The sequence below is a fragment of the Zingiber officinale genome, chromosome 1A, assembly GCF_018446385.1.
Source record: "Zingiber officinale cultivar Zhangliang chromosome 1A, Zo_v1.1, whole genome shotgun sequence".
In the NCBI taxonomy this organism is placed as follows: domain Eukaryota; kingdom Viridiplantae; phylum Streptophyta; class Magnoliopsida; order Zingiberales; family Zingiberaceae; genus Zingiber; species Zingiber officinale.
Window position 1 is genome coordinate 183,323,464 of NC_055987.1, and position 144,179 is coordinate 183,467,642.

General features: G+C 39.3%; 4 protein-coding genes, 1 long non-coding RNA gene and 1 pseudogene across 9 annotated transcripts; 3 read left to right on the forward strand and 3 right to left on the reverse strand.

The window, feature by feature from the left end:
- Positions 1-6,650: 6,650 nt before the first annotated feature.
- On the forward strand, positions 6,651-33,624 carry LOC122038601 (iron-sulfur protein NUBPL-like). Of its 5 annotated transcripts, none has more exons than XR_006127906.1 (10): positions 6,680-6,761; positions 7,038-7,113; positions 7,203-7,320; positions 10,245-10,367; positions 11,940-12,037; positions 12,730-12,856; positions 28,003-28,088; positions 28,337-28,462; positions 32,957-33,372; positions 33,453-33,624. XR_006127906.1 is itself a non-coding variant. In XM_042598409.1 (10 exons), the coding sequence occupies exons 4-10, from the start codon at positions 8,576-8,578 to the stop codon at positions 33,125-33,127; spliced, it is 789 nt and encodes a 262-aa protein (XP_042454343.1). In that variant the 5' UTR covers positions 7,203-7,320; positions 7,731-7,789; positions 7,914-7,996; positions 8,069-8,575; the 3' UTR covers positions 33,128-33,624. The 5 variants fall into 5 exon arrangements, 3 of the variants coding, with proteins under 3 accessions (XP_042454341.1, XP_042454342.1, XP_042454343.1); XR_006127905.1 differs by having other exon boundaries at positions 32,957-33,342; XM_042598409.1 differs by lacking the exons at positions 6,680-6,761; positions 7,038-7,113 and adding exons at positions 7,731-7,789; positions 7,914-7,996; positions 8,069-8,633 and having other exon boundaries at positions 32,957-33,624.
- Positions 15,819-18,217, reverse strand: LOC122038604. The gene is made up of 3 exons (XR_006127907.1): positions 17,955-18,217; positions 15,939-16,168; positions 15,819-15,844 (listed from the first exon to the last, which is right to left on the reverse strand). It is a non-coding gene; the product is annotated as an uncharacterized LOC122038604 (long non-coding RNA).
- On the reverse strand, positions 24,310-25,384 carry LOC122038603. Its single transcript, XM_042598410.1, has 3 exons — positions 24,918-25,384; positions 24,696-24,814; positions 24,310-24,591 (listed from the first exon to the last, which is right to left on the reverse strand). The coding sequence occupies exons 1-3, from the start codon at positions 25,264-25,266 to the stop codon at positions 24,469-24,471; spliced, it is 591 nt and encodes a 196-aa protein (XP_042454344.1). The 5' UTR covers positions 25,267-25,384; the 3' UTR covers positions 24,310-24,468.
- A 25,186-nt stretch (positions 33,625-58,810) lies between the features above and the next one.
- LOC122007795 lies at positions 58,811-63,489 on the forward strand (annotated as a pseudogene).
- Positions 63,490-68,981: 5,492 nt separating this feature from the next.
- Positions 68,982-71,716, forward strand: LOC122038605 (G-type lectin S-receptor-like serine/threonine-protein kinase SD2-5). Its single transcript, XM_042598411.1, has one exon. It carries the CDS (start codon positions 69,090-69,092, stop codon positions 71,547-71,549), a length of 2,460 nt encoding a protein of 819 aa, XP_042454345.1. The 5' UTR covers positions 68,982-69,089; the 3' UTR covers positions 71,550-71,716.
- Positions 71,717-130,821: 59,105 nt separating this feature from the next.
- LOC122013153 lies at positions 130,822-131,623 on the reverse strand. The gene is made up of 2 exons (XM_042569583.1): positions 131,339-131,623; positions 130,822-131,261 (listed from the first exon to the last, which is right to left on the reverse strand). The coding sequence occupies exons 1-2, from the start codon at positions 131,586-131,588 to the stop codon at positions 131,032-131,034; spliced, it is 480 nt and encodes a 159-aa protein (XP_042425517.1). The 5' UTR covers positions 131,589-131,623; the 3' UTR covers positions 130,822-131,031.
- Between the last annotated feature and the right edge of the window lie 12,556 nt (positions 131,624-144,179).

Sequence of the window (144,179 nt, forward strand, 5' to 3'; positions counted from 1 at the left end):
GTTCAAGCTAATCAAGCTCACCTTGAGCAAGAATGGCTAATCCATCTGTCATGGGGTCCAAATTTATGCGTACGCACTTGGCCAGCATATTTCATAAATGGATATAATTTTCATACTCAAGACTATGGAATGGGCAAGAATACCATGAATAGTGGGGTGTGTGTATCGTCATCCAATGAAGGAGGTGCAAGCAATGATTTTTATGGTTTGTTGGATGAAATTATAGAAGTAGAATACACATGACCACAAATGCAGGTTATATTATTTATGTGTCGCTGGTTTGACCCTGTTAGAGGGATGAAAGTGCATCCATATTATAATTTAGTTGAAATAAATCATAAGAGATTTTATAAGAGATATGAACCATTTGTGTTAGCACAACAAGCAATTCAAGTATTCTATTCTTCATATCCGAGTTTGAAACGCGATAAGATTGATTGGTGGGCTGTTTGTAAAACTAAAGCACGAAAAAAAATTGAGGCACGTTGGGAAAACATTGCATATCAACAAGAGGAAGTTTCAAACACCTTTCAGACTGAGGAATATATTATTCCAACTTTACGAGATCCCAACGGTGTAGTAATCAACGTAGATAGAAGTGAAATTGATGATGAGGAGAAGGAGGAGGAGGAAGAGGAAGAGGAAGAGGATGATAATGACAATGATGACTTTGATTTTTGATGATGGGTAAGTTTTGTTAGCTTATTTAAAGAAATTTCCTATATTTTATTGTATATACTGTTTCTTTTATAATTTGATTTACTTTATCTGTTAACACATTGTATTTGTTTCTACAGGTCATCAGAGGTCACATTTCATAAATTTCCCCTCCACCCTTTTCCATAATCTTTACATAAAAATGGTAAGTTTTTAATTATCCTTTGTTATGTATCAGATCTGTAATTAACTTTATTAAATTATTGAAATTTCTAGCATATATTTCGACATGGTGGACGTAGACGGCGACCACAGGACCAGACACATCCATCACCTGCCAGTGAACCTATGCCACCCCCTACTCAGGCAGGCCCATCCCATGTGTCTTCTCCACCGGTATCATATTCCCCTGCCAGTGTACCTATGCCACTCCTTCATCAGCCAGGCCCATCTCATGTACCTTCTGCACCAGTTTCATATTCGCCGCCGTAAGTACCTTACCCAGAGCAGTTACCTGTCCACTCAGATCCTCCTGACTCAGCAAGAAACTCATTTGCTGAGTTTAGGAATGATAGAGCTCCTTTAGTCCTCATCGGTGATTCGTAAGTACTATAAAATATTTTATTTGTTAGACCTATCTTAATTATTTAACATCGTTATTTTGTAATTTAATGCAGATTTGAAAATCTGGTACAAGTTGTTCGAGAAATAAATAGAATCGTGAACAACCATTGGGGAGGAGATTCTATGACATATTCAAGCACTCCACCGGCCACAAAACAACTTTGGTGGAGCGAGTTTAAAGTATATTTTCTTAAGTTTACTTCAATTTTACAGTTATTATATAATAAAATAAATTTCTATTTCAGCGCTTAAATAATTGGGACCCGAATGACGAAATGGAGATACGAAGAATATTTAAAAAGAAATGTGGCGATCACATTGGACATGTATTAAGTCACGCAAAGAGTCGGGGGAAAAAGCCAAACTTCATCACTGAAGAAAATTGGGAGAGGATCACTATATTTTGGGCAATGGAGGAAAGTAAACAAAGGAGTGACCTGAATAGAATGAATCAATCTCACAATTCTGGTGACTCAAGTGCTATATATGCGGGAGGCTCCATTAACATAGATGAGCATAGACGGAGAATGGTAATTGTTTCACTATTTCACAAATTTTTAATATATATCAAATTATTTCATTATTTGAAATAATGTTTTTTTAGACCAAGGAGAGAGGGAAGGAGCCTTCTTTCATTGATATTTTCACTCGCACTTTAAAAAAAAAAGATAACACATGGAGTGGGGCGAGAGCAAAAGCAGTCAAGGTTGGAATTAATATTTATTTTACCTTAATATATAGTTAAAATTTAATTAGTTACCTACCATTATTGTCTTAATATTATTTGTGTTTCTATTATATCTAATCAATATCGTATGTGTTTTACAAAACAGGAAAAATATGATTAACTCGAACTAGCCCAAACATGCTCACAAGCTGGTATCGATAGTCAGGGGTCTGAGGAGTCTGTTGGCAATAATTTGAGTTTATGGTTAGAGGCCAGTGGAGGACCAAAAGGGGGAAGGATATTGGGGATGAGTTCCTTGAGTAGAACCCAAAGATTAGTTGGAACTTCTTCCTCCACATCAGCACTTACGACCCAAATAAATACCTTGACTGATGAGGTTAGCCATCTGAAGGAAATAATATCGCAAAGAGACCAAGAAAGGGTGCAAAGAAACCTAGAACGGCTAATTTGGAGAAATATATTAGAGATATGCGCCGACAACAATAATTAATCATGCAACACCTTCAGTTGAGCTCCGCTCAAAGTCAGAATCCTCCCAATGATGACGATGATGATGCCTACGATGATAACGATGATGGTGGTGATGATTTTTGATGATTTTAATAATGTATGATGAATTTTTTTTCTCATGTTTACTGCTTTACACATTAATCAATGGTTTTTTAACTTTTCAATTATGCCATTTGTAGGTTAAGTCTGTTGTCTTCTTGCACTGTTCCACTGTCAATGTATGAGATGACTTATCTTTGACGTAGACTAATCTATATGATTCTTAGTTGTGTACCAATAACAAAATTAAAGCATAACTAGGCAATATGAATGGAGTCTCTAATACTCTGACTTTATTTTTGTCCTGAATTGATAATGTTGTTTGTGCAGGTCTCAATTTGGTGTGATCTCAGTGTAGTTGAAGACAGCTGTATTTGTTCACCTCTTTTAGGTATTCCTAAGTTCATTAATATGCATTTACTGATCTATATATAAAGTTAGCTTTAAATAATTATGTTATAGTTGTTTAATTATATAAAGTTAGCTTTAAATAATTATGTTCAAGTTAGCTTTAAATAGTTGTTTAATTGTGTTCTTTCTTTTTGATAAGCTGCTCTTTGTTGTTTTGTCTTCAATGATAACAATGCATAAAAGTTCTGAATTTTATCTATGTACAGTCTCAAAACTATATAGATACATAAAAGTTCTATATTTCATCTAGAGTTACATCACACTATTCTAAAATTCTTTACTAGATAACGATGCATCCTTCTACATTAATATTTTGCAAAGAGTTGTTATAAATGTGCTAAAGTTAATCATATGAAATTGTCAACTAGTTAACACAATGAAAGGAACAATTATTTTAAACATCCTTTAGTTTACATTAAATACCAACCAAAGACAAAACTATAAATTCAGCAAATTAAAATGAAAAATAAAGTTAACTAAGTGAGGAAATTTGAACCCTAATACCATACTTCACAAGATCTCTCTCTTTCTCTCTATATGATATGCCAATTATATTAGGTTGTATCATAGTTACGATACATGTACTTAACTTCAAAATAATTCTTATAATTTTATTTACCGTTGCTATGACATGGATGATTCATATCGTTGGTAAATAGGGCTTTTATTAGAATGTTTAAGGAATTTCACATTTATGTCTTGTTTCCAATTATTCTTGTTACATGACCATATCGTATAATATTTACAATCTTTCTTGTTACACATGATCTGGTTTATTTGTTTGTTGTTATGTAGGCAAAGGAGATTTGATGGGAATCAAAGATTTTGTGGCACACGAAGATGACTATATGTATTCTTAGTGTTCTTGGATGGATGATGGACTTATAAAACATTGGGTTGTTGAACTTTGTATCATATGGATCTTGTAAACTTTGTATCATATGGAGCTTGAATAAGATGGATCTTGTAAACTTTGTTGAAATATTTATATTTCTTGAATTATGTGTTGAATGTTAAATTAGGATGTGTTGAATGTATATTATTTGTTATTTGAATTTGGTGTTTATGTATTTATGGATTGTATTGCAGAAATAAATTGAATCTGGAAAAAATATTTAATATAGGGATGAATTTGGCAACGAAAATGATTTGTCCCAATTCTATCGTAATTTGGGATAAAATTATTTTCGTCCCAGAATTCGTCCCAAATTCTGGGACGAATTTTGTGGATTCGTCCCAAAATTCGTCCCAGATTCTGGGACGAATTCTGGGACGAAAATTTATCAAATGCTTAAGAAATTTATCAAAAATTTGGCAACGATAATTTAAATCGTTGGCAAGTTTTTGTTGCCAAATTCGTTGCCAGTTTTGCAACAAATTTATTATTCGTTGCAAACTTAGGAACAAAAATAGCAACAAAAAAAATTTTGTCACCGAATTTGTCCCCAAATTCGTTGCAATATTAGGGACAAACTTGGCAACAAAAAATAATTTGTCACCGAATTTGTCCCCAAATTTGTTGCAAAAATAAGGACAAATATGGCGGAAAAATTATGTGAATTCGTCCCCAAATTCGTTCCTAAGTTTGCAACAAAAACAATTTTCGTTGCAAATTTGTATACTTTTTTGCAACGAATTTGGGGACGAAAATTTTATTCGTCGCCAAATTCGTTCCCAAATTTGTAACAATCCATAATTCGTTCCAAAAGTTGGCATCAACCATTTTGGGACGAAAAAATTTTCGTCCCTGATTTTGTTCCAAATATTTTTTCAACGAATTTTTTTTTTAAAATTCATCCCTAATTTTGTCCCAGAATGCCTTATTTTTTTTAGTGTCATCTTTGTTTTTCTAGTGTCAAACCGCGTCTAGGTCATAGTGATGATTCTTAATCTTGCAGATTGGATTCTGGAGGTGTTTTAGGGGTGTTCTGTGGAATCCAACCTGTGCCAGATTCGAGGATCTTTAGGGTGGATGCTCACTGCTTATTTCCTCATACAGGATCCATTGTGCACGACTAATAATTTGATATTATTTAATTCTAAGATTATAAGATGTCGACCTGTTCTGGAAAGGGATTTAAGATGATCCTCTAAAGATTGAAAAAGGGGGAACACATGATTAAAGAGAGGGCTACACATGGGAGTATGCTAATTGATCAATTTATTCTTTAACGTATCGATTTAGCTATACCGGGGAGTCATACATTCAATTATAATTGTGAGAGGGGCTTATTTTCAGAGATAATTTACGCGACTCTTGTCCCATGATACTTGATCTTTACATTGCTTTATCTTTTCAAATTGAATTTTGGTTGCAATCTCTGTGGACACTTGTTTATATATGGTATGAACTTTTCGTAAAGGTTATCTTAATGAATTGGTTAAGTAGTGTAATATGAGTAATGAGAACCTAGGTTTTGCCTAATGTAGAAATGATTTTTGGAAGAGTAATGATCAAGCATAACAAGACCTGAACATAAAGTGGAATAGTACAACTATACCACATAATGGTTGTTTTTCAACGCATAATAAATTTTCAAAGTGAGGTTATAAATTATATATATGGTGAAGGACAAGAATAGAAAGTTTAAACATGTGAGTTTGTGACTAGATCATACTAACCTATTTGTAGATTGCAAACTGAAAATAGAAACACTGTTGTTAAGTGGATCTTAGTGTTTGTGTTGCGGTGTCACTGTTGGTTTGTCTTTATTTTGTCTGTATTTGTTTCATATTTCTACTCAGTTTTCTGATTTCCTTGCTTTACCTCCAATTTAAAGATCATATCTTAGATGGAATTTGAAAAATATTTATAAATTATAGTATTTTATTTGTTTATCTTTTTGTAAAAGAATTGGTTGTTTTCTTATATTTAAGCTATTTTTTAGGTGTAATTAAAAATAATTTTTGATTTGTGTAACCATTTGTCTCTCAGATTTGGAAAATTTGGAAATTATTTCCAAGAGAATTGAGAGGCTTCAATTATTTTTTTAAAACAAAGTATATTAAAATAAATAAAAAGAAAGAGAAACAAGTTAACATACATTGAAGGTTTAAAATCTTGATCTGTGCCGAGATTTCGATCTTAGACTGGAATGATACCGATACTGTTTATATATATATATAGGTTGTTGTATTAATGTTATGTAATCATATATGTAAAAATTTCTAAAATAAATAAAAATATGGTTTATAGGTTTAGGAATTAAGAATCTAAAAATAGAGAAGATAAGGATTATAATATTTATTATTTCAAATCGATTCTTAGATAAAAAAAATATTATCTATAATAATTATATAAATTAACAAAAATCATAATATATAATAATTATATAATTATACTTTATAAATATTCTAAATAATATTATATATATATACATAAAATCAAATATATTTTAAAACATTTATTTATATTTTATTTTTTTAACAATTATTTTTTTTAGAATTATTTATAAAATTATTATAAATTTTCAAATTTATTTTAAATTTATAAAAATAATTTAAAGTTTGTTTTTAAAATTATTTTAAATTATATATTTTTACTTTAATTTTTTTATAATTTAAATAAAATAATAAAAATATAAAATTATATATTTTAATTAGATCAATTAATTAACCGTTTTCTTTAATTAATTATTAATTTATATAATATAAAATTATAATTTATATAATAATTAATTAGAAATTATATATAAAATATAATAATTTTATTTAAAAGTTTTACTAAACCCTAATCTTTTCCTCTCCCATCGCGATTTTGCTCTCGCCGCCGCCTCACCGCAGCCGCCGCCGCCCCCTCACTGCAGCCGCCGCTTCGCACCGATGATTCGAGGTAGGCCTTCATCCCCAAATTGATTCGTTTTTTCTTCTTTCTTCCTTCTTCTTCTTCCTTCTTTCTTCCTTCTTTCTTCTTCTTCCTTCTTTCTTCCTTCTTTCTTCCTCCTTCTTCTTCTTCCTTCTGTTGCGCCCGTGTGACGCACGCGAAATTGTTGTGCGTGCGGTGCCGGTGCCGGTCCCGAGTCGGAACGGTAAAAACCGCCCGTTTCGGGCGGCACGGCTCGAGACTTATTTCCATGATACATTCTATTAATTGTTCGAATTCAATTAGCTTTTTGAAGAAGTGAATGACTATCTCAAGTGGGACGAACAGATTGACTTCTGCAAAATGCTGGCTGAGACTCATGGTTGGTGTTCACAATCTTTGATCATGAAAGCTAAGTAGAACTATTCTTTTTTCCTAATTTCCTTATTTGTTTTTTGCTTTCTGGACTAGTGTTGGAGTGGCTTCAAACCATACAGCACAAATGCGACTAAAGGGTCAATTGATGGAATTAAGGATATAGTTGCTGTTGCTTCAGGCAAGGGTGGAGTTGGGAAGTCCACCACTGCAGGTCTAGTTCTTTCACTTCACCAGATTTATCTCTTTTTTCTTGGGCTTGATTAGAATCAGTTTAGCAGTTTAGGAACAAGAACTACATAGTTCTTAATGCTATATTCTTATTAAACGAAGGTACTGAGTGCCTTTTGTATTCGAGGAAAAAGTTTATCTTTTCATTAGGAGGTTGCAGATGGTTTTGCTTCTTGCTAAGAATTTAGTGCAAGAATTCAGAATAACTTTGTCAGTTAAGTTCTAACCCCTCTAAGGTTATGATTCTTATCTCTGATGTGATATTTAACTCGTTGTAGCAACATAATGTCGAAGGTCTGCTCTGCCGATGACTTTGAGTTCTTTTCCTGGTTCTTTCTTACTATTGACTCTACCATCATAAATCTTGATAACTTTCTTCTTTTTGAATTAAAGCGTACTCGGAGTAGGGTGAGCATCTCTGTGCAGCATAAGGGAATAGCAAAATGGAAGGAGTAAGATTCATGTAGCCAGCTCTGTTTGACAATGAATGTGATAATATTATGGATTGTCAATATATATATATAATAAAGTTTATGAGTGCACTCAGTGACTAATCCATTTCGTAATTTGAGCCAGTTGATGATGTGCAAACACCAAGCATGAATGGATCCATATATGGATTATCTGAATCCAGTATGGTAACTGAGGTAGGGATAAAGGTGAGTTGTTTTTAAAACTCTGACTTCAAATTCAAGATCATCTCTGATCTCAGTAAAAGAAACAAATTGCAGAATCATGCAAGTGGAAACCTTCAGAGGGGTTAGGACAATGCCTTGTGACCGCTATATTGGAGGGTGTATGTTATCTTGCATCTGGTGGGCGAAGGAAGATTTGCTGAGCAGGAAGATTTGGCCATGCTCACGACCATGGGCAATGAAGACAATTTAAAAGTAGAAATGCAAAATAAGGCTGCCTGATGTTCCTTCTTTGACAAACACTATAATGAAGAGCCGGGGAAGGCGAACATTGACTATGATTTGCACTTGGGACAACAAGCCAGTGCTTGACTAATACATATCAACTATAATCCAATTAAAAAATGAAACAAAAAATTGCTGTTTTTATTATAGCCGAAAAAAAAGATGTTCATGTAGAGGTGAAGAAATGTACATGTCATGTGAAGCAAAGAAAATAGGTGCAGATGGAGAAGACAGTAGATTGAGGTGGAGAAAAATCATTGTAGCAAACATAAATCACATTCTATTTGGTGTCAACAGGAGCTGTGGAGCAGACATACTATGCCAGACTTCTGTTTGGCGAGAGCAGGAGTTGTGGAGAACAGAAAAACATGTAGAGGTGAGATGGTTTGAGAATTAGTAGCGCAAAGCAATTAGGTGAAGAATATTTCTTCTAAGGAAACCATATATTTCTTCGAAGGAAGCAGGTGAACAAGGTTGAGTATTAATTGCCTTCAGTTTAGAAAGCAGTATGAAAACTTATCCACATTTCTTAGCCAATCAACTCCAATTTGATGAGAACTGTGTGCTTGAAGTAGATAAATTGTATTCACACCTCAACAGTCTCTTGAAGTCGACCAATTGTATGCAAACCTTCACAGTCTCTACACCGCAACTGTTTCAAGATGTAATGAAGCTAAGATTTGAGTTTCTTCCTATGCCCAATTCCATTCCTGCTGCTCTTCCAAGCTCCCACAAGTGTCATGGTAGACCCTCTCAGAGTAGACAGTGGTGGTAGCCTAAGTTGTTTCTTCTCGTCACTCACTCTCTCTCCTCCACCACCACCAACTCTACTAATGTTCCTTCCTGTTGGTGCCAGTAATGAGACTTCTTCGACTCATACATGTGCTAAGCCAATCTCTCTGGTTCAACCATGTGAGTTGCATCCAGATTGCTATTGCTGGCATCAACCAAAGTTGCTTCGGTTTGCGCCATACAGTTATCTTTTACAATCTCTGCCACCTTCATTACCCCAACAAACTTCTTGGGTGTTGTTGATGCTGACAGATTTCAACATGACTAATTTGTACAGGGTATCCTGTGCACATATTCCCTTTTGATGCAATGTCCGGTTTGGTGTTGGCAGCTCCTCTACTGGTCGTTCATTTAAAGCATGGTTTCACAGAAGAAGGGTGGTTTCTTTAAAGACATGGCATCCTATGGGGTGTTAAAATCCACAGACATTATAAATAATGCATTGTGTTCTTTGCATAACATATTTTCTATGACAAATTATGAAGTGAATGGATTTATTACTGCAAATTTTTTTCGTGGATATATGTTAGCCATATTGGTCAATATAATTACCTTTTTGAATACCAATTAGATTTGCCACTGCTTGCCACATATGTGCTAATCAAGTTTATACCAAATATTACTTTCTAATTTGAAAATATAATGTCAACAAATAACACATAAAACTTAAATGAACGAACTTGAGCTATGTATGAGACTTAAAAGGAACTGATTTAAATAAACCACTGTGCAAATCAGCCACTAAGATTACCTACAATTTATATTTTCTAGAAAAGATTCTATGATCCAACTTCTTGCTCAGAAGTCAAAAAAGTACCCCAGCCTTGAGTATAGCTTATTATGTTAGTATGCCGATCTAATGAAATGCAATTCCTCCTACTTCTCTCACTTAATACTATTTATTCCTGTAAATTGTAATCACCATAATCCTAGAACATAAGGAGTTTCTTTTGCTAAAGTTGCTTTTACCAGAATTATTGACTACATTGGTTGAAGTCATGCCTCTCTGTAATATTATTTTCACTATCATTTTGAACCCTAGACAATTTAGTTAGTCATGTTTCAAACTGTCTATATGCACTCATCTGTTTTATCAATTTCATGTTTGAAATAACATATATATTTAATGTTTATGTTGTTTAGATGTTCATTCTTAGGAATAATGAAGAACTGCCCCTGATTTTCACTTTTACAGTTAACTTGGCGGTTGTACTTGCCAATACGTTTCAGCTCAAGGTTGGTCTACTAGATGCTGACATATACGGGCCATCCATCCCTACAATGATGAATCTCCAAGGAAAGCCAGAAGTGAGAACAGGTGCTGTTCTTTTTATATACCTTTGATAGCTTAGACATTTAAAAAAACCCTCAAAATTTCTATTTTCTTTGAAATGAATCTTGTGCTATATAGTCATTTGTTTACTTACCAAAATATTGTCATAGCTAGTATTGACTACTAGAAATAAGGAGCAGGTTTACTTAGTTCATTGATTTATAGGCTGGATGTGAACAAGTTATTTGTAAAGAACATTGGTCATGATTGCTTGTGTTGTGCAGGCTCCTTTGGTTTAATACAACTTAAGTGATCATTTTCTTCTTCTTGTTTTTGCTACAAGGCAAATATAGATTATATGCTGTGATACTTGGACCTAGTGAAACCTCCTCTTGCACCTGTCTCGAGATGACATGACACGAGCACAGATATAAAACTGAATTTGAAGAGCCAGATGGTTTTCTCAGATGGATTTAGCAAAAGAAGAATGGGTAGCGGGGAAGAAAATAGGAAGACTAAGGAGAGTAGGCGCTAGAAAAGAGAGGATGAAGTGGAGAAGACTTAATTATGTTGCCATGTCTAGTAGGGAGAAGTTCCACTCTCGTTATTGCTTGAACTCTGGGATTCAAGAAGGGAGGTTCTGGAGATCTCCTGCTTGGCATGACTCAGAGGAGGTTGCCGTGTGGGCAATACAGAGAGGAGGAAAGGTAAGGGAGTGGATTTCATGATTTGGAAAAAAGGAGCAATATAGATTCATGACCGATTCAGCTAAAAAACTCTTGATTCTGCGGCACTTAAGAGTCCAAATTGAACTCCATTCGAGTTTCAACTAATCCAATCCTAATTCTACATTTTAGGGATCCCCTGCTAAATTTAGACCAAAGTTGAGTCCAATTAGTGACAAATCAGCCCCTGTAATAACTTGGATCCAGCACTGATTTGACTAAATAAAAACATTTAATCCTTAAATAGGTAAAATTAAAATAATGAAATAACAATATATTAATCTTGACCTATTAAAATGTTTACCTATGTTGAAGATTTGGACATTTTTCTGCTGCTTCTCCATGTCCTCATTTTTGGAAAAATCATTTGTTTGATGTCTACATCCATGTCTACGTTAGATACTCATATCTGAGTCTAACATAGATTTTAGTATCGATGATGTCTCATATTAGTTTTTATCTGCTGATGCATGATTGAATTTTTGTAAATGCATGCTTTATATTTTATAATGTTACATATATGTGTCATAAAATTGAGCCTAGAGGTTTAAGCTTTTGGGAACAAAGGATACATATTTGCAGTTCTAGACACCTAAATTGTTTAACCATTGTGAGATGTTGTCAATGTATCAACCGTCTATTGGATTCCCTTTCTCACTTACATTGCATCCATGTGCCTACTTTTGTCTGTTCCTAAGCTCTTTTGGCATATGTATTCCTATGCTGGCACCAAGCCATTTAACAAACATAATAATCCAACAGTATCTCAATGAATGCATTTCTGCAGAACCATTTACTGTCAGTCGTCTAATCTATACCTCTTTTATGTACCTTGCAAATCTTCTGGTACTTTATTTTTATTCTCTTTCAGCAACAAAACATGTTTTTGCAGATATGAAAATGATCCCTATTGAGAATCATAAAGTCCGGTGCATGTCCATTGGTTTTCTTGTTGAAAAAGATGCCCCAATTGTTTGGAGAGGTCCTATGGTTTGTTGTTCTATCTGACAGCTTTTTTGTGCCCTACTGTGTTTTCTATATGTTCCTATGGTAGTTGGCAGACCTTTGATCTATATGGGCCATATGTTCTCATACAGCATGAATTATTCAGGTCAAGGTGAAATAAAGAAAATCTGACTACTATATTAATATCTATCACTTGGCTTGTTCTCAAATCTACTCACCTGGTCAAATCTTGATGATTTGAATCTGTTGATTTGTTTAATCAATAATTGATTGGGTAGATCGAAGTTGATTATTTTTCATCAGTGTCGCTCTGTTTAATACAGGTTGATGTTCTAATTGGATATAAGATGGTTGACTGAATCAAATGCAACAGCCTTATCTCACCGACACTTTTTCCTATAATTACATATACACTAATATGATTCTATTCTGATGCAAGCTAGTTTGTTGAAAATACTATTATGGATAGGTTTCTTTTAGGAAAATGTTCAATTACTCATTATACCTTTTCTTGTCATATAATGGTTTCTTTTGTTTTTTCAACAACCTTACTTGATTTGTGTGTGTCTCTCTCTCTCTTTTGGTTAAGCGGCTTAAAATGGAAAGGGTCGATGAATATGTGAAAGTTATCTCATTTCATTCTGTACTTTCCTCATTTCCAACTTTCCTTGTGTTAAGGCTTCTTTTCTCTGACATTCGGCTAAATCTAACTCTAGGTAATGAGTGCTCTTGAGAAAATGACCAGAGGAGTTGCTTGGGGAGATCTTGATCTCCTCATTGTTGACATGCCTCCAGGAACAGGAGATGCTCAGCTGTCTATTTCCCAAAGACTGCAATTGTCCGGTACCTAAATTGAATGTTTGACATCTTAAAGAGCTAATGTATTGGTCTTTTGAAAATGACACTCCTGTTTTATATTACTGGGCTGCATTAGTGATGCTGGCAGAATTCAAACAAACACTTCTACCATATATAATCAATTGTATCTAAAATTTTGATGCTGTAAAACTATGAATATTCATTGTTTATACAAGAAGTTACATGAATAGAGATGCTTTGTAGGGCATTTTTTTTTATCTAAAAATTATACCATTGTTCTTATCATGAAATTCCTAATCACACGCTCATTTCATCTGCATTACTTCATTATATTCGTGCTAGAGGTTGGATTCATCATTCCATTTTTTAGTTGAGTGTACTTTATTCAATCGATTTGATTATGACTTATTTATAGGCTTAGTTCCATTTGCTATCCTCATAGTGGTTCATCTAAATTGGATATTGGACACCCTGGACTACATATTGGCCTCATATATGATATTTCATATAGCATATGCACTATAGTGAAACATTGCATATAGTTATGTAACCACATAACATCTATTAGGCATAACTGTGATAGATAAAATGAGTGAAAGTAGATTACTATGAGATGGGCTTGTTCGAAGATGCCATTAGTATGTTACATAAATTAATCATGCCTTGTATATTTGGAGGAGAGAAAGGAAATGATTTGGATTCGAGTAAAAAACAATAGAAAGAAATTGAGAAAACATTGCCTTCATTGGCGTGTTTACTCGAGGGGTTGCCCCCACGGGCATAGCCGAGTTGGTACTCGGGTGGCAGAGTTGCTTCATTGGGCAAGGGTCGATTCCCACGGGGTTCATTCTCCTAAAAATTAAATGCCCTCCCACCTAAGAGACCGCTCAATACTTTGATTTACCTCCCTTCATCTCCTTGTGGGGCTGACGATGAGGGGCACTTAGTGAGTAATTTCATTAAAATCACCTTTATTACCAGGGAAGTTTAAACCATAGTTTAAAATATCATGCCCGTTCGATTGACACGATTTTTATCGTTCTGATGAAGTATCGGAATGAGAATTTCGCATGCATCATTGCGTGCGTCTTCACATGCGTCTTATTTGGCATAGTACGCGACAGAAGGAATCGATTTGATTCCTTTTGTCAATCACGAGATCACGTTAATCATGAAAAAAAGCTATATAAACAATTAGCTAGAGATTAGGTTAGTGAAGGCGATCGACAAAGGCAACCGACGAGAGTTTAGTAGTGGTGGCGAGGCGATGATCACACTTCTTTGGATAGTTAGGTACCATAGTAGATTTTAAATTTAAGTAGAGAAGAGATGCTGGCAGTTGGAATCGCGAATAGAGGAGGGCAGCAAAGTCACGAGAAGGCGGAATCGGCGGAAGCAAAATCGCGATTCACAAGTGAATAGGGTTTTATTAAAAATTCAATATAATGCTTTTAATATATATAAATATATAATGTATTATTTAATATATATAATTTTTAATTAATAATTAATTATTATATAAATAGGAATTATCTCTAAATATTATATAAATTAATAAATAATTAATTAAACTCATAATTAATAATATGATTATAATATTTATTAATTAAAATTTTAGAGTTCGTTAAAGGATGAAGTTGTAGGCGTAGTTAGAAAAGCGAATCAAGTTATAGCCTTTAAGATAATAGTGGCGAAAGTAACTATGAATATAATTACATATATGCACCGTAGGTAGGATTAGATAAAACTACCAAATTAAGGTTTTTGGATGACTTAGATGAAGTATGATAAAATATTCTGTAAAATGAAATGATTTTAATAAGAGGTGATCTAAATGAGCATGCCAGAGTGAAAAATGAGAAATATGAGAGGGTACATGGGGTTATGGGTTTGGAACGAGAAATGAAGAAGGAAAAATTATATTAGATTTTGCGATAGCATATGACTTTATATTACTTAATATATTTTTTAATAAAAGACAATAACACTTAGTCACATTTAAAAGTGGGAATAATAAATCGCAAATTGACTTTCTTATGGTTAGGAAGAAGGATAGAAAGATTTGTAAAAATTGCAAAGTCATTCTTGAAGAAAGCTCAACTACTCAACCTAAGTTAGTAGTGTTGGATATACGCTTCAAGTATAATATCAATAAAAAGAAAATATATACGATTTCTAGAATTAAGTGATGAAAATTAAAGGATGGGAAGCAAAATATATTAAAGAGAAGATAGTATTACAAGTATTAGGTGAAATATATGATGACTCTAATACGACATGGGATAAGATGGTATCAAAGTTGAAAACAGTAGCTAAAAGTGTACTGGGTGAGTCAAAGGGATATGTATCACTAAATAAAGAATCTTGGTGGTGCAATAAGAAAGTACAAGAGAAAGTGAAGGAAAAATGAACAATTAATAAAAAATTATATATTTGTAAGAACGAGGAAAATTAAAAAAAAATATGATAGTGAAAAAAAGAGAGTTTAAGAAAGTAGTGAATGAATAAAAAAATGAAGCTTTTGAATGATTATATAAAAAATTGGATACAAAAGAAGGGGAAAGACATTTATAGAATAGTTATTTCCAAATAAAACATATTAAAGATGAATGTAATTGTGTACTAGTAAATGATGGAGAAATAAAAGAGCGGAGAAATAAAAGAGCGGTGGTAGAGACATTTTCATTAATTTTTTAATAAATGCTTAAGTGATCAACTTAGGTAATTTAAGTAGGTTAATAGGTATAGAATTAAATTTTTATCGTAGAATTCAAACTTTAGAAGTAGAATAAGTTTAAATGAGATCTGGGTTGTTAAAGGCGCGCCTCAGGCGCGCCTGAGGCGTCAAGCGCACAAGGCGCCGAGGAAAAACCCTTCGACAGCGCGAGGCGGGCGCTGTTCACCAGGCGCGCGCCTAGGCGCGCCTAGGGCGCTTTCGCGCCTCACAGAAGGCGCGATCGAAGCGCATCGCGCGATGGTAGGGCATCGCGCGATCCTTCCCGTTCACGATTTCTAACCAAAAAACTATTTCAAACATAATTTGGTTTGGAATTAGGGCACGGAGAAGAAAAGGGAAGAAGAAAATAACGGAAGGAGAAGAAGAAACCTTGCAGAAGAGTCGCGCCATCCTCCACTGCCGCTGCCGCCGCTGAGTTGCTTCCGTCGCTGCCCAGGTATGCGTCGTTTCCTTCTTTTTTTTTTTTTTGTTTTTCTATTCTTCACTTCATCTTCTTCTTCTCATCTTCTTCTTTGGTAATCTTCTTCGCTTCGCTTCTTCGCTCCTCTTCGTTTTCTGGTTTTTCTTTTTTTTTCCTTCTTCTTCTGTTCGCGTTTTCACTGCTCACTTTCATTTCTTCTCTGTTATATCTTCTTCCTCTTATTTCGTTTTTGTTTTTTCCCTTCCCGTTGAAGGCAAGACAGCAGACAGCAGCATTCTTTTTTGTTTTTCCCTTCCCGTTGACAGCAAAGCAGCAGCAGTTTTGTTTTTTTCCTTTCCCGTTGACAGCTGCTGCTGAGCTGTGATGCTGTCCCATTTCTGCTGCTGCTGTGATGCTGTCCCCCTCCTTTTTTTTTTATTTTGCTGTTTTCTTTTTGTTTTTTTTGTTTTATGTTGCTGGGACTAAAAAATTGTTGCTGCTGTCCCTGTTTACTGGTACTTTTAGCTAATTAAAATAATGTGCAGACAATGTGCTTGTTGGTAATGCGATGTGTAAATATTTTCTCTCCCTTTTTGCATAAGCAATTCAAGCCTGTGATGTTGTCCCTATTTTTTCTTTTTATTTTCCTATTTTTCTATTGCTGGTACTAGTGGTACAGTACTTTTCTATTATTGTTGATACTAGGTACAGACGTACAGTAGTTTACCATTCCATTAATTCATTAATTTTTTTTATTTTGTTTTTAATTTTTTAGGTTATTTTCTTGTTCAATTATCATGGAAGGTAGTAGTGATACTCCAACATATATATCAAAAGATCCGGCATGGAATTATTTTCAAAGAGCTAATCCGAATAACAAAAATGATTTGATTTGTAACTTTTATCAAAAAGTTACAAAAGGAGGTATCTATCATGCAAAACAACATCTTGTTGGAGGGTTTCGAAATACTACGACTTGCAAGAAATGTCCGCCTCATGTACGTGAAGAAATAAAAAATTTCATGGAGAAAAAGGCAGAGAAAAACAATCTTTCTAAACTTGCGACATTAGATTTTGAGAATGTAGACCCTCTTGGTGATGATATTGATATGGATGATATTGGAGCTAAAGCTGTACCGCCTATAAGTACAAGTACAAGTTCTAGATCAGTGAATATGCAAAAAAGGCCAAGACAAATAGGTCCAATGGATACATATTTTGCTCCTAATGTGCAAAAAAATGTTGAAAGTAGAAAGGGTAAAGAGAGACAAACTACGATAAATGAGGCATACAAGAAAGAATTGAGGGAAAAAACTTGTATGGCTATAACTGAGTGGATGTATGATGCGGCAATTCCTTTTAATGCCGTTAACTATTCAAGCTTCAAAAGGCTGTTGGACTTGGTTGACCAATATGGTGTAGTTCTAAAAGGACCTAGTTATCATGAGGTGCGGGTTCCTTTTCTTTAAAAGGCTATTGATAATGTGACTAATGATTACATTAAGTCGTGTGAAACAGAATGGGCAAAGTATGGTTGTAGTTTGATGGCAGATGGGTGGACAGACAAAAGGCAGAAGACATTGATTAATTTTTTAGTGAATTCTCCTAAAGGTTCAGTTTTCATCGAATCGGTTGATGCTTCTGATTATGCAAAAACTGGAGAGAAAATATTTCAGTTGCTTGATCGATTTGTGGAGTGTGTAGGAGAAGTAAATGTTATTCAAGTTGTAACGGATAGTGCAAGTAACAATGTGCTTGCTAGTAAGAATTTATTTAATTTTTTCTTATCATTATGCTTTTTCTTATATATGTTAAAATTATCTAGTTTTCTAACTTCTTTTATAGGAAAATTATTAGAAGCAAAAATGCCACACTTGTATTGGACTCCTTGTGCTGCTCATTGCGTCGACTTGATCTTAGAAGATATTGGGAAATTGCTTGATTTTAAAGCAACATTGAAGAAGACAATGAGTGTGAATGCTTACATTTATGTTCGCCCCGGCATGGTAAATATGTTGAGGCAATTCACAAGACAAAAAGAGCTTTGTCAGGCGGGTGTCACAAGATTTGCTACTGCTTTTCTCACTCTTGAAAGGATGCACCTACAGAAGCAAAATTTAAGAAAAATGTTCATTTCAAAGGATTGGACAGAGAGTAAATGGGCAAAAGAAGCAGCGGGGAGGAAGGTAGCTAAAATCATCATGACACTTAGATTTTGGAGCAGTATTGTACATATTTTAAAGATATATGGGCCTTTAGTCCGTGTTCTGAGATTGGTTGATGGCGAAAGAAAACCTGCAATGGGCTATATTTATGAGGCTATGGATAGGGCAAAAGAAACAATTATGAAGGCCTTTAAGGAGAAAGAAGAGAAATACAAAGAAGTGTTTGAGATCATTGATAAGAGATGGGAATGCCAACTTCATCGGCCTCTGCATGCTGCAGGACATTATTTGAATCCAGAATATTTTTATTCATACACAGATTCAAATATATGTGGAGAAGTGGTGAATGGTTTGTTTGAAACTATGGAGAGATTGGTTTCAAACGCTGCCGAGCAAGATAAAATCACTGCCCAGCTCTCTATATATCGAAAGGCAGAAGGGCTATTTGGGAGGAATGTGGCAATTAGACATAGAAGAGCATTATCTCCAGCAGAATGGTGGGAATGCTACGGAGCAAATACCCCAGAATTGCAAAAGTTTGCTATTAAAGTGCTTAGCCTCACTTGTAGTGCTTCTGGTTGTGAGCGCAATTGGAGTGTATTTGAGCAGGTATGTAATAAATATAAATGTAATACTATTAGTATGTTACTTTTATAAGTAGAAAATATTTTTTGTTATTTTATTATACTTATTGTGATTTTTGACATTTTGTAGATTCACAGTAAAAAAAAGGAATAGGCTAGCTCAGCAACGCTTAAATGATTTGGTATTTGTGAAATACAATCGTGCCTTAAAACTTCGGTATGACACACGTGATAAGATTGACCCCATCTCTTTGACAGATATTGATGATAGTAATGAATGGTTGATGGGTAGAATGGATGGAGAAAGTGATAATGAAGAAGATGAGTTGGTTTTTGAAGGTGATGACTTGACATGGGATGTCGTTGCTAGGGCTAGTGGAGCTGAAGAGCCTGAATATTGTACTAGAGGAAAAAATATTGCATCCATGACCTCTAGTTCACATGTTAGGCCTAAACAAGTCGAGAAGGGAAATACATCTTCCTCTATGAGACACTCATCTCTAAGACTTCGAGATGAAGAAGAAGAAGAAGAAGAAGAAGAAGAAATTGAATTTGAAGAAGATGAAGATAAAGAAGAAGAAGAATACAATGAGGATGATCTTGAGCTTGATGATTAATTTGACTTATTACGCTTGTTTTGATGAACTTTGTTAGTTTAAATTAGAAAGTTGAAACTTTTATTAATTTTATCATGGTGTTGTTTTACTTGTTATATTTGATATTGATGGTGTTGCTTTACTTATTATATTTGATATTGATGTGTGTGGAATATTAATAGTTATCATATTTGACATATTTTATAAGTGTGTCAATAGTTTAGTAGTCATCAACCTCATGTTCAAGAGGCGCGCGCCTCAGGCGCGCCTCACGCCTCGGGCGCGCCTCACGCCTCGGGCTCTATGAGCCCTTTGCGCCTCGGTGCGCCTCGCGCCTCTAACAACACTGAATGAGATGCATAATGGAAAAACTTTTGGACCAGATAATATTATGATAGAGTATGGAAGTGCCTAGGGAAATAAAGTATTAAATGATTTATAAAATTATTTAACATGATATTGAAAATGAAAAAAATGATTGATCAATAGAGGATAAATATTCTAATTTCTTTATGTAAGAATAAGGGAGACGTACAAAATTTTGGGGTATTAAACTAATGAGTCATACAATGGAACTTTGGGAAAAAGTAATAGAAAAAAATTAAGGAGATCACAATGATTGAAAATCAATTTGGGTTCATACCTGGAAGGTTGACAATAGAAGTTATATATTTTCTTAGATAACTAATTGAAAAATATCGGGAGCAAAAATAAGATCTACACATGGTATTCATTGACTTAGAAAAAGCTTATGATAGAGTCTTAAGAGAAATTATATGGAGAATTTTAGAAAAAAGATGTGTTAGCGTAACATATATTGAATTAATTAAGGATATGTATGAGGATGTAACAACCAGAGTAAATATTTCAGGTGGAGTAACTGAAGCATTTATGATAAAGATAGGGTTACATCAAGATAAACTCTAAGTCCTTATTTTTTTATACGAACTCACTACACACATTCAAGTCACTGTGGTGCATGTTGTTTGCAGATGATATTATTTTGGTAGATGAAACACGTGAAGGAGTAAATGCTAAACTAGAATCTTGGCGGGAAACATTAGAAGGAAAAGATTTGAGGTTTAGTAGAATAAAAACCAAATATATGGAATTTAAGTTTAGCAATATTAGACGTAATAAGATAATTGTTAAGATAGGAGATGATGAGTTGTCCGGAACCAAGAGCTTTAAATATTTAAGATCATTTTTACAAAATCGATGGAGGGATTGAGAGAGATATCTTACATAAAATACAAGCAGAATGATTGAAATGAAATAGAGCGTTGGGTGTTTTATGTGGCTGTAAAGTAACTCTAAAACTTAAAAGGAAAGTTTTACAAAATCACAGTTAGACCTGATATGTTAATATAAATTTGAATGTTGGCTATAATTCGAGCACATGAGCAAAAGATGAGAGTTGCAAAGATGAGGATGTTAAGGCAAATGTGTGAATATACGAGAATGAATAAAATAAGAAATGAGAGTATTAGAGAGAAAGTCGGAGTTGCATCTATTGAGGAAAAACTATGAGAGATATGTTTAAGATGGTACGAGCATGTACTTAGATGACCAATAAATGCTCCAGTTAGGCGATGTGAAATTATAACAAACACATATCAAACGAGAAAGAGGAAGACCAAAAAAAGACTTGGTTAATAACAATAAAACAAGATAAAATTCATTTAAGTATAAATGATGATACAGTAAGAGATAGAGCTCAATAGCGTAAAAGAATCTATATAGCTTACTTCATCTAGTGGGATAAGGCTTGGTTGTTGTTGTTGTTATATTTATTAATTAAAATTTTAATTTTATTAATCTTTATATTTATAAATATTTAAACTTTTATCTTAAGGTAAAATTCTAATATTTAATATAATAATTATTTACAATTTTTAAATATATATAAAGATAGTTATTTATTATTTTTTATTAAAATTAAATATTTTTTATCCGATAATTTTATTGTATTAATGTTATTAATGCCGTAATTATGAATATTTATTCTAAATTATTTGCTCTTTTACACTCTTAATTTTTTATAATGTATAAATAATGACACCAAAATAATAATCTTATGATCTAGCTTAGAGACATGCATGTCGATTAGAAAATCGATTTCATTGGCAATGTTTACATTGCGATATGATTGGACGTGGTGGTGGGATCATACACCTTAAGCCACATCTTGCTTGTGGATATCTGGATGTTTCTAAATGCCCAAAAATTTCTAAAGAAATTTATCGTACAACGAAAGCGAAACTTGATGGTGTAAACAACAACAACGTGAAATGCTTGATGCCTGGAGCTTTTAATTTGAAGGTCGTAGTGAATATCCAAATAATGAAGAATTTTTAGCAGCTTTTAGTGCCTCTCGAACTCAATATGAATATAAGCAACATATGCAATATAGTGATGCTATAGTTGGTGATAGTTGAAGTGGCTTAGCCGGCTCAACTATTGCAGCAACATTGCAACATTAGGGAGGAGTGAAAGTGTTCGGGTTACTTCAACATAAGGTGGTATTTGTCGTTTCTTTCCTTCAATGGGACGTAGGCGTGCAGTTAATATTGTTGATATTGACCCACTAGCATTCCTAGACCAAGCTATCAAACATACTAGGATTGATGATGCTTATACAAGGGACATGAAGAAATCAATAGGTTAAAGTATTGCTAAATTTTTCATTTCAATCGAATGCCTTCTAATGCAGCAAACAACACAAACTACTGTAGCATGTTATCCAACATTTAAAAATCTAGATGTGGTATTCAACCTTCGATTGCATATGAAATTGTTGGTCCTTATTTAGATGAACAAGTGTAGGAAATCAAGACTTGGATCCTATCATGCAAGAAACAGTGGGGCTTATATAAGGTTACATTGATGTGTGATAGCTGAACATGACCTACACGGATGAGCATTATCAACTTTCTACTATACCGCGATAGAAATGTGATATTTCATAAATGCAACTGCAAATTATCATGATGCATCTTATATATATATCATTTGATGGATAACGTAGTTCAATAGATAGGAGGGGAATATGTAGTGCAGGTCATTACAGACAATGATGCCAACTTCAAGAGGGTTAGAGAGTTATTGAAGCAAAAGTATCGAACACTATATTGTTTTAATGATGGCAGATATCGGTAAACTCGATATAGTAAAGAATGTAGTAAAAAAAGGTCAATCGTTAACAAAAATTTCTTTATAATCATCATTGGGTTCACGGATTAATGAGGAAATTTATTAATGGGGAGATTCTACGAACAGGAGCAATTGGGTTCTTCTATTAAAATCGTTGTTTCATAAAAAAAGCTGAAATGATGGTTATGTTCACTTTTGAAGTTTAGGAAGCCTCTTGATACTCTAGTACTACTGAAGGTATCGGAGGTCAAACCCTAAACTAATATATCGTATACTATACCAAAAAATGAGGTATAAAAAAATTCATACCGATATATCGAAATTTTGGTATACCGAATTTTTGATATACCGGTATGGTAAAATTTAATATTGTTTATTTTAAAATTTCGATATCAGTACGCATATACCAATATTAAAACTTGTACTGATACCGATATCGAAAAATTCAGTACGGTATAATATTTTATTGAAAAATTTGGTAGGTATAATACTGTACCGAAATTTCTGATATACCAATAATATCGGTATGATTCATTATATTTCAATATGGTATATGCGGTATACTGAATTTTTGATATTTTTTCCTACCCCTAAAGTCGATTATTTCGAGAGGCATATGGTTCTTTAGCGATTCTTTTGTAGTGTCCTGCAAATATAAATTGGATGCAAGTAAATATTGAAAAAATTATTATTAATTATTGTCAACAAATATTGATTCTGATCGAAGTTCATCGTACTCTTAGCCTTCTTATTATAGGTTTGATGCATCATATAGTGATCAATTATATCTGAGCTTGGGGACGTATGTTTATCATGTGCTTGTACGACTTCCAATTTCAGTGGTGTCAGTTCAAATCCAACTTTTAGGGGTCAATCGAGACATGTTGTCAATATTGCATGTCATAGGATAATTATTTAATGTTGAAAAACTATGGAGTTGATCTAATCAGAATATTGCAAGAACCAATGGTTCCATCTGATTCACGTAACTCCTTTTGGTATTAGTAAGATAATATATTAAGATGTAGCAATTTTAATTTAAATTATTGATATATTAATTTTCTTTAAAAAAATATATATTTACTTATTTTTTAAAAACATTTATATTTAAAAATTAAAAATCAATTGAAACTGTATTGACATGATACGATACCAAAATTGCATCGTTTCGATCCAGGCGAAACTCTTGCACAAGTTGTGGTTTAAACCTAACACAATAAAAAGTTCAGTGTTTGAGAAGTTTGTGAGGTAATTTTCATTTCTGTCCCATTTGGATTGGCACAAAATGATGTTGAACCAGTGTTTTAAATCGCGTAGCATTGGTTCATAGCGTAGCGTAAATAGCGTAGTGTATAGCGCAAGCTTTTCGTGCACGTCAATGTTTAAATTTTAAAAAATAAAATATACTTATATAAGTAAAATAAAAATAACATAATCTAAAATTAATCATAATAATTCATTACATGTCAAAATATCCCATACCAACAATTTAAAAAGTCTTATAATTAAAACAACATAACTTAAAAATAATCAGTATCATCCAACTCTATATCACTATCATCATCAATAGTGTCTATGGTTGGAAAATTTCCACTATCAAAAGTTGGAATTACTCCATAATTTTCAGCATCAAGATGATTATCTTCCACATCAACAAGACTCAACCTTGCTTGTTTGTCTTTGCTTCCACCTATTATATAAGAGATACAACATTTAAGAATCAATTATAGATGAAGTAGATATAAATAAACAATTTACATATGCTTAGTGCTTACTTGAATTTTCAGCAACTCTTTTTTGAATTCGTAGGAGGAACTTCAACTATATACTCAACATCTTCGACTCGCTTATCTGAGTCAAAAAGACTTTCAAAGGTAGCAGATGGCACACTCAAAATAGGATCACTTTCAAATAATTCATCATCTTCAAGCCATTTAGTAGTTACGGGGAGAACTGGACCTTCTTTCTCAGTTATCCATTCATCTGAATTAATTTCATCAACTACAATGGGATCAATCTTGTCTCTCCTCCTAATACTTCTCTCCTAAGCTTGAAGTTATATTTCACAAACACCAACGCATTCAACTTTGCATGTTCAAGCCTATTTCTCTTTTTTGTATGAATCTAATATTACAAAAAAGAAAACATATATATATAAAAATAAACAATGATATGAAAATTATAAAACAATTAAAATTCAAGTAGAGTTAGAAACTTAGAATACTCACCGATTCAAAAGTGCTCCAATTTCTTTCACATCCCGAAGCACTACAAGTGAGACCAAGCACTCGAATTGCAAATGTAGTAAGCTCGGGTGTCTTACTTCCAAAACGTTCCCACCACGAGACTAATAAGTAATAACATTAAAAAAAATTACAAGAATGTATATAATTTTAAAATATGAATGCTAGTATAATTTTACAAGAACGGTTACAAGAAGAAAATTTTACCCGGAGTTCGCAACATTCTTGTTCGTTTTGCTATTGGAGTTCCAAATTCTCCTTCAGCTTTATCATACAAGTCCAATTGGATGTCTGCTTTAAGACGATCATCAGAAGACAACATCCTATCCATGCAAGTATACAATCCATCTCTAACTTCATCACAATAAGAAAATCTTTCTTCATAACGCAATTGTGGATTCAAATAGTACCCGGCCGCGTGTAGAGGATGATGAAGTTGTGGAGTCCATCGTGAATCAATTTTTTTCCAAATGGGTTTGTATTTTCTGTCAACTCCCCCACAATTAAATTTTATTGTCTCTTTTGCCTTATCCATAAGTTCATAAATATATCCCATGGCCGATCTCTCCTCCGAATCAACTTCCCTTAACACACTTACAAGAGGAACAACACTCTTAACACAAATGCAACATGTGGCCAAAAGTTGGGATCATTAATAACAATTCTCTTCACGACCTTCCACGAGTTGTTTGAGATAGTGGTGAACTAACCCAATCTTCGGAAGCAAACATTTGTTCAAGTCGCCTTTTAACCTTATACATACTCTGAAGAGTGAGAAATGAAGTAGCAAAGCGAGTAACAGCGGGACGGAGAATTTCTTTATCGTTTGTATACTTTCTCATCAAAGAAAGTATAGTCCCATGACCATAAAGGAACTTCACAACCATCTTAGCATGCTCAATTGTGTTAGAAAAAATCTCCAACTTTGCAATATCCTCCAACATTAGATCAATGCAATGCGCCACACAAGGTGTCCACCAAATTTCATGTCTAGTCTCCATAATTTTTTCCCCCGCCTTAATGCAATTCGAAGCATTATCCGTTCCTCTCCCACCTCATCAACAACATCATTAAGATATTTAAAGATCAATTCCCCATTTTTAATAGAATCTGATGCATCAATAGATTTCAAAAAGAAAGTGCCGGCGGGACTATTTACTAAAAAATTGATCAAACTTCTATTCTTTCCATCCGTCCAACTATCGGACATAATAGTGCATCCATATTTTTTCTATGCCTTTTTATGCTCCTCATATATTAGGTTGATGCCATCAACCTCAGCTTTAAGTATCCAAGTTCTTAACTCATGCATTGAAGGAGGCTTGAACCCTCTTCCATATTCCGCAATGCCCTCAACCATAGGCAGCCAATAAGGATCATTCACAACATTAAACGGAAGTGCGGCAGAGTAAATAAAATGACCAATTCTACGCTTCACATCAACCAACAAATCTTTTTTATATGTCGAATTTAGGGTTGTTTGTCGAGGTTCGGAACTAACAAACTCATGAAGAGTACCTTTACCTTTTGATTCACCACTACCAGAACATCCAATTGAATTTCCCCCTACACTTCTAACTTTTGATGATTGCGTACTCATACTTTGGGGACCTTCACCGATCTCTCGTAACAATTCAGTTTGTTTACTTTTAGATGCTCTAATTTTGTCAAGTGATTCTCTAATTTCTTTCTTAATATCATCCGGAACACTAACACAAGGTGCAACCCCTTTATGAGTTTGAGCTAAATGTTCCTTCAAGCGAGTAATCCCTCCATTCGATATATGATGACAAAATTTGCACCGAACAACTTTTCCCCCTTCATTTTGATAACAATACTTCCAACCAATATCTTTTTTATCTTTTTTTGATAAATTCGTAGACATTGCAAATTCTAACTAGACAATCAAAATCCTAGAAAAACAAAAGAAAAAAATCAGAATAAATAAATAATTAATTAGAAACAAATCAGCAAAAAAAAAAAAATCAATCTAGGGCATCTGGATCGATCATTGCATCGATCCAAGGAATTGGATCGATCCAGCGATCGATCCAGATCCTTTCTGTTCGAACAGAAAGGATCTGGATCGGTCGCTGGATCGATCCAGACCCTGGATCGGTCGCTGGATCGATCCAGATCCTTCCAAGGTCGAACAGAAAGGATTTGGATCGGTCGCTGGATCGATCCAGATCCTTTCTGTTCGACCCTGGATCGATCTAGATGCCCGAGTTCTGGAAATCGCGAAATCATTTTTGCTCCTTCGAGAAAAAAAACGAGAAGGAAAACCTAAACGAAGAAAACGAAAGGAAGGAGAAAAGCTTACCTCCAATCGCTGTCCCTCGCCACCACTCACAGGTCACCGCTCGCTGCTCGCCGATCGCCGCCTGTCGCCTCTGCAGTCTGCCCTACCTTCGCCTCTGCCACAGTCACGATTCGACTCACCTTTGCCCTAGCTATTGGTAAGCAATTTGTAATTTTAGCGCCCGCTATGGGGCGCTAGGGCATGATAGCGCACGCTATGTGCGCTATCGACGCTTTTGTCCCGAATAGCGTGGGCTATTCGGGACAATCGCGATTCAGCGAACGCTCTGCAGCGTTCGCTGGTCGTAGCGCGCTATTCGCCGCTATTGAATACACTGTGTTGAACACACATGGAATGATTTGAGGAGTTTTTGAGGTGAACTTTCATTTTATTCCTGTTGGGTAGATATAAAATGAAGATGATCACGAACTATTTCAGAATTATCGGAGGCAACTTTCATTTCTGTCCCATTTTGGCAGACATTAAATGAAAAAAATTGAGCAAAAACCTCCTCAGTTACTTTTAGGTAAATAGAAGTTGTTTTTCCATTTATTGTCGTTGTCTATATTTTTATTGCTTCCAGGCATAACTCCATCACAGTTGAAAGCGAGAATTTCTATGTAACTTCAAATACTTGGTGCCTTCAATATCAAATACTTGGATCCATGGTGTTGTTGAAATGCTTTGATATTATAGGGTTTGTTTCAATAGGGTAGCATGAATTTAATTTGGGACATGCATGGTTGTCTTTCTTGCTATTGTACTGTAATAGAGGTGTATATGTTTTTCCTTATTATATAATTGAGTAATTGATTACAACTTATTCGTTTTGCCAACCATCATCATATTCCTTGTTTTTTTACATGTCATTCACTATCGCACTAAAAATTTTAGGAACTTAATTTTTTTTTTTCCATTTATCTTGCAAAATATATGATAATGACATTTGAGGATCTTTATTTTTAATCTGTATGCTCCTTGTTTCAACAGGTGCTTTGATTATCTCAACTCCCCAAGATATTGCTTTAATTGATGCTCGTAGAGGTGCAAACATGTTCCGGAAAGTTGAAGTTCCTGTATGTTAGTTTCTAAACTTATGAATATGTTGCTCTTAACATTCTAAAGGAAGTGCACATATTAAGTGTACAAGCTATATGAACATGACTATAGTTTTTTCTTTTTTCGGTGTTTGAATTTAGTGTCATGCCTTTCTAATACTTAAATGCACAAAATACAAGGCTATTATATGACAGTTCCCTTTGATCCTTGTGAGAACTTAATTACATAATTTGTACTACATAGTCATTTTTCTCTTGTTTTGTAGATTCTGGGACTAGTTGAGAACATGAGTTGCTTCAAGTGCCCACATTGTGGTGAAAAGTCTTATATCTTTGGAAATGGTGGTACCCAAAGAACAGCTAAGGAGTTGGATATGAAATATCTGGGAGAGGTAAATCTGTTTGAATTTCATTATTTGTTGCATAACGAATTTAGATTGCAAGCGAACTGTTGCTAACTTGTGAGATGAATTGATGCATGCCATTAAACTTGAGTTTCCACAACTAATGAAAGATCTTGTTGCATGATTTAAAAGCTAAATGAGTTCTGATATTTGCCTTTGCACCATCCTGTACAGTATGTCATATTTCATTGTCACATGATAGTTACTATGACTCCAACACATGAACAAAAATTGAGAGTTGCAGAGATGAGGATGTTAAGGTGGATCTGCGGATATATAAGGATGGACAAGAAATGAAAATATTAGAAAGAAAGTGGGATTGTATCTATTGAGGGAAAATTCCGTGACACGTATGCCATGTACATGGCACCAATAAATGCTTTAGTTAGACAATATGAAATTATGACAAATGTGCATATTAAATGAGGAAGATGAAAATAAAAAAAAAGACTTGGTTAGAAACAATAAAACAAGATATTTTTTTTAAAAAAATATAAATGATGATATAGTAAGGAATAGAGCCAATGACATAGAATGATCCATATAGCCAATCTCACCTATTGGGATAATGCTTGATGGTTGTTGTTGTTGTAGTATTGTCACATGATATGCCGACAACCAAATCAGTTTGGTGTTTCCCAATGTATTTCACGTGGCAAAAAAGGCGATTCGCTCGCCCCCAGCGCCTCCGCCAACCCGTCCCTAGGCCAACACGGAGGAGGTAAATCACGGGTGACTAGTAGCCATTAGTGCAAATGGCCAAGACATGGGGGAGGTTATGTTCGGTCACGCCGAGTTTCGACCCCAAGACCTCATGTGGCAACGCCGAGTTTCCCAATGTATTTCATGATCCTATTAGCCATTGAGAAGAGGAAGAGGAAGAGGAAGAGGAAGAGGAAGAGGAAGAGGGGGAGTGGGTGGGTGGGAGGGGCTCTAAGCTATAACTTGACTTTGATTCAACATCATGTTACGCAAAAATAAAATCTAGTAAAAGACATTTAAATGCTTATAAGCTCAATTTGAAACCAACCACAAAGTCTGCTTATGAAAGTAAAGCAGAAAAAATAAAAGTTGGCTTACTGATGTATCATTCTTTCTTATAGGAGCTTATTGTTTTACTATCTATATGGAATGCCATCCATCTCCAACTAGTTGGTTTTGTTGGTGTCATTTGAAGTTGAAGTGGAATGATAGCTTATCCGCCAAACATAAAATAAGCAACATTTTAATTACCTGCATTGTGTTACCAACACAATGATGATCAAAACTTACAATAGGAATTTGATAAGGTTAGGCATATAAAGGATTTTTTTTTTTTTTTAAAAATGTGGTTGATTGTATAAGGTGATTGTAGTTCAGTTGTGTGGAATTCAACTCTAACTTTTGCTGGTGGCTTATAGTATCATACTCAAAAGGTGAAAATCCTTTAGTTGGCCTTTTCCTAGAATACTCTTTTCATTATGATGGTGTCAATAGGGTTTGGTGAAAATCCCTTTAGTTGACCCTTTCCCTTGATTACTCTTTCATTATAGTGTTGATGATTGGCCTGTATGATCTTGTGATAGTGGCGTGTTTAGGTTTGGGTGAAAACCTCTTTAGTTGACTCCTTGAATAGTCTTTCGTTACAGTGTTGTATTCATCTTTACTATGCATGCAATACCCTGTTTGCTACTTTATGACTTTGCTTGTTCGAGCTTTAGTTGTTTAGTGAGTAATCTATATTTCTTGCCTTTATCACCAATTGCACCATTGTCATTGTCTCCTCCCCTAGCTTTATGCCTACTCTATTATTGACTTCGTTTGAGTCATAACACATCTTGTCTGATTCTGCTGAATGCCTTTTAAGGTTAACTACTGTTGGAATATTAGTTTCCTCTCTTGTTATGATCCTCCCTTTCTTCTTAGAAAGAGTTAGTATAATAGAAAAAATATTAGAAAATATTTTCCAAGGCAAAGGCGGTTCAGTTGATGCCTGTCTCCCGCCTAGGTGGCCGTCTCGGCCACAATTTAGAACACTGACCAAGATTAAGGTTTAGAGATTAGGTCTGTGATTACTGGGAGCCTAATGGCTATGATTGCTCCTTGATAGTGTCTTGGTTCGTGTACAAGTGGAGTTGATACTTGATAGCACTAACTTTATTTGCTCATTATTTTCCTTTCCCTTTTTGGTCTTATTAACTTAGTTTTTAGTGTACTCTGCTATGAATTTTGGCAAGTCATGGTGATTCCACTAATATATATGGTAATGAATTGCTCTAATTATGCACATTCCATCATTGTATCCTCATATGTATGAGTCTCCAAAAGCTTCTACGCTGTCATCTTGTCTGATTCTCCTGAATGCCTTTTAAGGTCAACTGCTGTTGGAATATTAGTTTCCTCTCTTGTTGTGATCCTCCCTTTCTTCTTAGAAAGAGTTAGTATAATAGAAAAATATTAGAAAATATTTTCCAAGGCAAAGGCAGTGCGGTTGATGCTTGCCTCCCGCCTAGGCGGCCATCTCGGCCACAATTTAGAACACTGACAAAGATTAAGGTTTAGAGATTAGGTCTTTGATTACTAGGGGCCTAATGGCTATGATTTCTCCTTGATAGTGTCTTGGTTCGTGTACAAGTGGAGTTGATACTTGATAGCACCTACTTTATTCTCTCATTATTTTCCTTTCCCTTTTTGGTCTTATTAACTTAGTTTTTAGTGTACTCTGCTATGAATTTTGGCAAGTCATGGTGATTCCACTAACTTATATGGTAATGAATTGCTCTAATTATGCACATTCCATCATTGTATCCTCATATGACTGAGTCTCCAAAAGCTTCTACGTTGTCTTCAAAGATTATCAGCATAGGCATATGAGGTTGTGAGTCTCCAAAACCTTCTTGAAGCCTTTGGACAAAAGTGTTTTGATCAATTTCATTTAGAACTAATGCTTGGTGAAAGGACATTGTTCTTGTTCATTGTAATAACTCTAATGAAATGACAATCAAGTTCAATGTATTTCATTTCCTTATGTAAGATCAAATTGTTAGCAATGTAGACAACATTTGTTTATTACAGTTTATGGGTACAGAACCATTTTGAGTATATCTAAATTTTTCCTGAGGGGAGCCACAAAAACTAATACCCTTAATTACATTTTTTATACATGTCTGACTTTTTCTTCCACAGAATATGGATAAATCCAATTTTCTAAATATGGTTAGTACATCTGATTTTGTCTTCTATCAGACATACTATCTTTACATAAGTTGTTCGATCAAGTACATTTGTATAAGAGGGGGCTTGTGTTTAATGATGGAGGGCTCGCATCACTTAATACTCCTCAATTCATCCGTATTCTGAAATCAACAAATATTTCCATTATTTAATATTCTATATTTTAAACAAGATGTTATATTTATCTATCTCTCCTTTGTTCATTTGTCTCTCTCTCTCTCTCAGTCTCTCTCTTATCATTTGTTGCTCCACTTCCCTTTTGGTTAAACCTTCTTCCCTTTTGATGACTCCTGCGCCTCCTTTTTCACACAATCCATTGTTCTCGCCCTATTAATGCTTTCTATTATCTTTCTTCTGCCAGCCCTTCTTCCTCAAATTCATGGTTGATGTTGTAGCAGCCCCAAACGACATAGGAGAGAGGAGGGAGAAAAGAAAGTAGGAAGTAGAGATGAGGGCTGAAATAGGAAAGAGAATAAGGAGGGAGAAGACAGTCATTTATGGAGTGCAAGGGCGGAGGAGGGTAGGTGGAGTGGAGCAGATTGTGGGTAGGAAGGAGGATGCAGGAAGTGAGGAGAGCTTATTGGAACGAGTGAAAATGGAGGTGGGAGGAGAGTAGTGGGAAATTGACGAGGAAAGAGAAGGAGATGAGAAGAATGATACAAGATGGAAAAGTATTCTTTGGTGTCTAAAGAAGAAGAGATGCGTGGTACACTTAAATGGGAGAAAGGATGAACTAGAGAGAGATAAGTGGGTTTATTGAGTGTGAGAGCTGAGTAGTTAGTGTCCTTGTTTAAAATATTGATATGTACAACCCTATAGGATTGCTCTTTACAAGTCTGATGATGGATCGATACATGACCATCTAGTTTTGGGTGGCTTGTTTGCATTATTGTCTGATACAAGGCAATACTTATTACCTATTTGGCGATATACCCCTTGATGCAGTTTAGTATCAGTCTATTATCTAAGTTGCATTTCACATTGTTAGTCCCGTTGTAAATAATAAATTGGTCCAAGTACAATATTTGCTGCAAAACCATACTTTTTTTTTTCTAAAATATAACTGTACAAGTCAGTTTTGTTTAATCTTCGGATTTATGATTTCCGTTTTAGATAATGCAAGTTGTGATGTTGAAGGTAAAATCAACGCTATATTTTTGAACTTAAATGCTCTTTATTTAGCTATTTTATTATTTAAGGAATTTGCTATCTGTTACTCTTCTAGCTTAGATCTGCTTTCATGATGAGAGACTTAACTTTCTCTTTTAGATACCACTGGAGCAAGATATAAGAAGCAGCTCTGATGATGGTTTACCCATAGTTCTGGCCGCACCTCATTCTCAAGCTGCCAAAGCTTACACTGATGTTGCTGAAAAAATGACCGAACGACTGCAAGAGTTGGCAGTGGAAAGGCAACTAGGCCCGCAGATCTTGTTGTGATAAATGGAGCTTCGAGTTTTGAATTCCAATCCAAATATATTTGGAGGGAAAAGATTTCGTGGAGGTAGCCTAGTATCTAAAGATCATAGGAATATCATACAAGATTGAATCCTAGAAGGTGAACCATCTAGTGGATGATCTGAATAAGACTTGAGTTGAGGGTTAGGAGCCCTACTCATTGCTTGGCCATGGAGATCCAACAACCTGCATTTTAGGTGTATGATCTCTCCATGATTTGTAGCGATGTTAGTTTCATATTATGAATTTCTCTTTATCCTTGTGCAAGAGTGTTTGTTAGTTATGCTTCTCCGTGTTGTGATTATAGGATGGTTATTCTTCGGTTAAGGCGATACTCTACTAGGCCGTGAATTTGGGAGAGCTTGGGCATCGATCAACTCTTGTTGGTATTTGAGAGTGACGTGCTTTTGTTGCCACGATCTTTTCTTGTGTAGAAACATGTTTAGATATTTGCTATATTAATCTGGTAGATTGGAATTCGGAGGTCTTTTAGGCGTTAGGTGAATCTAATTATCGTAAATTAAGATTAGTGTTTCTTGCTTATTTCTTGGTGTGACATTTTCTATTGCGTGATTAATAATCAAACAATTATTTAATTTAAATATTATAAGATGCTCTTCTAATTCCCATATGGATCATATTGTTAAAATTTATCAAATGAACTTATATTAAAATACTCATAATCCAATTGGCTTTGTTCTACACTTCATTGCCCAAGCCATTAGTCAACTAAGCTGTGCTTTATTGGATAGTTGATTGTGACTCTAAATACTGCTAGTTGATTGGATAGTTCAGGTCTGACTCAAAAGTTACTAGATTATGAGTTAGTTGTTTGGTGGTTCTTGTAGATGAACATGATGGTTTGGTGCTTTATTGATCTTCTATTACGTCTTGCCACTCCCACACAAGCCACATTTGATATTTTAAACTCATAGGTCTTCCTTTACGAGCTCAACAAGCCACACATGATTTGAATTTTTCTTCTTCACATATCTGCCTCATCAACTAATAACTGCAATATCAAAAGTTTATCACAATAAATCATACTCAACTTTGATTTAAGGATAATAAACCTCTAAAATAAAATTTCATATTTATCACAATTTTCACTAGTCAATGCCCTAACATGCCAAATGCGTTTCGGGTCAACAAAACATCCATTTATGATCCGTGACGAGATTTCAGAATCTCTCTTTTTCTGAAGCAGGTTCTATCAATGCGTGACAACATTTAAGTAGAAGGGATAGACTCAGCCAGCAAACGAAATCCTGGAAATAAACACGGAATATGTAGGATCTGTGGAAGTCTTTTACATATTAGTCGAAAAATTAAATTATGACTCAATTAGCAACTCTGTCGAGGAGGAAAAAAGTGGTGGGCATTGACATGGACAATTGCCTCCACCACAAGCAACTACGGGGCCTCACCAAACAAAGAAGAATACGAAACATTTGTTTTTTATATATATATAATAATAATAATAAAAAAAACCTTGTCCAATCTGCTTCCAGTGCCAGAGAATTACATTCCATGGCGATTAGTTCGATCCTAACTGTACAGAAGTGTGTACATCAAATAACCATTTGTTTTTAAAAAAAAACATATAAGTTGATCTTTGATTTACACATGACACTGTGTGAATGAGTTTAGACTAGCAATACAGACTAATGTCATGCATCTTTGTCAAAAGATTTGCTCACCATCAATCAGTGCTTATTTTCTAATAATTGTTTTGAACTTTTTTATTTTTTATTATATATTTTTGGAAAACAGATAAGGGTTTGGAATTCTGAGTCCACTTGTTAGCTTATCTACCACCTGCCTGCAGCCATTCGCTCCAGGAAGCTTCTCTTTTAGCTTTCAGTTTATAATTAATCTCTGTTTTTTCTGGAGGTGCCATTGAGGAATAATTAACTAGGCAGAAAAGTAACAAAGACATCCTTTAGCACCAAGTATATGTTGCTGATATTAATCCTAATGATGATCAATTTAGTTACATAAAATTTTTTTATTAGTCATCAGGATAAATCAAAAAAGTACTTATAATGGATAGTTCATCAATCTAGTATTCTTAGGTCAACTAATTATTAAGAAAAATTCATCCGTTAATTTATTAAAACTGAGACTCAATTCTTAAATATTTGAGAATCTAATACTTCACCTTGAGTAGCTTTAATCAAAATTGTTTCACTTTGAAATAATTTTAATTAAAATTATACTACTTTAAAACAGTTTTAATTAAAATTACATCACAAAATTGCACCATTTTAGAATAATTTTTGACAGTTATTTCAAAGTAGACCATAATGTTCTCTAAAGTGCCTCCATGATTATGGTGCAGTAGTAGTATTGAGTAATAAAAGGATTAAGAAAATGAATATCTTAGAGTTGGCTTCCAAATGTATATACGTTGCGTTTTAAAATTTTTCTGTAAATGAATCAAAGTCTCTGATTTGATTGCATCACCTGGTCTAATAAAAAAGAATTGATTGCTTCATAAAATTGAGATTAAGAAAGTTGACAAAGAAGGCTCGGAATTATTGAATTTCTTTAAATATTACTTATCGTGAAAAATCTTCTTAATTAAATAAAATTTCTTCTTAAAAACTCTGATAATGATAAATCCTCATTTAAGCCTGATTATTTTGCATAGATAGAGATCACGTTCGATCATAATTAATCGATACGGATCTCATCGTAATGGATCGAATCCCGTATTTACGATAATTTAGATCCAATTCTATGCCACGTTCATCTAGACGTTGAACTAAACAATGAAACGAAGCATTAATGAGTTTTGTTTTTTGAGCCCTCAAATTAACTATATTTTTTAAGGGAACACACTCACATGGCTTGCATCGAAGAAAAGAAAAGTTTTATTAATATTTTGATTTTTAATATTGTTTTAAGTTAAATTTGTATGGGCCAAAAAAATTTAAAAAAAATTAAAGAGCTATGTTGAAAAAATATTATAATAATATTTATGTTAACATCATATTCAGAGTAATCTTGATTTATAGGAGTATCAAAGATAGATATTTTGAGATAAAAAATGTGATTTCTTTTTTAAAAATATCTTTTTAAGATGCGATAGATTCTGAGATATATTTTATTTATTTATTTATTTATTTTTTTTGTAGATTTTAGAAACATATTTTATTTTTTTAATGATGTAATGATGAGGAATGGAGATCCCATCCTCAATCCTCGGGATGGGAAAAATAGAAAGTAATTAATAAACTAATGAGACAAAAGGAGCAAGTCACGTCCTTCTTGATAAACTAATGGACTGAATAGTAATTAGAAATTAATTGATTGATTACGCTATTGATTTCAAATGGCTAGCCTCCTGTTTGAGGACTTGTGAGAATGCGACACGATGACTTCTTGTTTACAATTCATGCCAAATGTTCTTTTTTCTTTTTTTTTTTTTGTGGTCCTAGGAATTGTATTATTTCTTTTTTTGTGGTCCTATTATATTTGGTGTGATGTGTGTTTGTGTGTTCATTGGTTAAGGTTGAATTGGTGGAATGCAATGCATAACTTTATTTAACATTTCTAATGCATTGAAAAAGTTGAGATGAAAATTTTCGTATTATTTTATTTCACCATTTTGAATAAAATTTATTGGTGCAATCTACTCATAGTTCAGATTAATTAGATTGATTAAATTTAACTTGACCTAAATTTGAATTTTGATGTTTGATCAATATATTAGTTCGTTTAATGAGATGTTAAATAAGTCAATATTGATCAGATGACACTCGATCAATATGTTAAATTAGTTGAGTGAAAAGTCAAATAAGTCAAAATTGACTGAGTACTTGACAAGATATGAAAAGTCTAAGTGGATCGTGGTTGACAAAACACTTGGTGATTAAAAGTCTAATAGAGAATTGATAAGTGAAAAATTTATAGTGGATCAAGGTTAACTGGATACTTAATGGTTAGAAGTCCAGTTGAAAGTTGACATGAGGTGCGAAATCTTGACAGATCAAGGTTAATTGGATGCTAGGTAATAAGAAAGTCCCGACAAGTAAAGGTTAACCGAATGATTGACAATAAGACAATCTCAATAGGTCATGGTTGACCGGTTGCTAGGTAACAAGAAGTCTCGACAGGTCAAGATTGACTAAATCTTGAGCCAAGAAAGTCTTGATAGGTTGAGGTCAATCAGATATCAGATGATACAGATGTATCTATAGGACCTCAAGGGAATTAGGGAAAAGGGGGAGGGTGTTTTAGTTATTCCATTGTTTAGGGCTTTAAAGGTGGGGCACTGTTCACAAAATGAGGAGGGATGGGGTGCTTTCTGTCGCCACTAGGGTTGAAGGCTCGTCACTGCCCATGCCACCTCTAGCGTCATCCCCTGCGGTCGCCGCCCCTCACAGCGACCGGCTCCCCTCTTCCCTCTCCATGTCGACGATGTTAGGACCAAAAGTAGCTAGAGGGGGGGTGAATAGCTCGTCGCGTGCTCGTTGCTCGGTGTTGCTTGTTTCTTCAAGAATGCACAGCGGAAAATACATAAACAAACACAAACACGCTAACACTAGGAGTTTACTTGGTATCCACCTCCAACGGAAATGACTAATCCAAGGATCCACACCACGCACGCACCCTCCACTATGAAAACACTCCTTTTCGGTAAAAGAAATGCAGTAAAAACCCTAGCTTCTTCTTCTTCTCGTTGCAACTTGCCTCTTGATTTGGATGAACCTCCAAGAACCTTCAAGAACTGGTGGTGAGGAGCTTAGAGAGTGCTGGGGAGGAGCTGTCGAGAGCTCTGGATTGAATCGGAGAAAAGGATTGCCGCAGCCATCGAACGCCTGCAGTTATAAACGATGTCAATGGTCGGATCCCGATCGATTCGAATGTTCCCAATCGATCGGGGAGGCTTTGGATCGATCCACGGATCGATCCAGAGCGCCTCTGTGCTCTGGAAACGCGCCTGGATCGATCCACGGATAGATCCAGCGCTTATCGCGCGAAGCAGCCGCGTCCCAATCGATCCACTGATCGATTGGGACATCTGGATCGATCCACGAATCGATCCAGAAGCTCTCTGTTCGCTGGGACAGGTCTGGATCGATCCACTTATCGATCCAGAGCCTGGATCGATCCACTGATCGATCCAGAGCCTGGATCGATCCACTGATCGATCCAGAGCCTGGATCGATCCACGGATCGATCCAGCACTTGGTTTTTGTCTAAAACCAAGTCCCAAATATCCCAAACCAACATCCGGTCAACCTTGACCTGTTGGTATGTCATGCCTAGCATCTAGTCACTCCCTTGACCTGCTAGGACTCCCTTACCAAGTGTCCGGTCAATCCCTTTGACCCACTTGGACTTTTCTCCGTGCCAAGTATCCGGTCAATCCCTTTGACCTACTTGGACTTTTCTTTCATGCCAAGTATCCAGTCAATCCTTTGACCTACTTGGACTTCCCAACACCAGATGTCCGATCATCCTTGATCCATCTGGATTTTCCCTTGCCTTCACTCACCGGGACTTTCACCCAGCTTCACTCACTAGGGTTTTCCATCCGCCTAGCTTCACTCACTAGGACTTTCACCGCTTCACTCACCGGGGTTTCCATCCGCCTAGCTTCACCACTAGGACTTTCACCGGCTTCACTCACGGGCTTTCACCTAGCTTCACTCACTAGGGTTTTCCATCCGCCCAGCTTCACTCACTAGGACTTTCTTCTGGCTTCACTCACGGGACTTTTCTTCTGGCTTCACTCACACTTTTCATTTGCCTAACATCCCAGTTAGGACTTCCATCAAGTATCCATCACGTTGACCTACTTGACTCTTCTTCAATCAATATCTTATTGTCAAACATCTAAACCCAAACCAAGACTCAGCTTGGTTACCCAGGTCAACCTTGACCTGAGGGATATTGCATCAACAATCTCCCCCTTTTTGATGTTTGACAATACCACAATAACACTTACAATCCCATATGTAAGTTAGGCTAATCCCATAGCCTCCTTCTTCATGCCACTAGGTAATGAAAGCATAAATTAAGCTCTTCATTCTCCCCCTAAGAGGGCAAACTCCCTCTAGGTAATGAAAGCCTAACTTACTCCCTTTCATGAGTCCTTTCATTCTCCCCCTATGACCTTCCCATAGGTAATGAAGGACTAAGCTTAACCATACATTCTCCCCCTATTGGCACACATCAACCCATCGTTGGACACACATCAACCTATGCTCCAATTCTGGGTACACTCCAACAAATCCATTTGTTGAAGACTCTCCCCCTGAAGAGTTGCTCATCGTTGTTCACAACATCACTCGTTGTGATCAACACGATAATGAAGGTCCCATACCCTTCATTTATCCTTAATTTCTCCCTCAATGTAGACAACTACCAACCCTTGAGCATTATCTACTACTTGAGTGTCCACTTGAAATAATGAGGATATCCACTCCCCATTTCTCCCCATTTCAAGTGTAAATGCTCAACCTTGAGCAAGTTTACAACAGAAGGTTAACCACCTTCCAAGGTTCATGAAAAATAATTTTCATGTCTTTAAAGAGTCCCTCCCCCTAAAGACATGGTGGTAACTTCTGTCATTGCACCAACAATGACTTGGAATCCCTAAAACATTAGGAAACCCAAATTTGGAAGTTTTGAGGTTCAAATATTCAAAATTTGAAACAACCTCAACCTAAACTTCTACTTAGTCTTCGTTAACCAATCCATCCTTGTTTTCAACATGAAAATACCCTTTGTATGTATACAAATGTATTTAAGGGGTTTGAAATGGTTACCTAGACTCAAAGAGGTTCAAAGATGCTGAAATCAGGCCTTCCCACCAAAATCAGCAACTTGGATCGATTGAGTTGGGTTCCAATCGATTGAACCTTTACGAATCGATCCACGGATCGATTCAGACTCCGGATCGATCGGCTGATCGATCCAACTTCTTCGGGAATTACCGTTTGAATCGATCCATGGATCGATTCATGGAACTCAATCGATCCATGGATCGATTGAGCTCGATAGATTCCTTTCAGTCAACTTCAGAAACCCCTAGAAAATTCTACAAAAATCCAAAAATTATGAAATTTCGTGTAGACATTATTTAGGGCATACTTAATCATGGAAAAATAGCTTTCTATGAAAATACATCATATTTTCAAGGATTGACACAAACTTGAAAACTTGCAAAGACTTTAGTGTTTTTCTTCAAGTTTGTGTCTAACTATTCAATGGTGATTACTATCAAAAGATAGCCTTCATCATGGTTTTCCAAAAACATTTTAAAACCATTTTCAAAACCAATATCCCATCATGTTCCTTGGGCATAATGCACATGACTTGTACATTAGCTTTCCCAATGATGGGAAAACACACAACTATGTGTTTTGATGAATTTAAAACTCAAAGGAATGCACTAAATCAACATCTTGAGCTTTGTTCATCATCCTAACATCTCACTTGTATATAATATGCACTAAAACACATACAAGTCATCTTATAGGTCTTTGTGAGATGTAAGATTTTGGTTTTGCCCTATTCTAGGGATCATGCATATCTATCTAGGCATTTTGAGAGGTAGACATCCACAAAGGATGTTACTTGTTGATTTACTTGTTAAACAAATGTCACTTGTTTATTCCACTTGTTGTAAACAAATGCCACTTGTTTAACTAATGCCATATGTCCTTGATTTTTAAGGAAATAAACATAATGCATGATAATGTTATGGCATACATCAAAATAAAATAGCTTTCAAAAGAAAGATTTCTATAACTACATGATGTATGTATGGCATGACATGGTATTTTTGTATTTTTCATGATAAGTCATGAATGCAAAATCCAAATAAGATAAAATATGATGTCATGGCATATTATGAGCAAACAATCATGACATGGTTTAGCATAAATAAAATATACCTAGATTACCTATCTGAGTATCATTAATCTTAGCTAATCCTAAAACTTAAACCCTAGATTGCCCAAAGTGCTTCAAGAGAGTGCCAAAACCTAAGTTTGCATTTCTTATTCCCTTGATTAATTTATGCCAATTAAAATAAACATGTCCTCAAATGTTGGCATATTCCATTTTTCCTCAAGAGTAGCACTTTTAAATTTAAGGTCCGGATTGCCTTAAATTGCCTAAGAACATATCAAAAACCCAACTTGATAGTTCTTATGAATTTTCCAATATGTGCCATTTAAGATTAAAATCAATTCTTCCACCATTAGGCACATTTTACTCTTTCAAGGAGTAATCAATATTTCCATTTCATTTTCAAAGGTTAACAAAAACCCTGAAAATGCTCCTTGAGTGTCAATTTCCTCAAAGTTGGGTTAACTACCCTTCTAATCGGAGTTGACACTCTCTAACCCATCTATGGGGTAGAGAAGATGCTCCTAGGAACCCAACATCTATTGGTGCTCCTTGGATGCTCTAGGTACTCACTAGGGATAACTTCCCTAGATACCTTCCTAGTGACCTTGTTGGGCTTCTTAGAAGCCTTGGTCACATTTTCTAGGTCAACTCTAGGGATAACCTCCCTTGTGACCTTGTTTGTGACTTTCTTAGACTTCTTAGAAGTCTTAGTCACATTTATTGCAAAAATACTCTTAGGGATGACTTCCCTAGTATTTTTGGCTTGACCACTAGACCTAGGGTTTGTTCCATAACTATATGGAACTCTATGGTAAGAGGGCACATCCTTCTTAGCCTTTTGTTTGTATCCCAAACCTCTATAGCCATTAGATGACCTTTGTGCTCCTAGACCTAGGCTATGCTCATCTTGCCCTAATAGGATATTTTCCATCCTTTTTAGGGTCTTTTCCATTTTATCAAGTCTTGACCTCAAGACTTGATTTTCTCTCACTAAGTCCTTAGCATTTGACCCATGAGCATTTTTGTTTCTAGGCTTGTATCTAAAATCTTTAGAGTTATTGCCCAAGTGTCTATCTACCTTCCTAACCTTAGGTTGGGTAGTTTTGGCATGTAAGGCCACATGTTTTTCCTTAAGGCCCTCATGCTTCCTATTCTTATGGTAAATAGCATTAAAATGATAAAAATTTGACCTAGCATGCTTTTTACCATTTTGCAAGGGAATAGGCTCAATGAAAGTTACCTTCCTTTTTACCTTGGAGGCTCCCCCTTGATTAGTGCCTCCTTGAGCCTTGACCATCTTCTTCCCCTTGGGGCATTGACTTCGGTAATGCCCTTTTTGTTGACACAAGAAGCACACAATGTGCTCCTTGCTCTTCTTTGTCCCGGGGGTGGTCTCCTTGGGCTTCTCCTTGCCCTTTTGTGCCACTTGACCCTTCTTCTTGGCCAAGTTGGGACACTTGCTCTTATAGTGCCCATGTTCCCTACACTCAAAACATATTATATGATTTTTATTATTAATTGAAATATTTATACCTTTGCTTGCAGGGGTGACATCTTTTTCTTTGGATCCGGAGGTAGAAGCTTCCTCTTGATCGGACCTTGATTCTCCTCCATTTGATTTTTCTTGACTTGTGGAGGTAGAAGCTTCTTCCTCCTCTTCTTCTCTTGACCCGGATGTAGAAGCTTCTTCTTCTTCTTGCTCCGGTGTCACCAAGGATTGCTCCCCCTCAATCCTAGAGGTGGAGGCTTCATCATCTTGAATGTGAAACAAGGAGTATGCTCCCTCCTTGTTCCCTTCGGTGCATTCCCTTGAGGATGAAGCTTCTTGGATTTCCTCTTCTTCGGAGGTTGAGTATCTCTCAACCTCGGAGTCCTCCTCTTGGTCTTGATCCAATGAGTCGCCCTCTTTGGATTCTCCTTGATTTGATACAGTGGAGGGGATCTCATGAATTCTTGCCAATTTGCTCCAAAGCTCCTTGGCATCTTCAAACTCTCCAATTTGTTCCAAGATGTTGCTTGGCAATAAATTGACCAAAAGCTTGGTCACTTTGTCATTGGCCTCACATCTTTGGATTTGGTCTTTGCTCCACTTGCTCCTTTTGAGTACTTTGCCCTTGGAATTTGTGGGAGCTTCAAAACCTTCCATGAGAGCAAACCATTGCTCTATCTCCATCATAAGAAAATTTTCGATTCTTGATTTCCAAGAATCGAAGCTTGTAGATGAATATGGTGGAGCCACCCTTGTGTCAAATCCAAGTCCATCTTGGAATTGCATCTTGAAGTTGAGCTTCTTGAATTCTTTGACTTTGATGAATTTGCTCCAACTTCTTCACCCTCTAGCTTTTCTTGTTATGCTTGACCCTTCCGGCGATGATTCCGGTGAAGAGCGGCCTCGCTCTGATACCACTTGTTAGGACCAAAAGTAGCTAGAGGGGGGGTGAATAGCTCGTCGCGTGCTCGTTGCTCGGTGTTGCTTGTTTCTTCAAGAATGCGCAGCGGAAAATACATAAACAAACACAAACACGCTAACACTAGGAGTTTACTTGGTATCCACCTCCAACGGAGATGACTAATCCAAGGATCCACACCACGCACGCACCCTCCACTATGAAAACACTCCTTTTCGGTAAAAGAAATGCAGTAAAAACCCTAGCTTCTTCTTCTTCTCGTTGCAACTCGCCTCTTGACTTGGATGAACCTCCAAGAACCTTCAAGAACTGGCGGTGAGGAGCTTAGAGAGTGCTGGGGAGGAGCTGTCGAGAGCTCTGGAGTGAATCGGAGAAAAGGATTGCCGCAGCCATCGAACGCCTGCAGCTATAAACGATGTCAACGGTCGGATCCCGATCGATTCGAATGTTCCCAATCGATCGGGGAGGCTTTGGATCGATCCACGGATCGATCCAGAGCGCCTCTGTGCTCTGGAAACGCGCCTGGATCGATCCACGGATCGATCCAGCGCTTATCGCACGAAGCAGCCGCGTCCCAATCGATCCAGAAGCTTTCTGTTCGCTGGGACAGGTCTGGATCGATCCACTGATCGATCCAGAGCCTGGATCGATCCACGGATCGATCCAGCACTTGGTTTTTGTCCAAAACCAAGTCCCAAATATCCCAAACCAACATCCGGTCAACCTTGACCTGTTGGTATGTCATGCCTAGCATCTAGTCACTCCCTTGACCTGCTAGGACTCCCTTACCAAGTGTCCGGTCAATCCCTTTGACCCACTTGGACTTTTCTCTGTGCCAAGTATCCGGTCAATCCCTTTGACCTACTTGGACTTTTCTTTCATGCCAAGTATCCAGTCAATCCTTTGACCTACTTGGACTTCCCAGCACCAGATGTCCGATCATCCTTGATCCATCTGGATTTTCCCTTGCCTGGCTTCACTCACCAGGACTTTCACCTAGCTTCACTCACTAGGGTTTTCCATCTGCCTAGCTTCACTCACTAGGACTTTCACCTGGCTTCACTCACCAGGGTTTCCATCTGCCTAGCTTCACTCACTAGGACTTTCACCTGGCTTCACTCACCAGGGCTTTCACCTAGCTTCACTCACTAGGGTTTTCCATCTGCCTAGCTTCACTCACTAGGACTTTCTTCTGCCTGGCTTCACTCACCAGGACTTTTCTTCTGCCTGGCTTCACTCACCAGGACTTTCATTTTGCCTAACATCCCAGTTAGGACTTCCCAGTCAAGTATCCAGTCAACGTTGACCTACTTGACTCTTCTTCAATCAATATCTTATTGTCAAACATCTAAACCCAAACCAAGACTCAGCTTGGTTACCCAGGTCAACCTTGACCTGAGGGATATTGCACCAACAGACGACACCGATGCCGCCTCTCCTCTTCTCTCTCCTACGAGACGCCGGTGCCTCACGCTGAGGAAGACCACCTCCCTCCATCGATGCATGCCATCTTCATGACTAGATCACTCCTCTCCTCTCTTCCCAGTGGCCACCACTGCATCCAGCGGCCACTGCTTCATCTAGCGGCCACTGCTTCATCTAGCGGCTTCCATCACATCCAGTGGCCAAGCACCGCCCCCCTCTCCCTATCCATGCTGGCATCCCCCTCTTCCCTCACTTGAGATGCACTGCAGCCTAGGCGCTGTGCGCTGTTGCTGCCTCACCGACCGTTGCGGCCTTGACGGCCAGCAGTCGCACCGTCCTCTCCCCTTTCTCTCACGCGTACTGCCTTTCCCTCTTCCAGATAACGCTAAGGCCAGCCAAGGAGGCACCGCCTCCTCCCCTTACACCGACAACCTCGTTGACTACCCCCATCGCCGGACCTACACCCTCACTGCTAGCTTCGCTGGAACCCCCTTCTCTTGTCGCCGCCCCTAGCATAGATCCAACTGCTATTGCTGTAGGCCCTACTATCACCGATCTAACCGTGTTCCACTTCCATCGTGTTCCGACCTTCGTGCCGATTTGGCCTGTATGCTATGTTCCAACCTTCGCATTGATCTGACTTGCATGTCGTGTTCTGGCCTGCGTGCCGTTGTCATATCCTAGCTCAGATGCCGTTATTATATCTCAACCCACGTGTCGCTGTTATATTTCGGTCTACGTGTCATTGCTATATCCTGGATGCGTGTAGTCGTCTCCAACTCAAGCCCGACCCAGAGGTCGGGCGGTCCTGGGCGTCTGCCCAGGGCCCAATATTCTAGGGGGCCCAAATTTATAGATAAGTATATGTTTAGTAATTAGGTTAAGTGTTACTTTCCTTTTGTTTTTTGCATCTGCTGGCTGCTGCTTACTTTCCTTTTGCTTTTTGCATCCGCCGGCTGCTGCTCCACGAAATCCATCGTCGACGCTGCTCCTTTGGCGAAATCGCCCCATTCGGCTGTGAGACTGCGTACTCTCCTTCACCTCCGCCGGTCGGCGGCTGCTGCTCCGAGCACATCGGAGGGCCGCGCGACGGAGAGGGGCAGCAGGGACCCTCTCCACCGGTACTCCGCTCTCCCCCGCGTTGCTGCCGGAAACACACTGTCCCTGCACGACTGCACGAGGCGTACTACTCGGCGCACCGAGCGGCATCGGAGGAGCTGAACTGCTGAAGAAGAAAACACCGCTTCCCTACCGCTGCCAGGGCCTGTTCTGTTCAGCTGCTCACCTGCTCCTCTAGCTCTGAGTCCTCTCCTCTAGCGAATCGCTCCGGCTCACGACTGCACGTCTCTCAGACTCTCACCTCTACGTCTCCGGTCTCTCACCTCTGCCTGTGAGCTGTGACTGACTCCTTGTCTTCGCCGCTCTGCCTCCGCGACCGCGAGGTTGTGGCATTGCGCCGTGTGCGGCTGTGCCAGTGCTACTTCAGTCCTTCACTCCTTTGCCTATGCTCTACACGGCTGCTCCTCTCTGTTGCGACTTGCGAGCCGACGATTGCAAGTCTACAGACTCTACACGGTGCTGTACTAGGATTTTTTTGTTAATTAGTTAATTGTTCATAGATTAGGAATTTTTTTGTTAATTAATTAATTGTAAATTTGGAATTTAATGTTGACTTAATTATTAAATTAATAACAGGTGTTTTACTACAGTCTACCGTGTCCGAGGCGAGGTGCTTAAGCTGCTAAGTGCTAAGCCTACAAATAATTTCAATCCAGGTGCTATTATTCCTTTTATACTCAGATTAAGTTGATTTAAATTATAGCTTTTTAATTGTGATTTTGTGAATTATAATATGTTGCCTAAAAACATATTTCTGGATGTGAAAAAAGAAAAAAAAGAAAAAGATTAGAACAATTAATTGAATCACAAAGAGGTGCTCTTAATAAATTCTTTGTTAAAAGTACAAGTTCTAATGAAAATATAGAAATTTTAAATAGGGATAATATAAATGAGTTTAAAGAAATACATGATGTTAGTGAGGAGTCTAATGAAATTCATGATGTTAATGATGAATCTAATGAAATTCAAGATATTAATGAAGATAAAGATAATTTAAGAGAGCATGAAAATGTTACTAATATAGTAGATAATGAGAATAATAATATTGATAAACAATTTATTCCTGCACTTGATATATATGACCCAAGAAATTGGGATAATCTTGATAACAATGCACGTGATATTTTAGTTGAAAAGGGGCCTATAAGAGAAATAAATCTCACATTTCCTTTTGATCACTACTCTAGACATTTTTCAAGTACTTATTATTTTAAAAAGATAAGTAATGGAGAGGAAAGAGATCGAAAGTGGTTGGTATATAGTAAACATGTAGATAAAGTTTATTGCTTTTGTTGCAAGTTATTTAAATATGAAAACAATAGAAGTTCTTTAGCGAATGATGGGTTTAGAGATTGGAAACATATCAGTGAACGACTTAAAGAACATGAAAATTCTATTGAACATATAATTAATATGAACTCTTGGAAGGAATTAAAAATGAGATTAGATAAAAATGAAACAATTGATAAAGATCTACAACGAGAAATTTCTAAAGAAAGAGAGCGTTGGAGACAAGTTCTTACAAGAATATTAGCAATTGTAAAATGTCTTTCTAAACGTTGTTTGGCTTTTCGGGGATCTAATGAGAAACTATATCAAGAAAGTAATGGAAACTTTTTAGGGTTGATTGAAATGATTGCTGAATTTGACGTTGTGATGCAAGATCATATTAGACACATTCAAAATAATGAAATTCATCATCATTATCTTGGTCATAAAATTCAAATGAGTTGATTTCTCTTTTAGCCGATAATGTTAGAAGTATTATCATTAAGAAAATTAAGGAGGCAAAATATTTTTCAATAATTCTTGATTGTACTCCGGATATTAGTCATCAAGAACAAATGACTTTCATAGTACGATGTGTTAATATGTCATCTAGCAATGTGAAAATAGAAGAGTATTTTTTAGAGTTTCTAAAAGTTAATGATGTTGGAACCCCAAGGTTGTTTTGGTGTAATTAACAAGTTAAGTTAGGTCCTGTGTGTTTCTAACTTGGTGTTTAAGTGTGCAGGAGCTTAGAAGCACAGGTAGTCGAGTGGAAGACGCAGCCAGCGAGAAGGACAGCACGCGGTGCGTCCGAGGGACGAGGCGTTGCGGAAGAGTACACCGGCGGACTAGAAGGCAGTGTGCGGTGGTTCCGAGGGACGAAAACCGGAGCGGAAGATTGCTCGGGGAGCAAGAGACGCAGCTAGCGAGAAGGTCGGCACGGGGTGCGACCGAGGGATGAAGACTATGGATGAGTACGCTGGTGGACGAGAAGGAGACATACGACGATTCCGAGGGACGAGAAGCCGGAGCGGAAGGCTGCTCGAGAAGACCGGAAGTTGGGTTCGGGTGAGCCCTATTCCGGATGGCAGAGATAACCCAAGTAAGCGGATCCGGAGCGGAAGACCCAGACCGAGGCGAGACTGAAACGGAGCAGAGGTCCTGGACGAAGAAGTCAACCAAAATTGACTTTCGGGGTCCGGGGCGCCCGGAGCTGACCGGGGCGCCCTGACCATCCTTTTGACCAGGATCGAGTTTTGACTCGATCTGATCGTTGGGGGATAAAGTTTATCCTCCCCAGGGCGCCCGGAACCCCTTCGAGGAGCCCCGACCAAGGCTATAAATATAGCCTTGGTCCAGAAGCTTTTCAACGAACTCAGAAATTTACATTCCAAACACTTGTGCGCTTCTTTTCTAGTTTAGCTTCTGTCTTTTGTGCTTTCACTGCTGTAAGAGGCTTCTCCGCCTGAAGGAGATATTTTAGTGCACGTTCATTCCTTGGATTAACAACCTCCTTGGTTGTAACCAAGTCAAGTTGTGAGCCTCTTCTTTCTTCTTTTTATTTACTGCTAATTTACTTTATATATACAAGTGTTAGCTTAAAGAGTTCGAGGAAGGTTGTTGTTTGCTTTTTGTGTTTACAGGAATATCCAACAACCCTCTCCTAGCCGACCCAACGGTCCTACAAATGATACGTTTGGTCTTGGACTTTTTAATGAATTAAAAAATATTTTGAAATCACTTGATCTTAGTATTGAAAATATTAGAGGTCAAGGTTACGATAATGGTTCTAATATGAAAGGAAAACACCAAGGAGTTCAAAAGAGGTTGCTTGAAATAAACCCAAGAGCGTTATACATGCCATGTGCTTGTCATAGTCTTAATTTAACTCTTAGTGATATAACACATTCTTGTGTTAAAGTCGTTTCTTTTTTTGGAGTAGTTCAACACATATATACATTGTTTTCAAGTTCTCCTAATAGATGGAAAGTTTTACTTGATAATGTGAAAGGATTAATTGTCAAATCTTTTTCAAACACACGTTGGGAAAGTCGTATTAAAAGTGTTCAAGCTATTAGGTTTCAAGCTCTTGAAGTGCGAAGTGCTTTATTAGAGTTATATGACATTTGTGATGATGCAAAGTCTAAGAGTGAAGCTGAAAGTATAGTTAACTCAATTGAAAGTTTTGAATTTTTACTTGGTATGGTTATTTGGTATGATATTTTATTTGCTATAAACATGATAAGTAAGAAGTTACAATCAAAATCTATATGTATTGATTCTGCTATGAAACAATTAGATGGTATAATATCATATTTTGAAAAAAATATAGGAATGATGGTTTTGCAACAAGTTTGACTATTGCTAAAAGTCTTGCATCTGATATGAATATAGAGCCAGTATTTTCAACGAAACGTCGTATTTTTAGAAAAAAAACAATTTGATGAGAAAGAAGATGATGAAATTTCACTATCACCTAAAGAATCTTTTAGAATTGATTATTTTGTGATTATTGTAGACATGACAATTTCTTCTTTGAAAAGTAAATTTGATGAAATGAAAACATTTGAAAATATATTTGTTTTTTTGTTTGATTCGAAAACATTAAAATCATTAGATAATGATGAGTTGAGAAAATATTGTGTTAATCTGACATCCAATTTTACGTATGATAATTCATTAGATGTTGAGTTAGATGATTTGTTTACAGAATTAAAAATACTATTGGGACCAAATATGTAGCTAGAGGGGGGGATGAATAGCTCGGCGCAATCTTGTGCTCGTCGTTGCTTGTTTCTTCAAAGATATGCAGCGGAAAATACGAAGAAACACACACACAACGCTAACTCTAGGATTTACTTGGTATCCACCTCAAGATGAGGTGACTAATCCAAGGATCCACACACTCACGCACCCTCCAATATAAAAACACTCCTTCTCGGTAATTACCGAATGTGGAGAAGCCTTACAACCTCACAATACAACAATGAGAAAGAAAGAACCAAAAATACAAATGAATCTTACAAGATTACAATGAAAACCCTAGCTTCTTCTTCTTCTTGTTGCAACTTGCCTCTTGACTTGGATGAGCCTCCAAGAACCTTCAAGAACTGGCAGCGAGGAAGAAAAATCGCTGTGGAGAAGTAGTCGTGAAGATTGGAGTTGAACCCTACGAATGATGGCGAAGGAATCGCACGCCAACGACTTTATCCAGCGCCAACGATCGGATCCCGATCGATTGGATTGCTCCCAATCGATTGGGGAGGCTTTGGATCGATCGGTCGATCGATCTAGAGCGCCTCTGTGGTCTCGGGAAACGCCTGGATCGATTCATCGATCGATCCAGGCCTTATTGCGCAGAATCACACCTCCAAATCGATCGCCCGATTGATTGGGAGCTCTGGATCGATCGGCTGATCGATCCAGCGCTATTCTGTGCGATTGCGAGCCTCTCCCAATCGATCCACCGATCGATTGGGAGGAAGCTTGTCGCGGGGACTCACCCAATCGATCGGCCGATCGATTGGGCATGAGCCAATCGATCGACTGATCGATCCAGCTCCTTGATTTTGCCCAAAATCAAGTCCAAAGTCCCCTAAACCAACATCCGGTCAACCATGAGTTGTTGGTACATCATGCCTAGCATCCGGTCACCCTTAACCTGCTAGGACTCCCTCAACAAGTGTCCACTTAATCCCTTTGACCCACTTGGACTTCTCTCCTCGCGCCAAGTGTCCGGTCATCCTTGACCCACTTAGACTTATCTTCACCAGGTGTCCAATCAACCTTGATCCACCTGGATTTCTCATGCCAAGTATCCGGTCAATCCCTTTGACCTACTTGGGCTTCCCAACACCAGATGTCTGATCAAACTTGATCCATCTGGATTTCCTGTGCCTGGTTTCACTCACCAGGACTTTCCTTCTGCCTAGCTTCACTCACTAGGACTTCTCATTTGCCTGACTTCATTCACCAGGACTTTCCATACTACCTAGCTTCACTAGGTCTTTCACCTGGCTTCACTCACCAGGATTTTCCATACTGCCTGGCTTCACTCACCAGGTCTTTCACCTGGCTTCACTCACCAGGTCTTTCACCTGGCTTCACTCACTAGGATTTCCAACTGCCTAGCTTCACTCACTAGGATTTTCACCTAGCTTCACTCACTAGGGTTTTTCCTTCTGCCTGGCTTCACTCACCAGGACTTCCAATCTGCCTAACCTCCCAGTTAGGACTTTCACCTGGCTTCACTCACCAGGATTTCCCAGTCAAGTATCCAATCAACCTTGACCTACTTGACTCTCCTTCACAATCTCACCATATGAACAATTGCAATTGCAATCTCCATGTCTTGTCGTATTGCCAAACATCGAAATCCAAACATTAAGACTCGAGCTTGAACTAATTCAAGCTCAGTCAACCAGGTCAACCTTGACCTAAGGAATATTGCACCAACAAATACTACACCTAACTTTACCAAATGAGATAATGTCGGCAGTTGATATTCTTAATTTTGTAAAAAATATAGATTGTTATCCAAATGTTGCAATTGCTTATAGAATATTGTTGACTATGCCTGTTACCGTAGGATCAGCTGAAAGAAGTTTCTCAAAATTAAAATTACTGAAAACATACATGAGATCAACGATGTCGCAAGAGAGATTGAATGGATTAGTAATTTTATCTATTGAAAAAGAGATTTTAGAAAATCTTGAAATTAATAATATTATAGATGATTTTGCTTCTAGGAAAGTTAGAAGAAGTCATTGTAAATAAATTTTACTTTATTAAAAAAATTAGGGCCTATTTTATCATTTTGCCCAGGGCCTCCTGAATGTTAGGACCGGGGCTGCTCCAACTCTATGCTGCCGCCTCCGGATCCATGCCGTATCCGATTTCGTGTCATCAACCCTAGATCTAGCTCCGTATTCGGTTCACATTCATCTACTCTTCTGGGTCATGACAACTTGATCAGTGTCACTACCAACTCACAGGTCTACTAGAGGGTGTCCCCTTGGGTCAGGGTACGTCACTGTACTCACTCTTTGCTGGGGTTGCAAGGTTGCAAACATAGTCACACTTGAAAACACATGGGAAAGACCATGGGTTTATAAGAAAAAAATATCTCCATTGGCATGAGGCCTTTTGGGTAGAGCCCAAGAGCGAAACCATGAGGGCTTAGGCCTAAAGTAGACAATATCATACCATTGTGGAGATATCTAAATTCTTTTCGATCCTACTGTTGGGATATATACTTTAGGCCTAGCTTTTGTATGAACATTTGCTTTGAAATATTTTGAAATGAGAATCACTTTGGTCAAATATTTATATTTTATATTTATATATATGTCAATACAATTGTCCATTTAATTTATATTATAGATAACATGGTATGTGGTGTCACACAGAAGATCATGTTATCAGTTCTTTATAAATTATAAATAGTAGCTCATAGCCTAGATGGATTGGGACAAACCATTGGAACGATTGTAGTGTAATTTGGTATTAGTCTGTCTTAACTATAGAATTACACTAGTACACTATGTGTGTATTGAGCAGGACCGTTTGAGGTTGTTCGATTTGTACTGACTACATAAAAGAACAGAACTTATGTTATTATGGATGTGTGTCCTCTTAATCCCTATATAATAACAAACACGTATACTTGGTATTTATTTCTTTAACTTATAAATAGGTGAGATTTATTCGTTAAATTAATAGGCCCGATGAGTTGGGAAATAATACTGTTTATATGGTGTGTTGTAGATTATAGAAGGAATCTGTGTTCTAATTATTTAGGTTGATAATGTCCCCTTGAGGAGCTTATAAGGATTATCATGTAAACCCTGCAGGTGGACTTAGTCCAGCATGATAATAAAGTTGAGTGGTACTACTCTTGGAATTAGATGTTAATTAATTGAGTTGTTAGTAACTCATTTAATTAACGGACATACGATATCTTAAACACAGGGAGATTAACACACTCATGATAAAAAGGAGCCCATATTGTAATATGAGATTGATACGGTAGTTCAATAATAACCCTTTAGTGGTATGAGTTATTATTGATGGACTTGAGTTAAGTGTTCGGGCCGAACACAGGAAGCCCAAACTCATTAGGAGGCCTAAACCAATTCCTCCTCTAGGTCCCTGTTGTAGCCTCTATATAAAGCCTCGCATCCACCCCAATGGAATTTGGTTATAAAAAATAAAAAGGAGATTTTTTCTAAACAGAATTTGGTTATAAAAAATAAAAGGGAGATTTTTTTTCTAAACAAAATTTGATTATAAAAAAAACATAAAAGGGAGATTTTTTCTAAACAGAATTCTGTTATTTTTTCTTTCTTTGTAACCGACGGCAAGAGTTATAAAAAGGGGAGGTGGTACCCCCTAAACATAAGTTTTCCACAACTCCCTTGCTAGGGTCGGCGACTTCTCTTCCTTGCTAGGGTCGGCGGCTTCTCTTCCTTGCTAGGGCCGACGACTCCTCTTCCTTGCTAGGGACCGACACCTCTTGCTTAGATCCCTTGGTGTCCGGCGATTTGGAGAAGAGGAAGAAGAGGAAAAGGAAGAAGAGGAGGAGGCACCCCATCCTAGAGCCTCTCTTGGTGGCCGGCGGTTTGGAAACAACGAATGGAAGGGTGTTTGTTATCTTGGTAGATTGTCGCCCACACGACGTCTAAGAAGAGGAGAGGAATACAACAGAAGATCAAGAGGTCTTTAGCTACAAAGGAAATGTGCAACTAGTTCTTTAATTCGGCAGCATAATTAGTTTAGTTTTCTTTGTATCGATTTTGAATACCAACACAAAAGGTCAGCGATCTTGTACTTCGATCAAGGTGTGCTTTTATCCATCAAGAACTTGCTTGATTAATCAAACACATGTCTGATCGAACATGCGGGTTGCTAGGAATCGTTCTGTACTTGTATAATTTTTGTATAGAGAAATTTAAACAGAACGGAATTCCAGCGCCTTTAAGTGGTATTAGAGCAAGTTGTCTGGTTCTGTGTGATTGGTTTTCGGCTAAATTATGCACTACTCGTATATAAGTTTAGGCAGGATAATAGTAGGATGTGCAAGAAAGATTAACTCTGTGTATTATTAACTCTGTGGTTGATGACGTGGTGTTACATTTTAATTTCTATGTTAAATGTACTGCAACATCAGCATCAGGCTATACCCACTGCCTATGACATGATGCTCAATCTCAAGGAACTCTTCAGACACCAGAATCGGGTTGTCAGGCAGGAGGCAATGAGAAAGGAGAACAATAAAAGTATATCTTATTCATTAGTTGTTGAAACATGTTTAGCGGTGTTATCTACTGGTACCTGGTGTGTAGATACGGGAGCCACTCTTCCTCTCTCCCTAGCGGTCGTCGTTGCATCCAGCGGCTGCCATTGCATCCAGCGGCCAAGCGTCGCCCCCCTCTCCCTCTCCACGTCGTCATTCCCCTCTTCCCACACTTAAGCCTAGGTACTGTGAGCCATTGTTGCCTCGCCAGCCAGCAGTTGCACCGTCCTCTCCCCGCACTACCTTCCGCTCTTTCGGACAGCGTCGACGCCGGCCAAGGAGGCACCGCCTCCTCCCCTTACACTGACAACCTCGTCAACTACCCCATGACCGGACCTACACCCTCATAAATAGCTTCCCTAGAACTCCCTTCTCCTGCCGCCGCCCCTAGCACAGATCCGGCTATTGCTACCGTAGGCCCTACTATCGCCGATATGACCGCATTCCACTTCCGTTGTGTTCCGGCCTTCACGCCGATTTGGCCTGTGGGTTGTGTTCTGACCTTCTCACTAATCTAGCTTGCGTGTCATGTTCCAACCTACATGCCATTGTCATATCCCGACCTATGTGATGTTGTTATATCCTGGCCCGAGTGTCGCTGTTATATTTTGGCCTGCGTGTCGTTGCTATATCCTAGATGCATGTCGTCATCTCTGACTCTATGCTGGATCCATGCCGTATCCGATTTTGCGTCATCGGTCCCAGATCCATCTTCTCATCCTATTCACATTCATCTACACTTCTGGGTGACGACGACTCGATCAACATCACTACCAACTCACAGGTCTATTAGAAGGCGCCCCTGGGCCAGGGTACGCCACTGTACTGACTCTTCATTCATTTCATTATTCTACTATTTAGCCTATTTCTTGTATATTCATGGGATTTGCCACAAGCTTCGGGGTGCCAGGGACTGGGGAAATCTGATCACTGTTTGCAGGTAGCGTTGACTAGAGACTTTCTAACAACTTGGTTAATATAGAAGACAACTCATCATACCCTCCCCCTCCAGGACATGACGACTTGGTCAACATTTCAGCCACATTATTCTTGTTATTCTGTCTTCTCAACTTTCAGACGGGATCATCAGACAAGATGAGAATTTAGTCTTGGTAATACTAAAACATAAGTAATAGTCGATTGATAAGGTGTATTGATCAACTGATATACTCTAAATTTTGAAATTGGAATTTGAATATTTTTAGAATTTTGCTACCGTAACTATGCTACAGTAATTTGCTACATTAATTGTGTTACAGTAATTTGTTATAATACTGTGAATTATAATTTGCTACAATGAAAGTTGAATGATGTCTTTAATTAGTTGACTAATGACACTTAGCAACGAATATAAGTTTTATAAATTGATTAAAAAACTTGACTAATTGTAACAGTTGATTAATAGAGTGTCTTTATCGATTGATGTTTGTGTTCGAGAGAACAAAATATTCAAAACTCGACTGTGAGATTCGACTGATCAAGTAATAGTTGACTGACGCTGAGATGGATAGAGCCATTGAGCTCACAGGTCAAAGTGACGTTTAAATATATAGTATATCAATCAACTGATGGGTAAAATTAGTTGTCTAGTAGGAGGAAATTAATCATGATCTAAAGATTATAAAAGAAGAGTTTCAAGGAGATTTCGGAGTCAGTTCTTAATGGGTTGGAAACGAACTGGTGTTGCATTTTCCACCATCAAGAGGCAATGACAAACAAGCATCCAAAGGAAAGTTTTTAAATTGTAAAGTGCATTTGCTTTTATTTCTATTTGTATCTTATATTTCATCATATTTCTTTATAACTATAGGCTTGAAAGAAACTTCTCTACTTCCAGAAGGTATCCGAGAAGGGTAAGATTTAGGTGGCGTTTGGTACATGGGTATGAGAATGGGGAATTAGATTATTCCCAAACCTTGTATTTGGTTGATAGGAATAGAATCAAGATTTTAAAATGAAATCGGAAAATATGGGTATTGATGAAACCCATCTCCTCTCTTGGATTTTGATGGGAATAAGAATGAAAATTAAGTTTTGGACGAAAATACCCTTAATATATTTGTTCAATTTTTCTTTTATATCACTTTCTCTCTCTTTATTCTCTCATCATACTTTCTCTCTCCTTATTATCTCATCATACTTTCTCTCTCATCACACTTTCTCTACTATTTTCTCTCTCATCACGTATTCTCTTCCATCACATACAGTCTCTCATCATTTTCTCTCATCACACTGTCTCTTTGTTCTCTTTCATCACACTTTCTCTCCCATCACACACTCTCTCCTCATTTTTTCTTATCACACTTTCTCTATCATCATTCGCTCTCATCATACTTTCTCTCTCCTTAATCTCTCTCACCAGACTCTCTCTCCTCATTTTCTCTCATCACACTTTTCCTCTCTTCATTCTCTCTCATCACACACTCTCTCCTCATTTTCTCTCATCACACTTTCCATCTCTTCATTTTTCCCATCATATTTTCTCTCTTGATCCGGTAGTAAGAGCGGGCCCCTCCTGCAAAGTCAACGCCAAGTGGAAGTCACCGGAGCAGCCGCCCATCCGGGGAGAGTGTGGTCCGACCGGACGGATGGCCGTAGACGGCCGGTCCGACCGGACTGCCGGCCGGCCGATGGAATCGAATACCCGGATGGGTCCGGCCGACTCGCACTTATGGTTGGAAGGCACCCTGTCAAATCGGGGTTCCGACGCTCAGTTGAAAAGGTCATGGACCGAGCTGACCTTTTGACCGATCAAAGTCATAAAGCACCCCTGTTTATTAGTCTCCACAAAGCACAAGTAAACCACTGCGGATGTCCGGCCGGATGTTGAGGGAGCTGTCCGCCCGGACGACAAGTTTGGAGCAAGGGAAAAGGACAGGGGACTTCTTTCTCTGACAACCGGTAGGTTTCACGTGTGTGTCATGCTCCAAATCTTGTGACAGGGGATTCTACTGTCCCATCAAGGGCATGCTTTGACTGTAGCGATATGGGTCAGGTAAGCTTTCTGACAGCCGCATACCTAGGAAAAGACAGAGGACACGTATGTACCTCGGTACACGTGCCCAAACCCTTCACAGCTCTATATAAAGAGCCTCAGACTTCGCCGGAGGGGGATTTTTCGAGGTATTCTGAGAGTTTGGGAGCCACCTTGTTCATCGTAATTTACCTGACTTGAGCGTTGGAGGGTCGCCGCCGGGAACCCCCTTCCCGGCCCGACTTCTGTGCAGGTTAGCCGGAGCATCGCGACACCAGTTGGAGATCTACATCAGCGGAGATCTACATCAGCGAGTCGGAGAGCGCCACGTGCCCAGCGTCTGTTGACTTCTGGTTCGGACAGGATCATCTCTCATTATATTTTTTTGTCACATTCAACTTTCTATCTCATCTATTTTTTTTATCTTATTTTCCTCTAAGGGTAAAAATAAAAATTTAGATTTATTCGGATAGAAAATATTCAACTAACCAAATATTATTTTTAAAAGTGATATATATGCTCATACACATTCTCATTCTACAATACTATCATTCTAGGCCTGTTCAACCGGTCGGTTAACTGGTTTACCAGTTTATCGATTTTGGTTAATTTCAGTTTATCATGGTTTATTTAAAATCGGTTAACCGACCGATATCTTACCGGTTCCGATTGAATCGGTTCCGGTCGGTTAACCGGTTCCAACCGAGAACCGGTAAAGACTATTGGGCTTAGGTAAGTGTACTAGTGAAGTGGGTTATTGGGTTTTTTTTATAAACTAATTAACTAAAGGGCCAACTAAAAATTCTCCAAAGAAAATCAGTCCGTACCTAGTTTTATCGGTTTACCGGTAAAAAAAAAAATCCAAAATCGGGAACCAACCGGTAAACCGATAAAAATCGGTTAACCGGAACCGGTTAAAATTGATTAACCGGTTAATCGATAAACTAGAACTGGTAAGCTACCGGTTCTGGTCCGATTTTCGATTTGCCTATTTTTTTTTTTCACAACCCTATATCATTCTCATTCCAATTCTGATTCCTAAGAGAGGACCAAACACCACCTTAGTATTGATATATCACTAGGACTAGGCATTGGAGTAGTTGCCTTGGGAGGCAGTGAACAGAGCCAGCCCTAGGGTGGTCAAGGTGGGGCCCTACCTTTGCCATTGCCGAAGTCGTTGCCAACAATCCCAAGTGCACCCAGAACAATATCGTTTGCCCCCTCATCACCATCTTGCCTTCGAGACTGTTGAAGAGCACAGTAACTACTCTGTGCTTTCCAAGACACTATCCATCCACTCTGTCATGCTCACCAACAAGCTCGCTACTTCATCACCTTTCACCCTCATCGACGACCTGGAGATGGCCCCCCTTCGGCATCCGGAAAGAGGCCAATCGAAGACTAATCAATCCCACATAGTCGTTTAACTACTGTCGCCTCCGCCAAGATTGACAAAGATTCCCATAGCTAGAGTAGCAGCAATGCATCGTTCCCCTGGAAATCACAGTAGCATTCTTTGTCAACCTCTGGCAACCGAGGCAGGGAAATGAAGGATTCAAGTACCAACGCTTACCTGAAGACCATGGCTGCCAAGGCCCTGTGGCAACTGACCAAGGGCAATGCTGACATCTCGAGCCCTCCTCTACTTCGCTATGCTCCTCAAGAAAGGCACAGGAGATGTTCAATACAATTCTGCTATGGCGCTAATGGGAATAGTTTGCATGGCCGAGCACAATGCTGATCTCTAATGGTCCACATTCAAGCTGAATTCGCTAGCATCCAAGGCCATCATCGAGCAGTTCCTCCAAATCATGGACAAAGGGGAGCTCACCGACCTACTCATTGCTAGAGTCACAACTCTGGGTTGCTTGTCCTAGACATTATGAGCAATGGAGATGAGGATCATAGGTTCGTTGGTTCACCTACTTGAAAACAAAATGGTGGTGGTGATGAGAGAAGTGGTGGTGGCACTGACCAAATCCACGTGCACCGAGAACTATCTATATTGTAAGTACCTTAGGATAGTTTTGATGTGGTCAACCAAATTCAGTTAGGTCTTATTATATTTAATCCTTGTGTCTAAGTGTGCAGGAGCTTAGGAACACAAGAAGTCAAGCGAAAGACGTAGCAAGCTATAAGGATGACATAGGAAGGGAGTCGACGGGCTCGGTGCATCCGAAGGATGAGAAGCTGCGGAAGAGTACACCGATGGACAAGAAGGACGCACACGGCGGTCTAAGGGACGAAAAGTCGGGGAGGAAGGTTGCTCAAGGAGAAGGTCGAAAAATGGGTTCGGGTGAGCCCTATTCCGGATAGCCGAAATCACCCAAGCAAGTGGAGCAACGGAAGAGCCAATAGAGAAGTGTGGAGCTTGGTAGCAGCTGCTGAAGGCGACTTTAATGGTATTGAAGATGCCCTCACACCTTTCTGGTGAAAGACACCTTCAACCCTTGAAGGCGCCTTCACGCTTTTATGGAAGGTGCTTTCAACCCCTTGAAGACGTCTTAGACTGGACAAATAGTAGTCGTTAGCTGAAGATAAGACTTTATCTTCGGTGATAAGCTTTGCCATGCTGGAGGAGCCTTCCACCCTATTGAAGGTGCCTTCCAGTCTCAGATAAGATTTTTCAGGGGCTATAAAAAGACCCCTGGACCTCGGAAAAAAAGAACAACTGTAACTACAACTCTTGTACTCTTTCCTAGTTTATTTCTTGAGCTGTAAATGTCTGTAAGAGGCTTCTCTGCCTGCAACTAAGGAGATCTACTAGTGGTCTTCACTATCTTAGATTAACAACCATATAAGTTGTAACCAAGTTAATTTCTCCGCCTCTTTTATTTTTAGTTGTTCAATTTCTTTTATTATAATTGTGCTACTAATCCGAGTTAGAAGATCAGAAAAGGTTAATTTTTATTTTACAGACAATTCAGCCCCCTATTGTAGGCCTTGCTGCACCAACAATTGGTATCAAAGCCAGAACGCCTCAGAAGGACTAACGACCGACTGAAGTATCGAGATCATGGCCAGATCGAGCATCTATCCATCGATGTTCAAGGAAGAATTCACAACATGGAAGAAACGTATGGAGGTATTTTTTAAAATAGATTTTGAGATTCTTTTAATTATAAAATATGATTTTGTAGCTCCCAAAGACCCACAAGGAAATGAAAAAGAAGAATACCAATGGACCAAGAAGGAGCAAGCAGACTTCATAGCGAACTGACGAGCTGAGTTCCACCTACTCAGCATACTTCCACTCTAGGAAGTCAATTGGATCGAAGATTAAGAATCAGTAAATGAACTCAGGGAGAAGTTCCTGGAGCTACATGAAGGAATTTTCGAAGCAAAGCTCGCGAGATGGGACCTGCTCCAGTTCAACTGATGAACCTCCGGATTGAAGAAAGTGAAACAATCACACATATGCACTTGAGGATCAAAGAACTCATCATCGAACTCATGAATCTCAGAGAAAAGGTAACAAATTGAGATTCGCTAAGGTTCACTTTAAATGTATTTCCTAGGACACCCGAGTGGACCTTTATAGTCGACTCGTTTTATATATCTAAAGACCTCGAAGTTAGTTCACTAGAAAATCTATTTTCCACCTTTGAACTTCATGAATCTAGATATGAAGAGTTGAAAAAGGAGCCTAATCAGAACATTGCCCTGAAGGCAAGAACGAACGATCTAGACTCAGGAGTGTCAATCGACGAAGATGAAACGACTTTATTGGTAAGAAAAATTAATAAGTTTATTAAAACTAATAAATTTAAGTAGCAGACGAAAAAGCACTATCGAAACAAAAGGAAGATCCAATGCTACAACTACAATGAAGAAGGACACATCAAGGATGACTGTCCTAAACTAAAGAAGAAGGAGAAAGACAAGGGCAACAGACCGAAGCACAAGAACTTGAAAGCCACATGGGATGAATCATCGTCCTTCGAGTCCGAGGTCGAAGCCTACACAGGATTAGCCCTAATGTCAGATCATCAAAAAGAAGATGAAAGTTGCTCAAAGATAAGCATCGATGAAGGGGGAGGATCATTAGAGGAGAACTGTGATGAAGGGGGATCATCAGAACACGAGGTAAGTGAGGTACGCGCACTATCTCCCAAACAATTTTTTGAATTTATCGAAATATTTTCTAAAAACATGTGCAAGTTAGAAAAAAAATATAGACTTAAAAAGATAATTAGCCAATGCATGCCCACTAAAATTGTTTGACAATTTGAAATTAGAAAATGAAAAATTAAAAAACACAAATAGAGAAATTGAAAGATAACCATGCATGTTCTAATTACCATCAAAAACAAAGATTTAAAAATTATGATAAAATCAACTGGTACATTAGAAATCATAAGGGATAAATTAAGAAAATTTCTAAAAATTATATACCTCCCAAGTATTTGGTTAACCGAGTAGGACAATCTATTTTAGGTTTCTAAATCCTATTAGATAATTAAATAATTTTTTACATGCTAGAAATTTAATTTATCTAATTTATTCTTGTCGATAAAATCAATTATTTTTTTAAGTACCCCTAAAGGAATATTTCAAATTTTCTAAAAAGTTTGTTTTATTTTTCCTAAATTTTTTTTGATGTGATTAAAGGGGGAGAAATAGGTACAACTCCAGGGGGAGTTAGGATTTAGAATTTTTACTTATTTGTTTGAAAGCAATTTATTTTTTTAAAACTTATTTTGCAAGCAATTTGTTATCACTTTTATTTTATTGTAATTTTTACCCTGACTTGAACTTAGGTTGATGCACATCAAAAAAGGAGAGATTGTAAGTATCCCGGGGTAGTTTTAGTGTGGTCAACAAAGTTCAGTTAGGTCCTGTTGTGTTTAATCCTTGTGTGTAAGTGTGTAGGAGCTTAGGAACATAAGAAATAGAGTGAAAGACGCAGCTACCGAGAAGGATGACACAGGAAGGGAGTCAACAGACTCGGTGCATCTGAAGGACGAGATGTTGCGAAAGAGTACACTGGCGGATGAGAAAGATGCGTGCAACGGTCCAAGGGATGAGAAGTCGGGGAGGAAGGCTGCTTGAGGAGAAGACCGGAAAATAGGTTCAGGTGAACCCTATTTCGGATGGCCGAAATCACCCAAGTGAGAGGAGCAGTGGAAGAACTAATGGTGAAGTGTGGAGCTCGGTAGCAGCTGTTGAAGGCACCTTTCTAGTGGAGGGCACTTTCAACCCTTGAAGGCGCCTTCACGCCTTTATGGAAGGCGCTTTCAACCCCTTGAAGGCGCCTTAGACTGGGCAAAAAGTAGTCGTTAGCTGAAGATAAGACTTTATCTCGTGATAAGCTTTGCCACGCTAGAGGTACCTTCCACCCTATTGAAGGAGCCTTCCAGCCTCGGATAAGATTCTCCAGGTGCTATAAAAAGACCCCTAGACCTAGGAAAGAAATAACAACTATAACTACAACTGTTGTGCTCTTTCCTAGTCTATTTCTTGAGCTGTCAACGTCTGTAAGAGGCTTCTCCATCTGCAATGAAGGAGATCTACTAGTGCTCTTCACTGTCTTGAATTAACAACCATCTAGGTTGTAACCAAGTTAATTTCTTAGCCTCTTCTATTTTTAGTTGTTCAATTTTTTTGTTATAATTGTGCTACTAATTTGAGTTGGAAGATCGGAAAAGGTTTATTTTTATTTTATAGGCAATTCAACCTCTTTTGTCGGCCTCGTTGCACCAACATATATGTCAATCATTCCCAGGCCATAATTTACTCCGACAGAGCAAGACATCTTGTCCATCTGGTCTACCATTGTGAGCAGGTGCAGCTCGAAACTCTGATTCTTCTTTGTTACATCGCTAAACATGTGCCCGATAGCTAGGAGTTGGCGAAGGCTGAGGTTCTCAACACACTCTATTGGGTATACAAACAATCGCACTTGGTTCAGGATGAGAGGGTGGACAAGCTGCTACCGGAGGCCAAGTCTAGGCTGGAGCTCTATCAAGCAAGGAAGCTATGAGTATGATTTTTATTCTTGTTTCTGATCACCGTGTGACTTTACTATCACGGATGATTTGAGACGCGGAAGCATCTATTGTAATGCAAGATAAGACTGTGCATAATAGATCCAATATAATTCGAGCTTATTCATACACTCAGGGCTTTCCTTTCGATTAAAATGGGTGTGTATATCATATTCCTTTATCTTTTTCTCTATTGTTTAGTGTGCGCTTCAAGATATTTCTATATCTTTTATGTCTATGCATCATTTTTATTATTTTTTTATGAGATTTTTTTTTTGCACTAGACCCTTCAAAATTTAGGATCGACTCTGGCGGTGAACCAAGTAAATCTTGATGTTGTGCATGTGGTGTCAATTTGACTTGAAGTTTCCATTGTACAAAATTTATAGACGCAATCAAAATTATTCATCCTCTTCTAGCTCACACCGGTCCTAACAGAAATATGCCCATATATAACTTTAGCATCTAATTCTAAAATTTCCACACACATGCAGAAAAGAGATAACAACCATTAATTTCAAAGTTAAATAAGTTAATTACTTAAATTAGCTACAATTGCGGAGAAATAAAAATTAAGATAAAAATATCAATAAAATGTAAAGCCAACTCCAAACAAGTGCCATTTTGCTAAATTAAGATATGGGTAGACTATAAGTTATTCTCTGATTTATCTTTTTTCATATAATTTAGGGATGGGCTATCAGGGGTGTCTGGGATGAGCCTAATTACATTTTGGTATAATGTCAACCACCATATTTTGATTAAAATTTAGATTTGTAATTGATTCTGTCTGAAGACTAGGGAGATGGTGCCCTCGCTCAGGTGGATGGTCTGTTGATCGGCGGAAGACTTCTTTAATCGTCGATGGAGCTCTTCAATGATCCTGCACATAATTCGACAATCCAACAAAGAGTTAGTGATCCAAGACCAGGGAAGGTGTCCCTGACAAGATCCTCCGACGTTCAAATCAGTACGTTTTTCGACAGGTGGACGAAGAAGACTAGTAGAGGATACGCACGAGAGTAAGGTTTAGAAGATGCTAATTGCGTACCTTGCTAACGGAGAGGATCCCCTTTTTATATATCACCTCTTATAACCTCCGTGATCATGAGGTGACTCCTTACGTTAAAGTTTGTTAGGTTGTTCTTCAAAGAGTCTCTGAGGAATCTTTTTTCTACCTACATATGTACCTCTTTTATCATTTATAGCTTAAACCTTTTATGAAGTCGTTGAAGGAGGATGCTGTTATAAATGGGTCACAAATGGGAAATAGGATAACCTCCGAAGGAGGTTCCAAAGGAATATTCCCAGACAATTCTGACAGACTGTTAGAATGTTGTCTGTTGCTTGTCTGCTGAATATATCTTAGCAGGTCCATAAAGTCGGCTGTATTGCTTGCCATTGTATCAATATGCTCTGTCATATGTTAAATACTCCCAAGATCTGTTTAGAGACTAATATAGTACCCACAGTATGCCAAAGATCCATTCAAAAAGTCATATGGTAAATCATGTATGTTAGAGCTTTATTTTAGGGACAATATGACACTAAATAACTTAAACCTGATTGACCTTTGCCTGACCGACGTATATGTAGAGTTTCCAAAGGATAAGAGTCTTTAAGCCCGCCCGGTCTTTGTCAGACCAAGCGTACACAGAGAGTCTTATGTTTGACCGCCCTTTATCTGACCAATCATATATTAACAGCTTTGTGAGGCTAAGTGTCTTTAAACCCGACCGGACTTGGCCTAGCCGAGCGTCTACAGAGAACATTATGTTCGACCAGCCTTTATCCAACCGGTCGTATACTAAGAGCTTTATGAGGCTAAGTGCGTTAAACCTGGCCGGGCTTTGCCTGGCTGGGCATGCATAGAAAGCATTATGTTCAACTGGCTTTTATCCGGTTGATCGAGTGTGAAGAGTTTTAGAAGGCTTAAGTGCCTAGAACCTGGACAACCTTTCATCCGACCGAACTCCGTAGAATCCGACTGGCCCTTTACTGACCGAGCACATTTTTCCTATAATTTCAGAATAGAGCCCTATAGTCCTTATATTCGGCTCGGTGTGTATCCGGTCAACCTTATCCAAGCGTCATGCTTTAGGGCTTCACGGGCAGGACCCGAGAACCTCGAGGTTGGGCGATCGACAGGACAAAGTGTGGAATGCTCCTCTATCCTAACTTTGACCCCCCCTATCACCTTGACTTTGACTACCACGTCATCTTCTCAATCCACTCACTATAATCCGTATCGCCCTTTCGTCCGGTCGGACTCCTTAGAATCCGACCAGCCCTTTACTGACCGAGCACATTTTTCCTTTAGTTTCAGAGTAGAGCCCTAGAGTCCTTATATTCAACCGGGTGTGTATCCAGTCAACTTTATTTGAGGGTCATGCTTTAGGACGGGCAGGACCCGAGAACCTGAGGCTAGGTGATCAATAGGACCAAGTGTGGAATGCTCCTCTATCCTAACTTTGATCATCCCATCATCTTGACTTTAACTACCACGTCATCTTCTAAATCCGCTTGCTATAACCCATATCAGTAATGATTTAATTTATTTGATCAAAGATTACAATTGAAGCTAATCAAATTATCTTAACAAAACCTTGATTATGTAATTAATCAAACATTAAACCTGTAATCGATCAAAATTCATGTTTTAGACAATATGTTTAGTCTGAAACTTCATGTCTTTAGTGGCAACCTTAGTGGCCTCAGAGACTGGTAAATCACGGGCTTATTCAGTATTAGTCGACAACCCTCCTATCAGGAATCGAGAGGACATCTATTTTAATTAATTATTAAGCTCCTACTCATCTTTATCTAGCTTATAATAAGTAAAATAATAATAGTCAATTATTAATTAATTTAAGCTTACAATAAAAAAATGCATTATAATAGTTGCTCATTATATATAAGACTATTCGAAATTATTAATTAATGTAATATTAACAAATGATGATGAAACTATGTAATACGAGACTTTTTTTTTTGTTTATTTTTAAAATAAAATTTATTTTAAAATTAAATCCTCAACATCATGCATATTACATGATACATTTTTTTTAGAGAAGCTAATTAAATCACAAATTTTTATTGCATCATAATTTCTCCATTTAAATTTCAATAATATTTTAATGTTTTTTCATGGATATTTTTTTCAAAAAGTATTTTCAATGATAGATATCAGTATTATGTTGGTTTTAGCTTTGGATATTTTAGGACGTTAAATTTTTAAAAAATATTTTACTATCGGAATTATAATTTTTTTTTTAGCAAAAATATAAAATTTCAATTTAATTAAAAAGAATACTAATAAGATGAAACAAAATAGCATCCTTCATGCCTACAACACTCAGCCTCCTTTAAGAAATAAATGGTGGGTAATTAAATATTTTTTAAATTCTTTTTTACAAAATAAAAAGTGGACAAATTTATTAATTTTCATTGTCCACATATTTAACTGGCATATCAAAGTCTCTTTCATCCGGACTGCAATATATCTAGAATGAAAAATTATTAACTATTTGCTTGCCTCCACAATTATAGTGATAACATATTTTAAAAGTATCCATAAATGGTAGTTTGAAGAAAATATATAGTCATGAGTGTGATGAAATTTGAAAATCTACATTATAAATTATATTGGATAAAAATTAAAAGAATGTCAATAGAGTGTCTTTTTCATTTACTATGAAAAGGTCGCTTTATTATTATTTTTAGAAAATGACTTTTTTTTTAAGTGTTGTTATTGTAATTACGAGTTTGTACTCAATTATAATATCCTTAAGTTGCTACCATTGTAATTAGTCTCCAAAGAGGGATAGATTTATTATAATAAATCATTCATCAATTTTTTTAAAGGTACATATTCTAAGGAATTGAACAACATTCTTTTATCCTTAGCTATTTGACGGTCAATTACAAACTGACATCATAATTTACTTTCCTTTACATAATCTTAGGACAAGTTACTAGAGACACTTGAGATGAATATAATTATCTTTTACTATAATATAATTATAATTATACAATTATAACTGCTATGATCTAGTAACAATTATAATATCCGCTATGTTCTAGTAACTAATTCAATATAATACCGATTAGTATTGATTTGAAATAAATGGTCAATACTATAATAACAATTAATTGTAACCGTTATAATATGATATTGATTAAAGGATGATAGACTTATTACAATGAGATAAGAGATCAAATATCGATAGACATATGCCCTCAGTAACAAAAGACTCTTCTACTCCCAAGTTAATTTGACGATTGACTAATTAATTTGGAAATGGACTGTGAAGAACCTAATTACTTTTTACTGTAATATTATAATATTGATCTATGTTGATATATTGATATAGATAAAGTATCTATATTAGGAGAAAAAAATAATTAATTAGGTCAAGTAATATCAAACCTGAAATGATGAACTCAGTTCCACGAAAATTGTCTATTGATTGTCAAGATAAATAAAAAAAAGTACATATAGATATCCATCTTGATAATTAATATTCTTATGTCTAATATTTATTAAAAAGACATCTATATTACAAGAACTATGAATTACAATTAATGCAACATAAATTAGTTGCGTTCATTAAAATTAAAGGGTTCATGTTGTATAATCTAAAATTGTTATAATAATGTAAAAAAACAAAAGTAATTAAAAAAAATAAAATATTTATAAGAGAGAATGTAATCCTCAATCATTTTTTTCTTATTTACTCCTGGATCAGAAAAATCAGATTGATGGAAGATATTGATTCTTATATGTTAAATAGATGGAGATCATTATCTCCCATCAATATAAATATTGGATAAGAGAATAGATCAGATATCCCTCCCCTTAAAAAGAGTCCCACGATTTCAATTAAAAGAACGGCCATTTTATTTTTTATCCGTTTTCCCCAATTTTTGAGGTAAAAATTAGTCTCATTTCGATAATTTTTTTTATTAATGAGCGGAACACCGGATTAATAGATTTCACTATAAATACTTACTAATTTATTTTGAATATCAATAAAAAAAATTATATGGACGGTTTGTATATCTTCAAAAGTAATCGGCGTAAATGGACCTAAAGTTATAAGAGAAATGATTTATTTAAAGAAAAATTTTAAGAAAAAATTCAGGATAGATACATAAAATAAAATAAAATGATGTGATCTATTAAAAATAAAATAAAATAAAATGATCGACCATGAACCTCTTGAGTTTTTTACTTGCAACTCAAGTTATAAATATCCAAATGGTGACCAAGCCCTTCCGACTTGACTCTTCCCTCCCTATGCGGCTATGCTTTGCCTCCCATTAAATGCTCATCGAGCGGCAGCTCCTCCTTCCTCCTCCTCACATTCGATCTCCTCAACAACTCGAATCATTAATTCTCACTCAGATCTCTCTTTCCCCACCGAAATTCCCATTCTTCGGAGGTCCCTTCCCCACTGCACTCTGTTCTTCTTGTTTCTGTGGAATTCTGCAGGGTTTTGAGAAAGAAATTAAAAGTTCGTTTTTTTTCCCCCGATTCCGGTCGTGTTCCAGTTGCCGAGTCGGACTCGGTGTGCGGGCGGATCTGGAGGTGGTGATGAAGGCGCTCTTTGTGTTCTTGATCCACCTGTGGCTTCTCTCGAGATCGGCCGATGGCAGCACCCAGCGAAAAGAGCTCGCCCCCGGCTTCCGCAGCTCGGAAATGGAGTATATCGACAACAATGGGCTGTTCCTCTTGTCCAATAGCTCCGCCTTCGCCTTCGGCTTCACCCGCTTCGGAGACAACTCCAGCGCCTTCCTTCTCGCGGTGGTCCACCAGGGCAGCGCTACCGTCGTCTGGAGCGCCAATCGGGGGCAGCCGGTCTCCAACTCCGACGACTTCGTCTTCGACGAGGACGGAAACGCCTATCTCCAGTCCGGAGATGCCAAGATCTGGTCCACCGATACCCGCGGCAAGGGCGTGGCTCGGATCCAGCTCCTCGACTCCGGGAACCTCGTCTTCCTCGGCGACGGCGGAGGATCCGGCCCCATATGGCAGAGCTTCGATCACCCGACCGATACGCTACTTCCCGATCAGAGCTTCGCGGAGGGAATGTCGCTGGAGAGCGACCCTAATGACCAGGGGTTGAAGTACCGGCTCCGGATCGAGTCGGGCGATGCCAAGCTCTTCGCTCAGTTCCCATCTCCGCAGCCCTACTGGTTCTTGAGCCGCGACTCGACGCCGATCCAGAATAAGGCCGGCGGCAGCATCCGCACCGCGGTGCTCAACTCCAACTCGTGGAACTTCTACGACAGCAACCGAACCCTTATCTGTCAAATCATCGTCGTGACTTCAGATTCCTCTGGAAATGACACACTGGCCGCCGTTCTGCAAAAATCAGGCTTCATCTCCTTCTATTCACTCTCCAACTCCGGCCAAGCCAACCCCTTGTCTGTCAGGATTCCGAGGGATTCTTGCAATGCGCCCGAGCACTGCAATCCATACTTCATTTGCTCCTCCGGCGGCAGTTGCCAGTGCCCGACCGTTCTTAGCTCGTCTACTCCCAACTGCGATCCTGGAATGTCCTCATCCTGTGACACGAGCGCGTCGGTGGATCTCGTCAAGGTCGGCGATGGAGTCGGGTACTTCGCCACGGATTTCATTTCGCCTAGTTTAGTTTCGAACTTAACTGGATGCAGAGATGCTTGCACGAACAACTGCTCATGCGTCGCTTTGTTCCACGACGGGAGCTCATCGAATTGCTTTCTTTTCGATCAGATAGGCAACTTCAGGCAGATTCAGGGCCATTCATCTAGTTCTACTTACATCAAGGTGCGGGGCAATGCAGATGGGAGCAATGGCTCAAATGGACAAGGAGGCAGCGGTAATAAGACGGCGATCATCGTCGTCGTCATCTCAGTAATGACTGTCTGCGTGATAGTAACTCTCATCTATCTCTCCTTGCGGATTCATCGGAGGAGGAAGAAAATACCCGACCCTTCTCAAGGATCATCGGAGGAAGATAACTTTCTGGAGAGCATCTCCGGGATGCCAGTCAGGTTCAGTTACAGAGAGCTTCAAGAAGCTACAGAAAACTTCTCCGTGAAGCTCGGCGAAGGAGGCTTCGGCTCGGTCTACCTGGGGAAGCTCCCCGATAACACCAGAGTGGCGGTGAAGAAGCTGGAAGGTATCGGCCAGGGAAAGAAAGAATTCCGTTCCGAAGTGACCATAATCGGCAGCATTCATCACATCCACCTGGTTAAACTCCGCGGCTTCTGCGCGGAGGGCGCGCACAGGCTCCTCGCGTACGAGTACATGGCGAAGGGGTCTTTGGATCGATGGATCTTCAAAAGGAACGAGGATGAGCTCGTCCTGGACTGGGACAAGAGGTACAGCATTGCTCTCGCCACCGCGAAGGGGCTGGCCTATCTCCACGAAGACTGTGAATCGAAGATCATTCACTGCGACATCAAGCCTGAAAATGTGCTCCTGGACGACAATTTCCACGCCAAGGTGTCGGATTTCGGGCTCGCGAAGCTGATGACGAGAGAACAGAGTCACGTCTTCACGACCCTCAGAGGCACCAGGGGATACCTCGCGCCGGAATGGATCACCAACTACGCCATATCTGAGAAAAGCGATGTGTATAGCTACGGCATGGTCTTGCTCGAGATAATCGGAGGGAGGAAGAACTTCGACCCGGCGGCGGAGAGCTCCGAGAAAGCTCATTTCCCTTCGTACGCTTTCAAGAAGATGGAGGAGGGGAGGCTGATGGAGGTCTTCGACGCGAAGTTGAGATTCAACGAAATGGATGCGAGAATGGATGTCGCAATTAAAGTCGCCCTGTGGTGTATTCAGGAGGACTTGCATTTGAGACCTTCGATGATGAAAGTGGTCCAAATGCTGGAAGGATTGCAGGAGGTGGCTCAGCCTCCGGTGTCGTCGCAGCTGGGATTCCGGCTATACGCAAACGCCTTCAAATCTATCAGCGAAGAGGGAACGGATTCGGGTTCAGGGCCGTCGGACTGTAACAGCGATGCGTTGCTTTCGGCCGTCCGGCTGTCGGGGCCGAGGTAAACGAAGCCACCTTCTTCAAATTTGTCCTGCTTTTGGTTTTGTTCATACCTTCTTGTATACATTTACATTTCCATTTCCTGTAGAGAAGTAGCTGTAGATATTGCTGTTTTCTGAGGCTTGAACTTTGAATGGGATTGTAGTTCCATGGAGAAGGATGGATTTTGTTAGAATGTATGCATCTAGATGAGTAGTTTTTTTTTTTTAAATAACGACCCAATTAGCCTTAATTAATCTTGGAGATGATTGATCTGTCCTACAAAAGTTTCCCATCAGTTCCAGAGTAAATCACAAAAGTGCTGTATAAGTCGTAAGATCGTCCAATGCTAAATTGATACTCATTTGTGATGATAAACTCATGGGCTTTTTTCATCTATGGGTACTTAGCCCACGGCTACCCAATCCATATTTTTCCACTAAATTAGGCATCAATTTTGAACACGTGTCCCAGTAGATAATCAAACGGTGCTACTCTTTAGCTCCACGTAAAACTATTGCGAGAGAAAACGCAACAGAAACAATTTTGAGCTCGTGATGATTCCTACTTAAGTAGATCTGCACTTGAGAATATTTTTATTGGATAATTACTAATTAATCGAATCGTTAGAAAAATAATTCAAATTTAAGTATAAGTAACTGAAAAATAAAAGATCTAAGAAGAAAAAAATCTTGAGGGTAGTTATCGTCGGAGTAATGTTTGGGTGTCATAGAATTATTTTCGAAGTAGCGCACAAGAGAGAAACTTCTTTGAATTAACGTACTGAAGGTGCTGGTTGAACTCTCTTTCTATGACCCCATACAAAAGCTTGGAGTCCTTCTTGGGTGCCCCTACTGGGCTTATGTGGCGTGTTCTCGTCGAAACTTTATCCAACAAACTCTATCCATCTCGGGGCATCCGGACTGGTCCGGACACCAGGACCGTTGATGTGGGTTGGCCAACCGAAGCGTGACACCGTAGCTTGAAGATGAAGTTTGTCCGATCCGGGCGCCTGGACCAATCTCGACGCCTGGACCGTCCGAATGCCCTCGGTGACAAAAGCTGGTCAACAGACGCGTTGCTTCTCAACTGCTATCTTGGGCGCCTGGATGATCCTTTTTCAGCAAGCTTTATTCTGCATCATGGGTTAGTCCAACAAATAATAATATATAAAGTAATGTAATATTTGACTGCCTTCGAACTGTTCAGTCCTGACTTTGAATTTCGCTGAAACTCTATGTCGTACCGATGCTTACTGTTCCCTCTACGGGGAACACATCCTCCCCTACTCCTCTCAAGAGAGTTTACATTTTGTCAAACCGGTGCTCCAGACCATTTGGACTTTTGTTCAGCATATGAGACTTCAAGACTTTTACATAGTGTGTTCGACCCTAGGATTTTTTACCTGATGTTCGTGATCTCCAGGACTTTCACCTAGTGTCCTCGATCTTAGGATTTTTACTCGACGTCCTCGACCTGCCAAAACTTCGTCCAGTCCTCCGGATCAGGACTTCGTTGCCTAACCACAACTAAGACATTCCAAGTATCTATTATCCACTAGGACTTTACCTTATGTAAGATCTCTTAAAATTTTTTACACTTAATTAAACTTCTCAGAACAATAATAAAATTTAACTTAGAAATAACCCTTTACCGATATTAAAATTCAGATTCAACCATCTAATACCCGCAATACGTTACATCTTAACCGCTACGCCATGCTCGTGGCCATGTTTCTTCTTTCTTTGAGTTTCTTAAGGAAATTTTTAATTTATCGTTTGACACTAGATTTTTATTTGTACATGCAAAATATTTATTTTCTTCCAAAATTTTATCTTTTTAAATTTAAATAATTTACAAAAGGTACGACTGCGAGTTTAATCTTAAAAATCTTCACAATTTTTAGGTATATTACTAGTAATAATGTTTATGAGAATATAATTTTTTACTGATACTTTATTTTTATCCGATTTCTGTTACAGTCGAGTATTTGTTTAAACAGTCGAATCGATATTTTTTAATCGATTTTAATCCATTTATGTTTAAAAAATTACTACATATATTTATTAAATTGATATTTAAGAATATTTTTACGATGATAAAAACTAGATGAATACATAGAAATTTATTTTGTATCATTTTGAGATCTCTTGGTGCATCAGTCGGTTTCGGACAAAACAGATTGATGGACTTAGAGATCTCGAAATGATACAAAACCAACTCCTATGTATTCGTGTAGTTCTCATGATTATAAAAATACCTCAAATATTAATTTAACCGTATATATTGAGAGCACTGAAAATCACTACTCTAAATATATTAGGTCAAATTGATATTTATGAATATGAATATAATCATAAGAATTCAACAAACTCATAAGACTTAATTTCATGTCATTCCGAGTTCTCTAGACCTATTAATTAATTTTAATCGAAGCTCTTTAGGTTTATTCGACCAAAATAGATTGATGGACCTAGAGAGCTCAGAATGAAGTAAAATTAGGTTTTAGGAGCTCATTTAATTCTTATAATTATATTCATGTATTCAAATATCAATTTGACTAAATATATTGAGAACAATAATTTTTAAACATAAATTAGTTTTTTAAATACATTCATGTTTAAAAATTCACTACTGTCAATATATTTGATAAAATTGATATTTGAGAGCATTTATATATTAGGAGAACTAGACAAATACATAGAAATTATTTTCATGTCATTCTGATCTCAAAATCCAACATCTTGTTTTGAGCTAAATTAGGCAAAGATCTATATATCTCGGAATGACATAAAATCAATTTTTATGTGTTCATTTAATTCTTCTGATTGTAAAAATACCCTTAAACATCAATTTTACCTAATATATTGAGAGCAATAATTTTTTGAACGTGAATTAGAATTTTCAAATATATTCGTGTTAAAAAAATAACTGTTCTTAATATATTAGGTCAAATTGATATTTGAGGACATGTATATAATTATAAGAAGTAGATGAATTTGTTGGTGCGGTTAGCACTGATGGTCTAACTCAGGTTTTGATGAATGACAAAATATGTTAAGTTAGTTTCATAGTGATCTAACACTTTGACGAAGTGTGCAGGAGAAGTCTAGCTAGGTCGACGGGTCAATCGGATAACTAGTACAAAGTCCAGCTAGGTCGATGGTGTTAGGACCAAAAGTAGCTAGAGGGGGGGGGGGGGGGGAATAGCTCATCGCGTTCGCTCGGTGCTTGGCGTTGCTTGTTCCTTCAAAGATGTGCAGCGGAAAATACAGAAACAAACACACAACGCTAACACGGTTTGTTTTACTTGGTATCCACCTCACAAGAGGTGACTAATCCAAGGATCCACACCAACACACACACCCTCCACTAAATAAAACTCTCTTTTATGGTAACTACCAAGGGCGGAGAAGTCCTACAAGACTCAATACAAGAAGAGAGGGAAAGGATACAAGAAATACAAGCTTACAAGCTTACAATGAGTATAAACCCTAACCCTAGCTTCTCTTCTTGGCTTTGATCCGCCTCTTGACTTGGAAAACTTCCAAGATCCTTCAAGAACTGGCGATCTGAGCTTTGTGAGTGCTGTGGAGGAGCTGGCGAGAAATCTGGAGTGAATCGGAGAAGAGATACCGCAGCCATCACACGCCTGCAGCTATAAACGACGCCAACGGTCGGATCCCGATCGATTCGAATGTTCCCAATCGATCGGGGAGGCTTTGGATCGATCCACGGATCGATCCAGAGCGCCTCTGTGCTAAGGCCTCGGATCGATCCACGGATCGATCCGGCGCTTAGCGTCCCAATCGATCCAGCGATCGATTGGGACCTCGATCGATCCACGGATCGATCCGGAGGCTCTCTGTTCGCTGGGACAGGTCTGGATCGATCCACTGATCGATCCAGCACTTGATTTTTGTCCAAAACCAAGTCCCAAACCTCCCAAACCAACATCCGGTCAACCTTGACCTGTTGGTATGTCATGCCTAGCATCTAGTCACTCCCTTGACCTGCTAGGACTCCCTTACCAAGTGTCCGGTCAATCCCTTTGACCCACTTGGACTTTTCTCTGTGCCAAGTGTCCGGTCAATCCCTTTGACCCACTTGGACTTTTCTCTGTGCCAAGTATCCGGTCAATCCCTTTGACCTACTTGGACTTCCCAACACCAGATGTCCAATCATCCTTGATCCATCTGGATTTTCCCTTGCCTGGCTTCACTCACCAGGACTTTCACCTAGCTTCACTCACTAGGGTTTTCCATCTGCCTAGCTTCACTCACTAGGACTTTCACCTGGCTTCACTCACCAGGATTTCCATCTGCCTAGCTTCACTCACTAGGACTTTCACCTGGCTTCACTCACCAGGATTTCCATCTGCCTAGCTTCACTCACTAGGACTTTCACCTGACTTCACTCACCAGGATTTCCATCTGCCTAGCTTCACTCACTAGGACTTCCTTCTGCCTGGCTTCACTCACCAGGACTTTTCTTCTGCCTGGCTTCACTCACCAGGACTTTCATACTGCCTAGCTTCACTCACTAGGTCTTTCATTTTGCCTAACATCCCAGTTAGGACTTCCCAGTCAAGTATCCAGTCAATCCTTGACCTACTTGACTCTTCTTCAATCAATATCTTATTGTCAAACATCTAAACCCAAACCAAGACTCAGCTTGGTTACCCAGGTCAACCTTGACCTGAGGGATATTGCACCAACAATCTCCCCCTTTTTGATGTTTGACAATACCACAATAACACTTACAATCCTATATGTAAGTTAGGCTAATCCCATAGCCTCCTTCTTCATGCCACTAGGTAATGAAAGCATAAATTAAGCTCTTCATTCTCCCCCTAAGAGGGCAAACTCCCTCTAGGTAATGAAAGCCTAACTTACTCCCTTTCATGAGTCCTTTCATTCTCCCCCTATGACCTTCCCATAGGTAATGAAGGCCTAAACTTAACCATACATTCTCCCCCTATTGGCACACATCAACCCATCGTTGGACACACATCAACCTATGCTCCAATTCTGGGCACACTTCAACAAATCCATTTGTTGAAGACTCTCCCCCTGAAGAGTTGCTCATCGTTGTTCACAACATCACTCGTTGTGATCAACACGATAATGAAGGTCTCATACCCTTCGTTTATCCTTAACTTCTCCCTCAATGTAGACAACTACCCAACCTTGAGCATTATCTACCACTTGAGTGTCCACTTGAAATAATGAGGATATCCACTCCCCATTTCTCCCCATTTCAAGTTTAAATGCTCAACCTTGAGCAAGTTCACAACAGAAGGTTAACCACCTTCCAAGGTTCATGAAAATAATTTTCATGTCTTTAAAGAGTCCCTCCCTAAAGACATGGTGGTAACTTCTTGCACCAACAATGACTTGGAATCCCTAAAACATTGGGAAACCCAAATTTAGAAGTTTTGAGGTTCAAATATTCAAAATTTGAAACAACCTCAACCTAAACTTCTACTTAGTCTTCGTTAACCAATCCATCCTTGTTTTCAACATGAAAACACCCTTTGTATGTATACAAATGTATTTAAGGGGTTTGGAATGGTTACCTAGACTAAAATAGGTTCTAAGATGCTGAAATCAGGCCTTCCCGAACCAGCAACTTGAATCGATTGAAGTTGGGTTCTAATCGATTGAACCTTTCGAATCGATCCACCGATCGATTCAGACTCCTGGATCGATCGGTGATCGATCCAGCGAGCTTCTGCAATTGCCGTTGAATCGATCCATGGATCGATTCAGAACTCAATCGATCCATGGATCGATCGAGACTCGATAGTTGCTGAAATTCCATTTCAGTCAACTTCAGAAACCCCTAGAAAATTCTACAAAAATCCAAAAATTATGAAATTTCGTGTAGACATTATTTAGGGCGTTTACTATCACGGAAAAATAGTTTTCTATGAAAATACTTCATATTTTCAAAGATTGACACAAACTTGAGAACTTACAAAAACTTTAGTGTTTTATTCAAGTTTGTGTCTAACTATTCAATGGTTATTACTATCAAAAGATAGCCTTCACCAAGGTTTTCCAAAATCATTTTGAAAACATTTTCAAAACCAATATCCCATCATGTTCCTTGGGCATAATGCACATGACTTGTACATTAGCTTTCCCAATGATGGGAAAACACATAACTATGTGTTTTGATGAATTTAAAACTCAAAGGAATGCACTAAATCAACATCTTGAGCTTTGTTCATCATCCTAACATCTCACTTGTATATAATATGCACTAAAACACATACAAGTCACCTTATAGTCTTTATGAGATGTAGATTTTGGTTTTTGCCCTAATCTAGGGATCATGCATATTTATCTAGGCATTTTAGAAATATTAGACATCCACCTAGGATGTCACTTGTCAATAAGTGTCGTTAAATGCCATTTGTCCTTAATTACAAGGAATTAAACTTAATGCATGATTATGTTATGGCATACATCAAAAGAAAATAATTTTCAAAAGAAAATATCCTATTGCTACATGATGTATGAATGTCATGACATGGTATTTTTGGATTTTTCATAATAAAACATGAATGCAAAACTAGACATGATGTCATGGCATATTATGGGCAAACAATCATGGCAAGATTTAGCATAAATAAAATATACCTAGATTAACTATCTAAGTATCCTTAAAGTCTTAGCTAAACTTACAACTTAAACCTAGATTGCCCTAAAGTGCTACAAGAGAATGCCAAAGCCTAAATTTGGCATTTCTAATTTCCTTGATTTAATGTATGCCAATTGAAAATAAACATGTCCTCAAATGTTGGCATATTCCATTTTTCCTCAAGAGTAGCACTTTTAAATTTAAGGCCCGGATTGCCTTAAATTGCCTAAGAACATACCAAAATCCCAACTTGATAGTTCTTATGAATTTCCCAATATGTGCCATTTAAGATTAAAATCAATTCTTCCACCATTAGGCACATTTTACTCTTTCAAGGAGTAATCAATAGGTCCATTTCATTTTCAAAGGTTAACTAAAACCTTGAAAATGCTCCTTGAGTGTCAATTTCCTCAAAGTTGGGTTAACTACCCTTCTAATCGGAGTTGACACTCTCTAACCCATCTATGGGGTAGAGAAGATGCTCCTAGGAACCCAACACCTATTGGTGCTCCTTGGATGCTCTAGGTACTCACTAGGGATAACTTCCCTAGATACCTTCCTAGTGACCTTGTTGGGCTTCTTAGAAGCCTTGGTCACATTTTCTAGGTCAACTCTAGGGATAACCTCCCTTGTGACCTTGTTGGTGACTTTCTTAGACTTCTTAGAAGTCTTAGTCACATTTATTGCAAAAATACTCTTAGGGATGACTTCCCCTAGTATTTTTGGCTTGACCACTAGACCTAGGGTTTGTTCCATAACTATATGAAACTCTATGGTAAGAGGGCACATCCTTCTTAGCCTTTGGTTTGTATCCCAAACCTCTATGGCCATTGGATGACTTTTGTACCCCTAAACCTAGGTTATGCTCATTTTGCCCTAATAGGATATTTTCCATCCTTTTTAGGGTCTTTTCCATTTTATCAAGTCTTGACCTCAAGACTTGATTTTCTATCACTAAGTCCTTAGTTTTAGATTTTTCATTTGATTCATGAGCATATTTGTTTTTGGGCTTGTATCTAAAATCTTTAGAGTTATTGCCCAAGTGTCTATCTACCTTCCTAACCTTAGGTTGGGTAGTTTTGGCATGTAGGGCCACATGTTTTTCCTTAAAGCCCTCATGCTTTCTATTCTTATGGTAAATTGCATTAAAATGATAAAAGTTAGAACTATCATGCTTTTTACCATAATGTAAAGGGGTAGGCTCAATAAATGTTACCTTCTTCTTTACCTTGGAGGCTCCCCCTTGCCTAGTGCCTCCTTGAGCCTTGACCACCTTCTTCCCCTTGGGGCATTGACTTCGGTAATGCCCTTTTTGTTGACACAAGAAGCACACAATGTGCTCCTTGCTCTTCTTTGTCCCGGGGGTGGTCTCCTTGGGCTTCTCCTTGCCCTTTTGTGTCACTTGACCCTTTTTCTTGGCCAAGTTGGGACACTTGCTCTTGTAGTGCCCACTTTCCCTACACTCAAAACATATTATATGATTTTTATTTTTAATTGAAACATTTATACCTTCTTGTGTAGGGGTGGTGCTTTCTCCTCCATGTGATGTGGATGTAGGGGCTTACTCTTGATCCGATAGTGATGCTCCTCCATTTGATTTTTCTTGACTTGTGGAGGTGGAAACTTCTTCATCCTCTTCATCTCTTGACCCGGATGTAGAAGCTTCTCCTTCTTCTTGATCCGGTGTCACCAAGGATTGCTCCCCCTCAATCCTAGAGGTGGAGGCTTCATCATCTTGAATATGAAACAAGGAGTATGCTCCCTCCTTGTTCCCTTCGTTGCATTCCCTTGAGGATGAAGCTTCTTGGATTTCCTCTTCTTCGGAGGTTGAGCATCTCTCAACCTCGGAGTTCTCCTCTTGGTCTTGATCCAATGAGTCGCCCTCTTTGGATTCTCCTTGATTTGATACAGTGGAGGGGATCTCATGAATTCTTGCCAATTTGCTCCAAAGCTCCTTGGCATCTTCAAACTCTCCAATTTGTTTCAAGATGTTGCTTGGCAATAAATTGACCAAAAGCTTGGTCACTTTGTCATTGGCCACACATCTTTGGATTTGGTCTTTGCTCCACTTGCTCCTTTTGAGTACTTTGCCCTTGGAATTTGTGGGAGCTTCAAAACCTTCCATGAGAGCAAACCATTGCTCTATCTCCATCATAAGAAAATTTTCGATTCTTGATTTCCAAGAATCGAAGCTTGTAGATGAATATGGTGGAGCCACCCTTGTGTCAAATCCAAGTCTATCTTGGAATTGCATCTTGAAGTTGAGCTTGATAGAATCTTGAACTTGAAGAATTTGCTCCAACTTCTTCACCCTCTAGCTTTTCTTGATATGTTTGCCCCTTCCGGCGGTGATTCCGGTAAAGAGCAACCTTGCTCTGATACCACTTGTTAGGACCAAAAGTAGCTAGAGGGGGGGGGGGGTGAATAGCTCGTCGCGTTCGCTCGGTGCTTGGTGTTGCTTGTTCCTTCAAAGATGTGCAGCGGAAAATACAGAAACAAACACACAACGCTAACACGGTTGGTTTTACTTGGTATCCACCTCACAAGAGGTGACTAATCCAAGGATCCACACCAACACACACACCCTCCACTAAATAAAACTCTCCTTTATGGTAACTACCAAGGGCGGAGAAGCCCTACAAGACTCAATACAAGAAGAGAGGGAAAGGATACAAGAAATACAAGCTTACAAGCTTACAATGAGTATAAACCCTAACCCTAGCTTCTCTTCTTGGCTTTGATCCGCCTCTTGACTTGGAAAACTTCCAAGATCCTTCAAGAACTGGCGATCTGAGCTTTGTGAGTGCTGTGGAGGAGCTGGCGAGAAATCTGGAGTGAATCGGAGAAGAGATACCGCAGCCATCACACGCCTGCAGCTATAAACGACGCCAACGGTCGGATCCCGATCGATTCGAATGTTCCCAATCGATCGGGGAGGCTTTGGATCGATCCACGGATCGATCCAGAGTGCCTCTGTGCTCTGGGAAAACGCCTGGATCGATCCAGATCGATCCAGCGCTTATCGCGCGAAGCAGCCGCGTCCCAATCGATCCAATGATCGATTGGGACCTCTGGATCGATCCACGGATCGATCCAGAGGCTCTCTGTTCGCTGGGACAGGTCTGGATCGATCCACTGATCGATCCACTGATCGATCCAGCACTTGATTTTTGTCCAAAACCAAGTCCCAAACCTCCCAAACCAACATCCGGTCAACCTTGACCTGTTGGTATGTCATGCCTAGCATCTAGTCACTCCCTTGACCTGCTAGGACTCCCTTACCAAGTGTCCGGTCAATCCCTTTGACCCACTTGGACTTTTCTCTGTGCCAAGTATCCGGTCAATCCCTTTGACCTACTTGGACTTTTCTCTGTGCCAAGTATCCGGTCAATCCCTTTGACCTACTTGGACTTTTCTCTGTGCCAAGTATCCGGTCAATCCTTTGACCTACTTGGACTTCCCAACACCAGATGTCCAATCATCCTTGATCCATCTGGATTTTCCCTTGCCTGGCTTCACTCACCAGGACTTTCACCTAGCTTCACTCACTAGGGTTTTCCATCTGCCTAGCTTCACTCACTAGGACTTTCACCTGGCTTCACTCACCAGGATTTCCATCTGCCTAGCTTCACTCACTAGGACTTTCACCTGGCTTCACTCACCAGGATTTCCATCTGCCTGGCTTCACTCACCAGGACTTTTCTTCTGCCTGGCTTCACTCACCAGGACTTCCTTCTGCCTGGCTTCACTCACCAGGACTTTTCTTCTGCCTGGCTTCACTCACCAGGACTTTCATACTGCCTAGCTTCACTCACTAGGTCTTTCATTTTGCCTAACATCCCAGTTAGGACTTCCCAGTCAAGTATCCAGTCAATCCTTGACCTACTTGACTCTTCTTCAATCAATATCTTATTGTCAAACATCTAAACCCAAACCAAGACTCAGCTTGGTTACCCAGGTCAACCTTGACCTGAGAGATATTGCACCAACAGATGGGCCGACCGGATAGTTGGCACGAAGCCTAGCTAAGTCGACGGGCTGACCTGATAGCTAGCACGAAGTTCAGACTAGTCGACGGGTTGACCGGATATCTGTCACGAAGTCCAACAAGGTCGACGGGCTGACCTGATAGCTGGAACGAAGTCTTGACGGGTCGACGGGCTAACCGGACGTTTGACAGGTAAGTTAAGGTAAGACACTGGAGGGGAGTGACTTGGTGAGAACGCGTTCCCGGTTAGAGAACTTAGGCGTTGATCCAACTTAGAACCATTTCAAAAATCTAAGTTGAGATCTTGACTAGATTCTGGTCTCGATGAGACGGAATCTAATTACTATTCTTTTACTAAAACCGTGCTAACACTTTATTTTGCAGGATAGTATAATTTGCATTTGCCTCGGACTAACGTTTTATGCTGGAAGTTGGTTGCTGGAAAATGGGGGTCCGGGCGCTCGGAAGGGGTCTGGGCACCCGGAGTGCAAATCTTATCCCGTCGCAATCGTCGCACGTGGAGCTCACTAGTTGGCTGGGCTACATCACAATCCAGGCGCTCGGAGCTTCCTATATAAGGAGGGTAAGCCCTGGAGCAAAGAATGAACAACAACGTCTTCCAACAACTTCTCTACTGCGTTGTGCTCCTACGACATTGCTTCTCCAACAACCTGCTAAAAGTTTTCTTTCTTTCATTATTGTTGGTATTTTTCTTAATAGTTCTTGTACTCAATATTGTAATCCGATTTTGCGAACTATTAGTGATTGCCCAACGAAAGCACTCGACAAGTGCGAGCCTTAGAGTAGGAGTCGACCAAAGCTCCGAATCAAGTAAATTGGTTTGTGTTAACATTGTTTTGCTTTTATTCTTCTGCCATGCTTACTCAAATTCGATACGATAATTTTTCAATCGCTATTCACCCCCCTCTAACGCTTTCACGATCCAACAGAATTTATAGGACTTAATTTTATGTTATTCTGAGCATTGTAGGTCTATCAACCGATTTTGGCCGAATGAACCTAAAGAATTTCGGTTAAAATCGGTTGATAGACTTAGAGAGATCATAATGAAAACTAGGTCTTATGTGTTTGTCTAGTTCTTGTGATTATATCTATGCCTATAAATATCAATATTACTCAATATATTGAGAACAGTGATTATTTGAACACAAATTAATTTTTCGGATACATTTGTGTTCAAAAAATAACTGTTCTCAATATATTGGGTAAAATTAATATTTCGTCCGAAATCGACTGATAGACCTAGAGACTTTGGAATGACACGAAATTTGTTCCTATGTGTTTGTCTAGTTTTCATGATTGTGAAAATGTCTTCAAACATCAATTTAATCTAATATATTAAGAACGATATTTTTTTTAACACGAATCGGTTAAAACCAGCTAAACAAAAACAAAATTGATTTGACGGCTAAAAAAGGCACTTGAGTGAGAACAATAATAGGGGAAGTGAGTACATGATTTGATAATTTTAAAATTAGCATACTTGATTGGATAATTTTAGAAACTTATTTATGTAGTTTGGTAAAAAGGTATATATATACACGAAATTGATATCCTGCGCATCGCATAGTGCGTGACTGTACGCGCGCAGGATATTAGCACATTTTATTTATTTATTTATTTATTAATTTTTAAAAACCACTGTTTTCTTAAATATAAATCCTAAATAATTATTATACCTAATAAATGTAATACTAGATTTCATAACGTCTAATCGAACATTATAATCTATAGCTTAAATCTTAAAGGTAAAATTTTAAAAAAATTTAGACTGAACATTATAATCTAATTAAAAATTAAAAAAAAAAACTTAGGCGTATCTTTAGGGCTTAGATTTCTCAACTGAGTTACATTATTCACGCTAAAAATATTTAAAATTTTAGTTATAGGGTCCAGGCTTCCTAATTAAGTTATAGTATTCAGTTAAAAGAAAAGTAAAAAATGAAAAAAAAAATTTAGGCGTACCCGTAGGATTTAGATTTTTCAATCAGGTTATAGTGTTCAAGTTAAAATTTTTTAAGATTTACTTTTAGCATTCATATTTTCTAATTGGATTATAATATTTAGTTAAAAGAAAAATTAAAAATGAAAAAAATTTAAATGTTTAGTAATATGTTTATAGGATATATTAATATATTCGAAATTTATAAGTAGAAATATTGATTTTTTAATCTAAAATTTAAAAAATAAAAAATTAATAAAAAAATGACACTGCTGATCTCCTGCACGCACATTTACATATTGTATAGCACGCAGGACTGTATATATAGTCTAAAAAATATGTTTGCATAATGTTTGAAGAAACTAAATTTGAATCAAAATTTCATATGATCTGTCCACTTAATCTGGTCGTTACAATTCAAATTTATTATATTCAATAACATTTAAATTGTAACTGTTACCATTCAAATTTTGTATGTTCAACCATATTTATATTGTAATAATTATGAAATTATATTTATTTACTATGGTAACAACTACAATTTATAAAGACATCAATCAAAAAAGTAATTTATTATTTATAGAGAAATAAATTAGAAAATTTAGCAGGTCCCTATATGAGAAGGTATATCTTTCAATTTCATTGAAAATTGACTCTATTTGATTTGACAATTCTGTAACATGGAGTGACCAATTCAATTAAGCCCGGGGCACATGGCCCAAATAATTCCGTTTGCCTAAAAATCAAAGTGAAGAATTGCATCCTTCTTGCCACGTCGATCATGTACGCTCGCTTAAGCGCTTCGAGGTAAGTGACGTTCGTGGTACGGTCGGCCGGCGCTCGCGGTTTGGCGCCGCATGTTCCCGCGGCGTCTCCCTCGGTGTGCATATTATTTTATTGTGTTTTGTTTTATTCATTTCCACGGGCGAATAATATAGGACTAATTCTGCGCCGAAAGACGAGACAATTTGTGAGAATTCAGGGCTGGCGTTCAATAGGCATGGATTTTCCATACTACAATTCTCGCATCTGTTATGGAAAGAAGGGGCAACATCTTTCAACGCCATGGTTTGAAAGAAAAAAAAAATCAATACAGAGTAATAAGATAAAGATGTATAAAAAGAGAGTAAATATGAGAGAGGAGGAGAAGAAGAAGAGGAGAAAGAAGAAAAGTCATCATGGTTCGATGAACTGCCTAGTCCATAAAAACGTTCGAACCTTTATTAGAATTCTCTCTACACAAAAAAATCACATTCAATAATTCTTGTAATTATTCTTGTACAATAGGTTTATAATGATACTTATAAATAGTGCATAAACTCCAGACCCGATAAAATCGTAACAGAATTTTATTATGAAAAATTGTAACGGAATTTTGTTATGAAAAACTGTAACTGAATTCCGTTATATAAATTCATAACAGAATTTTATTACAAAATAATTTTAACCGATTTTTCTTCCATGACATCCATCGAATTGGTCTTCATTTAAATATGTGTCACCCGTCAATAATCTCCATCTTGACAAATATTCACCCTTCAAAGAACACGAGTATTTGAATAAAACTCCACCTCGATCTCCGGGTCTGAGCTTTCTTCCTCTAACATCTAGAGATATGGATTAAGTTCAAGTAATGCTTAAACTTCTCTGTGGGTAATGACTTTGTCAGCATGTCTGCAGTATTGTCTGTAGTGTGAACTTTCTCAAGTTGAATTTCTCCGGAGGCAATCAACTCTCTGATCTTGTGAAACCTCATATCAATATGCTTGGTTCTCGCATGATACACTTGATTTTTCACCAAATAGATAGCACTCTTACTATCGCATAACAACTTGATTCTACCTTGCTGAATACCTAGTTCTCTGACCAACCTTGTAAGTTATAAAGCTTCCTTCGCTGCTTCAGCTGCTGCCATGTACTCTGACTCCATAGTAGACAATGCAGCAATAGATTGTATCATAGATTTCCAACAAATAGGTCCTCCTGCCACAGTGAACAAGTATCTTGTACTGGATATCCTGTTATCTAAATCTCCTGCATAGTCCACATCTACGTACTCAGCAACTAAAGGATCTTTTGGTTGTCTAATGAACATGATGACATAATCAGTTGTATGTCTCAAGTATTTGAAAATCTACTTCACTGCATCCCAATCTGGTCAACCAGGATTTGAGAGAAACTTGCTTACCATACTAACTGCTTGCACTAAATCTGGTCTCGTGCAAACCATGACATACATCAGACAACCAACTACACTGGCATAAGGAACATTTGACATCTCTTGGATCTCGTCATCCGTCTTTGGACACTATGTACTGGATAACTTGAAGTGATGTGCTAGAGGTGTGCTCACCAACTTTACATTTTTTATGTTGAACCTATCCATAGCACCTTCTCCATATAGCTACGTTGATACAACTATAATCTCCCTGCAGCTCTATCCCTGTGAATCTTCATCCCAATAATCTTCTTGGTCTCTCCCAAATCTTTCTTGTCAAATTCTTTGCTCAGTGGTCTCTTCAATTTGTCAATCTCTTTCATCTTCTTCGCAATAATGTGCATGTCATCTACGTATAGTAGTAAGAAAACCAGTGATTTATCTTCAAGACTTTTCACATATATGCAGCAGTCATACTCACATCTCCTATATCCATTTTAAATCATATGTATGAATAGCGTTTGTACCATTGCCTAGGAGATTGTTTCAATACATAGAGCGATTTCTTCAACTTACAAACCAACCTCTCTTGTCTAGGCTGGCTAAATCCTTCATATTGTGACAAAAATTTACTCCTCGAAATTTTCATGAAGAAATACCGTCTTCACATCCATTTTCTCCAGCTGCAAATCATGATGTGGCACCAAAGCCAACACTACTATAATTGACATATGTCTTACCACTGGAGAGAAAATTTCTTCATAATCAATCCCCTTTCTCTGTGAATACCCCTTTGCTACCAACCGAGCCTTGAACTTCTTCTCCCTCTGACATTGCTTCTTTCTTCTTGAATATCCACTTGCACCGTATAACTTTCTCTCTTTCAGGAAGTCCCATTAGATCTCACGTTTGATTTTTATACAACGACTCCATCTCCTCTTCCATATCACCTGTCTACCTATCATTCTCAGAGCTATGTATCGCCTCCTTAAAAGATATAGGGTCTCGGCTACTAGTGATAAGCACATAAGATATCAAGTCTTCAAATCCATATCTGGTGGGTGGTTTTATGACTCGTCTTGTTCTACCACCAGCTATAGTGCGATGCTCCATGTGCTCTGAGCTAGAATCATCGAAGTCATGAGTTTTAGCTCCACTTGCATAACATCTTTCTCCATGTTGCTATGTGGTGTTTCCTTTCTTTCTTCCTCATGAGTACGTTGTAGCATAGTTTTCTCATCAAACCCCACATCTCTGTTGATCACCACCTTATTTGCCTTAGGATCCCAAAGCTTGATGTCTTTAACTCATTTCTGATACCCCAAAAAAATACATTACTTTGACTTCGTATCTAGCTTTGATCTTTCATCACTAAATATGTGCATATAGGCAGGACATCTAAAACTTGACGATGAGAGTAATCTACTTGATTCCCTGTCCCTACTTTCTATGATGCTTTGCCTTCTAGTGCTGCCCTTGGTGATCTATTAATGAGATAACATGCCATGTTAACCGCTTTTGTCCAAAAATTCTTTACAAGCCCTACATTCACCCTGAGACTTCTTGTCTTCTCAATGATTGTTCTGTTCAACTTTTCTGTCACCTCGTTCTACTGAGGTATTGTGCAAACTGAGAAATGCCTCATTATCCCATGTTGCTCACAAAATTCCTGAAATTTTGAATCTGTGTACTCAGTCCTATTGTTTAACTTAAGACATTTGATCTTTCTTTCGGTCTGGTTCTCCACTTCAGTTTTCCGCAGTTTAAACTTTGTAAAAGTTTTCAACTTGTCACGCATAAAGTATACTAAGACCTTTCGTGAGAAATCATTAGTAAAACTCATAAAATACAAGTACCCTCCACGTGATGCTTTATTGGCTGGTCTCAAGAGATTCATATATACATAGTTCATAATCTCCGTCATCTTGTTTGTTGCAGTCTTGAATTACACTTTGCTCTATTTCCCAAGATCACAGAATTTGTAGAACTCAAGCTTGCATGTCGTGACACCCATCAACAAATCTCTCTTGTGAAGGTTCTAGCATCCCACGTTCACCCATATGCTCTAACAACAGATGCTACAAGACTGTACTGTCTGATTCAGACTCCATCGAGGTGACTCTACCTACAACTGTAGTCTATATTAACTTGTAGATGTTCTATGTTACCTTTTGTCCTTTCATTACCGTCAGAGCTCCCTTGCTGACCTTCATCACCCCGCTCATTGATTTGTAATTGTAATCAATATCATTCAGTGTGCCTAATGAGATTAAATTCTTTTTTAGATTTGGTATGTGTCTGGCATCACATAAAGTTCTAATCACACCATCAAACATTTTTATTCTGATGTTCCCTATGTCGATAAATTTACATGACGCATCATTTCCCATCTTGATTCTGGCATTTAAGGCTTGGTCATATTAACTTAAGTAGGATTCAGAGGCTAATAGCCGATGGACTTTTGGGTTCATTAGAGTTGGAAAATTTTTCAACTTGTGAATCTTGCTTGGAAGGTAAAATGACCAAAAGGCTATTCAAGGCCAAGGGGTATAAAGCCAAAGAAGTGTTGGAATTGGTTCATTCTGATTTGTGTGGTCCTATGTCTGTCCAGGCAAGAGGTGATTTTGAATATTTTGTCTCTTTTATAGATGATTATTCAAGATACGGATATATTTACCTAATGCGCCGCAAGTCTGAGTGCTTTGATAAGTTCAAAGAATACAAGGCTGATATGGAGAAAGGATTAGGTAAAAGTATCAAGACACTACGATCTGATCGTGGTGGCGAATACCTCTTAGGAGAGTTTAGGAATTACTTATCAGAGGCCGGGATTCAATCCCAACTGTCCGCACCTGGTACACCCCAACAGAATGGTGTGGCAGAACGAAGGAATGTGACTCTTATGGAGATGGTTAGATCGATGATGAGTTATTCGGAATTACCAAATTCGTTTTGGGGATACGCTCTGGAAACGGCAGTGTACATTCTGAACTTAGTACCTTCTAAATCAGTTTCTTCTACTCCCACAGAATTGTGGAATGGGTGAAAACCCAGTCTAAGACATATTCGGATTTGGGGTAGTCCAGCACATGTGCTGAAACCAGATGCTGATAAGTTAGAATCCCGTACAGAAGTTCGTGTGTTTGTAGGATATCCCAAAGGAACGAAAGATGGTTTATTTTATAGTCCTAAAGACCAGAAGGTCATTGTTAGCATCAATGCCCAGTTTTTAGAAGAAGACTATATAATGGATCACAAGCCTAGTAGTAAAGTTGTTTTAGAAGAACTAAGAGAGGACACGTCTACTTTAGTACCAACAGTACAAGATGAAGTACCACAAGAGACTGCAACACGTGTCACACATGATACACAACCACAGACAGTGCCTCGTCGTAGTGGGAGGGTTGTGAGGCAGCCTGAGAGATTCATGTTTTTGGGAGAGTCTTCGGACTTGATCCCGGGTAAATATGAACCTGATCCCCGGACATATGACGAAGCACTCCAAGATATAGATGCAGCATCTTGGCAAAAGGCGATGAATTCTGAAATAGAGTCTATGTACTCTAATAAGGTCTGGGAGCTTGTAGAACCACCTAATGGTGTAAAAGCCGTTGGATATAAGTGGATTTACAAAAGGAAAAGAGGGACAGACGGGAAGGTAGAAACCTTCAAAGCTAGGCTTGTTGCGAAAGGGTACACTCAGAAAGAGGGAATCCATTATGAGGAAACCTTTTCACCGGTAACCATGCTTAAGTCTATCCGGATACTCTTATCCATTGCTGCTCATATGGATTATGAAATTTGGCAAATGGATGTCAAGACAGCTTTCCTTAATGGAAGTCTTGAGGAAAACATCCATATAAGGCAACCAGAAGGGTTCATTGAAAAAAGCAAAGAGCATCTAGTGTGCAAGCTCAATCGGTCCATTTATGGACTGAAGCAAACTTCAAGATCTTGGAACATCCGGTTTAATGAAGTGATCCAGTCATATGGATTTATTCAAAGTCCGGATGAGTCTTGTGTATATAAGAAGTGTAACGGAAACGTGGTGGTATTTCTTATACTATACGTAGATGATATTTTGTTAATTGGCAACAATGTCAAGGTATTATCAGACGTAAGGGTATGGTTGTCCAAACAATTTGATATGAAGGATTTAGGAGAGTGTGCACACATTCTTGGGATCAAAGTAATAAGGGATCTCAAGAAAAGAATGTTGTGTCTGTCCCAAGCTTCATACATAGATACAATCCTTGCTCGTTTTAGTATGCAGGATTCCAAGAAAAGTTTCTTACCTTTTAGGCATGGAATAGCTCTATCTAAAGAGATGTCTCCAAAGACATCAAAGGAGATAGAAGACATGAAAGTGGTTCCTTATGCTTCGGCTGTAGGAAGCCTTATGTATGCAATGCTATGTACGAGACCTGATATCTGCTTTGCCGTGGGCATGATTAGTAGATATTAGAGTAACCCTGGACAAGGACATTGGACTGCGGTAAAAGAATATATTAAAGTACCTGAGAAGGACTAGAGATTATATGCTAGTTTACCAAGCAGACGATTTGCTCCCTGTGGGTTACACGGATTCAGATTTCCAATCAGATAGGGACAGTAGTAAGTCTACATCAGGCTATGTGTTTACTTTAGGAGGTGGAGCCATTTCATGGAGGAGTGTTAAACAGAAATGCGTTTCGGACTCAACCATGGAAGCTGAGTATGTAGCAGCCTCTGAGGCAGCTAAGAAGCAGTATGGCTCAGGAACTTTCTAATGGACTTAGATGTGATTCCTGGTTTGCCCAAAATCATCGCAATTTATTGTGATAATAGCGGTGCAGTCGCAAACTCGAAGGAACCACGAGCTCATAAGGCAAGTAAACATATAGAGCGCAAGTACCACCTGATACGAGATATCGTGAAGCGAGGAGAAGTTGTCATCGCCAAGATTGCATAAGCGGATAACCTGACAGATCCTTTCACTAAGGCCCTTCCGGCGAAAGCTTTCGATCGCCATGTGGAGGGAATGGGAATCAGATGTATGGTAGAAGATATGACAGCTTAGTCATTAGTATAAGTGGGAGATTGTTGGAGTGTATACTGAAAGCATAAGCTTTGTAAACATTCATTATGAATAAAGAATCACATTTGGTCAAATTGTCTACATTTAGTTGTAGTTGTTCAATTAATTTATACTGTAGATAACATAGTATGTGGTGCCACATGCAGAAGATGATGTTATCAGTACCTTATAAATTATAAACAGTAGCTCACGACCAAAATGGAAAGGAACAAATCATTAGAAGGTCGTAGTGTAATTAGGTATCAGTTTATCTTGACTGTATAATTACACTAGTACACTTAGAGTGTAATGAGTAGGACCATTTGAGGTCGTTTCTTTTATACTGACTTTATAAAGATTAAAGAAACAAAGATCTCGGTTATTATGGAAGTGTGTGCTCTTAATCCTAATATAATAACAAGCACATATATTTGATATTTATTTCTTTAATTTATCAATGGGTGAGATTTAGTTCGATGAATCAATAAACCCGATAAGTTGGGAAATGAAATCACTTATATTGTGTGTTGTTGATTATAGAAGGAAACTGTGTCCTAGAGATACTAGGTTGAAAATGTCCTCAAGAGAAGCTCATAAGGATTGTCATGTTAAACCCTGCAGGTGGACTTAGTTCGACATGATGATAAGGTTGAGTGGTACTACTCTTGGACTAAGATATTAATTAAATGAGTTGTCAGTAACTCACTTAATTAGTGGACATTCGATATCTTAAACACAGGGAGACTAACACACTCATAATAAGAAGGAGCCCGAAAATGTAATTTGGGATTGGTGCGGTAGTTCAATAATAGTTCTCTAGTGGAATGAATTATTATTGATAAAATTAAGTTATGTGTTCGGGGCGAACACGGGATGCTTAATTTTATTGGGAGACCAAAATCAATTCCTCCTCTCGGTCCCTATCGTAGCATCTTATTTATAGAGTTCTATACCCACCTATACCCACTTTCTATACCCACCTAATAGGGGCCGGCCAAGCTAGCTTGGGAACCAAGCTAGGGCCGGCCTAAGCATAAATTGGTGTGGCTGGCCCTAGCTTAAACCCAAGCTAGAGGGGCCGGCCATATTGAATTAAAAAGGATTTTAATTTTAATTTTTATTATGTGGAAGATATAATTTATTAAAGAGAATTAAAATTAAAATATCTCTCTTGTAAAAGATCTACAAAAGATTAAAGAAAGATATTAGATCTCTTTCCTTATTTGTAGATTGGTGAGATATTTTATTTTCTCTTTAAAAATTATTCACATGTTGTTAAATTCAAATTATAGAAATTTCTTTTTATCAACCATGAAGAGATTTTTGAAGAGAAATTTTATTTTTAAAATTTCCGGAAACAAATTAGGAAGTTTTAATTTGATGATTAAAACTTGTCTAATTTATTTCTTTTGATGTGGCCGGCCAATATTGTTTTAATTAGAAATTTTATTTTATTTTTCTCAATTAAATCATGTCAAGGAAATTAAGGAAATTTTATTGTAATTAAATTTCCTAATTTGCCTAGGCCAAGGAATATAAAAGAAGGGGTGTGGGTGCCTTCATGAGATACAACCTCTATTATTTCTCTCCCTCTTTTGTTCCTTGGTGTGGCCGGCCATCATCATCCTCTCCCTCTCTTCCTCTTGTGGTGGCCGAACCTCTCTCTCCCCTTGGAGCTCTTGTGGTGGCCGGATACTACTTGGAGAAGAAGAAGAAGAAGGAGAGAAAGCTAGCATCTCTTGGAGCTTGGTTGGTGTTTTGATCTTCTTCCTTGGTGAAGCTTCCTTATTGTGGCCGAACCTAGCTTGGAGGAGAAGAAGGTGGTTGGTGGTTTCTCATCTCGGAAGATCGTTGCCCACACAACGTCCGAGGTTAGAAGAGGAATACGGTAGAAGATCAAGAGGTCTTTCTAGAAGGTATAACTAGTAGTTTTTCCTTTTCCGCATCATACTAGTTATTTATGGAAATAATACCAAATACAAGAAGTTTACGTTCTAGTATTTCGAATATGTTTTTCGGAGTTGTGTTCTTTTGTTTTATTTTTCCTTGTGATTTGATTGTTCTTTTCGGTTAACCTAAAGTTATTTTAGAAAATTAAATATTAGATTTCTATAAAAGGTTTTGTCTAGGCGATGGTGGTTGCTCCCATATCCAAGAAGGCCATGTGCCTCGCCACGTCAGTACTGGGAACCAATTATGGAAATTAATATTTAATGGAATTAATAACTTAAGGTGATTTGGGTCGAACGTGTTAAGTTCCGCAAGAGATCCAAGTCAAAATCTAAAAGAACAAATAGATTAAGTTTTGGATCAAACGTGTTAAGTTCCGCAGGCGATCCAAAATTTAATTTAAAAGAACACATGGTAGCTAGGAAAAGGTTCAGACCTTTGTACAAAATTTTTGTACAGTGGAACCTCTAGGCTTTCCGAGTAGCAACCAACATGAACTTGCTTTTTTTTTTTCATTATTTAGTTTTTCAAATATTATGTGGAAACTTAAATAGTTATGTAGTTGAATGCATGGGTTATCTATTGAGACACAATTTTATTTTATAATTCAGGTATTTAGCTATCCGAATCAATTAATCATGAAAATGACTATCTCGACCCTACAAAAATTTTCTATCAGTCATCAGGATAGATCAAGAAATACTAATAAAGACTCATCTAAATGATCAATATTCTTGGACTCATTTCTCATTAAAGAAAAAATCTACTACAGTATACCGTAGCTAAATCTTAAACTTTATTGAGCCACAAATTTCATGTTCATGATATGTGGACGGTGCATGTGAGCTAAATGCTATATCTATCCTATGTTTATTGTCTTATAGGACTATGATATGACTGTTAGAGTGTATACTAAAAGTCTAGCTTTTGGTATAAACATTTATCTAGAAATAAGAATCACATTGGTCAAATGTCTACATTTATGATAAATGTAGTTGTTCAATTAATTTATATTGTAGATAACATGGTGTGTGGTGTCACACACAGAGGATCATGTTATCAGTATCTTATAAATTATAAACAGTAGCTCATGACCATAATGGAAAGGAACAAACCATTGGAAGGTCGTAGTGTAATTAGGTATCAGTTTATCTTGACTGTATAATTACACTAGTACACTCAGAGTGTATTGAGTAGGACCATTTGAGGTCGTTTCTTTTATACTGACTTTATAAAGAAACAAAGACCTCGGTTATTATGGAAGTGTGTGCTCTTAATCCTAATATAATAACAAGCACATATATTTGATATTTATTTCTTTAATTTATCAATGGGTGAGATTTAGTTCGATAAATCAATAAGCCCGATAAGTTGGGAAATGGTATCACTTATAGTGTGTGTTGTTGATTATAAAAGGAAACTGTGTCCTAGAGATACTAGGTTGATAATGTCCTCAAGAGGAGCTCATAAGGATTGTCATGTTAAACCCTGCAAGTGGACTTAGTCCGACATGATAATAAGGTTGAGTGGTACTACTCTTGGACTAAGATATTAATTAAATGAGTTGTCAGTAACTCACTTAATTAGTGGACATTAGATATCTTAAACACAGGGAGACTAACACACTCATAATAAGAAGGAGCCCAAAAATGTAATTTGGGATTGGTGCGGTAGTTCAATAATAGTTCTCTAGTGGAATGAATTATTATTGATAAAAATAAGTTGTGTGTTCGGGGCGAACACGGGATGCTTAATTTTATCGGGAGACCAAAACCAATTCCTCCTCTCGGTCCCTATCGTAGCCTCTTATTTATAGAGTACTATACCCACCTATACCCACCTTCATACCCATGAGAAAGGGGCCGGCCAAGCTAGCTTGTGGTTCAAGCTAGGGCCGACCAAGCTGGGTGGTCGGCCCTAGCTTGAACCCAAGCTTAGGTGGCCGGCCCCCATTAAATTAAAAAGAATTTTAATTTTAATTTTTATTATGTGGAAGATATAATTTATTACAGAGAATTAAAATTAAAATATCTCTCTTTAAACAGATCTACAAAAAAATTAAAAGAAAGAGATTAGATCTCTTTCCTTATTTGTAGATTAGAAAGATATTTTATTTTTTCTCTCTGAAAAATTATTCACATGTTGAAAATTAAAATTATAGAAATTTCTTTTTATCAACCATGAAGGGATTTTAAAAGGAAATTTTATTTTTTAAAATTTCCAAAGACAAAAAAAGAAGTTTTAATTGTTGATTAAAATTATCCTATTTGCTCTACATGAGGTGGCCGGCCACATACAATTAATTAGAAAAATTTATTTAATTTTTTATTAATTAATTGTTGTCAAGGAAAGTAAGGAATTTTATTATAAATAAATTTCCTTATTTGCCAAAGCCAAAGAATATAAAAGAAGGGGTAGGGGTGCCTTCATGGTGAACAACCTCTATTATTTTTCTCCCTCTTTTCCTTGGTGTGGTGGCCGGTCCTTCCCTTTCTCTCTTCTCCTCTTGTTGGCCGAAACCTATCTTCTTGGTGGAGCTTTTGTTTGTGGCCGGATCAAGGAAGGAGAAGAAGGAGAGAAAGCAAGTCTCATCTCTAGCATCCCTTGGAGCATTGGTGGTGGCCGAAATTATTCATCCATGAAGAAAATTATTGTGGCCGGCCATCCTCTTCCTTTCTTCCTCTTTTGTGGTGGCCGAAACTTATCTCTTGCTTGGAGTTCTTGTGGTGGCCGGATACTACTTGGAGAAGAAGAAGAAGAAGGAGAGAAAGCTTGTATCCCTTGGAGCTTGGTTGGTGTTTTGTTCTTCGTCCTTGGTGAAGCTTCTTTGTGTTGGCCGAACCTAGCTAGGAGAAGAAGAAGGTGCTTGGTGGTTTCTCATCTCGGAAGATCGTTGCCCACACAACGTCCGAGGTTAGAAGAGGAATACGGTAGAAGATCAAGAGGTTTTTCTACAAGGTATAACTAGTAATTTTTCTTTCCGCATCATACTAGTTATTTATGGAAATAATACCAAATACAAGAGGCTTACGATTCTAGAATTTCGAATATGTTTTTCGATGTTGTGTTCTTTTGTTTTTTCTTTTCCTTGTGATTTGATTGTTCTTTTCGGTTAACCTAAAGTTATTTTAGGAAATTAAATATTAGCTTTCTATAAAAGGTTTTGTCTAGTCGGTGGTGGTTGCTCCTATATCCAAGAAGGCCGTGTGCCTCGCCACGTCAGTACTGGGAACCAATTATGGAAATTAATATTTAATGGAATTAATAACTTAAGGTGATTTGGGTCGAACGTGTTAAGTTCCGCAGGAGATCCAAGTCAAAACCTAAAAGAACAAATAGATTAAGTTTTGGATCAAATGTGTTAAGTTTCGCAGGCGATCCAAAATTTAATTTAAAAGAACACATTGTAGGTAGGAAAAGGTTCAGACCTTTGTACAAAATTTTTGTACAGTAGAACCTCTAGGTTTTCCGAGTAGCAACCAACAATTGGTATCAGAGCTAGGGTTTTGCCTCTGTGTATTTGGTATTAGTTTAATTATGCACATGTCATACATAATTTAGGTAGGATAATAGTAGGATGTGCTAACTTTGTGGATGCAGGATCCAACTATTATGGCTTTTAGTTATTATGTGTGTGATTGGACCCTTGGACATGTCAAGGGCATTTATATGTGTGTGCATGATTGTATTATAAAATACAGCAGGAGCTGTATTTAGTTTTATTAGGATTTTATTTTTGATCTAGATACATGTACATTCCTTTTATGGAATATAGGATCAAAAATGTAAAATTCTATTTATGTCGCGGATCGAATCTTGCAAAGCGTGGAACCTTCTAAGGACCAGAGGCGCAGCGGAACTAGGAGCAAGATAGATGCGACAGCTAGTCCTGGTGGCGGTGGCCAAATATGGCAGCAGCTTGGGATGACAACACACGGAGAACAACTAAAGATAAAAGCCATAATAGTTGAAGATTAGATTTTCTATTTATTGATTTTATATTGTGCTGTGTGTGGATGTTGGTTTACATATTTAGTAGGCTAGCATAGTTAAAATTCCTCATTTATAAATAACTAAGTGGGAGAGGGATTTTTAAGTAAATCCCATGGTCTCCATTACTGGTTTATAAGTGATGCAAACAAGCTTGCGCGTTGGCTCTGAGTGCCTTCCTCCATAACGGATGAGCTTGTTTATGGATCACTAGAACAGACTTCCATTTTTGGATGACTATAGGAAGTTAATTAAGAGCGTGTGATCTTCCCCAACGGAAGGGGCATAATCTTATTAATGGATTTAGTGTCAAGTAATGATATACACTTAGACACATTTAATAGTATCCTCCCCAACGGAGTCACTACTATCACTTGTGTGACCAAAGGGAAACCAACTATTGATTTGTCATAAAACTAGATTGGCAATATAATAAAATTAATAAACCCCTCTTACAAATGTTTGAATTTGTATACGTCCACACTAACGTGGCATACAAGATTCATGGTGTTTGAGGTAATTTTATTTGTCAAAAGGATATATTGACAAGATAGTCAATGGGTAAAACCCTCCTCTTACAAATGATGAATTTGTATACGTCCACACTAACATGGCATGCAAAATTCACGGTGTTTGAGGTGTTGGTGAATTTAAATAATATTGTTTGAGGAATCAATGTTATTTTAAATTCAAAGAGTTTTGACCAAATATTTGATCAAAGACAGATCAACTATTAATTTTATTCGTCATAAAGTAAAGTTGACGAGATAATAAAATTAATGAATAAAATCTCCTCTTCGATTTTGTATACGCAAAATTTATGGAGATTTTAAGGAGTTGATCTTGACCAAATATTTTTGTGATTCTTAGGATGTTTGTCAATCCCTAGTAGTCATACTATAGAAAAGACTTAGTAGTCTCAATTGTAATGATTGGAAATAGGACTTGGACATTAAGGTTGACTGTCTTCTTAGAACTAAGAACAATATAGGTGTATTTAATTCATTAGTTGAAACATGTTTAGTGGTGTTATCTACCAGAACCTGGAGTGTAGATGCAGATGCCATTAATCATGTCCGCAATTCATTGCAGGGTTCCAGGAAACCCGACAACTAAATGAAAATAAAAACACTGTCCACATGGGCACTACTGTAAAAGTGGTAGCTATTGCAATGGGAGATGTTTATCCTTTGATAAGAATAAAATATGGATTTTAAGCAATTGTCTTTACGTACCAAGTTTAGAAAGAACCTGATTTCAGTTTCTAAACTATTATAGATATTGTGTCTATTTTGATAACAAAGTTGTTATCAAGAAAAATAGGGAAGTTATCTATTCTGGTATGATGGTTGACAATTTATAATCCAATAACTCCCACGATGCAACAAATGGAAATTAGTAACACATCTTCTAATTTTAAGAGAAAGCAACCTTCGGAAATGAACCAATTATATCATTGGCATCTAAAAGCTAGGTTATACTTGAGTAGGATTCATTGGTAGCTAATGAACTTTTGGGTTCATTGGTAGTGGAAATATTTCCAACCTGCGAGTCTTACTTGGAAGGAAAATAACCAAGAAGCTTTTAAGTCCAAGGGGTATGGAGTCAAAGATATGTTGAAATCGGTTCATTCTGATTTGTGTGATCCTATGACTATCCAGACAAGAGGTAGTATTGAATATTTTGTCTATTTTATAGACAACTATTCAAGATACAAATAAATTTACTTAATGTACCGCAAGATTAAGTACTTTGATTAGTTCAAAGAGTACAAGGTTGATATGGAGAAATGTTAAAGTAAAAAGTCACTATGGAAGATCGTAGTGGCAAGTACCTCTTGAGAGATTTTAGGAGTCACTTATCAGTAGTTGGATTTCAATCCCAACTAACTGCATCTGGTACACCCCAACAGAATGGTGTAGTAGAAAGAAGGTAAAGGACTCTTATGGAATAATTAGATAGATGATGAGTTATTCAGAAAATTACCAAATTTGTTTTAAGGATAAAACTCTGAAAACGAAAGTGAACATAGTACCTTCCAAGTTAGAACTCTCTACTCATATAGAATTGCTGAATAGGCGTAAGCCTATTTTGAAGCATATTCGGATTCGGGTAATCCAGCACATATGTTAAAAAGAGATAATAATAAGTTGGATAGGAGTTCACTTGTTTGTAAGTTATCCTAGATAAACAAAAGTAGGTTTATAGTCTTAAAAATCAGAAAGTCATTGTTAGCATCAATGACTGATTTTAAAAGGACTATATAATGAACCACGTGCTCATAAGTAAATTTGTTCTTAAGGAAATAATAAAAGACATGTCTAATCTAGTACCAACTGTACAAGATGAGATACCACAAGAAAACTGCAACACGTATCACAAATGATACACAATTGCAGAAAATGCCTTGTCGTAGTGGGAGGGTTGTTAAGCAACCTTAAAAGATTCATGTTTTGGGAGAGTTTTTGAACTCGATCCCTGAAGGACATGAACCTGATCTCCGGACATATGACGAAGCACTCCAAGATAAATATGCAGCATCTTGGCAAAGAGTAATGAATAATAGAATTAGAATATATGTATTCTAATAAAATCTGGAAGCTTGTAGAACCACCAAGTGGTGTAAAAGCCTTTGGGTGTAAAAGGTCTATAATAGGAAAAAAGAGGGATAGGCAGGGAGGTAGAAACCTTCAAAGCAAGGCTTGATGAAAAAGGAAACTTTTTTCACTGGTAGTCATGCTTAAGTCTATCCGGATTCTTTTATCTATTTGGCAAGTGGATGTCAAGACAGCATTCCTTAATAGAAGTCTTGAAGAAAGCATCCATATAAAGCAACCAGAAGGGTTCATTGCAAATGGCTAAGAGCATCTTGTGTAAAGCTCAATCAGTCTATGGACTGAGGCAAAGCTTCAAGGTCTTGGAACATCCGATTTATCAAAGTAATTCAGACCTATGGATTTATTTAGTAACCGGGTAAGTCTTGTGTATACAAAAGGTGTGATGGAAGCGTGGTGGTATTTCTTGTACTATACGTAGATAACATTTTTGGTAGTTGGAAACAATATCAAAATGTTGTCAGAAGTAAGGGTATGGTTGTCCAAACAATTCGATATAAAGGACTTGGGAGAATGAATATATTCTTGAGATCAAAGTAATAAGGGATCGCAAGAAAAGAATATTTTACTTATCCCAAGCTTCATACATCGAAAAAATCCTTGCTCATTTTAAAGCATGCAAAACTCCAAGAAAGGTTTCTTACCTTTTCAGGATGGAGTAACTTTATCTAAAGATATGTCTCTGTAGACATCAAAGGAGATAAAGGAAATAAAGGCAGTTCTTTATGCTTCGGCTGTCGGAAGCCTAATGAATGCTATGCACGAGATAAGAAATCTGTTTTGCCAAGGGCATAGTTGGCAGATATCAAAATAACTCTGGACAAGGACAGTGGACTGCAGTAAAGCATATATTGAAGTACCTTAGAGGCACTAGAGATTATATGCTAGCTTACAAGGCAGTTAATTTGGTCCTTGTGGGTTGCATGGATTTTGACTTCCAATCGGATAGGGACAATAATAAGTCAACCTCGGGGTTTTGTGTTTACTTTAGGAGGTAAAGTCATAACTATGGAAGAGTGATAAACATAGGTGTTTTTCTGGACTCCACCATAGAAGCTTAGTATATGGCAAGCCTCTGAGGTAGCTATAAAAGCTGAATGACTCAATAATCTCAAGATAGACTTAGATATGATTTCTGGTTTGTCCAAAGATTATTACAATTTATTGTAATAATATTGGTGCAGTAGCAAACTCGAAGAAACCATAAGTCTATAAAGGCAAGTAAACACAATAGAGCGCAAGTATCACCCAATATGAGAAATCGTATAAACGAGGAGAAGTTGTTGCTGCCTAGATTGCATCAGGTGATGACCTATAGATCTTTCCACCGAGGTCCTTAAGGCAAGAGCTTTTGATGGACATGTTGAAGGGTTAGGAATCAGATGTATGGCAGCAGATATAGCAGCTTAGTCTTTTAGTATAAGTGGGAGATTGTTAGAGTGTATACTAAAAGTCTAGCTTTTGGTATAAACATTTATCTAGAAATAAGAATCACATTGGTCAAATGTCTACATTTATGATAAATGTAGTTGTTCAATTAATTTATATTGTAGATAACATGGTGTGTGGTGTCACACACAGAGGATCATGTTATCAGTATCTTATAAATTATAAACAGTAGCTCATGACCATAATGGAAAGGAACAAACCATTGGAAGGTCGTAGTGTAATTAGGTATCAGTTTATCTTGACTGTATAATTACACTAGTACACTCAGAGTGTATTGAGTAGGACCATTTGAGGTCGTTTCTTTTATACTGACTTTATAAAGAAACAAAGACCTCGGTTATTATGGAAGTGTGTGCTCTTAATCCTAATATAATAACAAGCACATATATTTGATATTTATTTCTTTAATTTATCAATGGGTGAGATTTAGTTCGATAAATCAATAAGCCCGATAAGTTGGGAAATGGTATCACTTATAGTGTGTGTTGTTGATTATAAAAGGAAACTGTGTCCTAGAGATACTAGGTTGATAATGTCCTCAAGAGGAGCTCATAAGGATTGTCATGTTAAACCCTGCAAGTGGACTTAGTCCGACATGATAATAAGGTTGAGTGGTACTACTCTTGGACTAAGATATTAATTAAATGAGTTGTCAGTAACTCACTTAATTAGTGGACATTCGATATCTTAAACACAGGGAGACTAACACACTAATAATAAGAAGGAGCCCAAAAATGTAATTTGGGATTGGTGCGGTAGTTCAATAATAGTTCTCTAGTGGAATGAATTATTATTGATAAAAATAAGTTGTGTGTTCGGGGCGAACACGGGATGCTTAATTTTATCGGGAGACCAAAACCAATTCCTCCTCTCGGTCCCTATCGTAGCCTCTTATTTATAGAGTACTATACCCACCTATACCCACCTTCATACCCATGAGAAAGGGGCCGGCCAAGCTAGCTTGTGGTTCAAGCTAGGGCCGGCCAAGCCTTGGGTGGCCCTAGCTTGAACCCAAGCTTAGGTGGCCGGCCCCATTAAATTAAAAAGAATTTTAATTTTAATTTTTATTATGTGGAAGATATAATTTATTACAGAGAATTAAAATTAAAATATCTCTCTTTAAAAGATCTACAAAAGATTAAAAGAAAGAGATTAGATCTCTTTCCTTATTTATAGATTGGAAAGATATTTATTTTTCTCTCTGAAAAATTATTCACATGTTGAAAATTAAAATTATAGAAATTTCTTTTATCAACCATGAAGGGATTTTAAAAGGAAATTTTATTTTTTAAAATTTCCAAAGACAAAAAAGGAAGTTTTAATTGTTGATTAAAATTATCCTATTTGCTCTACATGAGGTGGCCGGCCACATACAATTAATTAGGAAATTTTATTTAATTTTTTCTTAATTAATTGTTGTCAAGGAAAGTTAAGGAAATTTTATTATAAATAAATTTCCTTATTTGCCAAAGCCAAAGAATATAAAAGAAGGGGTAGGGGTGCCTTCATGGTGAACAACCTCTATTATTTTTCTCCCTCTTTTCCTTGGTGTGGTGGCCGGTCCTTCCCTTTCTCTCTTCTCCTCTTGTTGGCCGAAACCTATCTTCTTGGTGGAGCTTTTGTTTGTGGCCGGATCAAGGAAGGAGAAGAAGGAGAGAAAGCAAGTCTCATCTCTAGCATCCCTTGGAGCATTGGTGGTGGCCGAAATTATTCATCCATGAAGAAAATTATTGTGGCCGGCCATCCTCTTCCTTTCTTCCTCTTTTGTGGTGGCCGAAACTTATCTCTTGCTTGGAGTTCTTGTGGTGGTCGGATACTACTTGGAGAAGAAGAAGAAGAAGGAGAGAAAGCTTGTATCCCTTGGAGCTTGGTTGGTGTTTTGTTCTTCGTCCTTGGTGAAGCTTCTTTGTGTTGGCCGAACCTAGCTAGGAGAAGAATAAGGTGCTTGGTGGTTTCTCATCTCGGAAGATCGTTGCCCACACAACGTCCGAGGTTAGAAGAGGAATACGGTAGAAGATCAAGAGGTTTTTCTACAAGGTATAACTAGTAATTTTTCTTTCCGCATCATACTAGTTATTTATGGAAATAATACCAAATACAAGAGGCTTACGATTCTAGAATTTCGAATATGTTTTTCGATGTTGTGTTCTTTTGTTTTTTCTTTTCCTTGTGATTTGATTGTTCTTTTCGGTTAACCTAAAGTTATTTTAGGAAATTAAATATTAGCTTTCTATAAAAGGTTTTGTCTAGTCGGTGGTGGTTGCTCCCATATCCAAGAAGGTCGTGTGCCTCGCCACGTCAGTACTGGGAACCAATTATGGAAATTAATATTTAATGGAATTAATAACTTAAGGTGATTTGGGTCGAACGTGTTAAGTTCCGCAGGAGATCCAAGTCAAAACCTAAAAGAACAAATAGATTAAGTTTTGGATCAAACGTGTTAAGTTCCGCAGGCGATCCAAAATTTAATTTAAAAGAACACATGGTAGCTAGGAAAAGGTTCAGACCTTTGTACAAAATTTTTATACAGTGGAACCTTTAGGTTTTCCGAGTAGCAACCAACAATGACATACATCCATATCTTTTTATAACCAACAGTTATTGTTGCATCACTTTTGGAGGAGCTAGGTAAACGATAAGGGAATTTGTTGATGTGCAAATTGTAAATTAAGAAAATCCATGAAGAATTGTCGGAACTTTGAAGATTGGATAACAAATTGAGACATCTATAATTAACAAAGAAGATTTTGATTAATGTTGTTAAACTTCAATATAATTAACTTTGATTAATATGTTGGTGTAGCAGGACCGACAAAAGTAGGGTGAATTACCTACAATTAAAGTTAAAATGAATATCTTATTTTGCTTAGCAAAGATGCACAATTAAATTAAGCAAATATATAGACAATAAATATTAATGAAAACAACTTAAAGGATAAGGTAAAATGTCAGAGTTTTACTTGGTTACAACCTAGGTGGTTGTTAATTCAAGACGGTGAAAAGCTTACTAAGAAACTATTTCGTTGAAGGCGAAGAAATCTTTTACACACATTGATAGTTCAGAAATGACTAGGAAAGTTAATACAGAAGTTGTTGTTTGGCTATTGAATATTTCTTATGTATAGGGGTCTTTTTATAGCCGTTGGAAAATCTTATCCGAGGTTGGAAGGCGCCTCCAACAAGGTGGAAGGCGCCTCCAGCGATGCAACCGAAAATAAAGTTTTATCTTCGCTAACAGTTATATTTTGCCCAGTCTAAGGCGCCTTCAAAGGGTTGAAGGCGCCTTCAACCCTGTTGAAGGCGCCTTCTCACAGAAAGGCGCAGAGGTGCCTCCAACCACATTGAGGATGCCTCCAGCAACTCTATAGCTCCCCGTTGGCTCTTCCATTGCTCTGATCGTCTGGGTGATTTTGTCTATCCGGAATTGGGCTCACTCGGATCCATCTTCCAGCCTTCTCCTCGAGCAGGCTTCCTCCCCGACTTCTCATCCCTCGAACATCACACACGTCTTTCTCGTCCACCGGTGTACTCTTCCGTAGTATCTCATCCCTCATATGCATCGAGCTTGTCGACTCTCTCCTGTACCATCCTTCTTGCTAATTATATCTTCTACTCGACTTCTTGTGTTTCTAAGCTCCTGCACACTCAAACATAAGGATCAAACACAACATGACCTAACTGAACTTAATTGATCGCAACAAAACTACCATGAAATACTTACAATCTTTTTTTTTTATGTGCATCAACCCAAGTTCAAGTTAGGGTTAAAAAAATGTAATATAATAAAAGTGAAAACAAATTACTTGCAAAATAAGTAAAAAAATCTAAATCTTATCTTTCCTTGAACTTGTACCTATTTCTCCTCCTTTGATTATAACAAAAAATTAGGGGAAAATACAATAAAGTGTTTAAACAAATACTTTTAGAGGTATATTACAAAAGTACTAGAAGACTATTTTTCTGAAAGTATTTGTAAAAATAGAAAATGCTATGTTTTATCACTGAAGAATAAGATTTTTAAAATTTAAGTCTGCGAAATACATTTAAATTTCTAGCATGCATTACTTTGTCTAATAAGATAAAGATAATTTAGGCATGCAAATAAAAATTTATTTAATTATCTAAATAAGATTTATGGACTCAAAATAAATTATGTCCTACTGGGTTAATCAAATATTTTATAGGAATTAATTGTCATTTCACTTTTATAATTTGGCCCTTATGGTATCTAAAATACTAGTTAAGCTTTTGATGATATTTATAATTTTTTTCTGGAGTATATAAAGAATTTGAACATGAATTAACTTTTTCTAGTTGTTCTATTTTATTTTTTAATTTATCATTTTTAAATTTCAATTTATCAAAGTCTTCAGACTGCATGCATTTGTTAAAGTCAATTTTAACTTTGCATTCTCTTTTTCTAAATCCACTATATTTTTAGAAAGTATTTTAATAAATTCAAATAATTCCTCAGGAGGTCGGGAACGTACCTTACTTACCGTTATGATTTCGTTGTATGATACTCCCCCTTCATAGTTGTTTTCTTCTGATGTTCCTCCCCCTTCATCGATGCTCTCTTCCGAAGACTCTGCCCCTTCATCAATGCTCATCTCGGACGAGGTTTCATTGTCTTCAGGTAGGTATTTGGCTATAACAACTGTTCTGGTAACTTCCTTAGTCTCGGATTCTTCTGACGATGACACGGTGTCCATCGAATAGTTGGATTCGACTTCTTTTGGTTCTTCGTAGAGCTTCAAGAACTTTTCTTAGAGTTCTTTTACACTTTTGTATTTTCTAATTCTATCAAGATCCTGCGCAGGTGGAACTCAGCCTTACCATTTGACAAAAAATCATTGCGTCGCTTCTCAGTCCATCGATGCTCCTCAAGTTCTTTTCCTTCTTCACTTTTGGGTATATCAAAACCATACTTAATTGTTAGTAAAATATTGAAATCAGTTTTAAAGTATACCTCCATTCGACGTCTCCAAAATGTGAACTCCCCCTCGAATACTAGTGGGTAGATGCTAGCTCCGGTCGTTGTCTTTATACTTCAGTCGGTGATTAGTCCTTCTGAAGCAGTTAGACTCTGATATCAATTGTTGGTGCAGCGGGCCAGCAAGAAGAGGGTGAATTGCCTATAATCAAAGTTAAAATGAATCTCTTACTTTTCTTAGAAAGGATGCACAATTAAATTAAGCAAATATATAGACAATAAACATTAATGAAAACAACTTAAAGGATAAGGTAAAAGCGCAGGCTAGAGTTTTACTAGATTATAACCTATGTGGTTGTTAATACAAGGCGTTGAAAAATTCACTAAGAAACTCCTTCGTTGAAGGTGGAGAAGCCTTTTACACACGTTGATAGCTCAGAAATGACTAAGAAAGTTAATACAGAAGTTGTTACTCAGTTGTTGAATATTTCTTAAGTCTATGGGTCTTTTTATAACCCTTGAAAAATTTTATTCGAGGTTGGAAGACGCCTCCAGTGAGGCAAGCAAAGATAAGGTTTTATCTTCGCCAACGGTTACATTTTGCCCAGTCTAAGGCGCCTTTAAAGGGTTGAAGGCCCCTTGCATGGGTGGTTGCGCCTTCCCATAAAAAGGCGCGGAGGTACCTCCAACCACATTGAGGGCACCTCCAGCAGCTCCGCAGTTCCCCATTGGCTCTTCCGCTACTCCGATCAACTGGGTGATTTCGTCCATCCGAAATTGGGCTCACCCAGACCTATCTTCTGGCCTTCTCCTCAAGTAGGCTTCCTCCCCGGCTACTTGTCCCTCGAACGTCGCACACATCTTTCTCGTCCATCGGTGTACTCTTCCACAGCATCTCGTCTCTCGGATGCGCCGAGCCCGTCGGCTCTCTCCCATGTCATCCTTCTCGCTAGCTACGTCTTCTGCTCGACTTCTTGTATTTCTAAGCTCCTGCACACTTAGACACAAGAATCAAACACAATAAATTCTAACTGAACTTTGTTGATCACATTAAAACTACCCTTGAGTGCTTACATAATATATGTAATGTACAGTTGGATGTTGTTAGTAAATTAAATTTTGACTAGTATTGATACTGGAATTGTGTACATTTGGATGTCGTTAATAATATTATTTTGATTAGTAATGATATTGATCATTGGTGTTACTATTATTTTGATTGGAGTATGAATGTAAGCAGAATTTTGAATGTTGTTTTGTTTAGTATTTTTGAATTAAATTATGTAATGTAATGGTGTTGGTATTATTTTAATATTTTTAGGGTTGTTTTAGTAAAATTTGGAATAAATTTCAATTGCTAAAATTAGCAATTGTAAATGCATTTAGCGACGGAAATTTTATTTTCAACGCTAATTTAGATAAGGAAAATTAATTCGGCCACTAATATGATGTTGCCAACCGAATACGTAGTGACCGAAAATTTTAATCGCTAATCGGTAGCTAAATGCATTTACGACCGATTATTTCTTGTAGTGTAATTGCAATAAGATTGAGGTGATTCCCTAGGATAAAGTTCTAATCAGTCCATGCTTATGTAATGTGTATGATGTAGGATCGATGTGCAAGAGGGGAGAGGGCGCGAATAGCTCTCGTGACTTTTCACATTTTTCAGAAATCACAGAATACGCAACGGAAAGAAAGAGTAAAAGAAAAACTGTTGACACAGTTGGTTTTACTTGGTTCGGAGTTTATGACAACTCCTACTCCAAGACGCGTGATCGTTGATCATTTTCGTTGGACAATCCATTATCAATTCGAAGTATTACAATGGATATCTAATTATAATATAGATACAAATATTTAAAAGTTACCGATAACTATAGATCTAAAGCTTCTTAACTATTGGGGGATCTTGTATGGCCGGTTAAAAGGGGGTTGAATAGATGACGCCCCCAAATTGATTGCTTCCTACGTATTCATTAGTTGCGCTGTAGAATAATACAAGAACAAATACAAATACAAATACAAATATAAACAAGAAATCTAATCTAAAGAAAATAAGGAAATGCAAATCGTTAACACGTTTGTTTACATGGTTCGGATATAATTTACTCTTACTTCACGGTTGTCCGTAAGGTGGACAATCTCGATCCATCGGTGAATGACTCCCCGACAAACTCTGGCTAGCTCACGTATCTCCTTGTGAGTGGAAAAACCTCAACACAACTCTCACAAGATCACTTGAGACGCTAGGGCACAGGTAGACTATTAATAACGGTTAACCACCTTTATTTCGTCAACCTTAACCAAGCTCCAAAGCCTTGGTTATATAGGCCACGAGTTGGAAAACTCCGCCTACCAATCGATTGGTGAAAGTGTTAGTCGACTGCCCTCTGTGGAGATTCGACCATTATAACCCAATAGTTCGATACCAGTCAACTGGTGAAAGTACCAGTCGACTGCTCCACACTGGCCGAGCGAACAAAAACATTCTGTTCGCTCCCAGTCGACTGTCCAGTCAACTGTACCAGTCGGCTAGTACCCGAGTACAATCTCTCAGCACTCGGATCCTCACCCTTATGACTCACTTGACGCTTCTTTGCAACCTTCACCTCTTGCCTTCAAGCCTACTTCCTTTGGCTCTCATCCCTCGGATGCACCCAAGTCCGCTGGTCATCCCAATGTCATCCTTCGCGTATGCCTCGATGTCGCTTTCCTCGACCCTTGTCCTTGCTGCATTGTCCATGGTCCTTCAGATGCTCCATCCTTCACTAGACCTGAAGCCATTAACCTGAGTCATATGTGTATCCTGCAAACCTGTTCAACTCAAATTCACATATCAAATACAAGGGTGAACATAACTTAAACCCTTTGCCCAAACACCAAAACACATGGTCGCACGGACCATTAGGATTGCCCCAACATTGACTTCGATTGTCGAAGCAATGTTTGGGCATCGTTGAGTCATTTCTAGAACAACGCACAAGAGCGAAAGTCGTTCAGATTGATGTACTGGAGCTGTTGGTCAAATCCTCTTTTTGCTCCGGACGCCTGGATCCCATGCCGGGCATCCTCACAAGGTTGACGTGGTTGCACCTCGTCGAAACTTCATCCAGGAAGTTTATCTATGTCAGGGTACTCGGACCACCTTCGGGAGCGTGGTCCATTGACATGGGTCGACTAGTCGACACAGTCCAACTCAACCTGCAGATGAATTTTTCTGGTCCGGGCGCTTGGAGCAAGTTCGGGCGTTTGGACCTTCCGGGTGCCTGCGATGACGAAGCCTGGTTGCCGGAGTGCTCCCTCGAATCCCTTGACCCGGGTGCTTGGAGCAATTCCGGGCACTCAGATCTCCGGGTGCCTAGACAGGCACCGAGTGCCTGGAGCCCTGCTTTTCAGTTATCATGTAGTTTCAATCACCTGCACCACAGAGTTAGAAAACCAAGCAATAACAAGTAAAGTAAGATAGTTTTCGACAATCTTCGGACTGCCCATTCCTGACTTTGAGTTTTGCTGAAATTCTAGGTCGGACCGACGCCTACTGTGTAGGATCGAGATATGATAGAGGGGGCGTGAATAGCACCCATGGTTTTTTTTCCTTTTTTGCAAAGCACAGAATGAAATGCAACGAAAAATATAAAACGCAATCACAAACACAAGTAGGATTTACTTGGTTCGGAGTCTGTGACGACTCCAATTCCAAGGCCTATGATCGTTGATCGTTTTCATTTGACAACCACTATAGATTCGGAAAGTTACAAGAATGATTACATTTTGAATATAACTTAACAAAAAAGACAATACTATGACTTGGAAAGATGGATCTTTTGCGTAATCGTCGTTGGAGTAGAGTTATGGTGTCGTAGAGATCTTTTCGGAGAAGTGCGTAGAAGCTGAAGATGCTTGGAGTTTGTTGTCTGAAGTGTTGGGTCAAGACCTCCTTTTATAGTCAAGTTGAGCCTGATTCAGATCCACTGATCTCGGAATCAAGTATGATTCGACTTTGATCGATCTATCGATCCTTCGGATCAGTCGACCGATCCTACTTGAATCGGTCTGTCTAGATTCTGCCACTTTGAATGAGTCTTCATTCGGTTGACCGATCCCGTCATTTAGTCGATCGATCCATCATTGCTCCTCAGCTTATCTGGTCTGATCAACCCAGCTTGATCAACCCTCTTCTTATCCACTGATCGGTAGAATGAACCCAACGTTCGGTCGATCGTGATCCTTAGTCAAAACATAGCTGCAAGCTGATGTGATCTCTTGGGTTTGGTCGACCGATTCAAAAGTTCGGTCGACTGAATAAGGCAAAAATCTAAACCTGTAAAATTGTTAGTTTCTTGCAAAATAGAGTTAGAATAAAAGGCAAATTATATTTAAATATAAGTTTTGACAACCTTCGAATTGTCCGGTTTTGACTTTGAGTTTCGCTGAAACTCTATATCAGGTCGACGCTTACTGTTCCCTCTTCAGGGAACACGTCATCACCTGCTCCTCTCAGGAGAGTTTAGCTTTTGCTAGACCGGTCCTCTAGACCGTCTAGACTTTTAATTAGTATCCGAGACTCGAGGAATTCATGATGAATGTCCACTACACGACCCGTCCAAACTTCCATCTGAAGTCCACGACCCCTAAGATATTCATCTAGAGTCCTCTGTTGGACCCCGTGGATGTTTTGATGTGATCAACCAAGTTTAGGTTAGGTCATGTTTGTCTGATCCCTGCGTCTAAGTGTATAGGAGATTAGGAGCGCAGGAAGTCAAGCGAAAGACACAGCTAGTGAGAAGGATAGCACGGGAAGGGAGCCGACAGGCTCGGTGCGTCCGAAGGACGAGACAGCTGCAGAAGAGTACACCGGTGGGCGTGAAGAACGTGTGCGGCGTTCGAGGGACGTAAAATCGGGACGGAAGACTGCTCGAGGAGAAAGCAGGGAATTGGGTTCGGGTGAGCCCTATTCCAGTTGACGAAATCACCCAAGCAAACCGAACCAGAGCAAGTCAACCGGGAGTTGACTTGACAAGTGTTCGGTCGATCAAACCCCATGATCGGTCGACCGAAGCCCTATCTTCAGAAGCCAGCTGTTCCAGCCACATCAGCAACCAGCAGTTGGCTGATCGGTCGACTGAACCGAAGATAATCAAAGACTTGGTTGAGCGATTTGATCGGGTTAGATCGAGTGGAGACCGTTGGCTGATTGGTCGACCGAACACGAGGATCGGATGACCGAACCTAAGCTCGATCCAGAGAGACTACACCTGGACGGAAGACTGGGCAGGTACAGCAGGTTCAGTCAACCGAACCTGGGGATTGGTCGACTGATCCCTCTCGAAGTCAAAATCTGATCCTGAAGATCAGGTGATCTGATAAGTCTTGGAACCCCTATATATACAGGTCTCGAACATCTAAAAGGAACAACTCTTGTACTCTCATTTTTCCAAGCAATAGTTTTGTGCTCTCCAAGTGTAAAAAGCTTCTCCGCCTTCAGAGAATGAGACTTTGTTATTGTGCTTTCCAACCGCCTTGGATTAACAACCGTCTCGGTTGTAACTAAGTTAATCACTGAGTCTGCTTTTTCTGTTCTATTTTAGTTTTGTTCAATTTCTTAATCATTGCTTATATTTGAGTTGAAAATTCTTGAGGAGGGTATAATTTTTGTTTGCAGGAAATTTACCCCCCTCTTGCCGATCCCGCTGCACCAACATCCTCGACTCTAGAATTTCACCCAAAGTCCTCGACCCACCAAGACTTCGCCCAGTCCCCGGACCAGGACTTCATTGCCTAATCGCGGTTAGTACTTTCCAGAACCTAGGGTTACCACCCCTAGGACCTAGCATTACCTCCCCCTAGGGTTTTCCACTTGCCTAGAATTTATTAGGACTTTTGTCTAAGAACACTTAGGACTTTCCTGCAAGCTCAGTCACACTTAGGACTTTCCTGTAAGATCATAAGATATCTTAATTTTTGAAGTCTTTGTCATTATCAAAACTCAAGTTCGATCATCAGGTGCTCCCTGCACCAACATACTGTTCCCTCTATGGGGAACGTGCCCTAACCTACTTCTCTCAGGAGAGATTACCCTTTACCAAGTCGATCCTCTAAACCGTTTAGACTTTGCTCAACATCCAAGATTTCAGGACTTTCACCTAATGTCCTCGACCCTAAGATTTCTGGCCCGCTTGGTGTCCGCAACCCCCAGGCCTTTCACCTAGTGTCCTCGACCCTAGGATTTCACCTGATGTCCTCGACCTGTCAAGATTTTGCCCAGTCCCACGGACTAGAACTTCATTTCCTAGTCACAACTAGGACTTTCCACCTGCTAGTGTCTACTAGAACTACTTTGCCTAGCCTTAACTAGGACTTTCACCTTACCTAAGATCACTTAGGATTTTCCTGCACATCCAGTTAGATTTGTTAGATTTCCACACAGCTTAACTTTGAACCTTTGCTAAATATTAAAATACAAATTTGATTAGCTGGTGCTTCCAGCACCAACATATTGTTGGGACCGAAAAGTAGCTAGAGGGGGGATGAATAGCTCTTCGCATGCTCGTCGTCGGCGTTGCTCGTTTCTTCAGAGATATGTAGCGGAAATATAAGAAACAAAAGCATACAACGCTAACACGGATGGTTTATTTGGTATCCACCTCACAAGAGGTGACTAGTCCAAGGATCCACACCTACTCACGCACCCTCCACTATGAATAACACTCCTTTATGGTAACTACCAAAGGCGGAGAAGCCCTACAATACTCTCAATACAAGAAGAAGAAAGGGAAATACAAGATAAGCAAAAGCTTACAAGATGTGCAATAAAAACCCTAACCCTAACTTTTTCTTCTTGCTTTTGATCCGCCTCTTGACTTGGGAAACCTCCAAGAACCTTCAAGAACTGGCGATCTGAGCTTGAGAGAAGTGTGGAGAAGTCGCTGTGTTGATCTGAGATGAAATCGTGAAGTTCTACCGAAGGAAATGAACGTCTGCGGCTTAAATCGACGCCAACGGTCGGATCCCGATCGATTGGATTGCTCCCAATCGATCGGGGAGGCTTTGGATCGATCCACGGATCGATCCAGAGCGCCTCTGTGCTTTCTGGAATAGCCTGGATCAATCGGTGGATCGATCCAGGGCTTATCGCGCATAAACAGCAGCTCCCAATCGATCCACTGATCGATTGGGACCTCTGGATCGATCCACCGATCGATCCAGAGGGGTTCTGTTCGCGGGGACTCACCGGATCGATCGGCCGATCGATCCAGATCTGCTGGATCAATCGGCTGATCAATTCAAATCTGCTGGATCAATCGGCTGATCAATTCAGATCTGCTGGATCAATCGGCTGATCAATCCAGATCTTGGTTTTTGCCCAAAACCAAGTCCAAAGCTCCCTAAACCAACATCTAGTCAACCATGACTTGTTGGTACATAAGACCTAGCATCCGGTCACCCTTGACCAGCTAGGACTCTCTCACCAAGTGTCTGGTCAATCCCTTTGACCCACTTGGACTTTTCTCTTCTTGCCAAGTATCCGGTCAATCCCTCTGACCTACTTGGACTTTTCTTCCTCGTGCCAAGTATCCGGTCAATCCCTTTGACCTACTTGGACTCTCACCAGATGTCTGGTCAACATTGACCCATCTGGATTTCTCCTGCCTAGCTTCACTCACCAGGACTTTCCCAATTGCCTAGCTTCACTCACTAGGTCTTTCACCTGGATTCACTCACCAGGATTTTCCTCCTACCTAGCTTCACTCACCAGGACTTTCACCTAGCTTCACTCACTAGGTCTTTCACCTGACTTCACTCACCAGGATTTTCCTCCTGCCTAGCTTCACTCACCAGGACTTTCACCTAGCTTCACTCACTAGGATTTTCCTTCTGCCTAGCTTCACTCACTAGGACTTTCTTCTGCATGGCTTCACTCACCAGGACTTCCTTCTGCCTGGCTTCACTCACCAGGACTTTCAGTCAAGTATCCAGTCAACCTTGACCTACTTGACTTTCCTTCACAATCTTAACTGGTCAACTTTGACCAAACGGGAATTGTATCAACAATCTCCCCAAATGAACAACTGCACCTGCATTGTCCATATCATCTAAACCCAATATATTGTCAAACATCGAAACTCAATCCAAGACTCAGGCTTGGTTAACCAGGTCAACCTTGACCTAGGAAATATTGCACCAACACATATGATAAATGAATGCCCATGGGACTGAGTTGAGTTGCTTAGTATGGGGAAGAATTGCTACCAGAGGGCAAGGGTTGGAATCTCGTCAAAGCCGAGGGAAAAAAATCTCCCCGTACCGGTCAACTACAGCTTTCCAATTTACCTACTCACAAATATTTGTGGGACTGACTGTATAGGGCCTCTGGGGTGGTGGATTCTATCTTTTTTTGGTACCAGTATGATATATAAAAGGTAGCTCGGTGCACGAAGTTTCCGCCATATGGGGCTTACCTTGTACGTAGTCTTACCTTACTTTTTATAAAAGACTATTTTCAAAATTTGAATCTGTGACCTTTAGATTACAAAGTAACAACTATACTAGTATGATGTATGAATGCTCATTTTAGCATCAACATCATCCATTCTAAGTCATCTCAATTTCAAGTTTACCTGGTTTACTCAATCAGGTTAAAATTATGAACTATTTTTTTTCTCTTTGATAATGTAGCTCCAGATTGATGTGGCTTTAAACCTTATTTGTTAATTCACAATTATCCATCCATGTTTGTCCCAACTACTTTGCTAGTAATGTTAACAGCCATTTAAGTAATGTTAGAGCATCCATCCTACATAACTTTGTTAGTCATGTTAATTGCCATTTAAGTAGTTCTTGATCTATGCAAAAAAAAATAATAATAATAATAAATAAATAAATAAATAAAAAGCCTGTACTTCTAAAGGATGTTGTTGAATTGGCTTTTGGTACTGAAAATGATGGAAGATAATGGTATAATCACAATGACTTACTATATTAGAATTTTTGGGGGCATAATTATAATTGTAAATGTTGGTGTAAGTTGCAGTAATAATTTAAGTTTTAATATATGACAAATATGTTAAAGGTAGATGTATTATGTGTGTAACCTTTTTTATCAAGTGTGCAGGAGTTGACTAGTCTGGAGTACTGACACCATGCTGAAATCTAACTAGGTCCGCAGGGCCCGATAGCTAGTGGGAAATCAAGCTAGGTTCGCGGGGCCCGATAGCTGATGCAAAGTCCAGATAGGTCCGCGGACCCCATATCTAGCGGGAAGTCTGGTTGGGTCCGCGGGAGCTGACAACCGGTCGAAATCCAGTTAGGTCTGCGGACCTGACAACTGACAGGAAGAGCTGGTGGGTCAAAGGCAAGTCAAGTGACAGCAAATGGTAAGTGAAGGTAAGCAACTGGAGGAGAGTTCCAGTGAGGACTCATTCCCCGTTGATAGAACTGTAGGCGTCGGTCCAACTTAGATCCATTTAGGAAACCTAAGCTGAGACCTTGAGTAGATCATGGTCTCAAAGAGACAAGATCTAATTACTACTCATATTCTATTATGTTGTGCTAACTTTGTTTTTGCAGTGAAACATCTATTTTTAGGTTGCTCGGGACTAACCTTTTCTGTAGGGGAAAGCTGCTGAAGGAAAGGGGTCCGGGCCCATGAACCAAGCTCACCTGGGCGGGCCGCAGGTGCCCAAGCGGTCTAAGCGCTCCGAGTCGATCCAAGTGTCCGAACCTGAAACTTCATCCACAAGCTGACGTGGAGCGCGTCGATTGGCCGATCCATGTGGTCCAGGTGCACGGAGGGGTTCCAGGTGCACGGAGGGATTCCAGGTGCCCGGAATAGATCTATATAAAGGCCTTGGACCCGAAGCTTCAAAAGAACAACTGTCACAAGTTTCCTTCTTGCTCGATGCTCCGAAAAAGTTCCAGCGACACTGTGAAGCTCTTCCGACAACTAGCGACCAAGACTTTCTTATTTTTTGTTGTTGGTAACCTTTATTACCAGTTCTTATACTTAACTCCTATAAACTTTTTGTGAACTGTTAGTGGATTGTCCAACGAAAGCACTCGACGAGTGCAGACCTTGGTGTAGGAGTCGTCGAAGCTTCCGAACCAAGTAAAACTCGGTTTGTTAGCATTGGTTCATTTTTTCTTCCACTGTGTACTTCGATTAATTCGCTATCAATTTTCAACGATCGCCATTCACCCTCCCCCCTCCCCCCTCCCCCTCCCCCTCCCCTTTTGCGTTCTTTCCGATCCTACAATAAATGTCTAATATCATCATCTAAATAAGTCATAAATCAATGTGGTTAAATTTAGAATTAAGAAATATGACTTAAGAGATTAATTATTATCAATATGATAGTGTGGATATCATATATGCAATTTTTAATTTGTTGAGAGGCCAAATTAGAAATAGACAAACTTAGACTTCTAAAAATAAGGGTTATGGTCCTAGTTTACATAGATGATTATACTTTATTTTCCATCGGTAAAATTATCTGGATATTAGGAAATCCATAAATTGAAGATCATTTTCAAATTGGACGGTAAATTATGGATTCTAATATGTTTATGTAATTCTAATTATTATGTTGTTTATTTCTTAATAATAGGGTTTAGAATTCTGGGTAAAATTTCTCAATCCTATGTTTCATCATACTACTGTTGAAGAATGAGTATCGGTGTGGTGACATTTTCTTGGAGTTGTATGAAAAACCATGCATAACTAAAACATGCATGATTATTGTCCCTGCACCAGTGATACTGGAATTGGTATGACTAGACAAGAGCTTGCTGATTGTCTTGGTAGTATAGCACACAGTTTGAAATTAATCCAAGGCATTCCATAATTAAGAATTTGAATGTAAGACATTTTATCTCATGGTTTTTTCTCCTTTATCTCATAGCAACTATCTGGATAGCAGGGGTTGAGGGGTTAAGTGTTTCATGTCTAAGCTTTCATGGAAATGCAGGTAAGTATTTTGAAATAACCCTGATGATCTTCAGAGCCAAAGATATGTTGCGTCCAGTGTTTTCACTGTAAGCTACTTTTCCTGATTATTAGCTTCTTTGTATAGCTAAAAGAGCTAAATTTTGCACTGCTTTCTTCCTACTTGGCCACTTAATCTTGCAGCCTGAAAACCCTTCAGAATCAAGTAGCAAGATATACACCCCTGTTTACATGCAGCATGAAACTGCAAGCAACACTGCTTCACCAAATCGCTCTGAACCGATTGAAGCTGAAATTGTTCAGCCAATTGGAGCCGGAGGCCAGAAATAAATAAAACTTCTTTTTTTCTCTGTTTCGGCAACATACTATAGATGGTCAAGCCACCAATAAATGAACAATCCAACTCACGTGCTCCCCATGGATTGTTGGTGCAGATGATGAAGAAACCTTGAACGCTTAAGTTAGAATTTGTTTGAGATATGAAACTAGAGCAGTAGGAAGAAGAAGAAGAACGGTAAATGATACCGTAGAGGGTATGTGTGAGAGTCGGAAAAAAAAGGGCCCTTGCATTTACCTTTTCTAGAATTTATATAGTTGTAGGATCATTTCCACATCAGAACTGATGAGGGGGCCAAATCTGACAATTGTTAATTATTTTTCCATCAACTAAGCACCACGTGTTTTTGAAGGAGAGCATCTAGGAGACTAATCTGACAACCCCTCAACCATCTTTCCATTCATCTTATGCTACATGTTTTGAAATATTGACTGTCAATTGTCTTTATCTTTTGGGTAAAACAACTTCATCATTGTCATCAATGAGGGTTTAGTGTGGATTTGCTCTGAGGACATATAAGGAAATAATGTCGATGTTGAATGACCTTAAGAATAAACGAAGTTGACAACTGAGGTTGAGACAGAGAGGATGATAAGAATGTGAGGCTAATGTGTGGAGGGTGTCAGCCACTAAGGTCGAGACAGGATGTCTTGATCTGAGGCTACAATGTCGAGATTTGAGTCCGAGACAGTCTCTCAGGATTGATAACTGAGATTGAGACATGAAAAGTGTAGACGTCAGAAGCTAAATCTCATCTTGGCTAAGTTTGATTTTCTTTGAGGTCATATTTGATCCATCTTTACTTTGACGGATAGATCAGTATGATTTTTAGCCATAGAGGACACGTGAAAGTTGCAAGATTTCACCGTATCACCCCCTTGAGTTGCTTTTCGTGTGGGGATCATCTCAAGGCACAGAATCATTACTAATAGTTGAATTGGAACCTGTGACTTTTAACTACAGAATTTCCTTTTGTAAGAATTTATAATAGGTCAAGTCTTGGCTGTTGAAGGGAGACATCTAAGATTTAATTACGTTTTGGTAGTGCTTGTGCCTTGAAGCTACTGATTGTGCTTTTGAGACAGGTCCAGTCGACTAGTTAATCTGGGATTCAGATGTAATTCAATCAGCCGTGGAACTACTGTACTGTCTGCGGAAATTGAGCAAGTGAATATATGTGTTCATTCTGTAAAAGCTTCTCTATACTACAGAAACTGACAAACCTTTATGATGTGCACAACTTTATCTCAAAGTTTATTGTTGGGTCAAGAGGTTTGTTATTCCATGACTGTCTCTTCTGGGATTCCCCATGTGTAATGTTTGAGATTTTGTCTAGGAAACTAGATTCTGGAGGGGCCTGGTAACAAGCCAAGCCACAAAAAACGTTCTGGTCCTCACAACTTTAAGTAGGCCTTTAAAACCTTGATGAGTTGATATTTATCCAGCACTTGTTCACTTTTCTGTTGAGGTAAAACCCTTTGTTTTTTTCCTTCCAAATCTAGTCTTCCATATTCGTTTTGCTGCTTCATTTTTTGTAGTGATAATATATATTTGTGCTCCAAGCAAATCTTCGTTGGCTTATTAATATGTAGCAAGGGCATGCTGACTTTTATTTGTTCAAACTCCTTGGTTGTTAAGCTCGATTGATGTTAGAAAACTGATGCTGATCCATCTCTGATGTCTCGACGAACTTCAATTTTGACTACGTTGTTTTTGGCAGCTCTACTTGATTGCTTGTTGGACTCACTCTCGTTTTGCATCGTCAATAATAGCGACATTAAGGTCCCACAAGTGGAAAACTTCTTGTCCCGGCTCTTTAAGTTAAATGTCATTGAGTTCTTCATTGATACGTCCATTATTGCAGGGTTCCTTTTGAATTCATCTTCTCCATCACACAGGCCCCGGTTGGTAGTCGGTAAGCTATGCGTTAGGTGGCATCATTAATTGTTCTTTTATTCTACATTATCTTTCTGACCATCATTCAAAGTTCTGGTGGACAGCCACATATAATTTATACTCAAGCTTCTTCTCGGTCTTTGTTTAATTTAGCAAGTATGCTTCCATGTTCAGTGTTCCCTTTCGCAGTGAGGTAGTCGACGAACATATGTTCCACAACGTACGTATGAGTATCTAAAGGCTGTTGTTCTTGAAGAATTTGGGTATACTTTTTTATTTGAGGAAGATTCCATATGATTAGGCTCTGTAAATATTAAGATACCCCACAGCAAGGCCGGCTTAAGCCTAGATGAAAAACAATTTAGACCTTTAATATTGCGTAAAAAAAATTTCTCTCACCTTTTTGCATTTAGACTTGGGATCGCCAATGGACTTAGTCGAAAACAAATATATTCAGAATTGTTTAAAAATGAAGAAAAATAAAAGTACGTCTAATTACTCAAATGAAAGACGGAGAGAACCCTTAATGTCTATTTAGAAAGCTAAACGGTAGAGATAACTAATTACTATTGCTTACAAATAATGAAATCATCCATTTCGATTAGACACAATACCGATGAATATATCAACATTTGAATTTAAGTAAACAAAGAGTATAATAACACCAATTGGATTAGCATGACAACATTAGATATGATTTCTCTTCCTTAATCTCAACGAGCAAGCAAAGCACAAAGAGGGGGAATTAGAAAAGGGAAAAACAAAGAGAGGGAATTTTAAAAAAAATAATATTTTTATTTTACATTGTATAGAGAAAAATAATAAGAGAATATAAAATTGAGAACTACTAAAGAAAAATAGATTAAATCTTATAAAATAATTTTAAAATATTAAAAAGTATTATCATAATGAGATTTTTTGTTAAATTCAATGCTTTGATAGGAAAAATAAGATGATATAATTATATATATATATATATATATATATATATTGATCTGGATATAGGGAGAAACGGAGGGGGAAATAAGGAGAGAAGGGAGGGTATTTTTGTCATTGGGCCTTTAGGGTTGTTGGGCTTGAAAGGGCGGCGGCTCGTGTTCGAGAAAGGAAAAAAAAAAGAAAAAGGGGGCTCGGGTTTTGGGGGAGTTTCCGTCGCCAGAGAGAGAGAAATGGAGGGGGAGCTCTCCTCTCCATCTCGCACTGTTTGCCGGGGTCATCGCCGGCCTTCACCGGCCTTCGCCGGCAACTGCTTCCGTTGCTCTCCTCCTCCTCGCGACGTAGGCGCTGTGCCGTCGCCATCATTCCCCTCCGGATGCCGTCGCCGCCGCTACCACCGGTTGAAGCTCCCCACACGCGGCCTTTCCTTGCCGCCGCCCACATCACGGATTTCGCCACTCCGATCTTAGCCTCTGTCCCTTCCTCTGCCAAGATGTTGCGAGGGCCAGCGCCACTGCTGCCGGCGAAGGGCTCTGGATGTAGCCTACCTTGTTGCTGACAGCAACATCTCCGCTGCTACACCTCCTCGCAGCGCCTTTGGCAGCTCGCGTCTTCGGCAGCCAGCGCCTCCGGCGTCTAGCGCCGTCACCTCCGGCAGCTCCTGCCGCAGCCACCGACACCTCCAGGCAGCCGTCATCACCCTACAAGCAGCCGTCATACGACGGGCTCAGGTTTGCGTATTTAGGCCTTCGCGCCAAGATTATGTTCGGCTTGTGAGCCGATGTGGATCCGGCCATCGTGCCGTTGTACTTCATTCTTCGTACCATTGTTGTTATCCGGCCTACGTGCCGTGTGCCGGCCTGTGAGCCGCTGTATTGTTCCGGGCCGCTACGACTCGATTGGCGACACGACTAGCTCATCCATCCATCCGAGGGCGCCCCCCTGGGCCAGGGTACGTTCTCGTACTCGGTATCTGTTTATTTTACTACAATTCTGTTATTATCTGGTTACTCATACATTTGTGGAATTCGCCTCGAGCACCGAGGTACCAGAGACCGGGGGAACCCGGTCGCTGGATACAGGTACAGTTGACCGGAGAAGGACTTCAGACGACTTGGTCAGCGCAGCGGACAGATCATCAACCGGGTCATGGGGATGCGGTCAACCTTCCAGACACGTCACACCGGCAGGTTCGTTTTCTCAGCTTCCAGACAGGAACAAATTGGCGCCGTATGTGGGAACGCGCCTGATCTGGAACGTGAAGATGGACGACGCCGGAGAGTTCTGCTATCCTCATGACCTAGGTCAGTCTTTCCGTTATCTGTTCTCGGTTAGTTACGTGATCTGTAGTAGTTCTTCAAGCCAGGGCCCCTGTGCCGATCGGCCGGGAGGTTTATATCCGAGCCACAGGCTCGATGACGAAGGCCCCTGAGCCGATCGGCCGGGAGGTTTATATCTGAGCCACAGGCTCGATGACGAAGGCCCCCGAGCCGTTTGGCCGGGAGGTTTATATCCGAGCCACAGGCTCGATGACGAAGGCCCCCGAGCCGTTCGGCCGGGAGGTTTATATCCGAGCCACAGGCTCGAAGACGAAGGCCCCCGAGCCGTTCGGCCGGGAGGTTTATATCCGAGCCACAGGCTCGATGACGAAGGCCCCCGAGCCGTTCGGCCGGGAGGTTTATATCCGAGCCACAGGCTCGATGGCGAAGACCCCCGAGCCGTTCGGTCGGGAGGATTATATACGAGCCCGTAGCTGCTACGGGCTCGATGGCGAAGACCCCTGAGCCGAGCAGCCGGAAGGATTATATACGAGCCAGGGGCTCGATGGCGAAGACCCCCGAGCCGAGCAGCCGGGAGGATTAGGGGGCTCGACCCCCGAGCCGATCGGCCGGGAGGATTATATACGAGCCAGGGGCTCGATGGCGAAGACCCCCGAGCCGAGCAGCCGGGAGGATTATATACGAGCCAGGGGCTCGATGGCGAAGACCCCCGAGCCGAGCAGCCGGGAGGATTATATACGAGCCAGGGGCTCGATGGCGAAGACCCCCGAGCCGATCGGCCGGGAGGATTATATACGAGCCAGGGGCTCGATGGCGAAGACCCCCGAGCCGAGCAGCCGGGAGGATTATATACGAGCCAGGGGCTCGATGGCGAAGACCCCCGAGCCGAACAACCGGGAGGATTATATACAAGCCAGGGGCTCGATGGCGAAGACCCCCGAGCCGATCGGCCGGGAGGATTATATTCAAGCGATCATCACCGGTTTCGGACCAGTTCAGCGGACCAGCACATCATATGTCTATATCCCCCGTTCGGGGTTGAGCGGCCTTCACTGGTCACGGACCAGATTCATGATCATCTATCTCCCCCGTTCGGGGTCGAGCAGTCGTCGCGGCCAGGTATCTATTCTCCTGATCGACATCATTCCGGTCGCACGCGCGGTATCGTCCGCCTGACATTTATCCGACCGATCGACATCATTCCGGTCGCATGCGCGGTATCGTCCGCCCAGCATTTATCCGACCGATTGACATCATTCCGGTCGCACGCGCGGTATTGTCCGCCTGGCATTTATCCGACCAATCGACATCATTCTGGTCGCACGCGCGGTATCGTCCGCCTGACATTTATCCGACCGATCGACATCATTCCGGTCGCACTCGCGGTATCGTCCGCCTGACATTTATCCGACCGATCGACATCATTCCGGTCGCACGCGCGGTATCGTCCGCCCGACATTTATCCGACCTATCGACATCATTCCGGTCGCACGCGCGGTATCGTCCGCCTGACATTTATCCGATCGATCGACATCATTCCGGTCGCACGCGCGGTATCGTCCGCCCAGCATTTATCCGACCGATTGACATCATTCCGGTCGCACGCGCGGTATCGTCCGCCTGGCATTTATCCGACCGATTGACATCATTCTGGTCGCACGCGCGGTATCGTCCGCCTGACATTTATCCGACCGATCGACATCATTCCGGTCGCACGCGCGGTATCGTCCGCCCGACATTTATCCGACCTATCGACATCATTCCGGTTGCACGCGAGGTATCGCCCGCCCCGCATCTATCCATCCGATCGGCGTCATTTCGATCGCTCGCACGACAGCGTCCGTCTAGCATCTATCCATCCGATCGGCATCATTTCGATCGCTCGCACGACAGCGTTCGTCTAGCATCTATCCATCCGATCGACTGCACTTCGATCATCCTGTCGGTATCTTCATGGTCGCGTACTAGGCATCGCTCGTCCGCTCGGTCTACTTGTTGTCCAGCATGTTGTTCGGTCTGCTATGCTTGCACTTGCCATGCGCTTATTATTTTGCCGCTCATTTGATGTTTGGTCGTTCGCTCGGCCTCGGGCCGATTATCGACTTGATCCGCTCGGCTTGATTACTATCTCATTCGACACCACTATTATAGCGACCGCTCGAGCGACATTATATTATTGGTTCAGCGATTTGGCTTTGACATCGAGAGTGGTTCAATTCTTTGCAATAGACTGTCCAGTCAGTCGGACTCACGCCTCCTTCGACTAGACTTGAAGGGGAGACTTGTGATCTGGATATAGGGAGAAACGGAGGGGGAAATAAGGAGAGAAGGGAGGGCATTTTTGTCATTGAGCCTTTAGGGTTGTTGGGCTTGAAAGGGCGGCGGCTCGTGTTCGAGAAAGAAAAAAAAAAAGAAAAAGGGGGCTCGGGTTTTGGGGGAGTTTCCGCCGCCAGAGAGAGAGAAACGGAGGGGGAGCTCTCCTCTCCATCTCGCACTGTTTGCCGGGGTCATCGCCGGCCTTCACCGGCCTTCGCCGGCAACTGCTTCCGTTGCTCTCCTCCTCCTCGCGACGTAGGCGCTGTGCCGTCGCCATCATTCCCCTCCGGATGTCGTCGCCGCCGCTGCCACCGGTTGAAGCTCCCCACAGGCGGCCTTTCCTTGCCGCCGCCCACATCACGGGTTTCGCCACTCCGATCTTAGCCTCTGTCCCTTCCTCTGCCGAGATGTTGCGAGGGCCAGCGCCACTGCTGCCGGCGAAGGGCTCTGGATGTAGCCTACCTTGTTGCTGACAGCAACATCTCCGCTGCTACACCTCCTCGCAGCGCCACAGCGCCTTTGGTAGCTCGCGTCTTCGGCAGCCAGCGCCTCCGGCGTCTAGCGTCGTCACCTCCGGCAGCTCCTGCCGCAGCCACCGACACCTCTAGGCAGCCGTCATACGACGGGCTCATGTTTGCGTATTTAGGCCTTCGCGCCAAGATTATGTTCGGCTTGTGAGCCGATGTGGATCCGGCCATCGTGCCGTTGTACTTCATTCTTCGTACCATTGTTGTTATCCGGCCTACGTGCCGTGTGCCGGCCTGTGAGCCGCTGTATTGTTCTCGGCCGCTACGACTCGATTGGCGACACGACTAGCTCATCCATCCATCCGAGGGCGCCCCCCTAGGCCAGGGTACGTTCTCGTACTCGGTATCTGTTTATTTTACTACTATTCTGTTATTATCTGGTTACTCATACATTTGTGGAATTCGCCTCGAGCACCGAGGTACCATAGACCGGGGGAACCCGGTCGCTGGATACAGGTACAGTTGACCGGAGGAGGACTTCAGACGACTTGGTCAACGCAGCGGACAGATCATCAACCGGGTCATGGGGATGCGGTCAACCTTCCAGACACGTCACACCGGCAGGTTCGTTTTCTCAGCTTCCAGACAGGAACATATATATATATATATATATATATATATATATATATATATATATATTATTTTATTAAAAATCTCCCCTCTTTACTAACTAATTGTATTTACGTTAATGTCATTTTTTCTATTTACACTAAAAATAATTCCAAAGTTTATTAGTAATTCCACAAGTGAAACAATCAGTGATCTAGAGTTCGAGACTCAGGTACAGCGTATTATTATGAATATTTCTCATCATTAATTTTCTCTAATTGTTTTATATAAAAAAATATAGTTCTCTTTAGTCTCATATCTTAGAAGTGACAACACTATGATTAAAGAAGGTTCTATAAATATTTTAGGCCGACGATGTTAAAAACTATATTTTTTTAAAGTTTTTTTACTAAGACAAGTATAATATTAAATTAAAATAATTTTTTACATAGGGAAGCCCGTTACAGTAGTTTGTTGTTGGGATTCTCTAGTGTCATTATTGCATGGGTCTGACGAATCTTACTCAAATAATTAATTCTTGGTTTATAAGGATGACACTAGAAAATCTAAACAATTCGGATTTTCAAAGACCCAAATAATTTATATATTATTATATTATACACGCAACGTATGTGCACGATTACACTAGTATATATAATAAATTAAAATTAAAATTAAAATCCTAGGTAAATGACACATGCCCAAAGCCGGCCTGCCCCCGCAATGCAAAATGCAAACTTGTTCCGACTCCCAGAAGAGGAGAAACTACAATGCGTGGAGGAGGACCCAACAGCTGTTCATGCTATTGAGTCGGATTGCCGCAACTCATCTGTTTTCTCTGAAACCTCAGGTATCCCTGACACTGATGCTCCAATTCAACGACAACAACACTCATGAAGTAGCAACTGTCAGTCTGTCACACTGTTTAATTATTTCTCACCTTTCAGTCGATCAGTTGAATCATAAAGTAGCAACTGCAGACTTACGAGCTCTCGCTGCGGCCATTGCTCAGACGACAGGTGCCCACTTTGTAAGATAGGACTTGACGTCGCAACTTGAGTGCTTTCTTTGCTCACCCGATTAAAAATACATATGGAAATTGGATACGCAATCTGTGTGACCACTCGTCGTTTTGTGCCGACTGGGGCTGCAGGATGGACCAGGGTTTGGCAGCATGCTGCAACTGGATGAGAAAGGGGTGGGCTTCTTCCATCATTTCTCAGGCCATTTATAATTTTTTTTACCATCAGTTCGACGTGTTAAATTTTTTTTACCATTTAAAATTTTCACAATTTTAAATATGTTCTTTGGTCCAAAGAAGAGTCACATCATATGGTCAAATACACAACCTAATTGGTGGTTCATATATAATGTTTATAATTTGAGAATAAGGATTGTATAATTAGGTACTTTTAATTATTTTGCTCTTTGCAAACATTTTAAAATTTACAATGCTTGTATTATCCTGATAAATTAATTGATACTTACATTAATTTTAACATGTATACTGATATCTTGAAATTCAAATCCTCCACCTTCGCTTGGCTTTTGATCAACTTATTTAACACTTCGAGTTTACTGTCCGACCAAATCACCCTTTCCAATTTGATCAAACTTTCAAATCTTGAACCATTTGAAATTAAGGATGTCATTGGCGAAGTGAGGAGAAGATAAGATGAAGAATGTCCTCCAAATTTTCTCGTAAAAAGAAAATTTTATATAATAATAGAGGATTATTTTAAAATAACTAAATATGACTTTTATATAGAATTAAACTAAAAAATAAAAGATCTCAATATATAAATTTAAATTTCAATCTAATAAAAGAAAGAAAAGAAATCCTAAACTTAGATTTTATAAATAAAGAAAAGAAAATATTAATAATTCCTATCTTATAAAATTTTTTTAAAAAAATCCTAACAAAAAATTGAAAAAAAAAACTCATAATCCTAAATCATCAAAAATGCTTTAATACCAAAAATACTAAAAAAAATTAAAAATTATCAAAAATATCATAAATACTAAAAATATCCTAAATACTCAAAAACCAAAAAATGATTAAAAATAATAAAAAGATGTCTAGATATGCATCACATTGTTTGATACCATGTAAGCTCAATACATGGATAATCATCACCTAACGGTTATTTCAGAGTGACCCCATATATTTTGAAAGGAGGTAAATCATAAGCGATATTTATCTTAGTACAATGACTTTTTACATAAAAGAGGTCAGACACCCAATACAATATTTTACACCTGCTAACAATTGACCCCAAGATTTATTGAAATGACCACTACCCTCCTTAGATTACATGAGACAGCCTTGAAAGACTCAGGACAAGGTTATCACCATATGTATGAACTGAATTTGTAGATAAATCATAAATATTATTTTGTATAACTACATATTTGTATGGATCATCACAGTTGTAGAAATTATTGAGACTTCAAATGTTGCTTGATAAGTAGGGATGATAATTTTTTCCATAGATTTAGGCTCCTATGGGAAAAACCTAAAACAGGGATAGGTTCAGAGAGTTTTTCTAGTTTCAGGATTTTTTCAAATCTCCATAAGTTAAACGATGACAGGTACGAGGATATTATTCCTATCCCCTAATCTGCTCAGTAATAATAATAATAATAATAATAATAATAATAATAATAATATTATTATTATTATTATTATTATTATTATTATTATTATTATTATTGATTGAGTTGTTTTAATACTTTTATTAAAAGGATTTTAAATTTTTTTAAAAAATATTCAAAGTCAATGGCCATTTGAAGCAAAGATAAGAGCGGAGATGAGGATTTAAATCCGCCCCATCCCACCCCACACTTGGGAAATTGCTTAAAGAGCTTACAGTAATCATGGACCACTCATTAATTGCAATGTTCCTTTATTCTCTACAAATGGGGCGATATAATATAATGCCCGGGATTTTAGGGCATTATGCGCCACATGTATACAAGAATTGTGATTTGGATTTGGATAATATATAACTGTAGGATACAAACTTGTCGTCCATCTCAAATGTCATAGACAATCTGGTGCAACTCACCATCTCATAATTGTTGGCTATTTTAGATGTCAATTCAATGGCATAGTGAATGCCAATTCGATCCATATCTTGGCTGAGTTGTTTGATATTAATTGGCAGCTGATCGCTGTTTTCTTGGAGCATATGGCCAAGTTTAGAGGACGAGAAGGAAAAAGAAAATTTGACAAAGTCTTCCTTCTCCTTCATCCAAATTTTGATAGATACGTTTTGATAGAGAGGAGGGAAAACGAGAGTCCTCTCAACTAATTTTTAACTTTTTTTGAAAAAAAAATAATAATTAAAAGGTGTCCTTAAGTTTTAAATTTCCCACAAGTGCCTCTCTGTTTATTTATTTTTATCTAAAGAGTATTCTACCTTATTAATTTTCTTTAAAAATACACATCTATAGTTTACTTAATTACAATAGCTACCATTTTATAGTTGCTATAATATGAATATTATTGAACAAGATAAATATATATTATAATAATATAAAACTTTAATTATGATAATAATTATGAAACTGTAACTACTATATAACATGAATTTATCTTGCTCATATAATTAGCTGGTCAAGGACGGAGCTAGGATTTTTTTAGGGGTGACTCTGTCTTATCTATGTAATTAATGATTTAGATGTAATGCATGTATAAAAACATAATAATGTTAAATAATATATTTGAGAATAATTGTGTTATTTTATAATAGATTGATAGGGCGGGATAACTTTTGATAAAAATGAACGACGGCGCACTCCTTTTATTTTGCCCTTATATTTATTTGAAAAAAAAAAAACAAAACAAGTATATGTTTATGAAAGTAGGGACAAGAGTTCCAACTTACTGATTTTAAAGTATTTTCATAAAAAAGTTTTGAATAAAACTATTTCAAATAATAAAATATGTATTTTCTTATGTGTAAAATGTTTTAATTTAATTTACTTTAATTTTATTATTTTAAGGAAAAAAAGGAACATAAGAATTATATATTATTGCTAGGTGGTTTTTGGATGCATCAAACAATTAAAAAAATCAAATCAACTAATTATGTAATTAAAAGTTAATTGAATACATGATAAAATTCTATTTAAAACATATTTAAAAAAAACATTACTCCAATACGTGCATGATAAAATAATACATTTGAGAGTCAATTATTCTCACAAAACAATGATTAAAAGAGATACAAAGCCATCTAATTATTCACACCCTCTATAATTACTTTCCTTTTCTTCATACAAAATGGTTGAAATTATGAATTTTTTTTAATTTAAACAAAATCTTGTTGAATTATATTAAATTTGGCACAAAAATTGATTTAGTCCATGTGAGTTAAAGCTTGTAAAAACAAATCTTGGATTTCTTTAGCGAAATAATTTATTTAAAATTTTAGAATCTTCTTACTCGTCTCAAACTTTTTGCAAATGGTTATTACTAGTGGCTAGTGCAATCCACGGGCATACTTCTTTCGGATTTTCCAAAGGCATGCTTCGTTCTCATTTTACTCCATTCGTTCAATTATGCTGCTACATTTAAAAAATAATTTTTTAAAATCAATAATATAGTGATCCTGATTTAGGATTTATACCACCTCAAAATGACGACGTTTTTGAAAAAAAAAATAATTTCAGTTAGCCTCATTAATTATTTTAGAGGTGATCAGTTTGATCCTACAGAAATTTTCTATCGGTCATTAAGATAAATCAAAAAACACACGTGACAGTCAATTCAGAAATTCAACATCCTTTGATTACGTCCCATTTAAAAATAAGCAACATAACTGTGATATTTTTTTTAATCACAATGATATTGTTGTTTAAAATCTAATAATGGGCTTCCGGGGTATGATGGAGTTATTTTGTATGGAATAGAATTACTATTATATTATAATATAAGGATTTAAATTTTAATAAAGTAAAAAAATCTCTCTTTCATATCGACCAATTATAGTTTTTCAATTTATCTCTTTATAAATGATCGTGAGACCGATTGTATAGGATTACTGGGATGATAGATTCTATCTTTTTATTATCATTTAAAATCTAATAATAGTCCCTACAGAATATTTAATTAGTTAAAGGATCACAAATTACTACAATAATACATGAATCATATTGTCCCTAGAATAAATTATTTTTACATTTTAGCCACGATTAACTATACACTAATCTTATAATTTACCTTATTTTATATAATTTGGTATGACGAGCGTAATTTAAAATTTAATAATATAACCTTATTTTATATAATTTGGTATGACGAGCGTAATTTAAAATTTAATAATATAATGGTGTTATTTTTTAAATGCAACATCGCAATAATCGGTGATAAAGGTAAACTAAAAATCAATATGGCTTTTGAAAAATTAAGAATTTCATAATTTTAAACCCGTCTTGATTTGCCTGTTCGTTGCCTTTTATATCATCCCAGGTCTATCGTGACATCACACTTTAAAAGCAGCTACATAAACATATCACATGGATGGATACCTTGAAACTTAATTATACCACACATCTTCAATTTTTTTAAAAATCTTTTTATTAGTATTTACAATATATCGAAATTTGTAGGGGGAAAGTTAAAAAGATCCGTCACATGATGATGCACAGAGGCAAAAAGCAGGCACAACTGCCAACCACCTTCCTACGTTTCTAACTTTTAAATTTCTAATTTTTTCCCTAACCACAAAAACTAACCATGTTTACAATCTCAAACCTACTCAAATTGCAAACCTAGAATTAATCTTCGTTTTCACAAACCAAATTCATGGCTAATTACAAGGTTAGACAGATCTAATTACCAACAATGGAGGCAGTGATTCTGCTGTTCTTCCAATTTCAAAGCGACAACTCAGAGATCACCTGAAAAAAAAAAACTTCCAGAAAAGGAAAAGATCGAGAGAGGGAAGAAGAGTTGGCGGATCGGATCAATAGCAGCAGGCCATCCGGTGCATCTCCCGATCACGGAGGATCCCCTTGTACAAGGCCTCCCTGTTAGCCGGCATCCGCCGCGCCGGAAGCGGATCCTCCGCCTCCTCCGCCTCATTGCTGGCGGAGACGTAGAACTCCACCACCTCGGAGGCGAACTGGACCCTCTTCTTCTTCTTGTTCTTCTTCTTCTTCAACATCGTCCTCGTCCTCGCCTTCTTCGCGTCCTCTATCGAGCGGCACAACGCGTCAATTTGGGGGAAATCGAGGGGGGATTCAAAGAGGGGAGAGGGGAGGGGGGCTTACCGGCGGAGGCGATGCAGGAGCTCTGGGGGCACCACGGAGGGGCGGAATCGTCGTGGACGGCAGCTGAGGCGGCGGGGAAGGAGAAGGGCTTGGTCCGGCAGAGGGCGAGGAGGATCATGGTCCCCGAGACGGCGACGGCGGTGGCGAGGGCAACGCCGTGCGAAGCCATGAGCGAAGAGGAAGACGACATGAGGCGTAGCCGGGCGAAAGGGAAGAGGAAGAAGAAAAAAGAGTTGGTGATCCGTGACATGTGAAAAAGGGAAGGCCTCAAACCGAGAAATTTTATAGCGTCAAAAGTTTCTTTTGAAAGGGTAAATAGAAGAGACCAGAAATTATAATGGTTGCGTGCCAAAATAAACTATACCTTTTAATTCAAATTTTTTGTGATTAAAAAAAACAAAATTTCGATTTATTCCATTTAAAGTCGTATAATTTTCAGTTATATTTACGGAAGCACAAATTATTGGGTGCGCTGCGTTTGAAAGCTTTTTCCTACCCTTTTGCATTACGTCACGTTCTTCCTCTTGCGGAACCTAATGCATCGTGACATGATTAAGAAGCAGTTTTAGTTGATAGTTAAACAAAAGCCACCGATCTAATTAAGCAATAGTTTAAGACTGACTAGCATGACGACACCCTCATCTTTTCCCAATCGGGTGACGTCGCACAATAGTTCGCCACCCGATTGGGCCCCACCCTGACAGATCCAATTAAGAGAGCTAGCGGAGACGGAGAACCCGAGGTGCGAGTTTGAGCCGGGTGGTTGAGGGTAAGGATAATTGCAGCAAATTGATTCTCGACAGCCAGCGAGGGAATGTTCTGGGAATCTGCAGATGGATAGGAAGAAATTATTAATAATTGTCATGATGCATTATTTGAGTCTGGGTTAATTGTATGGTGGGGATATGAGCGTGCATTAGATAGGTATTCAGTTTAGTATTTTTAAATCAACTGACTATTAAAAAAATCATTTATTAATTTATTAAAATTGAAAATTAATTTTTAAATGTTTTAGAAATTAAGTAGACGTTCTGCTAAAAGCGTTTGTGTGTTTGAATAAGAAGAATTGACTGAGTGGCAAGTCTTTAAGAGGGGATCAAGTACTGGTCGTTTTCGACACTCTTACCTAATGTGACTTCTTCTTTATTGTTTCTGGACTTGCTTTCGGGTGATGGGGGAGTCAGTGATGATGAGGTAAAGCAGGGGATGAGTTGGTGTGTGATGTATAAGCGTCTCCAATGTCCACTGTTGCTTGCTAGGTCTATAGATTAAGATTGGATGGCCATCCATGAAAGATTCTAAAGGGCGAAAAAAAAGAAGTCAAAAGTAAAAGGGTGGCTGTTTTTTTTTACTCTCTAAATTCATAATTCTATAATGCGATCCAATTAGAATTTAAAATTTAAATGGAAAAAATAAATGAGAGATAATAATAAAAGCAATACTTAATAGGACGAAGAATATTGGATATTGTACATGGCTAACCGGGGAATGACTGCCATTTAAAAAATAAATAAATAAAAAATGAAACGTTCCTTTGATATTTGGAAAAAAAAAACGTCCTATTAATTTTTACTAAAAAAATCATGTCATGAATTATATGAGATGTTTTTTTTTTAATTAGAATAGTCAAAGAGCACCTAATCTTATTACTATATATTTTACTTTTTGAAATTATCTTTATTTTTGACTCAATTATAACGCGTAGCTTGTTAGGACAAAAATGTAACTAGAGGTGGGGAGGGTGAATAACTCGGTGCGATCTTCGCGCTTGACGTTGCTTGTTTCTTCAAAGATGTGCAGCGGAAATACAAGAAACACTACAACAATGCTAACAAATGGATTTTACTTGATATCCACCTCACAAGAGGTAACTAATCCAAGGATCCACATACTCACGCACCCTCCACTATGAAAACACTCCTTCTCGGTAACTACCGAAGACGGAGAAGCCTTACAACCTCACAATACAACAATGAGAAAGAAAGAAGCAAAATACAAATGAATCTTACAAGATTACAATGAAAACCCTAGCTTCTTCTTCTTCTTGTTGCAAATCGCCTCTTGACTTGGATGAGCCTCCAAGAACCTTCAAGAACTGGCGGTGAGGAAGTAAAGATCGCTGTGGAGAAGTTCTGTGTTCGTCTGTGGAGAAGAGAGGAAGCCGTGTCGAAGAAAACGCTCGCCAACGTCTATATTTGCGTCAACGGTCGAATCTCAATCGATTGGATTGCTCTCAATCGATTGGGGAGGCTTTGGATCGATCGACCGATCGATCCAGAGCGCCTCTGTGCTCTCTGGAATTGCCTTGAATCGATTGCCCGATCGATTCAAGACTTCTCGAGCGATTTCCAGCGCTCCAATCGATCGCCCGATCGATTGGAGGCTTCAATCGATCGCCCGATCGATTGGAGGCTTCAATCGATCGCCCGATCGATTGGAGGCTTCAATCGATCAATTGATCGATTCGGAAGCTTACTGTTCACTCAGAAACTCTCCCAATCGATCGACCGATCGATTGGGGAAGTTTCAATCGATTACCCAATCGATTCAGCCCATTTCTGCATGAATTTGCGTCAACCAATCGATCCACTGATCGATTGAACCCCCCAATCGATCAGCCAATCGATTGGGAAGCAGAAATCTGTGCAGATCTTGAAATTAGCTTCGTTTCGCATCCGAGATCACCTCATTTCGATATCCGAGTCAAAAGTTATGGTCTTCGGAAGTTTACTACGTCCGAACTTCCTAGTTCCATGCCAACTCCCTATTGGACTTACGACCGTTAAGACTTCGGTCAACTTTTGATTCATCTGGACTTTCTCTTTGTGCCAAGTGTCCGATCCTCCATTACCCACTTGGACTTTCACCAGATGTCTGGTCAACCTTGACCCATCTGGATTTTCCCCGTGCCTGGCTTCACTCACCAGGACTTCCATTCTGCCTAGCTTCACTCACTAGGACTTCTCTTCTGCCTAGCTTCACTCACCAGGACTTTCACCTAGCTTCACTCACTAGGATTTTTCTTCTGCCTAGCTTCACTTACTATGTCTTTCACCTGGCTTCACTCACCAGGACTTTCACCTAGCTTCACTCACTAGGATTTTTCTTCTGCCTAGCTTCACTCACTAGGTTTTTCACTTGGCTTCACTCACCAGGATTTCCCTTCTGCCTAACATCCCAGTTAGGACTTCCTAGTCAAGTATCTGGTCAACCTTGACCTTCTTGACTCTTCTTCAACCAACCTGATCAGACCCTGATCAGAGGGGAATTGCACCAAACAATCTCCCCAAATGAACAACTGCATTGTCAAACATCGAAACCCAAACCAAGACTCAAGCTCGGTCAACCAGGTCAGCCTTGACCTGAGGGATATTGCACCAACAATCTCCCCCTTTTTGATGTTTGACAATACCACATTTAAGTTAGGCTAATCCCATAGCCTCAACCTCCTTCATGCCACTAGGTAATGAAGGCATAACTTAAACCCTTCATTCTCCTCCTAAGAGGGCAAACTCCCTCTAGGTAATGAAGTCCTAACTTAACCATGCATTCTCCCCCTATTGGCACACATCACAAACATGCCCCCATATTTGGGCACACATCAAAAACAACACCTCCCCCTGAAGAGTTGCTTATCGTTATTCACAACTTCACTCGTTGTGATCACCATGATAATGAAGATCCTATACCCTTCATTATCATCAACGCTCACCCTTGAGCATTAACCACTTGAATAACCCAAATGAAGGTCCCATACCCTTCATTTTTATCAAATGCTCATCCATGAGCAAACTCCACTTAAACAATGAGGATACTCACTCCTCATTAATTTCAATGCCCAACCTTGAGCATTTTCTGAAAAGAAGGTTAACCACCTTCCAAGGTTCATGAAAAATAATTTCATGTCTTTAAAGAGTCTCTTCCCTTAAAGACATGGTGGTAACTTCTGGCATTGCACCAACAATGACATGGAATCCCTAAACCTTTAGAAAACCTAAATTTAGAAGTTTTGAGGTTCAAATATTCAATATTTGAAGTAAACCTCAACCTAAACTTCTACTTAGTCTCCCAATCCATCCTTGTTTTTAACATGAAAACGCCCTTTTTATGTATACAAATGTACTTTTAAGGGTTTGGAATGGTTACCTAGACTAACCATGGTTCAAAAATACTAAAATCAGGCTTTACCAGCCAAAATCAGCAACTTTGATCGATTGGAGTTGGGTCCCAATCGATCGGATCATGCTGAATCGATCCACTGATCGATTCAGGAGGGCTGGATCGATCGATGGATCGATCCAGACGGCTTCTGTTCGCGAGACCCTTCAATCGATCGGGTGATCGATTGAGGTCTGATAGTTGCTGAAAGTTCATTTCAGTCAACTTCAGAAACCCCTAGAAAATTCTACAAAATTTCAAAAATCGTGAAAATTTGTGTAGACATTATTTAGGGTATATATTTTCAAGGAAAAATAGTTTTCTAAGAAAATACATCATATTTTCAAAGATTGACACAAACTTGAAAACTTACAAAAACTTTAGTGTTTTCTTCAAGTTTGTGTCTTACTATTCAATGATGATTACTATCAAAAGATAGCATTCACCAAGGTTTTCCAAAATCATTTTAAAACCATTTTCAAAACCAATATCCTACCATGTTCCTTGGGCTTAATGCACATGACTTGTACACTAGCTTTCCCAATGATGGGAACACACATAACTATGTGTTTTGATGAACTTAAAACTCAAAATAATGCACCAAATCAACATCTTGAGTTTTGTTCATCATCCTAACATCTCACTTGTATCTACTGTACACTAAAACACATACAAGTCACCTTATAGGTCTTTGTGAGATGTAGATTTTGATTTTGCCCTAATCTAGGGATCATGCATCTCTATCTAGGTATTTTGAGTGACAAACATCCACCAAGGATGTTACTTGTTTATATCACCTGTTGATAAATGCCATTTGTCCTTAATTTTAAGGAAATAAACATAATGCATGATAATGTTATGGCATACATCAAAAAGAAATAATTTTCAAAAGAAAATTTCCTATAACTACATGATGTATGTCATGACATGGTATTTTTCTGTTTTTCATCATAAGGTACGAATGCAAAAATAATCATGATGTCATGGCATATAGTGAGCAAACAATCATGGCAAGGTTTAGCATAGATAAAATACCTAGATTACCTATCTAAGTGTCCTTAAACCTTAGCTAACTTAAAATCTAACCTAGATTGCCCTCTAAACGCTCCAAGAAAATGCCAAAATCTAAATTGACATTTTTAATTCTCTTGACAAAATTTATGCCGATTGAAATTAAGCATATTCCTCAAGTGTTGGCATATTTCATTTTTCCACAAGAGTAGCACATTTAATTAAGGTTTAGATTTGCCTTAAATTACTAAGAAAATACCAACGTCCCAACTTGGTATTTCTTATGCTTTCCCAAATTGTGCCAATTAAAAATAAAATCAATACTTATCAAATTTGGCACATTTTACTCTTTCAAAGAGTAAATCATAAATCCATTTCATTTTCAAAGGGTTAATAATAACCTTGAAAATGCTTCTTGAGTGTCAATTTTTTCAAATTTGGGTTAACTATTTGATCCTGTCCGAATCAGGAGTCAAGGGACGCTGGGCACGTGGCGTTTCCTGCGGAATCCTCGAATGCTCCGGTGAACCTGCAACAAAACCGGGCCGGGAGGGGTGTCCCGGCGACGGCCCTCCGACGCTCAAGTCAGGCGAGGAATAACAAAAAGGTGGTTCCCAAATCAAGATTTTTCATACCTCCGGTGAAGAAATGGAGGCCTTATATAGACCTTTGGAGGAGACCCGAATGCCCCGGTCAAATCAACAACATGCCTTTGACCATGCTCAAGTATGGGTCTGTCAGAAGGGCCATGCCCAAATATGGATCTATCAGGAAGATGTTCATGAGACCATACTGCTACTGTACCGACCATTTCACGATGTGACGGCGAGATCCTCCATCGTGCGATTTTGTGTACGGCCTAATCATCAGACATGCTCCTGCTAACATCCTAGATCCAGGGCCGAGCGGATGAGCCGCTCGGCTACCTTTTACCCTCGCCCATATTTCTGCCGAGCGAACTCCCGCTCGGCCCTTATGCTTCTGCCGAGCGGACTACCGCTCGGCCCTTCGATCTCCCAGCCTTGACGTCGGAAACCCAAGCCCTTGGATGGGTTAACTCTAGCTCCGCTCGGACCTACCCCAGCTGCTCGGCTCGCTTAGTTAGCCTACCCTGGGTCTACTGCCGGATCACTTGCCTTCCCTTCAAGTCTAGTCGAAGGAGGCAGTAAGTCCGACTGACTGGACTGCGTGTCCGAGCGGGTAGTCGTCGCCTATAATATTCTTTGAGCCGTTCGGTCCTTACATCAGGTTAGGCCGTTCGGCTATTCAATTGGGATGCCTTGTCGTTCCAGATAAATGTTTATTCGCCTGCATTTCCCGAAAATCGCGCAAAATCTTTCTCATTAAATCACAGCATGCGCGGTATGACGCGCATTAATTGCACTCGGTGACAGAGCGCCACGTGTCGATCCTGGTGTGGCGGCGACGTCACTTACGAGGGGATGCGCCCGTTTGAAATGGACGGCCCGATGGCGTCCTTGTTTCTCGTGCCCTGGATCGGACGGTGGAGGCTGACCTGCCTCTGCAGTATAAAGTCTTCCTCTCCTTCCTTCGCCGCACGCTTGTTTGCGTGTTGCCTTCTGTTCCATTCCATTGCTGCGGCCTCCGGCGATCTAGTGTCTGGGTTTAGGCGGCGATCCCCTCATCGGTGATTCTTCCGACCTCTTTCCTTCCCCGTGAGTCCTCTGCCTTCACTTATTAGGTTTTTCCTGCTCCTTTCGCCCCTTTCCTTCCCCTTTCTTCAATTTCTCGCCATTCTTCCGCTTTTCTGAGATGGCAAGCTCCTCCGCACCCGCTGGTAGCGCTCTGGGCCCTTGGTACTTGACCATGGAGAGCCGATTCGATGAGGAGCACGCCCGGCGCCTCATCCGGACATATGAGCTTCCTGATGACCACGAAATAATCCTAGCCGACGCGACCGATCGGCCACATGACCCGCCGACCGGCTCTATTTGTCTCTTTTTAGACCAATTCCAGGGCGGCCTCAGATTTCCCACTCATTCTTTTATTTTGGAAGTTTGCAACTACTTCCGCATCCCGCTCGGCCAGCTTGTGCCGAATTCCTTTAGGTTGCTGAGCGGGATGGTCGTCCTCTTTAAGTTGCACAGCATTCCTCTCGACCCTAAGATATTCCATTTCTTCTTCTACCCCAAACAATCAGAACCGGGCACTTTTATCTTCCAAAGCAGAATAGGCTTCAAGTTTTTTGATAACATGCCGACCTCCAACAAGCATTGGAAGGAGTTCTTCTTTTACATTCGACTCCCCGATCGGCCAGCATTCCGAACTAAATGGCAAACTGCTGTGCCGACCCAGCCGGAGCTCGGCAAATTCAGAAGCAACCCGGCCTACCTTCATGCGGCCAACTGGTTATCTGGTCAGCGGTACAAAATTGACCAGCTGCTGCTCAAAGGGGTCTTGTACATTTTTGGGTTGTCTCCCGTTCGGGCCAATCTCCCATACCGCATGGGTAAGGATTCTTCATTCCCTTCGCTTTTTTTGTCTAACTGATTTTAATTTTTTCCCCTGCAGCTGAAGTCATGTGGCGCTCTAAGGCTACTGCTCATTTGAAACTGAAGTCCAATGAGATTGAACCGGCAGGTACAGGAGAGGGAGGGGCACAGTCCGCCCCTGAAACAGAGGCTGCCTCTTCCGATTCTGCGGCGGTTGAGGCGGAAATCGATCCTGTTTCCTCGGCTCCCGCCGAGTTGGGCGTTCCGCATGTCGAGGATCCCCCATTGGAGATGCGGCGGAAACGTCGAAGAGACCTGAACCCTCCGCCGACCCAGGAGGAGGGACTACAAGCGCCGATCGGCGTGACTTCGCCCGACCGCACGCCATCACAGATCGGGACCCCTATGGCGTCGCCACCGGCACAGCCTTCTGGTTCTCCTCCCCGGACTCGTCGTCGCCTGCGACGGTTCGGCGAAACTTCCACTATAGGGGAGTCTTCGGGCCAGGCTACCGCAGCTGCCGAAGCGGCGTCCGGCCATCCAACCATCAAGACCACCCTCCGATTCCCATCGGAGGAGTATTTGCTATCCGCCGATCGGCCGTCGAGCCCTGTTCACGAAATAACCTTGACGGGTCCGATATGCAGCAGGCGACTCAGGTAAACCCATCTTCATTCCCGTGTCATGCTATTGTTTGATTCCTGATATTATTATTTCCCTTACAGCGCTGGGCTGAACAAATTGCCACTAGCCGTCGGCTGGCCGAGTTAGAGGGCCTTCTGGAAAAACTTCAAGTGTCGGAAGGTTCCACGGCCGAGCGGGAGAAACGAATCCTCGAGGCCGAACAGAAAAAGGCTGCCGACCTGGCTAATGAGGTGGCCAGGCTAGAGGCCTTGGTGAAGAAGCGCGACAAAGAGGTGAAGCGCGCTGGTAGCCGGAAGAGGCAGGCGATCGCTGACCTGGACAAAATGAAAGTGGAGGTCCGTGCGCTAGGTCAACAATCCAAGGATCTGGAGGCCCAGCTGAACGCCGAACAGGAGGCCCGTTCGGCCGAACGCACAAAGGCTGAAGCAAACTTGAAGGCCCTCCAAGATTCTTTAACTGGCTCCCGGGCGGTCCTCAAAAAATATAAGGAGGAAGAACCGAGTCGCCTGGCTGCAGCGCGCCAAGAATACCTTCAGTCAGAGAGGTTCGGCGTAAAGTTTGGGGGCCACATCTCTTCTACTTTCGCCGAGGCGGTTAAGGTCACCGTGGCGTATCTGAAGAAGAGCGGCCACCTTCCTGAAGGCATGCATATTCCCGCCTCCGACCTGACGGCCCTGCTTGATGATATCCCCGATGCTTTCTTTAATTTCGAGGACCCGGAGTGATGTGCGTCATTTAAGCACTCTTTGTATTTCATCCGCTGGGCGGATGTTAAATTTTTGTAATTGCCGCTCGGCGCAACGGCCTTTGTTAAAATTGTTTACCCTTCATTGCCTTTGTATTCTTGGTGCTCGTTCGTAGAGTCAGTTAAGCTCTATTCGTTTAAATCGCTTAGAGGATTCACACTGCTTGTATTCAGCAAATGCCAAGTGTTGGCAAACTGAAAACCGGTCGGTGAGGCTCTCGATGTCTAACGACAGTTTGTCGGTCTCGAGACTACACTCCCGACGGCACGGGGTCTTCCCATCGAGCGTTTGGCTCGGTCCACATCCTCCCGGCCGAACAGCTCGGGGGTCTTCGGCATCGAGCCCGTGGCTCGGACATAATCCTCCCGGCCGATCGGCTCGGGGGTCTTCGGCATCGAGCCCGTGGCTCGGACATAATCCTCCCGGCCGATCGGCTCGAGGGCCTTCGGTGATAACGCGACCTCGAACGGGGGAGAGAATATATGATATGCTGGTCCGTGCAGAGGTCCAGCCCGGGAGGTTTATAGTCGCCGGTCCGACTGCGTCCCGACTCTTGGTCGGTCGCCCGGCGGTTTATAGTCGCCGGTCATTGCGTCCGACTCTTGGTGGTCGCCCGTGATTTATAGTCGCCGATCCATTGCGTCCGACTCTTGGTCGGTCGCCCGTGAGGTTTATAGTCGCCGGTCCGACGTCCAGACTTTGGTCGGTCGCCCGGCGGTTTATAGTCGCCGGTCATTGCGTCCCGACTCTTGGTGGTCGCCCGTGATTTATAGTCGCCGGTCCGATGCGTCCGACTCTTGGTCGATCGCCGTGATTTATAGTCGCCGGTCCGATTCTCGACTCTTTGGGTCGGGGTGGTTTATAGTCGCGGTCCGACTCTAATTTTTAACGACGGTGCTCGTCGGTCTTCAAGTGATACCATATACCCGGCCGAACGGCTCGGGCCTTCACATCGAGCGCTTGCTAATCCTCCCGAGGTAGTCTCGGCTATAATGTACCTTGCCGAGCGGCCTTCGTATCTGGCAATAACCTCCCTCTATCACCCTGAGCAGAGCAGGGTTTTAGTTTCCCATCCTGCCATAATAGTATGCAGCCCGTCCGACGGCTCGGGGTCTACAGGCAACGATGCTTATGGGCTCGGACGGCCTGGGGTCTTCTAGGCGACGATGCTTATGTTCTATACGCAGCCGGCCGAGCGGCCTGGGGTCTTCTAGGCAACGATGCTTATGTTCTATACGCAGCCGGCCTGGGGTCTTCTAGGCGACGATGCTTATGTTCTATACGCAGCGGCCTGGGGTCTTCTAGGCGACGATGCTTATGTTCTATACGCCGAGCGGCCTGGGGTCTTCTAGGCAACGATGCTTATGTTCTATCGCGGCCGGCGGCTGGGTCTTCTAGCGACGATGCTTATGTTCTATCATGACCGGCGGCTGGGGTCTTCTAAGCAACGATGCTTATGTTCTATCGCGAGCGGCTGGGGTCTTCTAGTCTTGATGATCGGTCTTATTTCGCTCCTCGGATTTTCATTTCGCATTTTCAATAATCGGTCGAAAAATGTACACGTAGTGGTTCTGATGATACCCCTTTCACCCTTGGTAAGGTGGAGGTGGTTCGCTCCACGGCCTATCTAGTTGTCGAGCCCTCATCTTCCGGATAATACGCGCCCGGAGCTTTCGATGATTTTGAAAGGACACGCCCATGGAGCCTCCGACTTCAAGCGTCGCCGTTGGCCTTTCGGACAAGATCGCCGACTTGGAATGCTCTAGGGACGCGTCGGTTGTAGTTTTGTTTCATCCGTTGACGATATGCCAGACGGACGCCTTTGCCCTTTCCTCTTGACCAAATCTAGCTCCATGTTTCTCCTCGGCGTTGCCCTCATCGTAGCATTGTATCCGAGCGGATTCAACGCCGACTTCAACCGGGATGACGGCCTCACCGCCATATACCAAATGGAACGGTGTGACTCCCGTCCCTTCTTTCGGCGTCGTCCGGATGGCCCACAAGGCGCTCGGCACTTCATCCGCCAACTTCCTCCCAAATGATCGAGCCGAGCGCGAATCTGAAGGATTTCGGTTGGCGACTTGACGACCATTGCTCGAGGATAGGCCACGGATGTGAAATGTTGCTCAATGCCGTAGCTATTGCACCAATCTTCTAACATTTTCCCTGTGAACTGCCGCCCGTTGTCGGACACTAGTGAGGGATGCTGAACCGACAAATGATGTGTTGCGGATGAATTTTTCACCATTTGTTCCGTAATCTTTGCGGCGGCTCGGCCTCCACCCACTTGGAGAAGTAATCTACCGCCACTAGTAAAATTTCCTCTGCCCGGTCGCCATCGGCAATGGACCTACAATATCCATTCCCCACTGATCGAACGGACATGAGATGGTTGATGCCTTCATCTCCTCTGCCGGTCGGTGGGAGAAGTTGTGATACTTCTGGCATGAAAGGCAGGTAGATACTGTCCGAGCGGCGTCTGCTTGTAAGGTTGGCCAAAAGTACCCGGCCAAGAGGATCTTCTTGGCTAACGAGCGCCCGCCCGGATGACCGCCACATGATCCTTGGTGTACTTCCTGAAGGATGTACGCCGAGTCTTCTGAGCTCACACATTTCAACAAAGGGCGCGAGAAAGCTTTCTTGTACAGTTGATCTCCGATGAGTGTAAACCGACCGGCCCTCCTCCTGAGAAGTTGGGCTTCATCCCGATCGGCAGGTGTTTTTCCCGAGCGGAGGAACTCTATGATGGATGTCCTCCAGTCGTCTGGAAATGAGAGCCCCTCCATCCGATCGACGTGCGCCACCAGCAGCGTTTTTTCAATCGGCTGTTGAATGGCGATCGGCGTTATTGAGCTCGCAAGTTTGGCTAATTCATCGGCCGCCTGGTTCTCCGTTCGGGGAATCTTCTGAATAAGCACTTCTCGAAAAGTAGCCTTGAGTTTTTCAAAGGCTTCAGCGTAGAGCTTAAGCCGAACGCTATTGATTTCAAAGGTGCCAGAAAGTTGTTGAGCGGCCAACTGTGAATCGGAATAGAGGATCACCCGACCGGCACCCACATGCCGTGCTGCCTGTAATCCGGCTATAATGGCCTCGTACTCTGCTTCATTGTTGGTGGCCTTGTAGTCCAGCCGGACTGATAGGTGCATCTTTTCTTCTTGCGGTGAGATGAGCAATATCCCAATCCCACTTCCGAGCCGAGTGGAAGACCCATCCACATATATCCTCCATAGAGCTTCCAATTCTGGCCTCTGTACCTCGGTCACAAAATCAGCCAAGGATTGGGCTTTAATCGCCGGGCGGGGCTGGTACTGGATATCAAATTCGCTTAACTCTGTTGTCCACTTGATAAGTCGTCCGGACGCTTCTGGATTCAACAGGACTCTTCCGAGTGGACTGTTCGTCCGGACAATGATTGTGTGGGCTAAGAAATACGGTCGAAGGCGCCGAGCGGCTAGAACCAGAGCAAAGGCCAACTTCTCGAGTCCGGTGTAGCGAAGTTCAGCATCTTTCAAAATATGGCTCAGAAAATACACCGGCTTCCGCTCGCCCTCACAAGTGCTGAGCCTACAGCATGCTCGGTTGATGACAGATACATATACAGTGATTCCCCGCCGATCGGCTTGGCAAGTATAGGCAGGGAATTTAGGTATGTCTTCAACTCTTCAAATGCTCGGTCACACTCCTCATCCCACTGGAACTTTGTAGCTTTTCGCAGGATCTTGAAGAAGGGCAGGCTCCGATCGGAGGTTCTAGAGATGAATCTGGATAAAGCAATTATCCGACCGGTCAACCTTTGCACTTCTCTTGTATTTCTTGGGGCGGCATGTC

Excerpts from the sequence above, each read along its gene's own strand:
- LOC122013153 (XM_042569583.1), bottom strand. The coding sequence starts at position 131,588 with ATGTCACGGATCACCAACTCTTTTTTCTTCTTCCTCTTCCCTTTCGCC. Across the intron at positions 131,262-131,338 it reads CTCCTGCATCGCCTCCGCCG|AGGACGCGAAGAAGGCGAGG; the intron begins GTAAGCCCCCCT and ends GCCGCTCGATAG.
- LOC122038601 (XM_042598407.1), top strand. The coding sequence starts at position 7,054 with ATGACTATCTCAAGTGGGACGAACAGATTGACTTCTGCAAAATGCTGG. Across the intron at positions 7,114-7,202 it reads AATGCTGGCTGAGACTCATG|TGTTGGAGTGGCTTCAAACC; the intron begins GTTGGTGTTCAC and ends TTTCTGGACTAG. Across the intron at positions 12,857-28,002 it reads CCAAAGACTGCAATTGTCCG|GTGCTTTGATTATCTCAACT; the intron begins GTACCTAAATTG and ends TTGTTTCAACAG.
- LOC122038603 (XM_042598410.1), bottom strand. The coding sequence starts at position 25,266 with ATGGGATATATTTATGAACTTATGGATAAGGCAAAAGAGACAATAAAA. Across the intron at positions 24,815-24,917 it reads AAGAATGTTGCGAACTCCGG|TCTCGTGGTGGGAACGTTTT; the intron begins GTAAAATTTTCT and ends ATTACTTATTAG. Across the intron at positions 24,592-24,695 it reads ATTGGAGCACTTTTGAATCG|ATTCATACAAAAAAGAGAAA; the intron begins GTGAGTATTCTA and ends TTGTAATATTAG.
- LOC122038605 (XM_042598411.1), top strand. The coding sequence starts at position 69,090 with ATGAAGGCGCTCTTTGTGTTCTTGATCCACCTGTGGCTTCTCTCGAGA.